The sequence below is a fragment of the Eleutherodactylus coqui genome, chromosome 6 (genome assembly GCF_035609145.1).
Source record: "Eleutherodactylus coqui strain aEleCoq1 chromosome 6, aEleCoq1.hap1, whole genome shotgun sequence".
Taxonomy (NCBI): Eukaryota; Metazoa; Chordata; class Amphibia; order Anura; family Eleutherodactylidae; genus Eleutherodactylus; species Eleutherodactylus coqui.
The window spans coordinates 237,593,267-237,737,445 of record NC_089842.1 but is presented as its reverse complement, the minus strand read 5'-3'; the positions used below and the strand labels follow the sequence as shown (position 1 = coordinate 237,737,445).

Below are 144,179 nucleotides of genomic sequence, written 5' to 3'. Positions count from 1 at the left end.
GAGGAGCATTTCTGGCCCAGTTAAATAGGAGAGTAATGGCTCATTAGCTTGCATTTGGGCTAGGGGCACTGGGAAGGATATAATCCCACAGTGCTGAAGGATAATGCAGGTATAAGGCTACATTTTATGGGGAGAGCAGGGCGATGCCTAACTTGCATACACTTGTTTGTGAGTGAATTGACTAAGAGAATCTTATAAGAAAAGAAGGGGAGGAGTAGTTAAAAAAAAAAGAAAACAAGGAGAAAGTGAAGAATATAAAAAAATGAGAACAAAACAATCATATAAAGTCAAAACAATACTATGAATTTTGCATTGTGGTCCGAGAAATATTCCTATTAAGCAACCTTTAGTGCCACTTTTTGCCCTGAAGTGGTCGACTAATCAGTTGTAACTATATGGTATACAATACATTGTGGTGCCCTCTGATGCTAGACCTAATGGACCTACAACAAACAGGATCATTAGCAAGAATAGCCACAAAATTGAAGCCATCCCTTCCACTATTGTTTGAATCTATCCAGCTGCCCTAATCTTATGGCAATCATATATTCCATTAGGCAGTTATTTTGGATTATCATAAAAAATTGAGTAAAAGGGGGGCGTGGCTTGCAAGGGATCCAGGACGGCAGCACTGGTCTAAGCTCCGCCAGGCACCGCCGCTCTAAGTAACTTTACTCAGCTCCCACGGGTGATTCACCTACAGCACCTGGCATAGTAAACATAGTAAATGCTCAGTAGTGCAGGGATGACCAGAAAGAGGACGAGCCGTTCAGCTTCCCGGCGGCTGGAGAAATTCTTGTCAGCGCAGGAGTCGCTGCCCGCCAGGGCTTCACAGGAGTCCCCCACTTCCGGCTTCTCGGCTGAGGAGCCTATTCCGAGCCCAGAGACTGCTCTTCCACCGGACCGTGACAGAGGTGAGCAGTCACAGAAGGGGAGAAAGAGACCCAAAACAACCATCTACAGACGCAAGGCTAAAGCGTTCAGGGTCTCCCAGATCTCACAGCTCAAAATTCTACAGCTCCAAACCCCCAGGATGAAATCAGAACAAAGGACGTTAATCTAATATTCACCGTCAGTGGAACTGTTTAGCCTTACAAACAAGAGTGGCCGCCTGATTTGCCGAACTTTACCCCCCAAGAATCTCGCAAGCGAAGATTGCTTGCCTTTAATACCTTGTAGACGTTTGTGCTTACATTTCTTTGTTCTTTTTGGGTTTTTTTCAATCTTTTTCTCTACATGGGTCCTTCACTCAGTATCCCGAAGAGGGAAATAAGCATGTTGGATCTGTTTCCTTTACTCAATTTGGGAGAAATCCTAGCTCTTTTTAATATGCCTCCAGGCTACTGTTGCATATGGTTTTGTTATTATGTTTTTCCCCCCATCCACATTGATTCCAACCACTTCCACTTCTTGAGCGATACGCGACCAATGAAGACATTGCCTGGAAAATTATGTCCCTAAATGCCAACGGGCTGAACTCCCCATACAAAAGAAACTCGGTTTGGAAGGATGCCATTGCAGACGTCAACATTGTATGTATACAGGAGACAGTATCACTGTAGAGAACCTGCTTAAATTATGCTTATTTGTTTGCTAAAGTATAACTTTTATTAGTATTTCTTTAAAACTAAAATCACACACCACTATAGATGACCATATATGCTCCATGTCCACCATCAGGGCTAAGAGCACTTTGTTATTTTCATCTTGAGCTGGGCAAAAGAGGGTATGGGGGGTCTTATAGCAATAGCTTAACTCAAATAGTAGCTCTAGAATGCTTTACCTCCAGAGTGGGTGCTAGCACTCTTGCAAGCAGCATATCTACGCTATATGCAATAGGCTCCTGATGACTACACCCCCTATGAGTCTCTCTGAGGGTTATTGCTCCAACTGTTTGTGGGACATTAAGGCGTCACTTTCCCGCATCGTTTGCGAGCATATCTAGGGGCTACTGCATTGTCAAAAAGACCTACGACGAGCGACATAGCTCCAATTTTTTGTGTCGCTTAAGAATCCCAGATACATATATATTTTTTCTGATGGAGCAAGGGATACAAAACCCTGGTGAATCCACCCAATAGCCCTCCATAATACTATGCACAGCCTGACACTTATGCACCCATGTGCTTGTGTCATACAATACTGGGCTGACATAGTATACTCCCTCTATGGTATATATTAACCCTCTACCCTATATGCTCCCCTATTGTATGATCAGTTTATCCTCGCTAAGCTGCATGCTTATACCACTGACCACACGATCTGCCCCTCGTGGGCAGCATTCTACGCTTCTTTTGGTGCATTCCTGAAATACTCACTTCCTGATGATTCGTGGCATTCACGGGGAAACGCGTCGAAGAATTTATTCTATAAAAGGGAATGAAACCCTAATTCACATCTAAAGTAAATAGGAGAATCAATCCTATAAAGGGAACCAAACCCGAACTTACATTTAGTGTAATAACAAATAGGACCCTTGTACATCTTTATTTACTAGGTCTTACACGCTCCCGCTAATTCCAGTACCACACTATTACGAGAGGGGTTTGCGAATTCCACACTGTCACCTTGACAAATATTCCTGGTACATAATAGGCTATTAACATCCATATTGAGCCTATTAATTTAGGGAGAGCTATTTACACTATTTGGCCACTGGGGGCACTAGTGCACGGCCCCACAGTAACCTTGTTTGGAGTATATGTGAGTTGGTCGCTAATATTCCAATCTAATTTGGCCACCAACCCATCTAGCATGCTACCCGTTGTTGGTTTTGTTTTTTGTTCTATGTCAGGTGTGCCCTAGAGTGGTAGATGGTTTTTAGCATTCTATAATAAAATTATTTATTTTAATCAGTCCAAACTGTGAAGGGCTTTAATATTACTGTTAGACTACTGCCCCTGTGAAATAGATTACCACATACATTTAATTAGACAAACATAAAACAAAATTAGTCTTTACCCTCAGTACTAGTAGTTCAAACGTTAATCGTACATGCAGGGTATGTCCATTAATTCATGAACATTATAGAAACTGATGTAGTTCTAAAGTACAGACTCTTTCACCTCCACTTTCAGGTCTTCTGGTGAGACCAGCCTGATATATACACATATTGGTGACAGATAAAGATTAAGTGGTTGTTTTATGCTGACACCCAATCTGATTTATTTCTATGGCCAGTCAGGTCATTACTACCCAGATACAGTAAGTAGGAGGCTATATTCGCCCTTATAGTTACAATGTCATTTGGTTAGTACTCTGGAGTAGGTATAAGGACTAAAGAAGTGAACTGGACTTAACGTCATTAAAAATATGTCTTGGCCAGTTATGTTTTGATACTAAATCGTATCTCGTATCCAACACGGTTAATGATACACCAAAGGACCATTAGATGGTCACTTGACCAAGTTGTTTTGTATTCCCAAAAAGTTTAGCTCTATGAGGAGTCAAATATTTGGGATAAAGGATTATGTCTTGTTATAAGGTTAATGAAGATAATAGACTAATGGTCGACGCGTTTCCTCAGCCTGATGTGATTCTTGGGCTGATTCATCAGGATAATGTCAAAACTAAGTGTGGAATATAGAGACAGATTTCACCAAATTATTCAAGACTAGAGATGAGCGAGCATACTCGTCCGAGCTTGATGCTCGTTCGAGTATTAGGGTGCTCGAGATGCTCATTACTCGAGACGAGCACCACGCGGTACTCGTCTCGATTAAACGAGCACTGACCATTGAATTCAATGGAGCCGGCAATACAGCCGGCTCCATTGAAAGCAATGGGCTGCCAGCAATCTCAGGATGAATTTTCGAGAAGGGCTTAAAAATATAAGCCCTTCCTGAAAGCTTTCAGCTGAGAGCTGCCCCTGATTGGTCCCTGCGCTGTGCCAATCAGAGGCAGCACTCACCCATTCATGAATTCATGAATGGGTGTGAGTGAGAGCTGCCTCTGATTGGTGAGGCTGTGACCAATCAGAGGCAGCTCATTCAGCAGGCGGGGATTTTAAATCCCCAGCTGCTGAATACTACTCAGAGCAGTGCAGGACAACTGCCGGCCAGACGCCGCTGAACTCCGGCTGCAGCAAAAAGGTGAGTATACATTTTTTTTTTACACATTTTAGGATGATTTTCAAGTAAGGGCTTATATTTTTAAGCCCTTCCCGAAAATTCATCCCGCGCTCGCCCGCAGCGCATTGCTTTCAATGGAGCCGGCTGTACTGCCAGCTCCATTGAATTCAATGGGCGAACATCGTTCTTCTCTGCCACAGCTGTTACAGCTGTGGCAGAGGAGAGCGATCGTTATGCTGACAGTGCGGGGGGGGGGAGGGTCTCACTCTTGCCACTATTGTGGCTTAATAGTGAGACCTCGGAGCCCAAAATGCAGCCCTGCATGTTGCTCCTCGCCTGCCCTATCCATTTCTGTGTTTTTTACATGACTTTGGTGATTTGCTAAGATTTTCACAAATGGAAACCTTAGCAGAGCACCTGCCATATACAAAAATGCTCGAGTCGCCCATTGACTTCAATGGGGTTCGTTACTCGAAACGAACTCTCGAGCATCACTGAAAGTTTGACTCGAGTAACGAGCACTCGAGCATTTTGGTGCTCGCTCATCTCTATTCAAGACGTTAATTTCCAGATTAAATAAGGCCTTTAAACAGGTAGAACGCCCGGAGATAATTCCACTGTGCCGTTCTGGAACGTTCAACTCAAGACTGTGTATGATTTATAGCGCTTGCTACAAATACTTTTTTTGGCTTGGATACATAGTATGTTTCTGAGGGTGAGTGGCTAGTACATGTAGCCTTAGTCTGCCGTATATAGCCCTGCTGTCATCAGGCTGACACGTTGAAAGGCTTTTTCATGCGCGGTTAACACCTATAGTATAACAGTATGATATTGTCTGACTAGTTGTTATTGTTAAGCCACAGTGCGTGTTGATCCTCCACACCGGATTATCACTGACTGGCCATAGAAATAAATCAGATTGGGTGTCAGCATAAAGCAACCACTTAATCTTTATCTGTCACCAGTAGATGTATATATCAGGCTGGTCTCACCAGAAGACCTGAAAGTGGAGGTGAAAGAGTCTGTACTTTAGAACTACATCAGTTTCTATAATGTTCATGAATTAATGGACATACCCTGCATGTACGATTAACGTTTGAACTACTAGTACTGAGGGTAATGACTAATTTTGTTTTATGTTTGTCTAATTAAATGTGGTAATCTATAGTGGTGTGTGATTTTAGTTTTAAAGAAATACTTAGGCCTCCTTCCCACGAGCGTGACGGGCTCCGCAGCGTAATATTACGCTGTGAAGCCCGTCACGGCGCCCCCCAGAGCCCCTATACTTACCTGCGGGAGATAGCGTGAAATCGCTTCCCCGCCCACCGCCGCGCGTCACCGCCCGTCACCGCCCACCGCCCTCGCGTCACCAGCCGTGTCACGTGCACGGCCGGCCGTGTCACGTGACGCGGCCGGACCGCGTCATTTGGCGTCATATGACGCTCGGCGGTGGGCGGGAAAGCGTTTTTTCACGCTATCTCCCGCTGGTTACAGCGGGAGATAGCGTGAATGGACGGCTTCCATTGACTGCAATGGAAGCCGTCAGTGCGTACAGCCCGTCCTCACCCGCAGAAAATAGAGCATGCTGCGGGTGAGGACGGGAGAAATCGCGGTGCGTAATTCCGCGGTGGAATTACGCATCGTGAGCATTGTGCTATTAGGTTCAATAGAACCTAATAGCTGCGGGCAACGCAGCGGATTTTCGCCGCGAATTACGCGGCGGAAATCCGTTCGTGGGAAGGAGGCCTAATAAAAGTTATACTTTAGCAAACAAATAAGCATAATTTAAAAGGTTCTCTACAGTGATACTGTTGTGGAGGTGATGACCCATCTGTCTCTGTGATTAATTATACAGGAGACACATTTAATTGAGTCAGACTGTAAAAAAATGGCACATAAAAAATTTCCACAAATAGTGCGCTCCTGCACTCCCAAAAAACAAGCAGGCTTTTAACCCTTTCCAATCCACTGTCTGACATCTAAAGACATTCTGATTGAAGGCTGTACAGCTCCGATGTCCGGCAGGGTATTCTTACTGTAGATTACTGGCCACTCTGTTGTCGGGGGGGGGGGGGGGGGCCTCTCCAGCATGTCCCATACCGCAGTACTGGCTCTAACCAGCAGATGACGTGATTGTATAATGGTAGAAAGAAAAAAACCCCTAGGAAACCCTGAATTCAAAAATGGATTGCAAAGGGTTAAAGAAAACGCTGCGCTCGACATAGAGTCCCAAATATTAGACCCTAAGGGGAGATTTATAATATTAATTGGTTCCCTAAATAATACAAAGATGACATTAGTTAATGTCTACACTTCAAACTCCAGACAGAATCTTTTTCTAAATAAAACTATGAACAAAGTAAGACGCTGGCTAAGGGGGCGGTGGTTGTCTGCGGAGACTTTAACGTGGTTCCAGGTAGGTCTATAGATATTTCGAGAACAAAAAATGAGGGGAGGGGCTACATTGGGACCTTGGTTACAGGGAGCAGCATTATATGATACCTTTCAGTGTCTAAACGCATCAGCAAGAGATTTCTCTTACTACTCTCCGAGACACAGGACATTCTCCCGAATAGATTTATGTCTTGTTGACAGAGAGACATTGTCAAAGGTGAGGGAGTCATCAATTGGCACAGCGACTTGGTCGGACCACGCTTCGTTGAAGATAGTCCTGTCACTGGAGAGTAGCCAAAAACCGCATAGACAGTGGAGGAATAATACATATCTGATGGGTATACCCAAATATAAAAAAAAAAGAGTCAGCATTACATGAATATTTTAAACTAAATGATACTTCAGAAATTGACCCATTCTGTGGAAGGCACATAAGGCATTCATAAGAGGCATACTCATAAAATTAAGTGCTACCTACAAAAAAGAAAAAACAGATAAAGTAGATTCTCTCCTATCCCAGATCCAAGCCCTGGAAAGAGAACTACAGAAGTCCCCCACAGAGTAAGACCATAATACTATTTTTCCCAAGTGTCATCACGACGGCAGTACATGGAGGTTGCCCTCTGACCTTGTAGGGACAGGAAGCAAGAGGCTTGAAAAGGCTCCTCCTCCCTTCCATTCCTCAGTGCTTCCTGTCCCTACAGGGACAAGCAAGAGGGCTCCCTCTCTGGAGCAGAAAGAATCACCAGGGGGAGGGGAAGCATGGACCACAGGATTCGCCTCCCCTCTTACCTACTTCATCCGCGGATTGGGGGGAACAGCAGGCCACAGGCTTTCCCTCCCCTCTCTTCCTATCCATGGCACCAGGGAGAGCGGCGGGCTAGAGGCTCCTGAGACCCCTCTCAGACCGGCAGCAGGGTTCAGCACGCGGGCCGCGTGACACAGGGGGCGGGGCTTGTGATGCGTCACAACGTGATGACGTCACACTCCAGCAGAACCCGGATATTTAAAACCCCTGACAGCCTCCACTACAGCAGCAGCTTCATAGAAGTGTGCGTCTCCGGTTTTCTGGTGTTCTTCTTCCAGCATGACCAGCAAAGAGACTGACGTGGAGGCCCTGAAAACCATGAGTGTTCCAATAAACTAAAAAAGGTGCAATATGTACAAAGTTTGGTTTAAGGGGGGCATTGTGTGTGTATTTATGCGCTTCTATGCATGTATCGTTGCAGGACAGGGAATCTGTTAAAGTTAAGCAGGATCCCAAAAAGAGGCATATGAAGTGCTCTATGTGCCTTATAAAATTAGAGGATGCATATAAAATATCGTTATGCCCGGAGTGCGCAGCCAAAATCTTTAAGGAGGAGCAGTTGGCATTTATGGAGGACATAAGGTCCCTAGTTAGAGAGGATATGCGAGCATCCATCTCTAGCCTTCCATCAGCCCAGCAGGAGAAAAAATCCACTAAGAGGCCCAGTTATACGCCATTGACAAGCTCGGACTCGGAGCAGTTGCTAGGCGAGCTCTCAGAAGGCGAATTATTTAATCATCATCCCGAGGCTACGGATGAGAGTAAAAAATATTACTTCACCTCAGGTGATCTTGACGAGCTTCTGAAAGGGGTAAGAGACACCATGAAAATTGAGGATACCGTTGAACCAAGGTCTGCCCAAGACAACATGTTTGGCAAACTAAGGGCCAGAAATAGGATTGTTTTTCCTGTAAACACTACTTTGAAGAAGGTTATTTCCGACGAATGGACCTGTGCTGAGAAACAACTGTATCTGTCCAGAGAATTTAAAGAGAGACTTAGGTTCTCAGAGGAAGATGTACGGGAGTATGAGAGCATGTCGAGGGTGGACGCACAGGTGGCCAACATGGCTAGAAAATCGGCGCTTCCCTTCGAGGATTCCTCCCATCCAAAGGACCCCATGGACAATAAGGTCGATGTCCTCATGAAGCGGGCATGGCAAGCATTGGCCTATGCCTTAGAGTCAAATATCGCAGCCACGTCAGTGGCGAGGTCTATGTTCCTTTGGTTGGGGGAACTGGATGACCAAGTCAGGCAGAGGGCATCCAGAGAGGAGATCTAGGGGTGTATACCTCTGTTAAAGTTAGCAACAGCCTTTCTGGCGGACACCCCTGCCGAGACAATTAGACTGTTAGCCAGGAATGTGGCACTGTCTAATATGGCCAGGTGAGCGATCTGGCTAAAAACCTGGAAAGCGGATGCTACATCTAAAAATAAACTATGCAACATCCCCTTCTCTAGGCAATACATTTTCGGGGCTGATCTGGACAAGATCCTGAAAAAAGCAGCGGATAAGACCCAAAGACTTCCAGACCAGGGGAGGACCCTGCAACCCTTCAATGACAGCCTACCTTCAGGCCCTATCGGGGAAAAGGAAAGACGGGCCGCTGGTCTTACCCCAAAGGCGGCAGGGGTAAGACGGGGGAAGTTGCTACCCCAGTAGAGAATTCCCAGGTGGGGGGTAGATTGCTGAGGTTTTGTCAGGAATGGCAGGGCGTTACAGAAAACCTGTGGGTTCTCCAGTTAATATCCCAGGGGTATAAAATAGAAATTTTTGTCTGGCCTTCTAATAGATTCGCTATAACTCCCATGCAATCCCCGGCCCTCCAAAAAGTCTTTAGAGAAGAAATCACTAACCTGCTTCCTAATGGGGGCAATAGTGGAGATTCTCGCTGTAGAACAGGGATTGGGGTACTATCTCCTTTGCCTCATTAAAAAACCAAATGGGTCACACCGGATGATCTTTAACCTTAAAGGCTTAAACAAGTATATCATTTATAAAAAGTTTAAGATGGAGACAATTAGATCAGCCGTAACCCTAGTTAATAGGGGGGATTACATGTGTACAATCGACCTAAAGGATGCATACTATCATGTCACGATTCTTCCCGAACATCATAAATACCTGCGATTCGCGGTAGAAATCGGGAACTGTCTATCATTTCCAGTTCCAGTGCTTACCATTTGGCATATCTGCAGCGCCAAGGGTTTTCTCGAAAATCGTGGTCGAGATGGTAGCGCATCTCCATGCATCAGGCATCAACATTGTTCCCTATTTGGACGATTTTTTACTGATAGGCCCCTCGGTAAAGGTCCTGAAGGAAGATATCGCTCGTTCAGTCACCCTGTTCCAAAAACTGGGGTGGATCGTGAAGTTCCAAAAGTCCAGTCTTCGTCTCAGAAACTCCAAAAATATTCTTGGGGGTCCAGATAAACTCTGAGTTCCAGACTCTATCTTAGCCGCCACCCAGGAAGGAAAGCTTAGGACAGACAGTCCGTAAATACGTGCGAAAAAAACAGGTATCATTAAAAGAAGGAATGAGACTGTTGGGCCTTATGACACCATGCATACAGATTATACCGTGGGCCCAAACACATTCAAGAACACTGCAATGGGCTGTCCTGAGTAATTGGGATGGAGCGGCGACCTCATTAGATAGCAAGATGCCCCTGTCATCGTCAGTTGTCCGGTCTCTTCGCTGGTGGCTGTCAGCACATAATCTGAATGCAGAATCCCAGTGGGTTCAGGAACCCTTTGTTAGTGTAATCACGGATGCAAGCCAGCTCGGTAGGGGAGCACAGGTAGGACAACATCTGTTACAAGGGAAATAGGGCCCAGAAACTAAAACCCAGACCTCAAACTTTAGGGAACTTATGGCTATCTGGGAAGCACTGCGCAGCTCACCAGACACCTTAAGAGGCAAACACGTTAAAGTCTTCTCAGATAACATGACTGCGGTTTCCCTTATTCATCATCAAGGAAGTACCAGGAACTTCTATCTCTTAAAACTAACACCCTCAATCTTCCGGTGGGCCGAAGTCATGTTGCGGTCTCTAACAGCAGTCCATCTCAGAGGGTCTCAGAACGTGACGGCAGACTACCTCAGCCGAAAACAACTGGATCCGGGAGAATGGTCCCTGAACCAAGAAGAGTTCCGACGTATCGTGAACACCTGGGGTATGCCGCAAGTAGACCTTTTCGCGAGCAGGTCAAACGCAGAATGCGAGAAATACTTCTCCCTCAACCCAAGAGACAAAGCCAGGGGGATTGACGCTTTCTCTCAAACGTGGAATATGGATCTGGCTTACGCCTTCCCTCCCATTTCCCTTATCCCAAGGGTCCTGCAGAAAATCCGGAGAAGTCACATAACTGTTATACTAGTTGTCCCGTACTGGGAGAAGTGCGCATGGTTTCCCCTTCTCCTGAACCCAGCTATCGCAGACCCAGTCCGGCTCTCAGCCAGAGAAGATCGCCTGTCGCAGGGCCCAGTTCTGTGTCCCAACGTGCAGAAGCTAAATTTAACAGCCTGGATGTTGAGAAACAGATGTTACTAAACCAAGGTTTGCCTGCCAGAGTAGTGTCAACTCTGTGTCAGAGCCGTAAGCCAGTAACCACCGCCATCTATAATAAAATATGGAAAAAGTTTACTTCCTGGAAGAAGTCGGAAGTTTCTGACTTCGACACCTCTATAACGGAGATTCTGGACTTCCTTCAGGAAGGCCTGGACAAAAATCTAAGCCCAGGGACCCTTAAAGTCCAGATTTCAGCCCTTTCGTGCTTTCTGTCTCAGCCGTTAGCTGAGCACAAGTTAGTCCGCAGGTTCATAAAGGCCAGAAGACCGTAGCTCAGTACCTCTGTGGGATTTAAACCTAGTGATTAAAAGCCTCTAAAAACGCTAACCCTTAAAACGATACTCTTGATCGCGGTTATGACGGCAAGGCGGGTTAACGAGATCCAGGCCTTTTCATGCAGAACACTGTAATTATTAGTACTGGACGATAGAATCGTCTTAAAAATTGACCCCTTTTTCATACCCAAAGTGGCCTCAAAATTTCATAGAGCCAGGAGGTTATCCTTCCCTCCTTTTGTCAGAACCCACAAAACGACAAAGAGAAAGAATATCACAGTCTGGAAGTGAAAAGAGCCATTCTGTATTATTTAGAACATACATCTCCCTTTGGAAAAGCTGACAATCTCTTTGTTCAATTTCAGGGACCGAGCAAAGGAAAGGAGGCTTCTAAAAGATCCATTAGCCGCTGGATAAAAACAGCGATCCAGCAAGCCTACTCCTCCAGCTACAAGGCGGTTCTAGGGGGACTGAGGGCTCATTCAACGAGAGCCGTATCGTGCTCTTGGGCAGAAAGGGCCATGGCTTCACCAGATCAGATATGCAGGGTGGCCACGTGGTCTTACCCGCACACGTCCGTGAAGCACTACAGGCTAAATCCTGATCATTCCTCAGCTTATTGTTTTAGTAGAAAAGTTTTACAGGAGATAGTCCCACCCTAGAAAAGTAATTTCGTATGGCTCCATGTACTGCTGTCATGATGACGCCGGAGAAAGGGAAAGAATTTCTTACCAAAAATTCCTTTTTTTCCGAGTCATCATGATGGCGTGTCATTTCCCTCCCTTAAAAAAAAAAAGAAAAGAAAAACTTTATATATAATTATATATGTTTATTGATGCATGCGGTATTACTTCTGTTAATGTTTAGGTAGCTGACCCCTCTTTTTTTGTGTGTTTAAAAAAAAAAGGGAGAGAGATATAGATGTTTAATTTGAACTAACAATGTTTTTTCTTGAGTGAATAAAAGTTTTCCTGATAAACCGAAATATGTCCACGTTAAGTAATTTGGAAGACACTGAGGAATGGAAGGGAGGAGGAGCCTTTTCAAGCCTCTTGCTTCCTGTCCCTACAAGGTCACAGGCCAACCTCCATGTACTGCCGTCCTGATGACTCGGAAAAAAAAGAATTTTCGGTAAGAAATTCTATCCGTTTAGAGCAAGACAAGAATTATGGGAAGTCACAATGGGAGACTTTGACAGAGTGGTAAAGGCACAATGTGCGTCACCATACTCCTCCTTGAATAAACCCTCTCAATGGATGCCGAATCTAGTCAGGGAAAAAACTACCAAAGTTAGGGTCCCTTACAGTTGAGCTTCTAAGGAAAATAATATTAAAGTGACCCATCCATATCAAATAGCTAATACCTTCTGATCCTTCTATAAGCATTTATATAACTTAAAAGATGATGCCCAGACAACCCAACCTAACAACATAAATATATCTAATTTCCTTAAAAAAGTAAAGCTTCCAAAAATTTCAGCATCTCAAGCTGAAATTATGGACAAAGAAATAACATACTCTGAAGTGATGGAAGTGATATCATCCCTAAAAAATCAAAAAGCTCCTGGCCCAGATGGCTTCTCAGCCGAATATTATAAAAATTTTTATATCAGGGACACTTCCCTAAGGAAATGCTTCAAGCTATGATAGTGGCACTCCCCAAACCCGGAAAAGAGCCCAACGAACCTGCAAACTTCAGGCCAATTTCATTACTTAACACAGACATAAAAATATACGCCAAAATACTGGCAAATAGACTCCTAAATATAATCCCTGATATCATCCACACAGATCAAATAAAATTTGTCTCGGGCAGGCAGGCCTCGGATGGCACGAGCAGAATCCCGAATCTCATGCACTCAGTGGAATCCTCCAGGTTGCCTTCAACACTGCTAGCACTTGACTCCGAGAAGGCCTTTGATAGAATCCACTGGGGCTATGCCTTTGAGACTTTAAAAAGTTTGGGTTTGGAGGAAAGGAGATATGTGCCATCGGGGCCCTGTACACGGGTCCCTTGGCCAGGGTGCTGGTGGACAGCACCATGTCAGAGCCTTTTGCCATAATTAACAGCACACGCCAGGGCTGCCTGTTCTCTCCACTACTGTTCATCCTAATCATAGAGCCGTTGGCTGAATTAACAAGATCTGACATTAGAATTAGAATTCCCCTAAACTCAAAACAGCATAAGATAGGCCTATTTGCCTATTTAGTGTTGACGCTATCAAACCCTTTGGAATCATTGAGCGCTTCCCAACAGATATTTGACCAATTTAGTAAAGTACTACGAACTCAATGCGGGGAAAACCCAATTATTGGGTTTAAATTTAACTAGAGACCTAAAAACAGCCATACTATCAGAATTCCCATTTAGCTACCAAGAGAAACGTCTCCCATATCTAGGAGTGACACTAACTAACCCATTAGCCGACCTAGAAAAAGGAAACTTTCACCCACTGTTGTCATCCCGACAGAGGGAATTAGAACGCCAATCGAAACTTTACCTAACATGGTATGGTAAAATAATGATATATAAGATGAAAATACTACCTAGAATATTATGTATGTTCAGAGCTCTTCCAAAACATATATCTAATTCTACCCTAGCAAATTGCAAAGGCAAATGTCTGAATTTATTTGGGGAGGGAAAAAGCCTCGTTTAACCCTATCCATTCTGGCTTTGAACAGGAAACATGGGGGAGCGGATGTCCTCACTATAGAAGCGTACTATAAATCAAACGAAACATTGGATAGACAGTAAAAGCAATCTGAATTGGAAGGGGATGGAGGAGGAGTTCTTGAGGGGGGACTCATTCCCTTCATTATTGTACGCTTCCTCCATGAAAGCCTTGACAGACTATGTGGAGCTCAAGTTACTGACCCAGGGCCTACTACCCCCCATGCTGGCATCAGTCGAGGCTTGGCAATCTCTCACACGCAGGCTCACATTTGATAAGGACCTATGCAGACCTACACTACCTATAGCATTCCTAGGATACTTTATTCCAAACCGAAATTGTTTAACTGAAGGTTGAGTGGGATAGCAGGAATAGATAATCTAATCTCTACACACCAACTGAAATCTTTTGAGCAACTACAAAAAAGAGTACCATGTACCAGAGAGTGACAAATTTCAATATCTGAGAATCAGATCCTTCCTTAAGAAATTTCCCATACACACTTTGAAATTCCCAGTGAGACGAGAAGATTTGATAATATCCTGACAGGTAATTTTATACCTACAAAGAAATCTCAGATGATGAACTGGGAAAAGGAGCTGGGGGAAAAGATTCTCCATGGAAACATGGAAAAAGGCCTTCATGGGAGCATTGAAAGCCACAAAAGGAGCAGCTATATTGGAAACACAACTAAAACTATAGATGAGATGGCATTTTTCCCCTCAACTTATATCTAACCGCATGAAAACAAGAGAGGGCCTATGTGGGAGGGAATGTGGCCAAAAGGGCTTCCTATCACACATATTCTGGGCATGTCCAAAGTTGCTTATATTCTGGGGGGGTATACATAAGCTACTTCAAGAGATATTTAAAATATATATACCTTTATCCCCCAAACTGGCCCTGTTGTTAATAAATCTAGATGAATTTCCTTGACCAACACAATATCTATTGGGCCATGCTCTCATGATGGCTAAGACTATTATTGCAAAACACTGGAAGTCCCCCGTGCCCCCAACTTTGGAGGCGTTTACGAATCACATGGCAGAACATTGTATATTTGAAAAATGGGAGTCATTTAGCTCAGGCTCCCACCAGAAATATCTTGATAGGTGGAATCGGGATAAACCAATTAAAAAAATAAATCCTACTTTATCGTGGATGCTAAGTTAATGTTAATGCTCATGTTAATGTTTACATGGGATGACCATTGTATTTACTGTTTTCTGTTTGTAATATGGAAGATCATTTCTCAAAAGAAGATTGGGAGAATAGCTAAGCTGATAAAACTACAACATAATTGAAATATTTTGTCTTGAGAACTACTGTACAAGATTGCAGTATTGAATATATATTCTGTTTGCCTCCTAAGTTTCTCAATAAAAAAATAAATGTTGAAAAAATTTGGGTCAGAGAGGGAACAGCTGGGGATCTCCATTTCCTGATCCAGTTGCTGTTAGTATGTGAGAGATAATAAAACTGTTGTGCGTAGTACATCTTTCCAAGCCAAGAGAAAGCAGGCCAACACTTGGGCCCCAATTTAAGTCTACTTGCAAAATTGAACTAATTACATGATGGATCGGATCACATAAGACCTTGATAGTATTTTGATTTGGTGGTCATGCACACCTAACGACCACCTGTCTGTCCATGCATGAGTTACGTTCTCCTCCCTGAACACATAATGGTGACGTCATCACAGGTCCTTCATCCCTGTGCATATTACAGGTGAACTACATGCACTATAAACCACTATGGCTTTAGTTGCTATGGAATACGAATTATCATCTGGCCGGACAGCAGCTGTGTGCTTACAGGACCAGTGATGATGTCATGTGTGCAGTCACCTGTGTGGAAGGAGTCCGGGGTCTCATGACCAGGGGGTGATCAGTGTGTGCAGGACTCTGCTCTGCTGCTTCTGATCGTTGTTGTATGGGATGAAGAAAGTATGTAGCAGAGCTGTATGTGATGTACATGTTGCAGTGCTGTGTGTGTGACATGCATGTAGCAGAGCAGTGTTTGTGTGACATTCATGTAGCAGAGCTGTGTGTGTAATGCACATGTAGCAGAGCTGTGTGGATCATGCATGTAGCAGAGCCGTGTGTGACGTATATGTAGCAGAGCTGTGAGTGTGTGATGTGCATTTAGCAGAGTTGTGTGATGTGCATTTAGCAGCACTGTGTGTGACATGCATGTAGCAGAGCTGTGTGTGTGTGAGACATGCAAGTGGCAGAGCTATCTATTATCTATCAAACACCTCAAAAATTTCTTTTTCTAGCAGGGATAGTAAGGCCTTAAAGTTGACAAAGCATAACTGATATATAGAGATAGAGTATATTAGTGTGATTTCCAAGTATGGAATTTACCCTTTGACCATTTATACGGAAATATATTGAGTAGTCTTTTTTGAATGATTTTAGGGATTTCCACATTGAGGATTACGGATTTGGAAGAGTCAACTATAAAACAGTTCAGCAAATCTCTTAATACTTGAAATCGTATTCAAGGATACCTCTGCGGCTGTCAGCATAGAATTACATAATCCACAAAAAGGCCAATGCAATGTTTGGAAGTCCCTACCTTAATGACAGAGATATTAGGACATACGTGGATCATCTGGGCAAAGGGCTCTATAATCAGCGCAAATATTATTGGTGATAATGGACATCTCTCCAGAGTCCCATTGGACATGCAGAATGGGGTGCAAATTGAGCCAAAATTAAACACCTGGGCCAATGGAGAGAAATAAAGGGCCATTATAGAAGACACTAAGAATTTTCCAAAGCCAAATATTCAAATAGACCTCTCTAAGGTTCCCCTAGTGTACTCAATCGAACACCTTCTCCAAATACAGAGCAAGGAGCAGAGAAGAAGTCATAGGGATAATATCTAAAAATCGGCATGTGCCATCCACTGTCTGACAGCCCTTGATAAATCCTACCTGATTCTTATCAATTAGATTAGCCATGACCTCTGAGATTCTATTGGCTAGTATTCTTGCATATAATTTTACATCTGTATTCAAGAGAAATAGGTCTGAAATTGGGTGGACAGTCTGTTTTCTTCCCAGGCTGGGCAAGGATATAATGATATCCTTTAGTATCTCTGGTGGAGTGTGGCCATTGAGAGCTGTTTAATTGAAAACCTTAGCCAGGTAAATTGTATCTATGAGCTTTATAGTACTAATTTGTGAGGTCACCAGGGCCTGAGGACCTCAGATGGGTTGAATGGTTGAGATGAAATGTTTATCTCGTATGCCAATAGTGTGGGCAGCTCCATGGTGTTCAGGAATGTGGTTATATTGTTGTGTGCAGGTTGGGTAGTATAGGTGTCATCAGCTAAGTTATATAAGGATTTGTAATATGTTGCTGATGTGTCCACAATACCCTGAGGATTGAACATCTTATTGTTTTGTGAGTTGTGGACATTGGGGATGTGGTGTTTAGAGGAGCGCACTTGTTTAGCTAATAAAGCTCCTGGTTTCTTGCCATGCCAGTAGTAAGTCATTCTCAATTTTCTTAGAGCTACATCATGGTTCTAGGTTTGCAGTGTACATCGTTTTGTTTGTTGTGTTTATCACAGAGAATTTCTGTGTTTCTTATCATAAGACGCTTGTTTTAAAAAGTGGCCTCTTATGAAGGCCTTATGGGCGCACCACAAAGTGGTGTCAGATACCTCCCCATTATCATTAGGGTCAAAAAATCTGCTAATGCCTGTGATGAGTATGGGGCATGTTTTGTATGTTGCAGTATATAATTAGTGAGGTGCCACACTTTAATGGGAGATTGTATGAAGTGTTCTTGCACTGACATCATTGTAGGAGCATGGTCTGACCACAATAAGGTACCTATGGCTGCGGAAAGAATATTATTGATAAGGTTATTTTCCAGTCGTTCTGTTGGATGATGGATACGCCACATATCAAATAAGTTATTATTATGGAAGAGGGAAGCTAAAGCAGTAGGTCGGGTTGTGAAATAGATGACTCCGTAGAGGGCCAGAGAATTTCTTTAAAGTCAGCTGTTGGTAAACAATTGCCCTCTCAAGAGAGAATGCTACTGTTTCCTTAACAGCTATAATCACTTCTCCTTTTTTGTGCATTGCTGGGGATGGGAAGATTTGAGGAAGTCACTTGTTGTTGAGCCTAAAAATATCTTTCTTATTTAAATTTGTTTCTTGAAGACATAGAATATCAGAGTTTATCACTTGTGCCTCTCTCCATAGCATTGACCTTTTAAAGGGCGAATTTAGACCTCTGACATTGATGGAGGTTATATTAAATACCATTATAAGGTTTTCTTAAAGGGGTTGTCCTGCCCAGAAACGGGTTGTTTTTTTTTTCCAACAGCCCCCCCGTTCGGCGCGAGACAACCCCGATGCAGGGGTTAAACAAGAAAACCGGACAGTGCTTACCTGAATCCCCGCGCTCCGGTGACTTCTTACTTACCTGCTGAAGATGGCCGCCGGGATCTTCTCCGCCGGTGGACCGCAGGGCTTCTGTGCGGTCCATTGCCGATTCCAGCCTCCTGATTGGCTGGAATCGGCACGTGACGGGGCGGAGCTACACGGAGCCGCTCTCCGGCACGAGCGGCCCCATTCAGAAAAGAAGAAGACCCGGACTGCGCAAGCGCGTCTAATCTGGCGATTAGACGCTGAAAATTAGACGGCTCCATGGAAACGAGGACGCTAGCAACGGAACAGGTAAGTGAAAAATTTCTGATAACTTCTGTATGGCTCATAATTAATGCACAATGTACATTACAAAGTGCATTAATATGGCCATACAGAAGTGTATAGACCCACTTTGTTTCGCGGGACAACCCCTTTAAGATCTGATTAAGCTGGGAGGGAACCTAGAGGGCTTCCCCCATAGGTATACCGTCAGGGGTCGCAATGGCCCAGAGGTCGCCCTCCGCAATATACAAGTGAACATACAGTGCATTCCCGGCTGGTTGCACTGCCACATGCATGATTGCTGTGGTGCATCAAACAGAGCAACCAGCCGAAGCACAGTAGGAGTAGGGGGAGGGAGGCAGAAGGCATACGCATGGCAAGGCAGGGAGCTGAGCAGGGTGATGTCATCAGCCTGCTGCTAATACTGACACAGTGTACGGTGGCCCCTGCCCTGTTGCTCTTCTCACACAGAGAAATGGTCCAGGGTATCTATCTATCTATAGATTATCCCTGTATATACTTTATATAATTGCACACTTTACACACAATTAAAATGATTGTTCCCAGCAAATGAAACCACGTAATCCTGTAGATATGATACCTTTTAATGACTAACAAAAATACATGAGGTTATAGCGAGCTTGTGAACCTCTCTGGTTCTTCGTCAGCCTAAAATGGAATAGATCTGAAGAGGCATATATATTACACACACATATACTTATGACAAGGCACAGACATGGATGTGATTGGTTTGCACTTAAAAGGAAAACTGCAACAGAAACAAGCTTTTTCGACTAGGCACTGATAAGGAGTGAAAGTTTTATGGTCCCTCAGTTACTGTTGGGGGAGTCGTCAGGCAAGGAATGCTGCAACAGGTACACAAACATTTTTAACTAGACAATGAAAACGGACTGAAAGTTTATGGTCCCTGAATTACTGTTGGTGGGGGTTTTAGCCAGGCCCGCAGTCTTATCTGTGCTATAAATGTCTCATACCTCCCATTCACCCATAAATCCTCGTGAATAATTTAACCCAAAGTTTTTAATGCACCCCATCATTGTAATGAGTGCGTAAAAAAAGGCAAAAAGGCAAAAATAGAACAGATATCTCTCGAAAATTGCAGCGTTAGAAACACTGCATTTGTGCAAAGGTCTGAGTAACCCCATTAAAATCAATGAGAGCATTCTACCGCGGTTAGTATGACGCTCGAGACGCCATGCTAATAGCGGTAAAAAGTGGTGTGCGTGTATGAGAGTGACCTAAGGGGCTACAAACAAATATTCATGTAGCGACGAAACTGAGTCATATTTGCGAAGATTTGCCAAAGGGCTAGATCATGTATGTAAATTTGTTTTGCAGCTTTATGCAGCACAATTTAGGTATGGGTACAGGTTGAGGGGGTAGGGGAAGGTGTTGGAGTGGGCTAAAGTTTGCACCCGGGCCCCTGAACCTTTAGTTACGCCCGTGCCAGGGAAGTAAGTATAGGGGGTGCAGAGGGTGCGGTCGCACCTGGGCCCAGGAGCCCATAACGTCTCTTTTCCCCATAATTGCAAACCAATACTATCAATGAAGCTTTGTAGTTGGGGGCCTAGTTCCAGATTTTGCACTGGGGCCCGGCAGCTTCTAGTTACGCCTCTGCATAAGACTCATCTGCTTAGCAGGCTTCTCATAATGTCGAGCTGTTGTAAGTGACTCTGTGTCTATTCTAATACCATGCCCAAAGCAGAGTGGCTTGATGCTTCCATCACCTCCACCACCATGTGCCCCAGAAGCCTACCACTAGCTACACCCCATGGCTCACAATTCTTGTATTTCGGGGTTTTTGCCCCTCATCAGTGTGCAGTAGGTTTCTGGCTTGGCTAGTGAGTGGCCTATGACGTGGGTTGGCAAGAGTATAGCAAATACCCCGAAACAGTTTTCTGTGTATGGATTCTGGCTTGGTTTTCAATTTCCAGTCATTTTTGTAAGACTTGTATAAAGTCTAACATTGACTTACAAAATGCTGCCTTCCAATAGGTGGCGCTGCAGAGGTATTGTTCCATCTTCTTTACTTGCATATTTCCCAGAGGAGCATGGATGGCCTTATAAGTCTTCTCACTTACCTTCTAGGTGCTTTCCTTAAGGAGAGACAATACCCTTCTCTACTCAAACCTGTAAAGTAGATCTTTATATTTGATATGACAAGCTATGACAGACAAACCACCGACACATTTGACCACAGTGTTAAATGTAATGTATGTGTTTTTTTTCTTAACAGCAGTAACTGTTTGAGGTCTTGCTTTACCTGGAAAAGTAGTTGACATTTTGTGAGACACAGTCCATGAAGCTGCAGCCTTGCAGACCTGAGTCATAAATATCTGACTGGTGGATTGATGTCCTCTCCATTCTTTTTAAGGCTTCTTCTTGGGGTTCTGGACTCCCACAACCTAAAGCCACACTTATATGTCAATTGGGTCTCCTAGAATTTGTCCATGGTGTGGGGTGTATACTAGCATGATCGAGTTCTTCAGATCTAGTCCTAAAGAAATACGGCAGGACATTGAGAAAGCCCCTGGGACCTTTAGTGATATTATTAACCCCTCGATCATATGGTCTATTTTGGACCTAAGGATGGAATGCTTTTCTTTCCCCTTAAACATAGCCATATTGTAGACATGGCAAATTGTAGATTTTATTGGTATCATTTTTTGGGCACATATAATGTATTGTATAATTTTTATTCCATTTTTTTGGAGGGCAGACAGAAAAAAACACCTCCATTTTGCCAATGTTTTTTTGTTTGTTATCATGCAGCATGACATGATACATTTTTTTCAGCGGTTTGATGCAATTACAACAATATTAAATTTATTTAATTTTTTTAAAGGTTTTTCCACTATAAAACCCCTTTTTAAAAAATATTTTAAATTTAAAAAAAAAAATATTTTTTTGCATTGCCGTATTCAAAGTCCTGTACCTTTTTTATTTGTACATGCATTGAGCTTTGTGGGGGCTTGTTTTTTTGTGTGACGGGCTGTATTTTTTATTAGTACCATTTTGAGGTACATACTGCTTTTTTGATCACTTTTATTGAAAGGCAAAATGAACAAAAAATTCCTTTTGGCTTTTTTAAAATTTTTGTTTTAATAGCATTTGCCATGCAGCATAAAAAGTGTGTTGAGCTTATGGTTAGTCATTACATGGTTAGGGTCATTATAATGCCACACGTATTTTTTAAAATATTTTTTCTCATTAAAAACAGAGGGGAAGATGTGCAAGAAAGGTTTTTTTTTCTTGCTATTTTTATGGGTTTTTTTTCCATTTTTGTTTTTATTACATTTTTTATGTCCCTGTAGGGAACGTAAACCTGCGATCTTTCAATCGCTATAACACAGCATAATACTTCTGTACTGCAATACATTATCATTATAGGCAGACACGTTGCCATGGCAACCCATTGTCTCTCTGCAATTACATAGCAGTGACGTCACAGAGGGAGCACCTTCCCTCTGTGAACCCTTACATGATGCAATCAACCTTGATTGCAGCATTTAAGGGGTTAACACCAGGGAAGAGAATCACTGCATCCAGTGTAAACAGGGTGTTGTTCACTTATGAATGACTGCCTGTTTACTGTTAATGAAGGCAACAAAACTTCCCACCTGCTCCATCTCAATTCAATGGGCTTGTTGGCTTCTCACAGGCAGGACAACGACTGGAGCTCCCTCAGCTTGATGGTCTAGACTGACCAGGAATTCTCAGCTTGGACCAGTAGGCTCTTGGGTTTCTCCACAGCTTACACCTCTGCCTGCACCCAACGTCTTCTCAGCAGGATCTGGCTCATGACTCAGGCCACACACAACCTTGCTCTGACATCTTGTACTTGCTTGCTCTCCAATACTTCAGCAAAGGCGTAACTTATGTACCATATCCCTCCATAGCTTTGTACAACAGACGCACATTTTTCGACTAGCATGGTGACCAGCTGGTTGTGCAAGCCTTTAGAATGGCCACTTCAACTGGGATCAATACCATTCCCAATGTCCAAGGGGGCCACAACAGTGTCTGCTGCATCAGCTGGACCACACGTTTGCATAGTTCATATCAGCAATTCTGCAAAACAACATTAGCAATTACAGCATCTACCCGACCACATACAGTTACGTTTAACTCTCCCACTTATGCAAACTTGGACTCCATACATAGTATATGTCGTAAATGTCTGATAGATGCAGGAGACGCCTATGGTGCCTTTATTAGACCCGATGCTGTCACAATCTTTGTATCAAACCCGTCGATGGCATTGCTGGGGCAGATGTGCCCCCTTGGCTGCTCGCTGATCATTACTGTAAGGAGTTAATGAGGCAACCACTTGTTGATGCAGAATGAGAAACCTTCTGTCTTTGATCCCAAGGATCGCTATATAAGGGCTGCAGCTTTGGGAATTTCTGTTTTCATAGTTTTGTTCCTCCTACGGGTTTGGCTCTGCTCTCCGGTAGTTTCCATCCTTCAGTACATACAGAAGATTAAACCAAAACTCATGTGTAGTAGAAATAAAACTAGGAAAGCCGTTTCTTTTACGGTGAAAACACAATGCGCCACTATGCTCGGCAGAATGGAGAGTCGCTGCGCCTGAACAATGGAGATCTCTTCTCCCTCACCGGCAGTTCACCTCCGCTCCCGGGCGCAGAAATTTGAGAAGAGAGGCGGGAATATAGGTGCAGCCCGATCTTCCCCGCATGATGCATTCACTAAGTGCAGGGAGGATAGGGCATGTCCTATCTTTTCTAGGCCAGTTTTCATGTTTTGGAATAAATCCACTTTTCTTTATAAGAACTGCAATAGGGAGTGACATTATGGTTAAGGGCGCACACCCACTGGCGCTTGCGATTTTCGTGCGTGAAAAATGCAGCGTTTTCCGCACGTTTTTCGTGGCGTTTTTCGCGGCTTTTTCGCGCCTTTTCTGTTAATTTCCATTGACATTCATGGGTGCATTAAGAGAAAAATAAGGACACATATGCAACTGACAGTTCCTATGTTAAAAATTGCAACGGACCAAAAAAAAAACGCCAGTGGACAGGAGCACATTCTATGCTAATTGCTCTTGAGAAAAAACGCAAAACGCAAAGGAAAAAAAATCGCCAGTGGGTGGGCGCCCTTAGGCCTTAGTCAGACGGGCGTTTTTTGCCGCGATTTGCGGATCGCATGACGGATGCGCATCCGCAAATCGCGTGACCGGTGCGCGCAAGTCGCCCGCAAATCGCCCGAAAATCTGCTCCTAGCCGCGTTTCATTAGAAACGGGCCGGAGCTGTCCAGCGCATTGCATTCAATGGAGACGGCAATACAGCCGTCTCCATTGAAAGCAATGCGCTGCGGGCGAGCCCGGGATGAATTGTCGGTAAGGACTTAAATATATAAGCCCTTCCCTGCAATCCATCCTAAAATGTGTTAAAATAAAAAAAAATTGCATTCTCACCTTCTGCCTGCAGCTCCGGGCAGCCGTCCTGCAGTGGGTGTGAAGGGGGTGTGAGTCAGACCTGCCCACTGATTGGCTCAGCGCTGAGCCAATCAGAGGCATGCCTCACTCACACCCATTCATGATTTCATGAATGGATGTGAGTCAGACCTGCCCCTGATTGGCTCAGCGCTGAGAGGCAGCAGTCACTCACCCATTCATGAATTCATGAATGGGTGTGTGAGTGAAACCGGCCTCTGATTGGTCAGGCTGTGACCAATCAGAGCAGATCATTCAGCAGGCGGGGATTTTAAAGCCCCGCCGGCTGAATAGTGCCGAGAAGCAGTTCAGGAGAACTGACAGCGGCCGCGGCTGGACTCCGGCTGCAGCGGAAAGGTGAGTATACAATTTTTTTTTTATTTTAACACATTTTAGCATGAATTGCAGGGAAGGGTTTATATATTTAACCCCTTCCCGACAATTAACCCCGCGCACGCCGGCAGCCCATTGCTTTCAATGGAGCGGCTGTATTGCCGCTCCATTGAATTCAATGGGCAAACATCGTTCTTCTCTGCCACAGCTGTTACAGCTGTGGCAGAGAAGAATGATTTGTCTTCTATATGTTCTCAATGGGGTCGGCGCTGCTGCCGCCGGCCCCATTGAGCGCATATACAGAAGCGAACAGGAATCGCAGATCGCAGATAGGTGCGATCTGCGATTTTTTGTTCTATAATTTTTCGGACGAGCGCATAAAAAGCGCTCATGTGTCCGATACCATTGCGAAGCAATGGTTTTAAAAAATCGCCGAACGCATGCGCATGCGCAAATCGCGGCAAAAAACGCCCGTCTGACTAAGCCCTTAGGGTGACTACCCACTAGCATTTTTTTTACTGCGAAATTCGCAGCGTTTTTTTTTTCTGCAGGGGTCTTTGGGCTATGGGACTTGTAAAGCTAAAATCGCGATTGCGCAAAATCGCGATTTCGCGGTAAATCGCGATTTTGCGCGATCGCGATTTTAACATTACAAGTCCCATAGACCCCCTGTAGAAAAAAAAACGCTGCGAATTTCCCAGTGAAAAAAAAACGCTAGTGGGTAGGCACCCTAAGGGCGCCCACCCACTGGCGTTTGCGATTTTAGTGCATGAAAAACGCAGCGTTTTCCGCGCGTTTTTTGCGGCGTTTTTTGCGGCATTTTCACTGCTATTTCGTGCCTTTTCCGTTAATTTACATTGACATTCATGGGTGCATTAAGAGAAAAATAAGGACACATATGCAACTGACAGTTCCTATGTTAAAAATTGCAACGGACCAAAAAAAAACGCCAGTGGACAGGAGTACATTCTATACTAATTGCTCTTGAGAAAAAACGCAAAACGCAAAGGAAAAAAAATCGACAGTGGGTGGGAGCCCTATTACTGGGAAATGTGCAGCAAAAATCCAATTTCCTCTGACACGGAACTCGGGAATGAAGTTATTTTATACAGGAAAGTAAACCGATCAAATGTCCAGATTTACCACCGTGTTTTGGTGCGGAAGGTAATGCTTTAAGGCAGGGGTGTCAAACTCATCTTCACCGAGGGCCACATCAGGCTTTTGGAGACCTTCAAAGGGCCGGTTGTAAGACAGTACAGTAAGGGTCTGTTCACACCAGCGTATTTGTGTACATAATATGCAGTGAATAGAACCCATTGATGTCAGTGAGTCATTCACATGATGTATATTGTCACACAGCAGGACCTATTTTGTTACGTACTACGCCCCCCAATAGGCCATTGAAGTGAATGGGCTGCGCAAATACATGGTGAATGCGCAGGAAACCTATGTATTCACTGCATATTAGCACACCATCTCAGTGGGCCCATCTAGGGGTTTTTTTGCGTGCCCAAATATGCAGGCACGCAGCGTATTTGTGCGACCGAAATGCAATTACGCCCGTGTGAACGAGTCCTAATAGTGACCCCTACAGTGGCCGCAGTAGTAATAGTGTCCCCTATAGTGTCGCAGTAGTCATAGTGACTCTCATAGTGGTCCCAGTAAAAATAGTAACTCTCATAGTGGCCCAACTAAAAATAGTGATCCCTCATAGTGGCGCCAGTAAAAGTAGTGACCCTCATAGTGGCCCCAGTAATAATATTGACCCCCACAGTGGCCAAATTAGTAATAGTATGCCCCACAGTGGCCCCAGTAGTAATAGCGACCCCCACAGTGGCCCCAGTAGTAACAGGGTACCCCACAGTAATAATATTAACCCCCTCAGTAGTAATAACCCCACAGTAATATTATCCCCCTCAGCAATGTTAACCCCCCCATAGTAATATTAACCCCCTCAGTAATAATATTAACCCCCTCAGTAATAATATTAACCCTCTTCAGTAATATTAACCCCCTCAGTAATAATATTAACCCTCTTCAGTAATATTAACCCCCATAGCAATATTAAAGCCCCTCAGTAATAATATTATCCCCGTCAGCAATATTAACCCCCTTCAGTAATATTAACCCCTTAAGGACACGGCCTATTTTGGGCTTAAGGACGCAACAATTTTTGGCGGATTTTCTTCTCCATTTTTCAAAAGTCATAACTTTTTTATTTTTCCGCTGATGCGGCCGTATGAGGGCTTGTTTTTTGCATGGTGAACTGTAGTTTTATGTACGGAGCTCTGTGAGACCTTATTTTTTGCGAAACAAGCTGTATTAGTATCATTTTAGGGTAGATACGGCTTTTTTGATCACTTTTATTGCGTTTTTAGCGTTTTTTTTAACGTTTTTTTCCGTGCACAGTCAAAAGCATGTGCAACTTATTGTACGTGTCGTTACAGACGCGACAATACCAAATATGTGGGGTTTATATTTTTTTTTTTGTGCTAATATGAGAAAAAGCATAAAAAAAGGGGTTTTTTACATTTTTCTTTTTTATTCATTTTTTTTAATCTTTTTTTTTTCTTTACATAATTTGGGTCCCTCTGAGGGACTTGCAGCACGGCACTGATGATCGCTGTGATAAGGCATGGCTTATCGCTTATATAGCGATCACAGACTATGGCAATACAGGACACTAGTGTCTGGCGTCCTGTTGCCATGGCAACAGGCCGGGCTCTCTGCAAGTATATCGCGAGAGCCCGGCAACTTCACAGAGGGAGCGCGCTCCCTCTGTGAACCCTTCCCATAACGCGATCTACATAGATCGCGGCAGGGAAGGGGTTAACAGCGGGGGGCGCACCTTCGATGCACTTCCGCTGTTACAGTGGGACACCGGGTGTGACTGACAGCCGACTACCGCTGCGGGATAGTGTGAGATCATAAGTTTATGCCCTGTTGCAGGAAGTAACCCGCTGCCAGGACGTAAACTTACACCCTGGAGTGGGAAGAGGTTAACAACCCCTCAGTAATATTAACCCCCTTTAGTAATATCAACCCCCCTCAGTAACATTAAACCCCCTCCAGTAATAATATTATCCCCGTCAGTAATATTAACCCCTTTCAGTAATATTAACCCCCCTCAGTAATAATAGTTCCCCTCCAACCCATATACTGACCTCATCCCTGCTGTCAGTGCAGCTCCCCCTCTGCTCGCGCTGAGCCCGGATGCACACTGACATCAGTGTGTGCGCCTGGCACGCTTCCTTCCAAAGTCCTCACCTGTGGAACTGAGGAGCAGGGGACTCAGGGGAGGAGGATCCCAGGTGCACACTGACGTCAGAGTGTGCACCGGGATCAGCGCTAACAGTGATTACCAGCGGGAGCTGCGGCACCCCAACTGCTAATCGCTTCAGTGGTGAGCGGCCGTCGGCACTCCGCAGGCCACATAAAATGAGGCAGTGGGCTGCAGGCTTTGCGTTTGACGCCTGTGCTTTAAGGCTTAGTTATTTGCATTGCAACTCCCGGTCAGCCCTGAGGTTGCGCCCCGCCGCTTCGAGTGCCGGCAGAGAACTGCAGTTGGGGTCGCCCCTTCTTGTAGCACAGTAAGTTCCCAAAGTGCAGCTGTCATGTTGGGATGAGGAGGTCTGCAGGGTGAAGTCTCTCAGCAGCAGCAGCGCTGGCTAGATGTCTCTTCTCTCACAGCAGACACGGGGTTAACCTCTTGTCTCCTCTTCTCAGGGGCTTCCCATTTGCAATTTTTGTGCGATCTGTTTTTAACATTAGAAAGTCCTGAAATGACAAACACACCGCCGTGATATCCTAGCGCCTGCCCTAAATGTCCAGCAGCCAGAAATCTCCCTGCGTGAACGTCAGCCGCCCCTCTCTCTCTCCTCTCTCTTCTCGGAGCACGAGGGCTTCCTTTTCTGTAAACAAACTCCCAGGCACCAATCAGCAGAGCCCATTCTGAGCATGCTCAGTGCAACCTGTTGTGGCATGCTGGTAACTGTAGACTTTAGCATGTCAGTGATCTTCAGGCCACAGCTGAGATTTCCCATGCTCCCGCGCTCCCCACTGGGGTGGGTCCCTTACATACGGGCCGCCGTGCAATTCCAGCACACTTCATAGTGTCCATGTGGCCGCACACATATCCGTGTGTTTTGTGCGTCCCGAATACCTTCTATGAGGCCACTTGGTACCACAATAGGCAGGAAGATAGAGAGGGTTAATGAGAACGAACCCCTTGTCACCAATGGCCTCTATTCTCTACGCATTTTGTGCAATTATTTTACATGCGCAAATATGGTCGTGTGAAGAACTCCTGAGGCCTAAACAGGTGGGCGGGGTTTAGTTCCGTTATGCGGAACATGCGGTGGCTACAGCCTGACTGGCTCCAGTATAAGGGCCCATTTATATGGAAGAGCGCCAGGTGATGACCGCTCCGGTACTTTCACTTGGGAGAGATCATCGCTCGGTGAATCGGAGATTGCACCCATCCGGCCGCCTCCATTCACAGTAAGGGCGCCTTCACACGCCTGTATTTACGCACAAAATTTACACACAAAATACTCAGAGAACAGAACCCATTGATTTCACCTGGTTCATTTTCATCACTCTTTTTTTGTACACGTGAAAAAAAACACAGCATGCTCTATTTTTGTGTGCATTTGTGCGCGCGCCAAAGGTTCTCATAGAAGTCTACGGGAGGTGGGCAAATGCATTAAATACCTGCGCAAAGTGCTGCACAATTCTCCGAAAAACAGAACACATCTGGAACTTATTTGGCGGCTATTCTGACAGCGGCATTTAAATCCCCCGAACTATGTTTGGGGGTCCCGTACGGCTCCCCCGCAGTGAGATCGGGGGAGCCGTGCAGGTGTCATGGCAGCCGGGGGCCTCCCGAAAGGCCCCAGGGATGCCTTAGGAGACTGCCTATCAAGCCATCCCCGTTGGGTGGCTTGATAGACTGCCTGTCAAATGGCAGTATGACGTAATGCTATAGCTTTACGTCATACTGCAGGAGGGATCAAACCATCGCTAGTTGTGGCCCCGCAGGGGGGCTAAAAATAAAAGTGAAAATAAGATCAATAAAGTTTTATTAATTGTAAACAAAAAAAAAGTAATAAATGTTTAAATCGCCCCCTTTTGCCATATCTATAATAAAAAAATCTAAATCATAAAAGAAAAATACATATTCGGTATCGCCGCGTCCGTAAAAGTCCGATCTATCAAAGTTGCGCTTTATTTACCCCACACGGTGAACGTCGTCCGAAAAATAAAAAAAGAACGCCAGAAATGCACTTTTTCAGTCACCCTGTCTCCCAGAAAAAATGCAATAAAAAGCGATCAAAAAGTCATATGTACTCTAATGGTAACGTCAGGAAATCCCGCAAAAAATGAGCCCTTGCTGAAGTACATCGACAGAAAAATAAAAAAGTTATTGCAACAGAGAGATGGCGGCAAAAATGATTTAAAAAAATTCAATGTCTTTGAAAAAAAAAGGGTAGTATAGTAAAAAAAACTATACAAGTTTGGTATCGTAGTAATCGTACCGACCCATAGAATAAAGTTATCATGTCATTTTGTTGCAGTTTGTGCGCCGTAAAAACAAGACGCCCTGAAAGGTGACCGAATGTGTTTTTTTTTCTTTTCATTTTACTCCACTTAGAATTTTTTAAAAGTTTTTCAGTACATTAGATGGTACTTTAAATAGCACCATTGAAAAATACAACTCATCGTGCAAAAAAACAAGCCCTCATACAGCGACGACGATGAATAAATAAAGGAGTTACGATTTTTTAACACTTTCCAATCCACTGTCTGACGTCTGAAGACATTATGATTTAAGGCTGTACAGCTCCGATGTTGGAAGACATCCGTCGGGGGTCTCTTACTGTATATTGCCAACTCTTTGCTGTCGGACGTGTCACCTCATGCAGTACTGGCTTTAGCCAGCAGATAGCGCCGTTCTATAATGGCAGAAAAAGAGTAAGCCCCCTAGGAAAACAAGGATACAAATTGGATTGGAAAGGGTTAATGGGGGGAGGAAAAACTGATAATGGAAAACATAAAAGGACCGCATCATTAAGGGGTTAAAATCATTGCTGGGGAGTGTACTGCGCCCATGTGAACTGGCCCTGCAAGCGGAAAAATGCATGAAAAGTAGATCATTCATGGTTCAAATGTGCTGCACTTCCAGGAGCGTTTTTGCACATACGTTCGTGTGAAAGAGCCCTAAGCAGGCAGTCGATCATAGATGAATGACTACCTGTTTATAGAATCATGGAGTGGTAGAGTTGGAAGGGATCAATATTCGTTTTTTGTGCCTGCAGACACTGAACAATGAACGATGTGAACGAATTATTGTTTCTTGTTCAGTCGCTGAAGGCATTTACACTCAACGACTATCGTGATCCAGTAAGAATCTGAGTAATTGTTATGTGCAAAAGCGCCCTCTTCAGTTCCTTGCCTAGCTCCACTCCACACTGATTGGTCTTCCTATTTAAACCTGGCCCTGTCCTCCCCCAGCGCATACTCATTGTGTTCTGAACCCTTAGCCTTTAACCCATATGTCTTTTTACATTCTGACTTTCTGGGCTACAATCCCCAGGGCTGTAAAAACACGCTCACCCCGGGGATTAAAGCCGCGTAGTCCTGACCTCGTTGACCGCTTTTGCTGGCTACCACCCAAGACACCAATCCAATACCAGCTCGTGACAGTTGTATTTACATTGGTCCAAGAAACTCAAGCCGATTTTGCGCTTACCAACTTGTAGGATTCTGATTTGGCTAGTAAGAGGATAATGACTTGAGTTGGGAGGGGTATCATCACTTCTTTAGGAAAGCACCTAGACTCATGTCATAGTCCTCTCACTATCCTGTCTGTGTATGGATTCTGCTTGGTTTTGAATTCCCAATCATGGTTCTAAAGACCTGTATAAAGGGCCATGCAGCGGTCAGGGTCAGATCTCTGGTCGGGGGAGAGAGCGGGAATGCAAGATAAAGCATAGTTCACGACGGCGCTACCATCTCCTCCCGGTACCTCCAAAAAACATGGCCCAGTCAAGCTGCACGCAGAGGATCAAATTAGCAACAGTGCTATGGAACTCTCGGTACTTATCTGTTCACGTGACGCCAGTGCATCTTCTGAGTGATAAATCACCCAAGTTGAATAAATAAGTCCACAGTCAAAGACATAGTTTCAAACCAGAGGCACACGGTTTTCTCACAATTTCCAACTTTCTTTTTCCAAGAAACTTACGACAGTCTTAGGTACAACACTTTGGTAATTAGGAGTCACTCTACTCCCGTTGTCATCATAAGTCTCAGTTATATGAGAATGATAGCTAAGAGCTGCCTCTGATTGGTCCCTGCGCTCAGCCAATCAGAGGCAGCACTCACTCACCCATTCATGAATTATATTTTAAGCCCCTCCCGACAATTCATCCCGTGCTTGCTGGCAGCCCATTGCTTTCAATGGAGCCAGCTGTATTGCCGGCTCCATTGAATTCAATGGGTGAACATTGTTCTTCTCTGCCACAGCTGTGCCACAGCTGTGGCAGAGGATAGCAGGCAGCGCTCGGGCCTTTCGCTGAAAACGCTGCTAGGTGCAGATTTTTCAGCGAATCCTCGGCCCCGGTCACTCGATTTGCAGATGCGCATCTGTTATGCTATCCGCAAATTGCGCGAAAAAACACCCGTGTGACTGAGGCCGTATTCATATCTGCACAGCAGATATGCAGGCTTTCTGTGTATATCATGGTCATTTACACACAACCATTGCTTTGAATGGGTTCTTGAGGTGCGCAAATGTATTTTTTATATGGTCGCACAGCGCATGAAAAAATAGGCTCATGTCAATGAATCCATTGAAATCAATGGGTTCCATTCACTGCGTATTACGCACGCAAAATATGCTACATATGAACAAGACCTAAGGGGTTAAGGGGAAGAGAAGGAGTGGGGGGGGGGCAGTGCGTTGGGCAGATGGCAGCCTGGAAACTCTCATACAGCAGCAGAGTGCTCTCCGCTTGCAGACTATTTGTCCAGCTGTCATCATCCTCCTCATCATCATTAGCCGGAGACGCTTCTTGGCCCCGTTGCTCTCATCCTGTTTCCCTTAGGTACTTTCCCCTGTGGATATGTACAAAGGAGGCGGCTCATGTAACGGGAGCATCACATCCAGGCGTCATGTTACTCTTCTGTATTACGGACTACAGTAGTAGCTGCAAACACATGTATACTGCGTGCAAACTCACAGGCTGTCAGGGGTTAATATTGCTGCACAGTGCAAGAGCTGCATCACACGGGCGTATTTGCACGCGCAATATGCAGAAAATAGAACCCATTGCTTTCCATGGTTTTGTTCACAAACGCGTATTTTTCCTGTGCATTTTAGGAAAAAAATCCGCGGCACGCTCTATTTTCCTGCGGTTTGCGCAGGGGAGGAACACATCTTGAACTCGTTAAACTGAATGACCGTTTCAATGACTGAGAGCATTTGTGTGGGTTTTTTGAGCGCACAATTGCGCAAGACTTGAGCAAACTAAAGGTACAGTAAAGGTGCGCGCAAAATTGCAACAAACATTCCGCAAAAATGCTTTACAAATACACACGCAGATATGCTTTACTTGTGTGACGCAGGCCTAAGGCCGGCTTCACGCGGCTGAGAAAATTGCGTGAGATTTGTGCGCTGCGAGATTGGGCACCGCGTTGCGATGCTATGCTGCAAACTAATCGCGGAGTGTTCTATCTTGCTGTGTGGTATCGTATCGCACCTCCCATTGTTTTCAATGGCACCAGCCCCATTGAAAGCAATGAGAGAACTCCGCGATTCTCTGCTGCGCCGGAGGATCCCTGCATCCCCGAAGTGATACAAGGCTGTTTTCCCATGAAACCTCTTTGCATCCCTGGGGAATTCAGATGGATGGCGAGTGAGATTTGGGGGCATGATTCACGACCCCATATTGCGCTCTCCCATGTGAAGTTAGGCTAAGAGCTGTATTTTCTGTGTATTCCTCGGACAGCCCACGGCCTGTTACAGCCTACGAAGTTACACACATGCCTGATTTTTCACAGTTGCCATTGAAATAGACCGCGGCATGACTTATTATTGTCCGTTTTCATAAATGAGAATAGGACATGCAATGCACCGGGTGCCGTGGAGGTCGGACAGCACACTGAGCTGTAAGTCAAGTGTGCTACAGGCTTGATTGTTTTGGAGTGATTGGTAGGTTGGTGGTGGACACATCACTCCCTCTCATAATCCAGTGCCGGGCTTCTTCTTGGGTCCCAGTTAACTGAGGTCTCTACTGAGCTTGTCACTGGAACATGAAAGATTGCAAGTTTGGATCAAAACTTGGGAATGAACTATGGGAAGTCCACTATGGGAAGTCCACTATGGGAAGTCCACTATGAACATCTCTTTACTCACTGACAAATGCTGCATGTTACTGCTAGGTGAGTGAAGCAGTGTCTAGTTAGTGCCCAGCCGGGCAGGTGCTTTATTTTTGTATATACAGCTGAAAACACACTGCCATATGTGCAAATACGTTCGGAAGTATTGAATGTAGTTGCGTCTGAACAAGGGAGATTTGCTCTTCCTCGTCAGCAGTTCATATTCCGTGCCAGAGGGCAGAAGTTTGAAAAGAGAGGCGGAAGATAGCGGCTGCCCGATCTTCCCCACATCATGTGTTTACTACGTTCGAGGAATAAAGGGCAGCTCCTATATCTTCTTGCCAATAGTATTCACGGCTGAGAAATCCCCGCAGTGAGAGCAAAACCACTGACCTTCTATGGCGATCAGTGGTTTTGCCCCGTTATAGAGCCGTGATTATCATGGCTGTATAGGGGGATGGAACCGCGCTCATGTGTTGTCACCCTTACACAGAGTTTATGTGCTGCAAGTGTCTTTTCTCCACTGATCTTCTGTTGCTGAAATAAAACAATGGATGAACTTTATATGGACTGTGTGAGTGACTGCGCCGTTACCGAACCCTACGCCAAGGCAGACATTGCTACAATGGTTATGGGGTCTGCATTTATCCCGGGGGGGGGGGGGGGCAGTATTTGTTTAGGAGATCTCTTATGCTGTCTAGATTGCTTCCTGAGCTCAATGTCTGGTCTACAGATGTAGTGATGACTGTGAAGCGTTAAGGGAAGAAGGAGGGGTGGCGTAGTGGTTGTGCAGATGTCAGCAGCTCAGTTGCAGCTTCCCCTCGATGAAGTGTTCTTCCTTTGCTTTCGGATTATTTGTCCAGCCATCATCACCATCCTTTTTCTCATCATCATGCAGCCGGAGATACTTCTCGGTCTCGTTGCTCTGATCCTGTTTCCTTCAGGTAAGACCTACAATGAACTTTCCCCTATAGATATAAACAAAGGAGGCTTCTCACATAACAGGAACATCACACCCGGGCGTCATGTTACTCTGCAGATCTGTATTACAGACTACAGTACTAGCTCCACCGATGAAGACCATAAATATAGGTCTGGTCTAACACAAAAACCCCAGACATGGGCAGAAGTTATTCAGGTGTGCAAACTCACAGGTTTTTGTCTGTCAAGGGTTCATAGGGCTGCACAAAGTAAGAGCTGTATTCTCTGTCTATTCGTTAAACAGCCCATGGCCTATTATAACCTACGAAGATCCCAGCATGACCTGCTTAAGTCAAAAAAAGGAAAATGGGGCATTATCAGCCCCTCCCCTAACCCCACCCTGTGGTGAGATTGCAGGGTGCCATTTGGTTGCCATAGCAGACTGGGGCTTTCTGAAAGCCCCCAAGGCTGCCATTGCAGATTGCCAATACTATGGTATTACATAATACTAGAGGGGCAATCAAACCATTGCAAGTTCAAGTCCCCTATGGGGACTAAAAAAGATGTAAAAATCAGTTTAACAAAGTGTAATTAATTGCAAAATAAATAAATAAAAGTTAAAAAAAAGTTTTCCCATATTCATGATAAAAAAATCGGCCGAACGCGGCTATTAACCTTTTAAATGCCGCTGTTCGGGGGTCCCGCACGGCCCTCCCGTGGTGAGATCGGTGGAGGCGTGCAGGTGTCATGGCAGCCGGGGGCCTAATGAAAGGCCCCAGGGCTGTCTTAGCAGACTGCCTATCAAGCCATCCCCGTGGGCTGGCTTGATAGACTGCCTGTAAAAAAGCAGTATGACGTAATGCTATAGCATTACGTCATACTGCAGGAGCGATCAAAGCATCGCATCTTCAAGTCCTCCAGGGGGACTTCAAAGAAAAGTTAAAAAAAAAAAATCAATAAAGTTTTTTTAATTGTAAAAAAAAAAAAAGTTATAAAAGTTTAAATCACCCCTCTTTTGCCATATCTATTATTAAAAAATCTAAATCATAAAATAAAAATAAGTATTTTGTATCGCCGCGACCATAAAAGTCCGATCTATCAAAGTAATGCATTATTTTTCCTGCACGCTGAACATCGTCCAGAAAAAAAAAAAAGAACGCCAGAAATACACTTTTTTAGTTACCCTGTCTTCCAGAAAAAACGCAATAAAAAGCGATCAAAAAGTCTTATGTATTCCAAATTGATACTATCGGAAAGTACAGGACATCCTGCAAAAAATGAGCCCCTGGCTCAAATACGTTGAAGAAAAAAGAAAAAAGTTATTGCGCGCACAAAATGACCGCAGAAAATATTAGAAAAAAATTAAATATCTTAAAAAAAAAATACAAGTACTACAGCAAAGAAAATACTATATAAGCTTGGTATCATAGTAATCGTACTGACCCATAGAATAAAAATATCAGGTTGTTTTTATTGCAGTTTGTGCGCCGTAGAAACAGGACGCACCGAAAGATGGTGGAATGTCGTTTTTTTTTTTCCATTTCTCTCCGCTATGAATTTTTAAAAAGTTTTTCAGTAAATTATATGGTACAATAAATAGTGCTATTGAAAAATACAACTCGTCCCGCAAAAAACAAGCCCTCATACAGCGACGGCGATGGATAAATTAAGGAGTTACGATTTTTTAAAAGGGAGTAGGAAAAAACAAAAATGGAAAAAAAGCAAAAAAGCTCCGTCACTAAGGGGTTAATTGTAGTTTGTGATTTGCGATCTATTTAATAGAATGACCCTGTGGAAAAGCACCATCGAGATTTACATGCTAGGGATATGTTTTGGATCTATCGAATGAATACCTTGATACCCCATAGTCTTAATCAAATTTTAGGGAAAAAAAAATAATAAATAAATGTATAAATAAATAAATATATAAATAAATGTGTGTATATATATATATATATATATATATATATATATATATATATATATATGCAGAATTAAGTTTCAGAATGCATTATTTTAATCTGTATTCATTATTCTATTATTGTGAAGCTATTGGTTCATTGATCGGTTTATATGTATATCTATGAATACATTGTACATAGCCCTGATTGCAGTTATATACATATCATTCCATAGTTTTCAGGTTATGCGATGATCCATAGGCATAGATTTATGATAGTGATTTTTTGTTTTTACTGGTGAGTGAGGAAGGTTGCCGTTCTTGCTGGAAGCACCACCTATAATCTAGCCACGTCTTCCTTGCCTATGTATGCCATAAACGGAGTATACATAGGTAGATATTAGTTTTATGGAACCTTTATTGGTATGCTGCTATGATACCTTATGCACTTGCATAAGGAATTAACTTAAAGGGGTTGTCTCGCGAAAGCAAGTGGGTCTATACACTTCTGTATGGCCATATTAATGCACTTTGTAATATACATCGTGCATTAAATATGAGCCATACAGAAGTTATTCACTTACCTTCCCTGCGCTGGCGTCCCCGTCTCCATGGCTCCGTCTAACTTCAGCGTCTAATCGCCCGATTAGACGCGCTTGCGCAGAAGGGTCTTCTGCCTTCGGGTCTGTCCAGCAGCAGCGGCTTTCTGGCTCCGCCCCCTTCTACGCGTCATCGCGTAGCTCCGCCCCGTTACGTGTGCCGATTCCAGCCTCCTGATTGGCTGGAATCGGCACATGTGACGGGGCGGAGCTACGCGATGACACGTAGAAGGGGCGGAGCCAGAACGCCGCTCGTGCCAGGCCGAGCCGAAGGCAGAAGACCCTTCTGCGCAAGCGCGTCTAATCGGGCATGCGCTTTGGAGTTCAGATCATCGTGACGTTAGCAGCGGCCGCATCGAGATGACATCAACAAACACTGACGGCCGCTCGGTGCCACCTGTTTCACAAGACCATATGAGGTACACTGTGTATGTAAGGATATCACTATGTGTAGTTATACATGCTTGATAAGGGTGTTATTTGAACGCTGAAACGCGTTGCATTTGAATTATTCTGTTTGTCACACTTTTTCTACTCGTGACCTTTTGTTAATAGGAGGTTGATTTAATACATTGCTAGTTGGAATTTGGATCCTTTGGGATTTTTCCATCTTCGATTGTTTTGGACTCTTAACTCGAGCGCGGAAGAGTATCCTCAAGGCTTGCAGCGCAGCAATGATTTCCGGGGAAGGGCTTGAAATATTTTTTAAAAAGTAAGAAAAAAAAATTTATACTCCCCTAGACGAGCTGTCTGGCTCTTCTCTCTGGCACGGCTGTCTTCTTCTGTTTTCTGGAGGCCTTGGATTGAAAAATCCCTGCCTCCAGAAAGCGTTCATCTCATTGGCTGTGCGATCAGCCAATCACAGACAGCGCTCAACCATAATTTTTTTTTTACTTTTTCTTTTACAGCTAGGGCTGATTTTCAGGGAAGGGCTTATATTTAAAGCCCCTTCCCAAAAATCATCGCTGGGGGGGTGGCCTGCAACCCACTCCTTTCAATGGTGCCGCAGAAGTGCCGACCCCATTGAAAGCAATGGGATAGCATCACAGACTTCTGCCACAGCTGTGGCAGAGGATTCCTTTATCCCCAGAGTCCCCGTATGTACTCCCTATGTTTTCAATGGGACAGGCGCTGCTGCCGCCGGCTCCGTTGAAAAGACTGAGCAATATTGCAGATTTTTCTCTGCGCTGTGAGGCACTTGCTCTCGCATCGGTAGAAAAAGTATCACTCGTTGGTAGGCACTCTTACATGGTGCTCATTAAAGCTAATGAGCTGCCAATGTAAGGGACAGATGTAAAGGGGGCCTCCTTAGTAAGAGGCGCTGTCTGTGCCTTCCCTCTGCTCTGATAGATGAGTCTTGAGGGGACATTGTCCCTGTAGGGGCTCACAGTTACCTAAAACGGTGTGTAAAAACTGCCTTTCTGCACTATTCAGTCACGTTAGGGTTTTTTAACATGAAAAATCAGATTTGTGGTTATTTTTCTTGGGGAGAACCCTCTAAATGTCAGAGACTGAAAAAGTACGGCAAATTAGGTCACATGTAGGAGTCGACAGTCGGAAAACAAATTAAACAATTAGAGGAAACTCGTGATAGGAAATTTAAAAAAACACAGACTATTTTGGTAACAATGGATGGTTAAGTGAATGCAATGAATGTGGGTATAGGAATGAGGGAAAGCCTTTACATAGCAAAAATGTTAACGCTGCATTTACATAGAGATTAACATATACTATACAACACTGTGCAAAAGTTTGGGGCAAGTGTGGGAAAAAATGCTGAAAACTAAGAATAGTTTCAAAAGTAGAAGTGTTAATAGTTGTACAAAGTCCGGGATTTTGTAGGATGACGGGTAATAATGCTCATCATTTTAATATGCAGGCTGAAACACACCTATTAAGTAAAATAGAAACTGTGTAGGAGGCTTAGAACTGGGTGAGGATCAAAAGGGAGGTTGTGGAAGACAGCTTCATGTCATAGGTCATGCACCATGGCAAGACTGAGAACAGCAACAAGACAGCAATACTCCATCAGCAAGGTCTCTCCCAGGTAATAATTTGAAAGCAGACTGGGATTTTAAGATGTGCTGTTCAAGCCCTTCTTTGAGAAGCATGAAGAAAAAAACAATGTTGAGGACTGTAAACGCAGAGGTCGGCTAAGGAAACTAAGTGCAACCGATGAAAAACATGTCATGCTTAATTTGCTTCAAAATTGGAAGATGTCCAGCAATGCCATCAGCTCAGAACTGGCAGAAACCAGTGGGATCCAAGTATACACTTCTACTGTTCGGAGAAGTCTGGCCAGAACTGGTCTACATAGAAGAAAGGGGTCCAGAAATCCTTACCTGCCACATAGAAACAAGGCCCAGCAACTCAACTATGCACAGAAACAGAAACAGAGATGCAGAAAACCAGCAGCTGGTGCTCCGGACTGAGCAGAGAAGCATGGTGGAGAGCAGTACAATAATGAGTGTCTGCAGGCAGAAGTGAAGCATGGTGGAGAGCGGTACAATAATGAGTGTCTGCAGGCAGCAGTCAAACATGGTGGAGAGTGGTACAATAATGAGTGTCTGCAGGCAGCAGTGAAGCCCAGTGGAGAGCGGTACAATAATGAGTGTCTGCAGGCAGCAGTGAAGCATGGTTGAGAGCAGTACAATAATGAGTGTATGCAGGCAGCAGTCAAGCATGGTGGAGAGCGGTACAATAATGAGTGTCTGCAGGCAGCAGTGAAGCATGGTGGAGAGCTGTACAATAATGAGTGTATGCAGGCAGCAGTCAAGCATGGTGGAGAGCGGTACAATAATGAGTGTCTGCAGGCAGCAGTGAAGCATGGTTGAGAGCAGTACAATAATGAGTGTCTGCAGGCAGCAGTGAAGTCCAGTGGAGAGCGGTACAATAATGAGTGTCTGCAGGCAGCAGTGAAGCATGGTTGAGAGCAGTACAATAATAAGTGTCTGCAGGCAGCAGTGAAGCATGGTGGAGAGCGGTACAATAATGAGTGTCTGCAGGCAGCAGTGAAGCATGGTGGAGAGCAGTACAATAATGAGTGTCTGCAGGCAGCAGTGAAGCATGGTTGAGAGCAGTACAATAATAAGTGTCTGCAGGCAGCAGTGAAGCATGGTGGAGAGCTGTACAATAATAAGTGTCTGCAGGCAGCAGTGAAGCATGGTGGAGAGCTGTACAATAAGGAGTGTCTGCAGGCAGCAGTGAAGCACAGTGGAGAGCTGTACAATAATGAGTGTCTGCAGGCAGCAGCGTTCAGGCACAACTGCGCGTGGCAGTACGGAGCATAGCTGCACCTGAATGAGGGAAATTTCTTTACCCTCACCGTCAGTTTAAACCTCACGCCACAGCACAGGAGTTTGAAAAAAAGAGGCCAGATCTTCCCTGCACATAGTTCAACTTAGCCCAGCCGTACAAGTCATGCCTGGGAAAAGAGATGGTGAAAACGAAACCTTTGAAATCCCATAGAGATCAGGGGTTTGGGTTTGTCCCATTATATGGCTCTGATATTACAGCTATATAAGGGGACAAAGCAGGCTTGTCTGAATCCGCCCAAAGGGGTAGATCTACGCCATTGTGATCACAGATAGAGTTAATTTAATACTGCTAGCTTACATCAGTCTATTCATGAAAGCCAAGTACATGCTGACCCTGCAGGCAAATGTGTTATATAGCATACAGACCTGAACTCCGTGAGTCGTTGTGGTGCTGGAGGAGTATTTGCATATATGCAAACATTTTCCTGCCTGCTTTTACTATAAGCGAAGACCGGAGATAGTCCGTGCCCATCTAAAAAATACGTGTTCAACTCTGGCCTGAGGTTGATCGGTGCCCCACACCGTACCATCTATTGATGCCCCCCTTATACTGTACCATGCAACAAACTAATAACATTGCAATAAAGGGTTCAAACAGTAGAGTCCAATCACTATACCCAGGAATGCAGCTGCATCATGCACTAATGTCTCTTCATAGCCCTGACCATGAAGTGTGGATTTTGGGGTGCAGTATTGACAGATATGGTGCCCTCCTGGACCCCTCAGAGACATATGGTGTTTAACCCCTTCCTTATGTGTGCCATACATGTGTGGCACATGTTGGGTGTTATTCTAGGGAGCACACTGATTGTCAGCTATGTCTCACAGCTGAGATGATGGATGCTATATATTATTACCAACTATTGCACCAACGGAGCTGTATGATTACGACTTACCCCTAAGTGAACAACCTCATCAATATGGTAAACATATCTGATAGATCAGGTAAAATAAATGGAACAAGAACATTTGTCTATCTGTGGTGAAGCTACAATAGAGGTCAGACACACAACTGCTAGGAGACTCTTGGAGGGAAAGGGGTCTGGCACAGATTTGTTTCCCCCAATTGTCACAGCTGTCATACCTTTAGCCACACTTAGGGGGAGCTCACTGCATACAGCTTCATATTGCCTGTATAATTCTACATGTAGTTAGCTCCCCCTAGTGGTGGATAGAATTATATAATTTGTGAAGAAGGGGTCCCCTCTATCCATACTAATATTATAAACGTGAAAGTAACTCCGTCCGTCTGTCTGTTACATTTTTACGGCTAAAGCGATTTTGATGAACTTTGGCAGCGAGACGGCTTGTATTCTGAGGAAGGACATAGGCTATGTTTTATCCCAAAAATGTATAAAGTTCTCTAGGGAACAGGATAAAACAGATTTATTTGGTGATGCGCAGGCGCACCTTTGCTGTGCGGCAAGAGGAGGGGAAGGGGAAGTACATCATAAGGTAGGCCTACACAAATGGGCAGACAAGTCAGAGCTGATGTCGTAGCTGCACGTATGCGATTATTAAGTGCAACCAAGTGGAGGAGAAGGGGGTGCAGATCATAAGCTAGGCGTCCCCAAACGGGCAGACACTTGATGGCAGACGTCGTTGCTGCACATATGCGATTATTAACCCTTTCCAATCCAATGTAGGGCCCACCCCGACATCATCATTTTCCTCCACAGCTCCGATGTCGGGACAGGCCCGACACTGCAGATCATCAGACTCATGGGGTGCAGATGCACTCCTGCACTGGCCCTCATTAAGGACCCCCCAAGGAGAAGGCAGAAAGGGTTTTCAACTCTTTCTGCCGTCTCCTTTACACATTACATAGCGCTCAATTAGCGCTATGTAATGCACAGAGATTCCACCCGGCGATCATCTGACCGCCGGTTGTCACCTGACCTCAGCTATCAGATGATCGCCGAGTCAGGAGTCTGAAGGGAGAATGTGGAAGTATTACTTCCGCATTCCCCCAATGGTGATGTGACTGCTGACACCCTCCTGACCTGTGTCAGATCAGGAGAGTGAAGGGAGAATTTATTTTTCCTCATCCATTCTCCCCAGCTCCAATTATTTGAAGCTGGGGAGAATGGATGAGAAAAAAATAAATGGATTGGAAAGGGTTAAGCTAACAGAGATACCCTGTGGTGCCTGGGATTAAAACTTAAACCAAAGACACATTAATATGAATTTAGATTTTAAGGGAAATTTGTGTTGCCCATAACAACCAATCACAGCGCAGCTTTCATTTTACCTCAGCGTTATTGTAGTGGCCCAGTACATGCTTTCCTGGCCCCTTCCAAAGGCCCCCTGCACACGGGCGGATATTCCGTAATGGGATTTCCCACAGAATTTCCGCCTGTGCCCGCTGCCATAGGATTGCATTAGATAATGCAATTCTATGCAGACGGCCGCAAATTGTCCGCGTGAAAACACGCGCGGTAAACAAATCACAGCATTTTCTATTTCTGTGCAGAGACCCGCACAGAAATGTCACTGGTGACGGGACGGCTCGCTCTGCGCATGTGCCGGCTGGGCGACTGCCGGCACATAGCGCAGAGTGAAGACACCGGGAGGTGGTGAGCCGCAGGGCTATGCAGAGGCACAGGTCCACATCCCGCTGTGAGAATTCTCGCAACGGGATCCGACCCGGACAACTGCAGGCTGCCATATTGTCATACATGTATGTCTTATGTAGATGGTCTGTGCAAAACTGTCTTGTCATTCTGTTATGTGTATTGCACAGCTGCAGCAAGTGATGGGTTAAGTGTTTGCAAAGCCTGGAGACTGTCTGTAAATGTATCAATTTATGTCCTGTCACATGGTATGAGAGAGGTTATAAAAGTGAGTGTTTAAGAGCGGGAAGGTTGATCCATGTCTTCTAGAGTCCTGGTCAGGAGGTCCAGCTACATGGGGGCACCTTTAACCCTTATGTAGTGAAGCATGGAAGAGGAGGAGAGATTTTCCAAGCATGGATGTATACATGATGAGGAAGGAGTGAGCCCCATCGAAGCAGAGCGAGAGCAAGCATGAATGAGTGCAGTTCAAGGCCCAGTGCAGAGGTACTATCTATGTCATATTTTCCTACGCGGCCGTCCGGAGCTAGTGGATCACCGCATAGAGGTACACCCATTTGTCTATCTCACCCGAACGTCCTGAAGTCTGGGGTCAACGGGGGAAGGTACTCTTAGGGCTCCCACATTCTTGCGGTTTTTGAACGCTGCGTTTTTTTAAATGCGATTGTCAATGGGACTTTCTAATGTTAAAAATGCAACGCACCAAAAACGCAAGTTTTACAATTAAGTTTTATAATTATATTGAAAAACATACTTACAATAAAAACTGAATGTTCTAAAGGTTTTGTTCACACAGGAAGCAGACTGCGGTGCAGAGTAAACTATCATATAATTAAAATGAAAAAAAAAAGGGACAACCTCACCCTGACCACTAGGACAAGAACTGCCCTGCAGTGGTCATTGCCTTGATAAATACGGCCCCACATCTCAAGCCCCAGCCACTAGCTCTAGCAACTAAGAGAAGGAAAACAATAATGAGCAAACAAAAGCACCACGTAGCTTTACAGCAGAAGTCTCACCACCACAAACACGTTCCACAATGACTAAGAAGATAGTCAGCAACGGCCAGACCCAGAAGCAGTCTTAAAAAATTACTGAGGCAATGCAATTGGACAGTCAGAGTTCAACAAACACCAGAGATAAATCCACATATAACAAGAGAACAAATTCAATGAGAGGAGAAAAACCGGATACAAATAAAGGACCAAAGTAACACGAAAAGAAATAAAAAGCCACAAAAACATCAACCTGTCAGACAGACTAGAACAATGTAGCCAGTCCATCTACACATCGAGACCACCATGCCACGACCCCATCACGGCCAACAGACCATGACACACACCCTCCTGCACATGTCACAGAGCATGTCGAGAACACTTTCCGATAGAAGTCAGTGGGCCCCTCCTGCTCATTGTGTGAATGGGCCATCAGTTCGGCTGTAAAGCATTTTTTACAGCCGAACTGCACTTTTTTTTTTTTTTTTTTTTTTTTAAACAATCAGATTTTTATTAGGGTTTTTCATGTTACAAGCGTACAATACAACAAAATAGTGGGTGCCCCATAAAGGCAATACAGTCATATCCAATAATATGTTGAGGTAATAAAGAAAGCCGTACAAACAATATCGCTGTCCGCTTACCACACGCTTTCTGTATACTATTAACCTTGTTTATCAGAGAGCACACCAAACTTGAAGGCATTAACTAAAAATACAGTAAAAGTAGAAGGGAAAGGGAAAGAGGCTTGCACCTTCTGTTGTCGTCTCAGTCTCTAGGTCTCCTTTTTTGGATCTGAGATACCTCGACCTGTCCATGTTTGTGTCCGGGGACCGGTCCTCTCCCCAGAAACAGAGAACCGTTCCAAGTCTGAATGGCCTCTTCCGATGCAATCCAACTGATTAATTAGCTCACCTCTAACGCTTCACCTGTAGGATTTTATAGTTAACCAAGAACCCAGGCCCTACAGGGGTGGGTTTTAGGCTATCCGCTTCCAGGGGGTCCACCTCTGCACAAATCCATCATGTCCACCCATTTTCCAGCTGGTCAATTCCTCTATATTGTATAATAGATCCACTTTTTCCTTCCATTGTGAGACAGAGGGAGGGGTTTTTTGAAGCCACATAATAGGAATTAACGCCGTGGCCATGTCTATTAGGGAGGCTACCAGTTTATCTTTAAGTGGGTGGAAATCCTCAGAGGGTCTCCATCGAAAAAAAATTTCTGCTGTTAGAGTAAAGTCTGGTTTTATACTCTTTAGTATTTTTTTCACTTCCTTCCAGAAGGTAGAGAGGACTGGGCACTCCCACCTGATGTGTCGGTATGATCCGACTGCTGAGTCGCATCTCCAGCATTTATCATGGAGGGTCAATTTATATGCGTAAAGCCATTGTGGGGTTTTACACCACCTTACTAATAATTTATAGTGGCTTTCTTGAGTCGTAACGCAAGGGGACAGGCCAAATGCTGCTTGAAGAATGAGTCTTGTATCTGTCGAAGAGAGAGAAATGCCCAGCTTACTCTCCCAGGAGCTAAGAAACTCTGGTTTAGAGAGTGTGTGTGTGTGGGGGGGGGGGGGGGGGGGGACACAAATTTTCTGTAAAGTTGTGCTATCAGTTTGCTTTTGGGGGTCTCCTCGAGTAATAATTTTTCAAATGGGGTGTTTGGTCTAGTGGATTTATATGTTGTGAGGAAGGAGTCCAGGACCCTGGTGGTATGGGTCTTCTGTAGAAAGGATAAGGACACCTCGGGTCGTAATGTCTGTAAGATCTCGCCCATTTTCTTATGTGCTAGTGTCTGGATGTCCCTCAATTTTAGACCCGTGAATTTTGCCCAGATACTCCTAACTATGGGATCTGTATTTGTACCCATTAGCTTACATAAGGCACTCACCGGGGCCTCAGGAGAAGGATCTGGAGCTAGACGGTTCCTCATTTTATCCCAGGTCTCGCAGGGGCCTCGTATCAGTTAATTGAATTTGTTTGAGCTATATGAAGTCCATTAGTGTTTCTCCCCCTGCTTTTAAAGTGAGTTGTTGAAGAAGAGGGTCCCTTGTTGGGTTCACTAGTTCCATCCAATAACTAAGTTGTGTTGCCCGATAGACACTATGGGTGCACTGCATATCCATTCCTCCCTCCCATCTCCTCTTGATCAGTAGGCTATGTGCCAGTCGGGGTCTCTTCTGCCTCCATATGTATTTAAAGAACATCGACCGTAGCGTGTTAAAGAATGAAGATCGGAAGCATGCAAAGCTTGTACAGTATGGTTGGCAAGACATAAGAGTTTAAAATATTCTTTCTATCAAACCAAGAAATATATGGGAGGTCATAGGTACGCAGCAGGCCCCTTATATAAGGGAGGAGCGGTTGAAAGTTAATGGCATAAAGATCTTCTGCCCTCCTTGTGATCTTCACACCCAGGTAGTCTATTGACCCCTCCGACCATGAGAAGGGAGTTAAAGATTTCAAAACCTTGCTACAGACGTTAGGTACGGAGACATTTAGAATTGTTGATTTGCTGAAGTTGACTTTGGACCCAAGAAGGCCCCGAACACATCCAGATAATCTATCAAGTTTGGCATCCCCTTTTCTGGTTCCGTGACCACAAACATGATGTCATCCACGAACGCAGCTAAGGTAAGTGAGTGGGGGCCGAAAGTAATCCCCTTTATTTCGAGGTGCTGTCTCACCCCCTGAAGAAGAGGCTCCAGTGGCAATACAAAGAGGGTTGGGGAGAGGGGACAGCCCTGATGGGTTCCATCTCTGATATCGAAAGTGGGAGATAAGATATTATTAATCCTCAGCCTCGCATATGGGTTATTATAGAGGGAAAAGATTACGGAGATAAATGGTATAGGGAAATTAAAGCGGCTTATGACCCTTTTCGTGTATTGCCAACTGATGCGATCAAGCGCTTTTTCTGCGTCTGTTCCTATCAGGACCATTGGTATCGTATGTATTTGTGCCAATTTTGTAGCATGCAGTAGTCTATGGCAGTTATCCTTACCCTCCCTTCCTTTAATAAATCCTGTTTGCTCGCTATTGATCAGGGTGGGGACGTAATCTTCCATTCTCTTTGCGAGTAATTTGGCCCATAATTTGATATCGAGATTGATCAGCGATATTGGTCTGTAGTTGGCGCATAGTTCTGGGTACTTATTATCTTTGTGGATAAGGGTGATGTGGGCTTTTTCTGACTGTTTGGTTAGATTGGCCCCTTGTAATAGAGCATTAAAAAATTCCTTCAATCTAGGGACTAATACTGTTTTAAAAGTTTTATAATAGGCAGAGGAGAACCCGTCAGGTCCCGGACTTTTACGACATGGACTCGAGTCAATCAGGTCTTCAACCTCCTGCTCCGTCACCGGGGTTAATAGAGATTGTATGTCCACCTCTCCTAGTTTCGGGAGATTTAGATTGTTCAAAAAGAGGTCTATTTTCTTGTTCGAGGAACGTCCTTCCTCCGTTCCAGAATGATCATTTAAGTTGTAGAGTTGTGTATAGAAGCATTGAAAGGCGCTAGCTATTTTCTGGGAAGAGGAGACTGATTTCCTGGATTGGTCTTTAATAGAGTTTATGAAATTGTTTGTGCGGGATTTTTTGAGTAGCGCAGACATAAATTGACTCCCTTTGTTCCCTTGAATGAAGACTGTTTGTTTCACAAAGATATGTTTCTTATTAATTCTAGACTCTAGGAGTCGTTTAAGCTCTCGTCTCCTAGCAGTCAATTCTTCCAGGGAAGCGTTTGCATTAGATAGTTTAGAAGCTTGTTCTAATTTCGCTATCTGTGATAGGAGTCTATCTATATCCTGCTGTTGCCGTTTTTTAGTTCTGGATCCTAGTGAGATAAGTAGGCCCCCCATATAGGCCTTATGAGCTTCCCAAATTATAGGGAACTCGGTCCCGTTTTTGCAGTTTAGTTTGAAATATTCCTCTATCTGTTCTGTGAGTTTATATCTTTCAATTTGGGAGTCTAGTAGGGAGTCATTGAGATGCCACCTCCATTCTCTGGGGGTCTCTCTGCCAATTCTGATATATGCGTGTATGGGGGTGTGGTCTGAGATTGTAATTTTATCTATCTCAGCCCCTTCCACGTTTATTAGAATGGTCGGGGAAACAAATATATAGTCAAGCCTCTGATATGATGAATGTGGGTGAGAAAGATGAGTGTAATCCCTTGTTGATGGGTTCAGTAAGCGCCAAACATCCACTATGTCCATATCTCGGAGAACTCTAATTAATCTGCTCAAGCGCCCCTGGGAGACCTGGGACCTGCCTCTCGAGGAATCCATCAAGGGGTTTAGGGTTATGTTTCAATCTCCCCCCACCACAATAGGACCTACAGCAAATTTCTTAAGGATTTTGATCTGTTTAATTAGCCAATTAATTTGGTTGGTATTTGGAGCGTATAGGTTGGCAATGGTTAGATTGGCATTGTTAATTGTGCCTTTTACGAAAAGAGCTCTCTCCGTCCTATCAGAGTATTCAGCTATGGGAATGAAGTTGATGGATCTGTGAAATAAAATGGACACTCCCCTGGAAGCGGACGAGGGATGGGCGTTATGAAAACTGTGTGAATAATTTCCCTAGGAGGGTTAGACATCTATTCCCTTGTAGTGTGTCTCTTGGAGGAGTAAAATTTTGGTATCATACCTTTTCACAAGTTGGAGAACATTATACCTCTTCTGTGGAGAGTTAAGGCCCCGGACATTAAAAGATGTGAATCGGATAGCGTCTGTGGACATTTCAGAGAGACTGAGATGGTCAACCGCCAGCAAGGTCTAGTCCCTATTGGTGGGTACAAGATAGGATTAATATGCAGATTATACACCGCTTAATTTATACTGTAGAGGTCAGTATATTCTCTAAGATTCCGCTGGTCCCTGAGAGCAGGGGGAGGTTATCTCAGGTGGAATATACAAAGAATCCAGCGATAGGGTGAGAAAATAAAGGGAAGGGATAGACTAGTACAGGCAGGGAAATAGGAGAAGGGAAAAGGGGATGGGAAACTTAATTAAGAGCTGTTGAAAATTAGTAATCAGTTAACAATATTGAGATAATGTCCCTCTTATTGAGGGTGATGACAGACGAGCGCAATATCTAGTACTGAGAACGTCTGAAAAAATAGAGGCACAAATTAAACAACTAGTACTTAAAGATTAAAGGGGTTGTCCCGCGCCGAAATGCTTTTTTTTTTTTTTTCAATAGGCCCCCCGTTCGGCGCGAGACAAACCCAATGCATGTGTTAAAAAAAACAAACGTTTAGTACTTACCCGAATCCCCGCGCTACGGCGACTTCTTCCTTACCTTAGCAAGATGGCCGCCGGGATCTTCACCCACGATGCACCGTGGGCTCTGTGCGGTCCATTGCCGATTCCAGCCTCCTGATTGGCTGGAATCGGCACACGTGACGGGGCAGAGCTACGAGGACCAGCTCTCCGGCACGAGCGGCCCCATTCACCAGGGAGAAGACCGGACTGCGCAAGCGCGTCTAATCGGGCGATTAGACGCTGAAATTAGACGCACCATGGATACGAGGACGCTAGCAACGGAACAGGTAAGTGAATAACTTCTGTATGGCTCATAATTAATGCACGATGTACATTACAAAGTGCATTAATATGGCCATACAGAAGTGTATACCCCCACTTGCTTTCGCGGGACAACCCCTTTAAACTTTCTATTCCTGATCGGAACGACACCGACAGACACTCCAGCTATATGGGAATTGTAACGACTAGCCTCAGGGGCCAGTAGGTGAGAGTTCTGTTCCTGGTAGAGCTGAATTGGGGCCCCTGAGTATTGGAGATCTCTGCGATTTCTGGCAGCTTCTAAAATGGCTACTGCATCCGGGAAGGCTAGTAGCATGCATATAATGTCTCTCAGCGGATCAGAAATACAGGGCTGTGGTCTTAAGGCCCTGTGAACCTATTCGATTGACATGAAAGCTGCCCTGTCTGCCCCCACAAGAGAAGCAAAGATTTCCATTATAACCTTGGGTAGGGCCTCTGCTGCCCAAGACTCCGGGACCCCTTTAATACGAATGTTGCTCCTGCGGTTACGGTTCTCTAAATCCCCTTGCATGAGGAGAGTCCTGTTTAACTGCAGGTGCTGTTCTTTAATAGCCTGTGCCATCTCTAGTGCGTGTGCAGTAATGGCCGCGGATGACCCTTTCAGGTCCTCCACCCTTCTCCCCCTATGTCTGATGTCTTGCTTGATTTCTGCTAAATCAGCAAGCACTGGTCTCATGGCTTGAGAGGAGGTCTTTCATAAAGCCTTTTGAAATTTGTTCCCCATCTTCCCCTCCGAAGAGGACTAACCCTCCCTCTCTTTTTCTGCTGCAGACAGAGCCGCTGGCGCCATCTTGCCTTGAGCACGGGGGGGAACAGGTGCTCCGTTCTTTAAGGTATTTCTGTAGATCAGATTGTCCCCGAGCTAGCATGGGTGTCCCCAGGTGTTCACCTCCCTTCTCCCTACTTAATTTCCCCATTTTCGGGCTGGGATGCTGCTGCTGGGTGTCTGTATTTGTGTCTCAGTGACGGAGCTTTCAGTTCAAGCAGCCATCTCTCTCCGCGGTCAGGCTCCACCCCCTTGTGTTGCATTTTTAACATTAGAAAGTCCCATTGACAATCGGATTAAAAAAACACAGCGTTAAAAAAAACGCAAGTGTGTGGGAGCCCTTAAGTCTATTGTTCACGCACGGGTGTTCTGAAGTCTGGATCACCGTGTGGAGGTACTCATACTCAAGTCTGTATTAATACGTGCACTTGGAATATTGACTGTCTTGCCTTGTATTGTTTGGAGTTTATCAAGTAAAGTTGTTCCAGGCCCTGACAGTTCCCAGGGACCTGAGGTACTTTATTACTGTCTGCGGCTCATTTATTCTCCGTCAATGTTCATGTCGGCAGGTGCCGGAATGGTGGCGTCAACCTACGGGACACTGCAGTATAAGAAATATCAACCAATCACAGCGCAGCTTTCATGTTACCTCAGCGGTATAATATATAACAACCAACCACAACGCAGCTTTCATGTTATCTCAGCGGTATAATATATAACAACCAACCACAACGCAGCTTTCATTTTAGCTGTGTAAGAAATGGTTTCCTTTTGATAATCGTATTTCCTTTCCATTTAGTCTTTTTTTTTTAATATGCCTCGCAAGTCAGGACTAGCGCGTATTTCTAGCAGAGGTCGAGCTGCGAAAATTACTAGAATCCAAGAATCTGCTGACCACGCAGAGGCAAGAAAGCATCAACAAGTTGGGAGGCAAGCTGCACTCAGAGCAGCAGAGACCCCAGAGCATCTCAGGCCCGCCGGACCCCAGATGCTGACCGTCACGCGCCTCTCAGAGCTAGAGATACATTAAAGCATCTCAGGTCCGCAGATCTGGGCTGACAACAGATTGCACTCACATTCCTTTCACTATTTCATCTTTTTACGTTTCAATATACAGCTAAACAGATTAGATTAAAAAATACAATTTCCACGCGGACGAAGTCGCGGGTAACAAGCTGGTATATCATATAAGACATACATTGCGTGGCGCTTTCAGTAGGAAGTGTTACTTTAGTGTCCCACCAAGTTTGTGCATGGAGATTAGTTATCACCTGACTGTTTACATACAGATATAGGCTGGGGTCAGCAGAATTTTTGCAGAATTACTGCATCGAAAAACCATGAGATTTCCACGGTATAAGCGCAGCATAAAAACCCACAGCCTTCGGCCGTGGGTTTTGGAGCGGTTTCACCATTGGCATTCCGCTGCGGCTTTATCTCCCCATAGAGAGGAGAGAGGCAGCTGCGGAAACGAGAAAAGAATTGACATGCAGCGGAATTGAATTCCACGACGCATGTCCGTTTTCATGCGGCTTGGCCAGAACGGATTGGCCGCAGCGTGTGGATAAGATTTTTGCAACGTCTCGTCCACTTTGCTGGCTAATCCCGGGATTAGGAGCCGCGGGCGGAATTGCCACGGAATTTCCGCACAGAAATTCCGTGGCAATTCCACCCCGTGTGAACCCAACCATAGGATTGATAATTTCTTGTTTTTGACTGCTGAGTCAGTGTGGGGTTGCTATTTTGATCACATCTTGACCAGAATTGAACTTTTTCCTATTTCTTAAATCAGAAACTTCCTATTTCTTAAATCAGAAATGTGCTTTTCATGACATAGTGCATGCAAAGTGGTCTGGTAAATTCGGAAAACTTTTTATCTGAGCACCCTAACTGGAACTTATATGATGGACAGATATGACGTAACATTACCTATATGCGCAAGGATGTGTCTACGTGTTACTGTCTTACCCACATAGTTTTTAGGACAAGTACATGAAGCCATATATACCACAAACTATGACCAAAAATTGATGAAATCCTGATGGCCAGTTCCTACTGGTCAAAGATTTATGGCCATCGTTGCTATATCTGAAGATATGGTTCTCTCTCACTTCCTGTATTCGTATCTCACACCATATAAACGGAACTTGTGTATTATGAATCCCACTGTAAGACTTCTCCATTATAAGCCTGGAGTTATCATAGGTTGCTGTATCAACAAGGCGTGAATGGTTTTTCCCCCATATGTATTATAAGGATCAATAACTGTACAATGCTCTAACAAACAGAAAAGTCCTAAATCATCACCTGATATACCCCTGGAGGACACGATGGCCGGGCTCAGGCTCAAATATATTAGATTTTTCTAATGCGAATTGGAGTCGCTAGAAAAATCTATAATGCTTGGACTGATCAGTGGCAAAAGAAGACTCAGTCGCCAAAGAACACGATGGCTGATACAGTCAGAGCTGATCCTGGGATGGATATCACACAACTGAAAGAAGCAGGGCAAAACCGAAAAACATGGAGGGAGCTCGCCCTTAGGGTTACTGAGGGTCGTGAATGGCTAACAATATAACAAAAACAGCTGTAATTCTTATACAAGAGTTCATCTTCCCGTCATATGAGATAGTTCTCCTTTTGTGTATGACATTTACTGTATATTTAAATTCATTTCCACAATCAGTTAGGCCCAAAGTCCACGGGCGGATTTGAATTGCAGAACCCGCATGGGAGAGCCGCAAATCAAGCCACCCATAGGGATGCAGTAGTGTCCGCAAAACAATTAAAAGCATGCAGATATCACTTTTTCCCCGCATGCGGATTGCTTCATTTTCTGCGGATTCCCGCGCGGACGGCTTCCATTGAAGCCTGACACTGTGGACGGAAAGCAGGGATTTAGAAAAAAATGCAGGGTGCATCCGCTGTGCAGAAGAAATAAGATCCGGCCGGGACGCAGGAGACCTCCACCACATTCGGACAGATAAGAAAAAAGTCCATGGCCGCAGGCAGATTGTGTGCGGGATTCCACACTCAGAATCCGTGTGTGCCGTGGACATGAGGCCTCAATTTCAGTGAGACTGATGTCACTGGTAGATAATGTCACAACAAAGATTCAGGATACGATGCAGCGCCTGAGTAAACAGCGAGACCCTTACCGATCAGCAAGTTATCCCTATCTTATCGAGAGGGTATAACTTGCAATCTTGATACAACCCCTCTAATCTTTTACTTTTAAAATGATCAACTAAATCTTACAATTAATTGTTACGGTACTAAGTGGGGTGCATAGGAACGCACGGCGCAGGGCTCCCTGATCTACACCCAGCCACTGCCCCGTCCTGGAGATAGCCCTGATGGTGGACACGTCCAGGCCGCCAACTTTGACCCTACGCTACCTAGGGGGGACAGGCAGGGACCGCAGTACCTATGCAAGAGACTACTACCCACTAGTACAGACAGGAAACGCAGATGTAAATAACCAACATGAACAATACTAAGCAGAACTGAGGCAGATAGAAAAACCTGGCAGACAATAGCGAAGTCTAGCAAACAAGCCGACAGAACCAGGATACCAACAGAGGCAGACTAGCTAGCACACTGAGGGAAACCACTGGACCAAGGCAGAGCTGTCTCTAGCCAAGGAAAACTCCACAGGAGCTAGACAGAAGTCAACCACACGCAGGGAATAGCACAAAGTACCAGGGCCAGACACTCAGCAGGTCAGAGCAGCTGGACTACTCAGCGAGCACTGAAGAATAATCGGCCACTCCGATTATTATAGGGAGGCGGGAGGAGCTGATAGGCAGATAGGCCTGTCAATCACCAGCACACTTCTCAGACACATAGCAGGGTAATTAACCTGCACAGGTGCTGTTAACCCTGGCTAGTCTGGACAGAACAAGGTGTGCTGGCAAAATTAACCATGAGCTGACCGACATAACATTAATACTACTTAGTATGAGATAATAACAATGTCATAAGAACAGTATCAACAATGTTGTAAACAGACCAGTCCCATTGAACAGAAATATAAAGAACAGTTTGTGTTTGATGATGTTTAACAATTAATGATACAGTCTCCAGGAAACACTGTGTCTGAACTCACGTGAGAATGTCTCTCCAATGTCTCTCCAAATGGGTGCACCGCCCTCTGTATGTTATCTCAGTCCGACTGCAACAGTGATTACAACAAACATGCTGTCAACAGTACAATCTCTTCAATGCAGTATGTGTGTTCTTTAACAGGCCTGTGGATCATCCAATAGTGTCCCTCACAGTGTGCACGCTTAATTACGGAAGTGAGGTCGGCCTCGCTTACAGTTCATAATGTGGCAATTGTAGCTACCACCGGCCCAGGCTAGTCAAAGGTCAGGGTATTATTGTATCTTGACCCCACCAGGAAGTACTGGTGGAGCCAAGATTGACAGGGGGTGACGCCCGCCGATATGTGATTGGCTGCACTGCTGGCTGGCCTGTAGCCCACAAAGGAAGGTTTTTTTTTTAGCAGCATACAGCGGCCCCGCTGCAGCCATGCAGCCCCAGCGGCAAGGCCCTTCCTCGGCGGCGTGACACAAGCAGACCCCCTCCCCCTGATGTAATTTTCAAATCGCAGGCGGCAGCAGTCCCAAGGCGGCCCCCCACCCCCTGATGTCATGTTCACTTTGCAGCTGGCAGCAGGGATTCCACAGCGCCAGGTGTAGACACTGTGACAGCCACCCAGCCGCAGACTACAGCACCACAGCAGGGATCCCAGTGCGCCGCGGCACAGCAGAATCTGCGGCGGTGACACATGGGCAGTAACTGCGCGCAAGGGACCGAGCGTGACAGAGCAGAGAGGCACTGGGCTGCAGCGAGCAGGCAGCCGGGATGCAACGCACAGCCAGCGGCCGGGACGGAGGCCTCATCCGCCAGGCGGCCACGACACATCCCAGAGAAACGGCACAGGACCGAGCGGTGACAGTCAGAGGTGCAGCATCTCCATTGCTTTTTGCCGGCCCTGCTGGCTTAGGGCGAGGGTAAGTTTTCTTCTTAGGCTTAGATTATACACTATAAAGGCTGGCATGTTCCAGCTGTAACCTGCCAGCATTTTTAGCTCATAAAATAAGCCTAAGTGGAAAACGATCCCTCACCCTAAGCCAGCAGGGCCGACAAAAAGCAATGCACATGCTGCTAGGACCTTTAAGGCTTGGCCCAATTGGGATCTAGGGGTGTGACAGGGTGCAAGATACAATAATACCAAAAGTCAGAATGACTACCATGTTTCCCTTGGTCTTTGTCATTATTCAGATGCCCCATCGGGTTCAGGACGTAGCATTTTCACTCTCTACTTTTGGCTCCAGGTTGTGGGCAGTCTCTGGTTACCACGCACAGTGCTCAAGGTGCTCTCCAAGCAGTCCTCTCACAGTCAGAGTCTGCGATCCCACTGCTTCTCTCTGTCACGCAAGCAGTTCGCTGCAGAGTATTGCACCTCTTACCTGAGCTTTCTGATGCTACTCAGTAACCCATTAGGGCCATGTTCCTTACACTGGTTTAATACTTAATTTCTCCTGCGGGGATGCTGCAGGAGAAAAGAATGCTTGCAGCTGGTTACCCCCACAAATTACAGCAGATCACTGTGGATTTTGGCATTGGGACACCCGGATACCCTGTGATCAGTTTACTCTTTGGGAAGTCTTCTAAAAAAATATACATTGTCCATAGTATGAGGGCTTGTGCGAATACTCAGGTGCCAAACAGAAGAAGCAGACCTGTAGTGTAAGACCCAGGGAAGGAACAAGTCAGCAGGGGGATATCAGATAACTTCAGATTCTCATTAGACAATGCAGCACACGTGACGTCATGGAGCAGATGCCGCGGAAAATGACTAGTGGGAGGGATCTTTTTTATAGACGGTGTTGACTCATATTAAGACCACCATTGCGCATTTGGTTTGTTTGAAGCTTGGAGGTTCGGTATACCTCATTCTCATAAACATTCTTAAGATATGTGCCTTCCTGTCTTAAGTATTCACACTTACATGCCAGACTGAGAACGTTCGAAGGAGCACATAACTACACAATATTCTTCAAGATTATCTAAATTTAAAATCCAGTTCTTACAAGACTGTGCTCGCTGCAGAAGATCAATGTACAAGATGTCTGTAGCCCTCCTCATGTACCACTCCACTATAGACACATGAAACACTGTATGTATCCCGGTAATGAGGGAATCAAGGGTTGGAGTAGACTGTCAACCCATGAAAAAATGGGTTCATTCAATGACCCAACGCCGACCACAACTGTCCGGAAGGGAGGAGGAAAACCATCCTTATGTAACTTGGTAAATGAGTGAAAAATGGGTATGACTGGGTGCTGCACCTTGAGAACATCAGCTTGTTTTTCTGTAAGTACACCCAAACCAACATTTTCATCTATTAGGGGAAATAAAGCTTTCTAATACTCTTCAGTTGGGTCCCATGGGAGCTCATAATAAGTCAGCACATCAGATAACATATGGAGATTCTGAGGTCTTTATATAGTGGTGTCAAGAACTACCTCAGCGCCCCTTTTATCTGCTTGATGTCCTGCATAGATTTAAGTTCACTAAGTGCCTTTCTTTTGCCAACAGATAGAATTATCATGAAAACCCAGATCATGAGTGATTTTATAAAGCTGAATTTTAACATATTCCTGGAAAGAATCCAGGATAGGTGGATGGAACCGAATCTGGGTAAAAACCCGAATAGCCAACACGAAAATATGTGGCATGACTAGTAGCGTAACTTGAACCAGATTCACTTTGAAGATGTTGTAAATTGGATACAGCAGATAATTCTTGAAAGCACAAAGTATTAGAGGTAAAAGATGCTTGAGGTTCCACTGAAATATCATCCTCATCTGAAGAAAACTGAAGAAAAGTGTTTTTTCTTTTACTTTGTTTTATTCAAAATATTGCAAAATTAGTACAAGGAAAAGCACTTTAACCTTTTCCAATTCAATTTTGGATTCAGGGTTTCCTAGGGGGTTTTCTTTTTCTGCCGTTATACAATGGCACCATCTGCTGGCTAGAGCCAGTACTGCAGTATGGGACATGCTGGAAAAGCCCCGACAACATAGTGGCCAGTAATATACAGTAAGAATACCCTACCGGACGTCTTCCGACATCGGAGCTGTGCAGCCTTCAATCAGAATGTCTTCGGACGTCAGACAGTGGATTGGAAAGGGTTAATGGTTAAATTACGACAAAACCAATTTTAAGTGTTACCCACATGTGCCTTGGTGTCTATGATTAAGGGCAACATGCTTGTGTGAAACATGGAAGACGGCACATGCTTCTTGTTCATCCATGTCCGTCTGGATTTTTTAATAAAGAGAAAGAGTTTTTATCCTACGCCGGACCTTCTCCCTTTTCCTGTGCATCTGTTGCGTGGGAGCAACTGCAGAGGAGCTGTCTTCTGGGTTGCATTAATCATAATAGAAAGTATTTATTTTGCAGTTTAATTGCATCATAAAAATGAATACAATTAATTCATAAGCACGTAAGCATGCAAATATGAATAAAAAAACATCACTAATAATTCAAGCTTCCAATGAGCGTCCCATGTTACATCATCACTACCGTAATACTTGGTATTACTGTACATCAATAAATACAATTGAATAATCACAATATAATAGAAAATCGCGTGAAACACATCATACACATAACATAATTCAATCATAAATACCATATAAATAAATAAAAAACGTGAACAAGGGAGAAAATCTACATAAAATGCACTAAAATCACTTATTCCCTGTTATACCAAAAACTAATTTATTTTAATCTCTCAGAGATGTCAGTGTTACCCATCCCCCACTGCCCTCGTATCCCCTGCTGAGAGTAACTGACCGTCATATATCATCTGATTATCAATATAGATGCCGCTTTCAGATTTTTCTTCCGCTTGTTAGTGGTGAACTCATCTCTATGTTCTTTACTTTGTATGATGCAGGAGAGAAAAAGCCTACACAAATGAGGCAATGGACTTGCAAAATAATAGTTCTTTAACTCATATTTAAAAGAACACTCCAGGCTGAACTGATACATTGTGTTATGCTTAGTACAGGACCTCAGGGGCGGAGCATGACACAAGGGTTCTCTCATTGGTGATCTTTGAATCTCTTTAATGCTACACCCCCTTAGGTCATACACTGGGCTGTACACAGCCCTATAAAAGACCATCTCACCTATATGACAAGTTTTAATAGATTACTTTGTTCTTGGAAACCATGATGCTTTCCACCAACAATCCCCATAGTCCCTTATGTGATATAAAGGGTAGCTTGTGTCGCCTGACAGTCCCTTGTTATGCAAGACTGTTCCACAAATGGAACAGAGAAGATTTAGGACTTACACAGATTTGCCTATAAGGGGCATTTCTAAAGAATTTCAGGGGCTGTCTCAGGCAAAGCATGGGAGAGATGTAGAGGGAATGACAATTGCTGTGGCTTATGTGCTGGTTGGCTGACGCAGGTCTGCTGCTCAATGGTGACTCCTTTGCATCTGCTGCAGAACCCAATCAATGGCCTCCATGTGGTGAGATGAGAATCCTTCAGTGTACTAACCCATAAAACGTCCTCTAACAACTCCACTAAAGAGTGGCTTTTCAGATTCAATAAAGGAGTGTTGAGGGAAAATAATAAATCGCTAGACTAGTGAGGGCACGGCTTAATCATAGCTCTCTACCCCCTCTGGTCGCCTTTGACATTCAGCTTCCCACTTCCAGTCACAGAATTAAAATTATAACAGCGTGCAAAATTTCTAGGACTGGCCAGTAGCTTTTTGAAATCACTCCTGAGCCAGGCGGAATCCGGGATGCATCAGCATATGCTATGGGCCCTTACATAATTCTTGTCCCCAAAGCCTGAAATAAAGAAACACACTGATACTGACACATGAAAAGAAATGAGTGTCCTGCTAGGGTATGGGTAGAAGTGGAATGACCTTCACTCCCCCCATCCTTTGACTTGGAAGACAGTATTTCTAGTCAACGAGCTTGCAGACGAAACTAAATAAATAAAAATAAGATGGGGATGTGCATGTAGAAGATATTAGCAAAGGTGCACAAGCAGATACTGGGATAAAAAATAGTAGGAGCTTTTTCTAGCTACTGACATACCTCCTGTACACTCTCTTTTACTCTACACCACCTGTAAGGACTCTTACCATTAATCACATACATTTCACATATAAGGGTATCATTAAACTTCACCTCCTGCACATTTTCTTTAAATCAGTTACATACAACTTTATAATCATAAACATCTTAGGACATTTTTAATATGCCATTACTTGTTCAGGAAACATTACCTTCAAAGCATTATCACATAAAGAAAGTGTATAAAATAGCATTTATCACCAACATCTCAAATATTGTCCTGAAAATAGTTTCCTGCATACCGATCAGAATGAAATGGCACCAATGTCTCTGCACTGGTGAGAAATAATGTTTGCTGGTGAAAGGAACTACCTGGAGAAACCAACGAAAAGAAAATGGTGTTCCATTCCCAGATAAACAGATGAAAGGCTAGCTCACACAACACGGGAGTCCATAAAGTCTTTTTCCGTTAAATAACAAAGCACTGAACCTAAATCTCCCAAACCTGTAAAAAGTCGATATAGTCATTGGCAAACTTTCTTAATAAGCCCATCTACTGGAATGGTCCAAGGGGACTTCTGGCTCTCCTTCCTCCGAATCAGTAGAAAAACCCATGGGAGTCTCATTGCTGCCAAAGGAGCTGATTCCCATGGCAGAACACAAGAAAGGGCTCGGAGAAAACAAAAGTCTATACGACTTGCACCTCCCTCTTCCTCAGGGACAGCGTCCTCATGGGGTTTGAAAGCAAAAGAAACATTAAAATTGGGATACCCAACCACATAGGGCCACAAGTGTTCAGGGATATTTTAATGCTTTGGTGTTGTCCCGGTGGATAAGGATCCATAGGGAATATTGTGAGCGGACAGGTCCTGTGGGGGTCAGGGATCCGGTGACAGCTTCTACATATTAGAGCCTCTCAACAAGGGGGCAACCATCTCAAATGGGGCCTGTTGTAGCACTGGAGTCAGTTGGGGATAGGGCTGGGTCTGCTAACCCCTGCTCACCAATGGCTGATCATCAGCAGGTCCAACTGGAACCTGAGCCGAACCAGCAACCTCTCAGCGGGGTATGCTTGCAATGCCAGTCGTAGATGGAACACTAGCAGGCTGCAGAGGTCTCAAAGAAGGCTTATGCCAAGGCAGGAGCTCCTTTTGTCCCTCTGTCTGCAGTTGGGTCACAACAGGCTTCTTTCTCCAGAGCTGGGGCATAACAGGGACAGCAGAAGCAACAGCATGCATTCCCTTCTTGGTGGGGACCTCCCCAACTGGGCCGGCAAACACCGGCATCACCGTGGACAGAAGCTCTACCACTTCTTTTTCATCACCAATAAGTCAGTGGAGCTCTGGTGGTGGGTAGCTGGCAGGCACGCCTTTTGCAGTCATGATGGCATTTACTCTGGTCTCACAGCCTCTGCCAGCCATTCTCTCATACTCCGCGCTCTCTGCCTCCTTCTCTCCTTTTACCACTCCTGTGGCACTCTTGGAAGACTCCACCCAGGACCAGTCTCAGGAAACTCTCACCATCTACTTCAATGGGGGAGTCACAACCCCCTACTTTTTCCTCACCACTGTCGGACTTTTCTTTGGTGCAAAAGTTTTGCAGGTTTTTCTCAGATGCCGAAGACAACGAGCAGGTGCCATCTTGTGACACTATGGGACAGCTTAAATTTTCCTGCGTTTCGCTGCCATCCTGTATGGCCAAATTGCCAAGTAACACCACATAGTCCCCTCACAACACATAGAGCATTTTAGCAGCCATTGTCCAAATAAAAGTTCCATTTGCAATCCACAATTTGTAATCCACAGTTTGGGGCAAAGAAAGTCCATTTCTGTACACTTTGACGTGAAAGGCACGAAGGTGTCATCCTGTTCATGACACCAAGACTTGTGGCAGCCGAGCATTGATCTTTGTGAGGAGATGGTGAAGAAATAAGATGTTTGTCAACGGTGGCTCTGCTGTCCGTCTCCATAATGTCTAGACGCGTCCTGCCCTGGCTGCACACAGTGGCAATAGGGATAACAGTGATGGTGATGGGTGAAATTGAAATGTTCTCATGATGCCAGTACCTTTGAGTGGAAGTGATCTGGTCGGGATGAAATAAAGAGTCCACACCAGCTTTGATAATGTAAATCGAAGGTAGACAGTTTACTCCACACTTGTCAGAGTTCGATAACAGTTCCAACTTTGCAGGCTTTCAGTTAACATTTACTTTAACACTTTATTGGTTAGCATACAACACACATACCAATTCCTTTTCCCTGTCCAGGAAGATGAGCCAAGTTATCTTGGGGAGGGGATTCCTTGACTTAAGCCCAGCTTGCTTAGGCTCCACTTAAACTCTCCTTTTGTTTTTCTTCTCTTTCTTTCTTTTTCCTTCTTCTCCTTCTTTCCCCCAAACTCTGGCTCTTTATAGTTGCTCCCACAACCAATACCAAGTTAGGGGTAATCTACCGAACGAATCCTAGACCTACTTAGGGTGACTGACAAGACACACCGGGTTAGGATGACACAAACACCAGACAATGACCTAATCTAGACCCAGACAAAACCAATACACATAACCACACACAGTCTATCACATCCAGTGGTACAAATATATAGACACACCACAGGACACAGATATTAAAGTGCTGGAGGGTCCCTACTCTGGGATACTACATCAGTGCTTTTCAGCACAATATGTAATGAGTGATGACACGGGCAAAATCACAACAAGCCAGGGTTTCTTTTTCTGTGAGTATATATGACAGCACAAGCTATATCTGTTTACAATCTCGACAACTTGCAGCGTCCACCACTTTACATCTCTTTATTTCAGAGTAGGATCATAAAAGACAAATAGGCTCCTGGGCAGGCTCCCGGGCACTTGTCAATGGCGACAGATCATCTCTAGCTGGTACCGGGGTTTTGATTACCCAGCCTCCAGCAAAAGATTGCTCTGATTGGTTCATCGAGCACTTGCTCAGTAAATCAGAGCAAGCGCTCTATGAACCAATCAGAGCCATTCAATGAATGGCTGTGATTGGTGCATTGATTGGCTGAGCTGCGGCACAGTGAATCAGAGCAATTTCTTGCTGACAAGTGCCTGGAGCTCCGGAGAATAGTGGCAGGGTCCAGGACGGTGCCTGTTCGGTGAGTATTCCTTTTTTTTTCAGCTTCCTTTGCTGCGTTTTCAGCTGCTGCTAAAAACGCAGCCAAAACGCCTGATGATGCTGCTAAAACCGCAGTAAACGCAGTGTTGAAAAATGCTATGTTTATAGAAAATGCCTGTGTGAGGGAGGCCTTAGTCTTGAAGCAGAAGTGGCCAGAAGAGGCTTAAGATGTAAAGCCGCAGCTACTTGAAATGTAGACATGCAGACAGGAACTGGTCAAAAGAACCAAAGCGAATGGCATCAAGCAGCAGCCACATGATATCAAGGTGTCTACTTCCACTGCTGCCAGCATCCTGTGTGGTGTCGGTGGTCACCTGGTAATGTTATTTCACATTCCTCTTCATACATTGTAGCAGCATTAGTAAAACACAGCTGTACATTTTCTAGAATAGGCAAATCTAATAAATAAGTCTACATGCTTTTTCTTGCCCCACACTTTGCCCCCTTTGCTGCAACTTTGGTTGATGATGTTGCATTAGATGACACACACGCTCACCGGTGCCGTAAAATCATCAATTATGAGTGTCATACATTCAGGGACTGTCGGGCAGGTTGCAAGTTACAATGTTAAGTCCATGGGCGGCGCTGCTGTGCTTCAGGTGCTGGAATGAGTGAAGCACTGCTAAGCTGCATCCTACACTGCCCAAGTAAGAATGATAGAGAGACAGCGATAGAGAGACAGAGAGAGAGAGAGAGAGAGCAATATAGAGACAGAGTGAGAGAATGATAGAGACAGAGAAAGCAATAGAGGGAGACAGTGAGAGAAAGAGCAATAGAGAGACAGACACAGAGAGAGCAATAGAGAGACCGAGTGAGAGAGCGATAGAGAGACAGTGAGAGAGAGCAATAAAAACACAGAGACAAATCGATAGAGAGACAGAGAGAAAGCAATAGAGAGACATACAGAGTGATAGAGAGACATACAGATAGAGAGAGCAATATAGAGACAGACAGAATGAGAAAATGATAGAGAGAAAGAGAGCTATAGAGAGAGACAGAGGACCACAAAGAGAGTGATAGATAGATAGCAATAGAGAGACAGAGAAACAGACAGAATGAGAGCGATAGGCAGAACGAGAGCGATAGACAGGCAGAACGAGAGCGATAGACAGGCAGAACGAGAGCGATAGACAGGCAGAACGAGAGCGATAGGCAGAATGAGAGCGATAGACAGGCAGAACGAGAGCGCGATAGACAGGCAGAATGAGAGCGCGATAGACAGGCAGAATGAGAGCGCGATAGACAGGCAGAACGAGAGCGCGATAGACAGGCAGAACGAGAGCGCGATAGACAGGCAGAACGAGAGCGATAGACAGGCAGAACAAGAGCGATAGACAGGCAGAACGAGAGCGATAGAGAGAATGAGAGCGACAGACAGAAAGAGAGCGACAGACAGAACGAGAGTGTTAGACAGACAGAACGAGAGCAATAGACAGACAGAACGAGAGCGATACACAGACAGAACAGGAGCAATAGACAGAACAGGAGCGATAGACAGAACGAGAGCGATAGACAGAACGAGAGCGATAGACAGAACGAGAGCGATAGACAGACAGAACGAGAGCGACAGGCAGAACGAAAGCAATAGACAGAACGAGATCGATAGACAGACAGAACGAGAGCAATACACAGATAGAACGAGAGGCTAAGACTACAGGCATCTGTAGGTTGCTCTTTGTCACTTGGGTGAACAGATTACATGATTTAGCTTAACTTAAATAAAAATTCTACAATTGCAAGATCTTTACTTGCTGTCATCGAAAAGATGCATTATTTTTTACATTCAGTCTTTCTCACCATTGCCAGCATTAGCTACGTATGACCTATGCAGTCACACAGGGTACCAGCTACCAGCTTGTAGGAGGGGGGGGGGGGGTGTCACCCTTCCTTAGGTCTGCCAGGCCAGGCAATATTCTTCCTCTATGCGCCAGCGTCTTGCCTAGCTACATTAATTTCCTTCCCCCTGGCTCTGTCTCCACCTTCTGATGTTTCAAGGCTCCTATGTCAGTCCACTGGCACCCGCTCAACTTAGCTGGCTAGTTCTACAACTCTGTTTATGTTATGAGCTTGGTTCTGGTTTTCTATCTATCCAATATGGTTTCCGTGTGCTGTATTTATGTTATTAGTTTGATTCAGGGACTGTATCTATGTACTAAGCTTGCTTCTACTGCATTTATGTACTGACCTAGGCTCTGGTGCTGCATTTATGTCATTAGCTTGGTTCTGGTGCTGTATTCATGTTTATGACCTTGGTTTTGGTATTGCATCTGTGTATTGAGCTTGGTTCTGGAGCTGTATTTCTGTTAAATTTGTTGGCGTAAATATCGCTACCTGGTATGCTTTCAGTTTTCCAAATTCAGTTAGTTCATGCTCGAGCATCGAAGAAGCTTACATATCACACACATTGGATGTGATTGAAAGACATCTAATTTAATAATTAAAAAACAGAAGTATATATACAAAGACATCTAAAGCGAGGCTAGCACATGTCTCACTTGTAATAATTATAATATATTATAACTAGAGATGACCGAGCACACTGGTCCGAGCTTGATGCTCGTTCGAGTATTAGGGTGCTCGAGATGCTCGTTACTCGAGACGAACACCACGCGGTACTCGTCTCGATTAAACGAGCACTGACCATTGAATTCAATGGAGCCGGCAATACAGACGGCTCCATTGAAAGCAACGGGCTGCCGGCGATCTCAAGATGAATTTTCGGGAAGGGCTTAAAAATATAAGCCCTTCCTGAAAATCATCCAAAACTGTGTAAAAATTAAAAAAAATATATACTCACCTTGTCCCGGCAGACGGAGTTCAGCCACGGCCAGCCGGCAGTTCTCCTGAATTGCTGTGAGTAGTATTCAGCAGCCGGGGATTTAAAATCTCCGCCTGCTGAATTAGCTGCCTCTGATTTGTCACAGCCTCACCAGTCAGAGGCAGCTCTCACTCACCCATTCATGAATTCATGAATGGGTGAGTGAGTGCTGCCTCTGATTGGCTCAGCGCAGGGACCAATCAGGGGCAGCTCTCAGCTGTGGCAGAGGAGAACGATCGTTATGCTGACAGTGCGGGGGAAGGGGTCTCACTCTTGCCACTATTGTGGCTTAATAGTGAGACCTCGAAGCCCGAAATGCAGCCCTGCATGTTGCTCCTCGCCTGCCCTATCCATTTCTGTGTTTTTTACATGACTTTGGTGATTTGCTAAGATTTTCACAAATGAAAACCTTAAAGAGCATCGGCGATATACAAAAATGCTCGAGTCACCCATTGACTTCAATGGGGTTTGTTACTCGAAACGAACTCTCGAGCATCACTGAAAGTTCGACTCGAGTAACGAGCACCCGAGCATTTTGGTGCTCGCTAATCTCTAATTATAACTCATTTATTAATGTGCATGGGATCTCACACTGGAATAAAAGTAAAGCTCCACTTACTAAGCCAAGGTCTTTCCACTTTGTTTTGGGGGGCTGTTATTTGCAGTGACTTGGGGCCCTGCTGAACGGAAGGCCGCTCGAGGCCCTGTATTGAGGCCTTAGGTACAGCTCTGGGCCTTCTACACACAAGGGGTGAACACCATGACAGCGTCTGAGGGAAACCTCTCTGTGGCGACCGTGACTAAACAGAAAGGAGGATTTCTGTACTTATCCCTCCTCAGTAGAGATGAGCGAGAATACTCGCTGAAGGCGATTGCTCGAGCGAGCATTGCCCTTAGCGAGTACCTGCCCGCTCGAGACAGAAGGTTCGGGTGCCGGCGTGGGGGAGCGGTGAGTAGCGGCTGTCAGCAGAAGGGAGCGGGGGGGGAGAGAGGGAGAGAGAGATCTCCCCTCTGTTCCTCCCCGCTCTCCCCCCAGCTCCCTGCCCGCCGCCGGCACCCAAACCTTCTGTCTCAAGCGTGTAGGTACTCGCTAAGGGCAATGCTCGCTCAAGCAATTGCCTTTAGCGAGTATACTCGCTCATCTCTACTCCTCAGTTCTCCAGCTTCTCTCCAGGGATCCGCGCCACGAATCCTCCGTAGTACTTCACCTCCCGCGCGGGCTACGATGTTGTGCAGTAACGAGCACACCAATCGCAGAAGCCCTCGCTCCTGTTACTCCATGGCTATCAGGGTGCTTGGCTCAATCCTGCAGCTGACTAATTGAAGCCGAGCCTGACGGCAACCAATTAGGAATAGCCAATTGCCATGAAGACTATTATTATGCAGGGCAGTTTAACCTAGCGGTTAACCTCTGCTTGCTCAAGACAATTTAGAAATGCCGCCATATAGGGCAAAGTGCTTTGTAGGACCATTTATGGAGCTACTACAATCACCATATATAACAGTATCGTTCTCTGTCTCTGCAGGAGGTGAAGCCAACACCCAGGTCCACCAGCCCGCTCTACTAGACAGCTCTGTCAGCATTTCTTATTCTCCTTCACGGAAGATGGGAACATGGAGGACAATTACCTGGAAGTTTGATAAGAATGGAGAACGCCTTACAATACTGGACAATTCTGACAAACCATATCATGTATATCCCTCGCAGTTCATGGGTCGGCTACAACTATCTGATGACTTACATACACTGACCATAATAAATCTGACCCTAGAGGACAGCGGGATTTATACTGTGGAGGTTGCAGATACAAATGGAAGAACAGATGTCCATTCATTCAATGTCACGGTTTATGGTGAGTATTCACAGTGTCCCACTGGGGTTCCTTGGTTCCACCTGATGAGATGATTCTAAGGTCCCACCCACCATCTATACAGGACAGATGTAAATCCACCTCTTTCTGCATTGTAATCTTGCATTTTTGCACACATGGGACCAAAGGTCATTTGTAAATCCTCCAATGAGAAATAGACCCCAGTGGCAAGTGACTGGCGGAAAAGTCCTGATGAGTCAGTCCAAAGCAGGTCAAGTTCCTCTGCCCATGAGCCATTCCAAGTTTGACTTCTGCGACATCGGCATCTTCACTTACCTGTGAATGATGTAGGGAACATCATCTACTTCAATCAAAGGTGGAGGGACTTGGTTATACAGACCTTTTCAGGCATCTATCATGGTCTGGGCACACCTACTAGACTATTTACCCCTCATTAGCATGTGGCATGGGAGTTTTAAAAAGTACATTTCCTAGGGCAGTGAAGGCGAACCTTTTAGAGGCCGAGTGCCCAAACTGCAACCCAAAACCCACTTATTTAAGTGCCAACACATCAGGGAGCGAGGCTTATCAGAACGTATGATTTTACCCCGGTCGTCCTAAAAAGGACAGGCCCTCTTCAAAATAGACAGCAGCTCCATCGGTAATAGTGACATCCCACAGCAGCCCCAGCGGTAATAGTGACATCCCACAGTGCCCCCCCCCCTTGTGTAATAGTGACATCCCACAGCAGCCCCTGCGTTAATAGTGACATCCCACAATGGCCCCAGCGGTAATAGTGACATCCCATAATGGCACCAGCGGTAATAGTGACATCCCACAATGGCCCCAGCGGTAATAGTGACATCCCTCAGCGGCCCCCAGAGTAATAGTGACATCCCTCAGCGGCCCCCAGAGTAATAGTGACATCCCTCAGCGGCCCCCAGAATAATAGTGACATCCCATAGCGGCCCCCAGTGTAATAGTGACACCCCATAGCGGCCCTCAGTGTATTAGTGACACCGCACCCCTCCCACACTCACAGTTGTGGTGCGCTCTCCTCCTGTGCCTCAGCCTCTGCCACCGCAGCTCCCAGGGTCGGCGCTGGCCTGTATGTCGGGGCCGATGGGCAGGCTCTGCGCTACCTGTGCCACAGCCGCCGCTCTCAGCTTCGCCGGCCGCTCTTAGCCTTGCCACAGTCCTGACCCCAGCCAATCAGAAGCTGGGGGTGTAAATCAGTTGATTGACTGGTGTATTATGTCGCCACTCCTTATTTCCGGTGGCGAAATAGTACACCAGTACCGAGAAGACGTCGGGGGAGGAGGATCCCGGCTGCACACGGACGTCACAGTGTGCCGGGATCAGCACTGCTAGCAGCGCAGCTGGGTGAGTGCCGGCAGGGGAGCCGCGGCCCCTGCCGGCATTCACGAGTGGTTAGCGGCCGATGGCCGCGCGTGCCAGTAGGGAGGGCTCTGCGCCCGCCTCTGGCACGCGTGCCATAGGTTCGCCACCACTGTCCTAGGGGATGTGAGGCAATTCTATAAAAAAGGAAGATTGGCCCAGGGTGATTGGCCCTCATCAGTGTTCAGCAGGCTTCTGGCTTAGTTTGTGAGGGACCAATGACATGGTTCAGGAAGGGTCCTCTTAAAATGTGGAACAATAAAGGTTGGACTTTCATTTAATATCAGCTGTGAATGCTGTGGATCTTTCCTGTTTATGCTTTCACATTGGGTTTTGGTTCATTAACCCTTTCTCGGCTTTGCATATTTCCTCTCCACTCTATTTGGAGTTTTGAATTTTTTCTGTGAAGTGCTGTAGGATTCTTTCACTTACAATGTGGTTCAGGAAGGGTGTCGTGTCTCCTTAGTGTGAGCACCCAAAAAGTGTGCTTTTCTCTCTCCCCGACCGATTCAACTAAAAATTCTGCTTTCCTTGTCGAGTGACGTCTCCAGCTGTGTCCTCTGGAGATGTTATACGTTCCACCACCAAAGTTGTTATGCGCTCCACCGCCAAAGTGCTTGCACCGAACTGATGAAAGAACGTGAGCATGATACCATTCTGGTCCAAGAGGAAGTTAGTGCATGTGCGCCCGATCGCTCAATGCGACACAAGAGCTTTCAAGGTAGAACGCATGCTGGGGCCACTATGGAGGTCACTATTACTACTGGGGGCCATTAACCCCTTAGTGACGGCCCCATAGTGTTTTTACGTCCTGCTGTTGCAGGACTTGTATGGAGGGAGATAGCACCACTGTCTCCCTCCATACAGTCCGGGCGTCAGCTGTTTATTACAACTGACACCCGTGGGTAATAGATCGTCAATTCTAAAAGTGGCATTTATATCCCCTGAACGATGTTCGGGGGTCCCATCAGGTGAGCCGAGCAAGTGTCATGGCAGTCGGGGGCCTTCTGAAAGGCCCCAGGGCTACCTTAGCGGACTGCCTATCAAACCATGCCTGTCAAAAAGCAGTCATACTGCAGGAACGATCAAAGTATCACATATTGTAGTCCTCTAGGAGGACTAAAAGAAAGTGTAAAAATAAGAACAAAAAGGTTTTTCTAAATATTTCAAAAAAAGTAATAAAAGTTTTAAAAAAAACCCTTTTGCCTCATTTGCAATAAAAAAAAAATCAAAATAATAAATCAATAATACGTGTTTGGTATCGCTGCATCCGTAAAAGTCCGATATATCAAAGTAATGCATTATTTACACCGCACGGTGAACGTGGTCCGAAAAAAAAAAAAAAAGGAACGCCAGAATAGCACTTTTTGGTCACACTATCTCCGAGAAAAAATGTAATAAAAAGCTATCAAAAAGTCAATTTTACATTGAAGTGGTACCAACGGAAATGACAGGAAGTACCGCACAAAATGAACCCTCACTGAACTATGTCGACAGAAAAATAAAAAAGTTATTGTGCGCAGAAGATGGACACAGAAAATAATTTAAAAAAATTAAATATCTTAAAAAAAAATACAGTAGTACAGCAAAAAACAAAAAACCATATAAGTTTGGTATCATAGTAATTGTACTGACCCACAGAATGAAGTTCTTAGGTCAATTTTGTTGCAGTTTGTGCGCCGTAGAAACAGGACGCAGCAAAAGATGGTGGAATGTCGTTTTTTTTTTCTTATTCTCTCCACTTGGAATTTTTTAACGTTTTTCAGTATATTATATGGTACAATAAAAAGTACCATTGAAAAATACAACTCACCCTGCAAAAAACAAGCCCTCATACAGCAACGTCGATTGATAAATAAAGGAGCTACGATTTTTTAAAGGGGAGGGGGGAAGAAAAAGCAAAAATGGAAAAAAACAAAAAAAGCTCTGTCACTAAGGGGATAACACAGTCACTATTACTACTGGGATCACTAATGGGGTCGCTATTACTACTAGAGCCACTAATGGATTCAAAATTAATACTGGGGCCACTATGGGGACATTATCACAACTGGGGTTACTATTAATACTAGGTGACTATGGGGAACACTTTTTCCAATGGGGCTACTATGGGGGACACTATTACTACTATGGCCAATTTGGGGGTCACGATTACCATTAGGGCCACTGAGGGGGGTCACTATTACTACTAGAGCAACTGACAGGGTCACTATTACTACTGGAGCCACTAGTGGAGATCAATATTACTACGGGGACCAATAACGGAGGCCACAATTACTACTTAGGCCACTATTAGAGTTACTATTTATACTAGGGCCACTAATATGGTCACTATTACTACTGGGACCACTAACAGGATCACTATTACTACTAGAGCCACTAAAGAATTCACTATTACTATTGGGACCACTAAAAGGGTCACTATTACTATTGGGACCACTAGGGGGGCACTATTACTCTGTCACTTCAGACAAGTCTCAATGGTTCATATACATGTTGGGTATCTTTTGTATTGGTGCTTTCAATGCCTGTAAAATGAGTGTTTTAATGGCAGGTGGAAGGGGTGCCATTCCACATTTCAACTCAGACAGTATCAAGGCTTGGGGAACCCCTATGTTGGGTGGGAAACCAGACCCCAACCAATCAAAAATTCTGATATGTCACTATGACATGTTAAAAGTTTTAGAAAAAATTTAGTTACCCTTTAATGGGAAAACCCTATTTGTAGAGTCGATGATGCCCACACCCTAAAAAACAAGTCACACTCCATAATAATAAAAGGGAGCTGAGGAAATAGATGGACCTGCTCACTTGGCACTTCAATATTTCTCATAAACTATTATTCAGTGAGACTGCCCATGTTCTGCCAAAGTAAATGTAATGTGTGGCCCTTGGTCAAGTCAAGGACATCTGAGGTCTTCCGGATGTTCCAGGTTGACCACTAATGGTCTATAGACTGCTGATTTTTAGGTCAGCTCCCTCCACGTATAGAGTTCTTGTGAAACATATATATTACTTGGGGAATCTCTGACTAGGTAATGGGAATCTGGAGCCTATTTCCACATGGAAGAGGGAAATTAGGGATCAAGTGAGACCCCAGGGCCTTCAGTTGCCCACCACTGAGTATAGACAAAGGTTCACAGTGCCTGATGATGTTTTTTCTTATTTCAGAGCCCATTCCCCTCCCTGTTATAAGGACTGACGTGATGGAGAGCACCACAGACCGCTGTAATGTTACCCTTCATTGTTCTGTCCCATCACATCTATCAGATGTCTTCTATACTTGGAAATGTGGAGAAAGGGATTCTGAGTATGAGCCGTGTAATACTGGGAGCATCATCCAGATATCAGTACCAAAATCCTCCAAGGACATGAAATTCCTGTGTACCGCCCAGAACCCGGTGGAGAATAAAAGTGTCCCCATCCAGGTACAAGAGATTTGTAGTTTAGCAGGTGAGAAAATCTCTTTAAATAGATGAAATTCTTTATGAGTGGTTCCTGATATGGGAGGGTATGGAGGTGGGTGCAGCTTGAGATTCATCATCTTCCATAGCTTTCCTTAGGTCATTTGTATCAATAGAAGTTGCACATAGGTGGTCATGTCTTAATTACAATTTAGCCCTGACACATTTATTCTTAATGTTACTTGAGTTAAAGCCTGTATCATACCCCAGAACTGCACTCACTATTCTACTGGTGGAGTCACTGTGTATATACATTACCTATCCTGTATTGACCCTGAGTTACATCATGTATTATACCCCAGAACTGCACTCACTATTCTACTGGTGGAGTCCCTGTGTACATACATTACTTATCCTGTACTGATCCTGATTTACATCCTGTATTATACTTCAGAGCTGCACTCACTATTCTTCTGCTGGAGTCACTGTATACATACATTACTTATCCTGTACTGATCCTGAGTTACATGCTGTATTATACTCCAGAGCTGCACTCACTATTCTGCTGGTGGAGTCCCTGTGTACATACATTACTTATCCTGTACTGATCCTGAGTTACATCCTGTATTATACTCCAGAGCTGCACTCACTATTCTGCTGGTGGAGTCCCTGTGTACATACATTACTTATCCTGTACTGATCCTGAGTTACATCCTGTATTATACTCCAGAGCTGCACTCACTATTCTGCTGGTGGAGTCACTGTGTACATACATTACTTATCCTGTACTGATCCTGAGTTACATCCTGTATTATACCCCAGAGCTGCACTCACTATTCTGCTGGTGGAGTCACTGTGTACATACATTACTTATCCTGTACTGATCCTGAGTTACATCCTGTATTATACTCCAGAGCTGCACTCACTATTCTACTGGTGGAGCCACCGTGTACATACATTACCTATCCTGTATTGACCCTGAGTTACATCATGTATTATACTCCAGAGCTGCACTCACTGTTCTGCTGGTGGAGTGACTGTGTACATACATTACTTATCCTGTACTGATCCTGAGTTACATCCTGTATTATACTCCAGAGCTGCACTCACTATTCTGCTGGTGGAGTCACTGTGTACATACATTACTTATCCTGTACTGATCGTGAGTTACATCCTGTATTATACTCCAGAGCTGCACTCACTATTCTGCTGGTGGAGTCACAATGTACAGACATTACCTATCCTGTACTGACCCTGAGTTACATCCTGTATTATACTCCAGAGCTGCACTCACTATTGGCCATGCCATGTACTATAATATGTACAAAGTATACAGCCTTATTTTTTATTCTCTCTTTTCAGGAGAGCTCTTTCCCAGGAGACATTATGCCACCGCCATAGCAATATTAGTACCAACTTTATTTCTAGTTATGGTTGCAGTAATATGTATTAGGAGGAGGTATAAAAGAAGGAAAGGTATGAAAGGTATGTACAGCTACATTTACTGCATCACTTGCAATAGTGCACAATGTATCAACACTGGGATCATTTAGGCACTGGACTATCCAATGCTCTGGATTATCAGACGAAAAAGTATATGAACCTCCAAGAAGGCAGAACATATTGCTCCTCTGGCCTCGCGCTAGAGTTTGAAAACTGCTTGTGACCTGCATGCTACTGCACAGGGCACTGTCACATCCGTGTAGCACAAGAGCACCACGCTCAGCATGGGCGCAGGGTGATGTTCACACTGAAAGCAAGTATCATACGCCATGCAATGCAGGTCAGTGAGGACTGGAGGGACTTACCCATTAACCCCCGTTCCCCATTAAACAAAGACACCATACAACTATATGCTGGCATATTGTGGGTAGGCCACAGCCTTTATTTAACTGTATAAAACCTTTTAACGAATCCTCTATTTTTCTCCTTCCATGCCAAAAATAAAATGTCCGATTCTAACGTCGTAAAAAACTGAGGCGTAAGAAGGCCCCTCTCGGCCTGAAAAAGCCCTTCCATTTCTTGCTGGCATGGAAGTCCTCAAATTCCGCCTACCGGCTGTGACAACTTCCTGTAACATGCATCCCCCCAATCCCTCTAATAATTCTCTTCATCCCCCCCCCTCAGCTCAGAGGGCGGGTGGGCGGGCGTCTTCACTCTTCTTCTCCCGGTCCAGAATGATCTTCCTCTTCCTTCTTCTTCCTCTAACCCTGCTAACTCCACCCCTACCACTTGGTCACTTCCTTTCTTCCTGACCCCTCCCCTCCAGTCCTCAGCATCTTCGCCAGTAAGCTTTGCTGCTATCTAGACTGGAGGGACTTACCCATTAACCCCCGTTCCCCATTAAACAAAGACACCATACAACTATATGCTGGCATATTGTGGGTAGGCCACAGCCTTTATTTAACTGTATAAAACCTTTTAACGAATCCTCTATTTTTCTCCTTCCATGCCAAAAATAAAATGTCCGATTCTAACGTCGTAAAAAACTGAGGCGTAAGAAGGCCCCTCTCGGCCTGAAAAAGCCCTTCCATTTCTTGCTGGCATGGAAGTCCTCAAATTCCGCCACGAAGGATGCAGCATATTACTATGCTGCACTCCGCCCCCCACATGCCAGCAAAAGAGCCGACTCTACCCCATCCTGCAACCTAGATAAAAAGGTATCTAGCCCTATGTCGCTAAGGTGCACTCCGTCACCTCGCATCATCCCGCGCTCTCTTCTCTCCAGCTCCCAATGACGTATTGCTATCCCACCTAAAGCTCGCACATGCTTTGATATCCTGAAATTGACAGTCTTCCTCACTCTCTCGATGGCTTCATTATCTCTTGCCTCTCTCCAAATTCTTCTGGCCACGATGTCTGACCAAACGATTATGACCCTCTTAAAAAATTCCTTGAAACGAAAAATATCCGCTTTCATCAATGCTATCAACTCAGCCACCTTTATCTTCCCAAGATCATTTCCTCCAGCGTGAATAACTAATATCACTCTGTCATTCTTCCAGCTGCTGATTTTTAGAACCTCCTGGAGCAGCCTGGGCCATTGTAATCCTCTAATACCACGCCAACGCACTTGCACATTAAGGCCTAAATTCACTCCAATGGGCCTATTTCTGGCTCTCTTTTCCGCCCAGTATACATAGGAGTGGCCCACCACCCATACTGTCCAATCCGACACTGTGGATAAAATAAAAGAACAAAACCAAAGCAGAAATCGCAACACCATAAACAATATTTATAGAACTCTCAGATTTGGCCGAACATATGACCGATATGCATCTGATTTCCAACGACCCACCTTCTTAACCCCCTCGATACCCATGCCACACGCAAAAGCGGACGTTGCCGCTCCGATCCTAAACGAATGTGATCCGAATTCCGAGGGGTTAAGGCCTAGCCTTCTAATGCTATTCCGCATGACCGCCGTGAATTGGTATTTAGTTAGGGGAAAACCCGACGCATGGCACAAAAACGGACCAGTCCCACAGTGTCTCTTGGCGAACTCCTTTACCAGTAACACCGGGCACCACTTTGTCCCCAATTTTCCCACTCTAATCCATTCTCCCATCCCGTATATGTCTGTCTTCGATCTTCTGACACCTATCTTAATACAGTCTTCGTCAATTACCACGTCTGAGAAAAACAGCCCCCCGGGCTTTGATTTGCACGACGATACTAACTCCCCGATGCGTAACGCGGCAAAAAAGGCGATGGAAAAAGCCGCGCGAAAAAGCTCTGCTTCGGAAGCATCCATGCAGACCGACTCCACCACGTTGAGTATAGCGTTTAATAACTCGAACGTGATAGGGCGCCTGCCGTCCTTGGTCACCCTGTCCTTCTTCCACCCTTTTATTATTTGCCCAAAAACGAAGTCCTTCGTCACGTCTCTTGACCCGTGTAAGCGCAACAAAAATGCTATAGCCGATAGTCGTTTTTTCGCCGCATCCGCTGATGACCCGCTTTTACGCATCGCGGACAGGACATCTAATGTTACCGCCCTTGCTCTTTCTTCTGTTGGAAAAATTCCACCCGCCGCTGCTAACCATTCTTTCCATACTTTGTTATATCGGTTCCATGTGGTACTTGTTACTGACGCTTTAACGAGAGCTAACAGCTCTCCTCTATCACTTCCCACAAGAAAGCAGGGCAACATACCCCCTCGACCTCCGCCGTCGGGTGCAGCTCCCTGAAATGTGACATCTGAAAACGAGAAAGAGCATCAGCAGTAGCATTCAAATATCCTGGTACATGTCTCGCTTTAAACTTAACATTGTGCTGTAAACACCGTAAGATCAAATGGCGTAATGCTGCCAGCACCAACGTTGAGGATGACGATTGCTTGTTGACTATTTGCACCACCGATTGATTATCTGACCAAAAACAAATATTACCGTTGGCCAACCTCTGGCCCCATATTTCCATTGCCACCACCAAAGGGAAAATCTCCAATAACGCTGTGTTTTTTATCCATTTTCTTTCAATCCATTTTTTCGGCCATGCAGCACAACACCATTGATCACCCAATATTACTCCGAATCCATATGAACCAGCTGCATCCGATACCAAACCGATCTCTTCATTCTGTTTCTCCTCCTCCAGACATATTACTTGACCGTTAAATGAACTCAGAAAAACTCTCCATATGTGCAGGTCTGACCTCATCCCTTTTGTCACCCTGACAAAATGATGGGGTTCCTTCACCCCTTTCGTTGCTAGTGACAACCGCCGGGAAAAAGCTCGCCCCATCGGAATGACCTTGCACGCGAAATTCAACAACCCTAACAATACTTGAAGTTGGTGCAGTGTTACCTTCCGAGAACTGCCCACCAACTCCACAACTTGGCGCAAACGCGCCACTTTTTCATCCGGCAAGTGGAAAGTCATTTCCTCCGTGTCGATTTCTATACCTAAAAAACCGAGCCTCGATGCGGGGCCAACCGTCTTCTCGTCCGACAAGGGGACCCCGGCTTTTTTCATCAAACTACGAAACGACGAAAGTAAAAACTCGCAGGCCGTCGAATTTGCCTGACCAACAAAAAGAAAATCATCCAAATAATGTGATACCGATGAGATGCCCGTCTCCACTCTTAACATCCATTCCAAGAATGAACTAAAAACCTCAAAATAATAACAGGAGATAGAGCAACCCATCGGTAGGCACATGTCCACAAAAAACTGGTCCTCGATGCTGCATCCCAGCAGATGAAAACACTGCGGATGCACCGGCAGGAGCCGGAAAGCCGATTCAATATCGGCCTTTGCCAACCAAGCGCCTTTACCTGCCTGTCTAACTAATGCAACCGCGCAGTCGAAAGACGCATAAGACACCGCCGCTTGCTCTTTTGATATTCCGTCGTTGACTGATTCACCCGACGGATAGGATAGGTGATGGATAAGTCTGAACTTGCCAGCTTCCTTCTTCGGAACCAGTCCCAAAGGGGAAACCCGCAAGTTCACGAAAGGCGGTTCCCGGAACGGGCCCGCCATTCGACCCAATTCTACCTCCTTCAGCAACTTCTCCATCACCAACTGCTTATTATCGCGAGCGGACTTTAAATTCTGGCAAAAAGACGCCGACGAAACTGGGGAATGCGGGATAAAGAAACCTTCAGCAAACCCCGATCTAAGCAGGTTTGCTTCCAGTCTCCGTGGGTACCGGTCGAGCCACGGCTCCAGGTACTGGACGCTCACCGGCGTTCGCCCCTGTGCCGGGAACTCCCGTCGCTCGTTGGCGTCGGAAACAACGCAACGCCGTGTGCGAACCTCCGCAGACCGAGCATTCGTGCCGAAATTTGCACGATGCGTAAAAACGGCAGTGGCCTTCGTTGAAGGCCCAGCAAGAACCGGACGGTTTTGGGGCCGCAGCAGCCTGCTGTCCGCTGGCTCCTGCGGCCGATCCTTGAAAGCTATGTTTTACGGGTTTCTGCGCCAGGATCAACTGGATCCAAACGTCTGTCGCCTTTGACGCCCAACTGATCTGCTGTGAACCCGAAATTCTGCGACGAAAATCTTCGTCATATCGCCACCAAGCCGATCCCCCGTGCAACTTATATGCACTGTGGATCGTGTTGATGTACACGAGCAATTCCGGGCCCTTCTGCGGCTGCTGCTTGCACACTACATGTGCCAAAATCAAAAAGGCCTGTAGCCAATTCCCAAATGTTTTGGCTACTTTGGGTTTTTTCTCGCTCCCACGTTCAGTGAACCGTTCCCTGTCAACTGACACGTGTTCGACTGATAACAGCGACCAAATATCCACATAGTTACCATTTATAATTTTTGATACCACTTCGTTCTCCAGCCCCGCATCCAACGGGGCTACTCCACAAAACAGCGAGTCTGCTAATTTTAGACCCTCGCTCACCCCTGCCACCGAGGGCAGGCACCTTTGTCCTTGTGCTGGACCACCAACCTCGGGCGAGGCCGCCCTCCCCGGTTTATCATAGGACACTAGAAGCCCTTTATCCATATCATATTTATCCACCAAGGCTCTGAGAGCCACCATAAATTCATCCTTCCGGCTCGTGCCGGACACATTGTCCCAAACTTTATTTAACTGAAACGACTCACCCGCCTCGTTGACCTCCGGCATAGCCAAGGGAACGTTAGGGGCGGGCAGTGATGTTTGTTGGTACTCCCGTGCGTATCGTGCCGTGCCACTTTCTTGGGGGACACGCCGGCTCCTTGGGCTCCTTGACATTGTAGCCCCGCAGGCTGACATCCTGTTACCCGGTCTGCTCCGCTCTCCTTGTCTGATATCTGCAGAAGAAGCCGGTGACCGTGAAAACAAATTCCTCATGACCTGCATCTCCACCTCTCGGTTGCTCTGCCCTTCCCTCCAAGTCACCGCTTCTGCCTGATCACCCCGTATGAATCTGCTCCTCCTCGTCTCCTCTCGTTCTGCTGAAGATGATGAGCAGCTGCGCTCCTCGTGCGCCCTAGCTGTACGCCTGCTCCTTGCCCCCTCTACCTGCCTGCACCTATCCTGCCCTATAATTCTACCGCTGCTATGATGGGGGCGGCTTAAGCTATTGTGCGCTGCGCAATGCTCCGGGGAGTCCCTCTCTACACTGCTGCTGGTAGAAACCCTGAACTCCCTGCGCCTGGCTGCAAACACAGGTGGAGGCCCCCGGCCCCCCCGCGCTATGGCGCGAAAATTCGCCGCCTCTTCTTCGCTGTCTGCCGGTCTGCTGCGCGCTGGTGAGCGAAAATGCGCTGATTTTCCGCTCCCGGCGCCCGCCCCATACCACGCTGTGGTGCGAACTGTCGCTGTTTTTGAGCGATGAAATGATCGCCCCTTCCGCGCTGTAGCGCGAAATTCGTCCGCCTCCCCTATTCTGGTCGCTGCCCCCCCCCTGTCCCCCCCTAAGTGCTGGTGGCGAATATTCTGCCCTCTGTTTGACTGGCCCTTTTCGGTTCCCCTCCCTCCCCCCCCACTCTCCCCCCCGCTACTCGCGGCGCACGATGAGGGAGATGCACTCTCTGGCATCTCCCTCCTAACGGTCGCTGCATCTCCGCGGCCGGATCTATATCCTGTGCGCGGAACCCTACGCGCGCCTGCTGCTGCACGTGGCGATCGCTCCGGGACCTCGCTCCTTGGGACCTCGCTCCTTGTACTGCCGTCAGCCGCGGGGATACCTCCTCCCGTGCTGGACTTACCCGACCTGGACGCTACCGTACCTCCACGGGTAAGTGTTGTCCTCTCCGCTACCTCTGGCTCACCGACTCCCATGCGTTCCGCTGGTTCCGCCTCCTCCCTACCGCGCTGAGACCGCACGGCGCTGTTCCCTCCGAGTCGCTCCGGTCTTGGGCTGCTGTTCCGTCCGCCTCTCTTCGCCACCGGGCTGGGACTTAGTCGCGCTGGCGGGTTTCTTCTCCGGGTTGGTCTTCCACGTGGCTCCTCGCTGCTGGGCAAAACCGGCTGGCTGGTGCTCGCTCCTTCTTCCACCGCTGTCGTCCCCGAAAGGTCTTCAGCCATCTTCACGAGCCAGCTTGTGCCCTGGCTGGCCACCACGTCCTTGATCATCCGCATTAGCTCCTCCATTCTTCAGCTGTTCTGGGTCCGTCTTCACTCTTCTTCTCCCGGTCCAGAATGATCTTCCTCTTCCTTCTTCTTCCTCTAACCCTGCTAACTCCACCCCTACCACTTGGTCACTTCCTTTCTTCCTGACCCCTCCCCTCCAGTCCTCAGCATCTTCGCCAGTAAGCTTTGCTGCTATCTACACTATTCAAGGAAGGTGGAAAAAGCCTGTCCCTACCAAACAGGGAAGTGAGGAGCCCCTGCCTGCAAGCAGAGTTATTGTCCTGATAATGACAGCTCTGCTGTCTTCCTCTGGGCCCTGAACATCCCTACAGGAACCCCTGGAGAGGTGCACTGACACAGCAGAGGAAACAAATAAAGGTAACCAAAAAACAATAGAAAGTATACAGCAGCACTTAACTGCTAATCACCCAGGCTGGAGGCTCCAACCTCTGCCCTAGAGAACTGAATAAGCAGCAAGGTGTGCATTCCCTTGTGTGCTGGAGTGAACTGTGTCATGTTCTGTTTGGATCGTTTACCATCTAGGGCGAGCTAGGGGTAGAAACGCATTGGCTCTACCCATAAGAGGCTTGTTTTTGGTATATTTCCCCACCCACCATTTATCCATCTCATGGGTGTAGTAAATCTCAAACATACTGACCAGTACCTTCCCCCCTCCCTCCCAGGATAGAGGGGTGATAGAGGTGAGACATCTTTGTGTTTTTCATTGTTGTATGTCCTAATATACGGGCCTCGTATATACATTGAGCTTGTGTCCTCTATTTTAATTCCCAATCATTGTAACAAGGCTTGTATAAAAAGTCTGACTTTGACTTGAAGGAATGCTGCCTTTCAATAGGGGGTACTGTGGAGGATTTATTCCATCTCCCTTATTTGCATATTACCCAGAGGAGCGTGCATGGCCATTTGAGTCTCCTCACTTAGTTTATAGTATATAGTTGCTCTCCCTAAGGAGAATAGAGCGTTTCTGACCCCCGTCCCAGGCCTCTCACTAGCAAAAGCCAGACTCCTACTGTACACTGATGAAGGGCAATAACCCGGAAACAGCTGTATGTACATGGAGTCTGACTTTGCTTTTAATTCCCAGTCATTGTTAGAAGGCTTGTATAAAAAGTCTGACTTTGACTTGAAGGAATGCTGCCTTTCAATAGGTGGCACTGTGGAGGATTTATTCCATCTCCCTTATTTGCATATTTCTATTTTTAAATGTTTCCAATAAAGTTTTGGTTTTATCTACCTTTTTCAGTGAATATATCTAGTTTGATTGTCGCCACTATCAGTGATTTATTGAAAATGTAATAAAACCATTGAAGTAGAAAACGACAGCATCCAGTAAGCTCCTGATATCCCCCTAGTAGTGGCTGCAGGGCCTAAAAGGCATAATAAGACGATCCAAAGAACATGAAAGAGAGGATTCCTGTATCATGCTCCGCCCCTTCAGGCCCTGCAGCCACTAGTAGGGTCTTACGGTTTGGGGCTAATGTTTGTTGGCATGGCATTATTAATTGAAGGAAAACTTTTGCGCTGAGAGATTTTTTCTCAAACCAGAAAATCTAAATATAAACCCCTCCCCTCAATGTTCCTCCTAGGATCTGAACCAAGGACGTCTGTGTGGCGGTATCACATTTTGTATCTGCAGCTTCTTGCTCTTGCTTCTACTATTTTGCGTTCTATCCACTGCTTATTCTTTGTGATCTCTCTTCTAATCATGTGATTTTATTCCTGACTATGCCCCTTGCTTATCTCTAATTATGGCCACATTCATATCTTCTCTGGAGGGTTCATTCAGAACTTTCGGCACAGAACTGGGATACTGCATGTCCTCTGGGAAAATTTTGGTTAGCAAATCTGGACGGACCCCATTAATGTAACCAATGTAGTTCATCTAGTGATGTGACTCCATTAATATAACCTATGGAGCTCGCCTAGCGCTGCTCAGGGCCGACATGAGCCCGATCCAGCAGTTACAGTACTTTCATTGATCGGCTCCAAGAAGCTAAACAATAGAAAATGAAAGAACAAGGGACCTAACTCTCCTGCCTGAAGAAGTTAATATATCATCTGAAGCCGGTGGTTCTAGTAATTTTCGGAACTGTAGCTGAATATTAGGCTGCTATTACACAGCAGCATTTCTCCCTTACAAAATGAAGATGGAGCTACACTAATTGCAGCCGGCATTTGTATAAAACTGTGTGCAGGTCTCGCAGGTTGGTCCCCTAAGGGCTTGTGTCCCATGGCTTCCTCTGCCAAACTAGGCATAGATAGTAACAACATCTCTGGTGGGAATAGACTCACCAATTTCTGGAGGAGTTAGCATCCGTATCCCAAATCTATAGACGAGGGAGACTCCATTGGGCTGCATCGTAGACCTTCCAGTTTCTGTTGTAAATTTTAGATAATCTGGCAGGCCACATTCAGCCATGCCCCCTAATACTTGGCCCCCCACTTCATTTTAAAAACTGTGCCAAAATTGCCAGAATTCCAGGGAAAGAAGAATCATAGTATACCCCATTCTATTCTTGCTATAATGGAAATCCACTCTGATTTTCTTCCTGGTGAGCTTGTGGTGGGCTTGTGCTTATACACAGGAGCCAATCTGAAGAATGAGAGCTGCAGCTCATATCATGGGGGAGGGATCAAGAAGCTGCCTGAAGATGGATTTCAAACTGCATTAAACTCCAATAAGCCAAGCAGGTAATTCAGGGTCACGGAGCATAGCTGTGCCCAGATGGAGCAGAACTAAAAAGCAATGAAGATAGAAGAAAATAAGAAGCAGTTAAGCATTACTCAGTAATAAGAGCATAGATGGATACTGTACCAGCTGGAAGGGACATTTTAAAGATGACTAGCACAATATGGCTATTATACTTGAGGAACTGGATTGTCCAGGCGGGGGCGTTAAAGTGTTATGTCCCAATTCCTTGATATGCTGCTTGTGTTTCATATTAATTTTTGCATTATTGCTCCTGACTGTAGTCTCTGTTCTTTCCATGTCCTTAGTTCAGTCCATTCTGCTCCTTTAATGTCCGGCCCCCGAGGTTCTAATGAACTGAATTTAGATCACTATAAGGTTCTATGGTCCTCTACATTCAGTTTAGTGGAACTGCGGGGGATCCATGTGTTGTGGTCATCATAAAGATATTAGACAAAATCTCAGATCTCCTTTGTAACTTTAGTAGTATTTGTACCGTAACAAATACTGTATCTTTCTTCCTTAACTAGAACCCATAGAAAATAAGAATACAGAAATGCATTACATTGAGGTGACCACACATCAACGGGACAGCAATCAGGTGAGAGATGATGTTCAGAGGCTGTCCTCCCACATGGTGTTGGAAATGCAGTTTTACCAGGTTTCCAGAGTGTTTGCTTCGCATTTTTCATGTCCAGATTAATTGCACATCAGAAAAGCTGGCAGAAAACGAAGGGTCTACTTCATGGGACCGTCACCAAGCAGCTGATGAGAAGGAGCTGCCCACAGCCAGAACTTTCAAAATGCTATCTGTAGTGCAAAGGCCCATTTAGGTAGTCCTGTTCTCTCAGGGCTCATAGGAATGAATAGAGGTAGTGATTTCTAGTCTGCTGGAGGATCCAGATTAGCACAGTGGAGGTCACATGGGACAAGAAAGGACCAGACTGGCTTTTTCATTAATACAAGAATCGGTCAGTATGTTAACTGCCCTACTACGCCCTGTATGCCAGATGAACCCCAGAAAGAAAAATAAAAAGCTTCCCCAGAGGGGCTCTTTAAATTCAACATCCACATAATTCCTAAGTATCTGCCAGATTGAATGTAGATATTGATGTGGATAGTGACCTCAATCCATATAAGGTCTCCATGAAAAGACTGGACCTCCTTGACATGAGAATGATGGGACGTGTTGTCATCAGAATCTCCCAGCTTCAAGCTGTGGACTTTAAATCTACTGTAACTGTCATGTGAAAGTCTACAAACAACCTTTTGTGTCCGGAGACCATTAGCTTTCCTTTCACTATTCATTAAGCTTTCATCAGAACAAAAAGCTCTTGTGTATCTCTGGTCGATGTCATTTTTGAAGATAATGTCCAGATCTTATAAATAGTGCTTCCTACCCAACTAAAGAAGTGTAGATGAGCGTGAATGTGTCTCTTCTACAATACTCTTGTAAGGAGAATCTCACATGAAGTGGATTATCCGGGTAGTAGAGTTGAGGATGGATTGGAAGGATGGTAGAGTTTTGGACGGGAGGCTGCAGAGGAGAAGGATGTTGCAAAAGTTTAGACGGGAGATGAGGGTATGCACTAGCATTTTTGTTGACTCAGGAGTGAGGAAAGATCTCAATTGAGAGATTTTTTTAAATTTGGGCGTGGCAAGGGCTGGTATGTACAGTTTGAAGGACAGGGCGAAATCAAATGATACAATGAGACAGCAGACTTGTGGGACTGAGGAAGGTATTGAGCCATTGATTGTGATTGATAAGTCTGGTGGGGTTGTGGAATGAGAATGGGAAAAGAGGATGAGTTCAGTTTTTTCCCATGTTCAGTTTAAGAAAGAGGATGAGAAGGAGAATATATCTGATAGACACTTTGGGATTCTGTATAACAGAGAGGTAACATCTGGGCTGAAGAGGTAGATTTGGGTGTCATCAAAGTAAAGGTGGTACTGAAAGCCGTGGGATTCTATGAGCTGTCCTTCGTCAAAAGTGTAGATGGAGAAAAGGGGATACCAACAGAGGATGAGGTGAGGATTTGGTGGGTGAGTAGGTGACATTAAATGTTTGGTCTGTGAGACATAGGGAGAGTGACAAATTAGTGATGGCAAGGGAGTTGAGAGCTTGTAACGGAAGGAAGTGATTGACTGTGTTGAATGTAGATGATAGGTATAGGAGGAGTAACACAAACTAATATAGAAGGACAGGTCTAAGAGGAGAAGCACAGAGTAGAGGAGAACATGTCTAAAAGGAGGAAGACAGTAATGTAAAAGGAAGAGGACAGATCTAGAAGAGGCAGGGAGTAATGCAGAGAGCAGTGGACTGGTCTAGAAGGAGCACAGAGTAATGTAGAAGGTTTAGGACAGATCTAAAAGGAGGAAGACAGTAATGTAAAAGGAGGAGGACAGATCTAGAAGAGGCAGTGAGTAATGCAGAGAGCAGTGGACTGGTCTAGAAGGAGGAGCACAGAGTAATGTAGAAGGTTTAGGACAGATCTAAAAGGAGGAAGACAGTAATGTAAAAGCAAGAGGACAGGTCTGGAAGAGGTATGTAGTAATGTAGAGAGCAGTGGATAGGTCTAGAAGGAGGAGCATAGAGTAATGTAGAAGGACAACAGGTCTAGAACGAGGAACATGGAGTAATGTGGAAGGCAGAGGACAGATCTAGAAGGAGAATTACGGAGTAATGTAGCGGACAAATGACAGGTCTAGAAGGAGGAGCACAAAGCAATGTAGAAAGCAGAGGACAAATCTAGGAGGAGTAGTAAGTAGATCATTGTTGACTTTGGCTTAGGGCAGTGTCAGTAAAGTGGTGGGATTGGAAACCTGATTTCAGTTGGTTCAATAGCAATTTGGATGAGAGGTGGGAAGACAGTTCAAGGTGGACATGCTGTTCCAAGAGCTTTGACACAAATGAGAGAATTAATAATAATAATCTTTATTTATATAGCGCCAACATATTCCGCAGCGCTTACAAAAACAGAGTAGAACAGTTACAGAAAACAAAGATTTAGGAGATATAGTATGCCTCCCTGAAGATGTGCATTTTTAGAGCACGCCTGGAGTTTTGTGTGCCAGGGTTTACCTGGATAGTTTTGGGTAGTGCATTCCAGAGGAGTAGTGCTGCTCTGGAGAAGTCTTGGAGGAGGTAATGAGAGGTTCATATCAAAGGGGCACTTAATCTTATTAGCGGAGTTATTAGCGGAGCGCAGGGTGCAGACTGGGTGGTGGATTGAGATGAGGGAGGAAATGGGAAATGTAGGGCTACGCAGTTCTATGGAGAGCTTTAAGGATGAAGGTAGTGAGTGTGAATTGAATTCTATATTTGACAGGCAGCCAGTGCAGTGAAGTGATATTGAGTGATAAGTGGTAAGTATGTAGCTAAGTAGACTAATTCATATCACAACATGTATATAACTGAAGAGATTTAGGTAGTTTAGAGACTTATTCTTCACACAATGCTCCACGAGAAAAAAAAGTATCCAAATTAGCCTAAAACTTTCTCATACCAGCTTGGCATAGTTCAGTTTTTGTAAATGATCCCCTGCATCACATAGACCTCCTGAAATCTGTCTTGAAGTCATTTATTAACTAGAGATGAGCGCGGTAAGGCCAGTTACTCGAGCAAGCATCGCTCTTCTCGAGTAACTGCCTTCTTGTTCGAGCGTGCTTCGGGGGGGCAGCGGGGGTAAGAAGGGGGTGGCGGGGGGTAGCAGGGGAGGAGAGACAGAGAAAGAGAGCTCTCTCACTCTCCACCCCCCAACCCCCCGCGCTCCCCTCCGCTTTCCCCCGCCGCCCCCGAGCATGCTCGGACGAGAAGGCAGTTACTCGAGCAGAGCGATGCTCGCTAGAGTAACTGACCTTACCGAGCGTGCTCGCTCATCTCTATTTTTACCCTCTTAGCTTTATACCTGAAGAAGCTTCAGTTTATAGGTCATCGTTATTTTCATACGATGAAGAACAAAGGATTCGGCTTACGCAGATTGGCCTAATAGAGTTGCTGATCTTCTTATCTCAACTTCAGAGTCTAATGTCTTTACTTTAAAAAATGTAACAACATGTACATAGCTGGTATCCAGCTCCTGGATCCCATCATCACCGGGGTCATAACTACAAATCATCACTCAAATGTCAAGTCAGTTCAAGAGCACAACATCCGCATGTTATTTCCTAGAATAGAAATATTTCTCGTCTTGTTTATGGGAATTAACAATTGTCACATTTCTGGAGTCCTGCCAGAACCTTGAGCTGTTTTTACCTTGGAGGATAGTCTGATCTGAATAACCTCATATCAAAAGGCCCCTAAAACATAGAGACAGACCATACAGCTGCTATAGGATTCTGAACTACTTAACTAAGGCCTCATGTCCACGGGCAAAAGAAGAATTAAAATCCGCAGCGGATTTTAACTCTTCCCTCGCCCGCGGATCCGCACCCCATAGGGATGCATTGACCACCCGCGGGTAGATAAATACCCGCGGATGGTCAATAAAAGTGATTTTAAAAAAAATGGAGCATGAAAACATCTGGACCATGCTCCATTTTCGTGCGGGTCTCCCGCAGGCTTCTATTGAAGCCTATGGAAGCCGTCCGGATCCACGTGAGACAAAATTCGGAATTTACTCACCCGCTCTGGTTCTTCCCTTCGCCGCGGCGCCATCTTCTCTCCGTCGCGGCCGGATCTCTTTTCTTCGGGCCGGCGCATGCGCGGGGCGCGTCACCGACGTGCCCTGTGCATCCGCTGGGCCGAAGAAAGAAGATCCGGCCGCGACGCAGAGAAGATGACGCCGCGGCGAAGAGAAGATCCGGAGCGGGCGAGAGGTAAGTTTATTCCTATTTTCAGCGCTCATGTCTGCGGGGCAGGAGGGACCCGCTACAGATTCTACATGGAGAATCCGGAGCGGGCCTGATTTTCCCCGTGGACATGAGGCCTATGTAGTGTATAAAGCGGCGTAAGGCTTCCCTCATATTCCTAGGATTTTCCCAGAATAAACTATTGATGAGCTGTGCTTAGGATAGGTCATTGATAGTTGATCAGCAGGGATCCGACACTTGGTATCCCAGCTTATTGAAGTGACTACGGTGAGTAGCCCTGTCACTTCAGTCCATACCAGGCACAGCGCCATATATTGTATAGCGGCTGTGCCTAGTATTACAGCTCAACCACATTCACTTCAATCGGACTCAGCTGCTCTCAGGCCATGTGTTTGAACATGACACATGTGTGAGAATAGACCACAATGATCACCTGAGCCATGCAGCCTCTTTAGTTGGGGATCCTAAGCAACATATCTTTGCTGATTAACTATTGACCTGCCGGTCCCGGAAAACCAGCCTAAGTTAGCCATATTCATTAGAAGAAAGCAGCCAAACATGTCCATTTTGGTAGTTTCAACCAATGATCTAATATGTATGAGGACCTCCAGGCCCTCCCATGATAGCAGATGTTGGGGTAAACAAGGCTTGGGCATTCTGGATTTCAACATGCCCAGTCCTTTGTTTCCCGTGGAAGGTCTGGATGGATGAAGTTTTTCCCCTCTTTTGGCCAAATGTGCAGGTCTATGGTGGAATTGGTGAATTAACTGACCAGCTTTAGATAAAGAAAGCCAGAGAGTCATACCACCCTTCTCTCTGAAGATAAGTAGATAGTAGGGAAGTGACAAGAAGAGCCAGGTTGACCTGGCTGGGATATTAGGTTGAGATGGCATGAACTAGCAGCAGCAATTGCCTTTAGTTTACTGTTGGGCCCCTTATGCCAATACCAATCCTCTTTTTGCCAAACATCTGGCATCAGGGGACAGTTGAGCTACTCCACTGTGGACTTCACCAGAGTTCTGTGACTTTATTTTTCAATGTTTCACCATTTCGAAGATATTGTAAACTGAACATAGCTGCCCTTTGTTTCAATATGACCTCACCTACCCCACCCATATGTATACAATTTTCTGTTACATTTCATTGAGACTGACCATTCACTGTCTTCCAGATTGTCCACATGGGAAATGATCGCTCTACTGGAATGCCTCCTCCACAAAGGACCAAAGCAGAGACTTTGTACTCCGTGCTGCAACATCCGGCACCAAAGTATACATGATGATTATAATTCACAAGAGTGTGGAAAGATAAAATGTAGCATTACACGCTATGGAGAATTATAGGTGATGTGAACAAACTGGTCACCTCTCTATGCCATAGGAGTCATATCCAGACTGGAGCTGTCCACTGTGTTTCTGCAGGCTTTACTGGGATCTCCCATGGCCTATTTACCTGTAACTTTTCATTTGAAGTTTGTATGACAATTACACCCATCTACAAGACATGGAGAAGATCAGACAGCCAAGGTCCAGTCAGAGAATCAATCATGAAAAATGGTGGGAGCATCTTGTTATAAGGGTTGTCTGGTTTCTAGAAGTCAAAAGCTAAATGGGAAGGGGGTCATCTGTTTATAAGCCTTATGCATTATCGAAGGTAGGCAATGGCTACAAAAGGCGTCTCTAATTCTGAAGACCCAGCATGTTCAAGCACTGCATAGAGAGCGCATTGATTTCAAGAGGCAATGTGTAATGCTTTATTTCCCCTGTGGTGGTGCTGTAGGGAAATTGAACACTTGCTGACTGCTTCCACCATAGATTATAGGTGATCGCTGGAGATTCGAGCAGCAAGACACCCTGTGATCAGCTTAACAAAATGTGAATGTCTAACATGAACATCCACTTTAATACTAAGCAAAAATCAAAGTGGATCTTAAATGGAGAGATTGCCTCTCTTTTCTCCTTTGTCTTAGTTATTACTCAGGGCCTGTACCAGTGTACTCACCCAACATCTTTCATCATATCCCATTACTTCATCTCACTTTGCTCATCAATTGGCAATTTATGTATGTTTTGCTAATCACTCCTCTTCATTATGTCATCCTGTTATTTGGTGGGAGCTTTCAGGGTGTGTACGGAAAGATTATGGTGCAGTATATGTGATGTCACATGTAGGGATGAGCGAGTATACTCGCTAAGGCACTACTCGTCCGAGTAATGTGCTTTAGACGAATATCTCCCTGCTCGTCCCTGAAGATTCGGGGGCCACTGCAGAGCGGGGAGCGGCGGGGGAGAGCGGGGAGGAACGGAGGGGAGATCTCTTTCCCTCTCTCCCGCCCGCTCTCCCCTGCTCCCCGCCGCTACTCACCTGTCAGCTGCGGCGGCTCCCAAATCTTCAGGGACAAGCAGGGAGATACTCGGCTAAGGCACATTACTCGAGCGAGCACTGCCTTAGCGAGTATACTCGCTCATCCCTAGTCACATGCATTTCACGCCAAGTATTATGTTCCTATGTGTTGGGGGCAGCTGAAGAACTTTGGAGTTGCTGGACATGGATTAAATTCCAGGACAGGAGGGGATACAATTCCTGCAGTCGTTTTCTTTCCTCTCTCCAATCCGCCAGTTCCAGGTCCCATTTTCAACCATCCAAGATGCCTGGCAATCTTCAGAGTACCTAATCTTCAGTACATTGGTTAGCGTTAGACAAGTCTATCAGTGCAAATTGCTGCAGTTATCTTGGACGGTTAAAAATGAGTCCCCGAACTTGCAGATTGGAAGGGTAAACAGAGAAGAACAACTGTAGGTTATATAACCCCCTCTTGTCCTAGGACTAAATTTTGTTCCAAAACTGGAGGGTTGCTTTAACGGAACTTTTATGTGAGTAGATAGATAGATATGAAATAGAGATATGAAATAGATATGAGATAGATATAAGATAGATATCTATCTCTCTCATATCTATCTATGTATCTATCTCTCTAATATCTATCTATGTATCTATCTATCTATGTCATATCTATCGATCTATCTATCTATCTATCTCCTATCTATCTATTTCATATCTATCTATCTATCTATCTGTCTCTCTAATATCTATCTATGTATCTATCTATCTGAGAAAGAGATATATATTAGAGAAATAGATATAAGAGAGACAGAGATATGAGAGAGATATGAGAGAGGGATAGATGTAAGATAGATAGATGTGAGTTAAAGCCCCTTTACACAAGCAGATAATCGCTTAAAGATCGCTCAAACGATAGGGCTCAGATCCTTTGTTCTTCACAGGGGAAACAATGCTATGAGCACTGCTCCCCCCCCCCCCCCCCCCCCCGTGGAGAACGACTGATAAAAGTGATCATTAAAATCAAGTGAGCTTAATTTTAACAATCAGCAAAAAGTGCCCGAAATGCGGGTGCCCCGCGCCCATTTACACGCACCGATCATCGCTAAAACGATCGCCGATTAGCGAATTTTTAGCGATAATCATCCAGTGTAAATGGGCAGATAGATAGGTAGATCAATTTTTGTGCTACACTCGCCAAATGATGTAAAAGTGGGCATGGTTTATGATGGAGAAGGGCGTGACCTAAAACTTCACACAGGATGCAAATGCAGTGGCATTTCTACCGTGGTATTTGCTGTGAATATCCCGGCATTTCCAGTACAGGCCGGGTGGATAAGGAACAATCTCATCCACAGGGAGCACAATAATTCGATGCCGAAGCCGCAGCATATTTGAATTGCACTGCAGATGCCAAATCCATAGCATGTCAATTTGTGCTGCGGATTTTGGCAGCTGATTTAAACCTTTCGAGAAAAAGGTTGAGGTTGAAACCGGCTGCAAATCCACACCGAATCAGTGGCAAAATTTGCACCATTCATATTGTGGATTTGGCCCGTATGGACTTACTGTGTATGTGCTTGCCATTTTCTGCTGTGGAAAGTTATCAGGAAACACCATGTGATGGCGCTAATATTACTATATGAACAGACCTAGAGTGAATCTGTCTAAGCGGTGCGCAACTTCCAATAGATTTGGTCCAATTCACTCCAGCAATCTTTTCTATGTTCCTGGACTGTTGTATGAAGTGAAGCTGTAATCAATCGGTTTATACTGGGACTTTTAGAGAATTTCCCACAGTATCTCTATCCCAGGGTAGAAAGAACCGTTGCATCAAATATCAGGTTATCAGCGGTTTTATGTTTCTGCACGCCCCATTACTATGTGATGCTAACCATGTATTCACCTGTCTATGCACTTGCACTTTATTGCATGAGTGATATTCCTGTGGCATAAAATCTGATACTAATCTGTTCCATATATATTCTCCCACCCAGCCAGGGGTCATTTAAAGTTGTAATGTAATCTCAGAATATCCCATGGGTGTCCAATAAATGCCTTATAAGTGGAGGTCCCACCGCTGTAGCTCCTTCTTGGTGTGCAGATTGGCCCATCCTATGTTGCCAATGCCCAGGTACAACTGTCACCCCTATAGTCATAGCCCTGCTCTCTACTGTTGCAATAGGCTATCCATGAAGTTGTCTTTGATGATGCTTAAACTTTTTTATTAAAGGGGGTGTCCAGGACTTTTACTAATAATGACCTATCCTCAGGATAAGTCATCACTAGCTTATCACCTGTGGCTTACCTATTTCTGACTGATCCTGAGGATAGGTCATTAATAGTATCTCAGACAAGGTTCTGTATGGTATCTGGAGGTATATCGTTCCACATTTGCTGTAACTGAGCCTGCAAACTGGTAGGCTGTGAAGTTGGTGTCCCAGATGGTCCCATACATGTTCTATTAGCAATAAATCTGGTGACCTGGCAGCCGCAGAAGTGTGACAATGATGTACTGAACATATCACTGAGCTGTCATTACTAGGGGTGACCGACTGTCCTATGCGATGGCTTCCACCAGACTATCACACCAGCAGGGGGCAGTGTGCCGCTCCACAGCAAAGGCAGGATTGAGACGCTCACCCAGATGTCTCCAGACATGAACACGGCGCTCGCCATTGCCCAAACTAAACCTGGATTCACCACTGAAGACAACCCGGTTCCCCCCTGTAGAGTCCAGTTTGATAGTTTCAGACACGACTGCAAACGGAGACGATGGTGGGGGTCAGAGGCCGTACATGTAATGGGAGCTGCGAGACCAAATGTCCTTCAGCCAAGTGCCTGAAATGGTTCTGATAGACTCAGGGGTGTAATGATGACACCCCCGGTCTCTAGATGGCAGACAATGAAACAGAGCTGCTCATGTGTGTCGGATGATCAGATGATCTTCTCTACTGGTGGTCTGTAGGGGGCGTCGTCTTGTGTGTATGCGCTCACGCATCCACTGGTCCCTACCAGCTACACCCATGCTAGAAACTTGCAGAGCTGTTCAGTAGACTTCTGAACCCCTCTATAATGGCCAATATGCCTTTTTACTGGCCTCACTAATGTACTTTATACCTGCACATACATCTTTTTAAGGTGGTGGCTTGGCGGACTACTGACTCTCCATGCTCTAACAGGCATGAATGGAGAAACCTCAGATCCTGGCAGTCTAACCCCTTAAATGCCATAATCAGGGACGTGACTATAGAGGATGCAGGGGATGCGGTTGCACCCGGGCCCAGGAGCCTTAGGGGGCCCATAAGGCCTCTCTTCTCCATATAGGGAGCCCAGTACTATGAATAAAGCATTATAGTTGGGGGCCCTGTTACAGGTTTTGCATTGGGGCCCAGAAGTTTCAAATTATGTCTCTGTGCAGCATGGTTTAGGTATGGGTACGGGTACAGATACAGATAGAGGAGGGGCCCCAGCTCACGTTTTGCATCACGGCCACTGAGGCTTTAGTTACGCCCCTGGCCATAATCAATAGCCTATGTAAAACAAGGTTGAGGGAATATGGACGTACTTCCAGTATATATTTTAAACTGCTTTATTAATGATGTGCTCAAAGAAAAAACTTAAATGCACATAATCAATAGCAACTGCAGGAGGTCGGGGCTTTTTTCTGTCACTCATTGGCACAGTGCGATTGCAAGGTTAGCAATAGGTTCCCATGGCAGCCGGAAGTTTGACTAAGACCTCCATGTCTGCCATGTAACTCAGCCAGCTAGGTGCCGCCTCCGGCTGCTGTCATAGGCTTAGTAGAATGGGCTACATACGTAATCCAATTTTGAAACATTGTTATTAATCTCACATGGTGAACGCTGTAAAATAACTTTAAAAAGTAACTCCAGAACTGCTATTTTTCTTTTGTTCGCCTCCCAAAAAGCTCAAGAAAACGTAATGAAAAAGTCACATATACCGCAAACTGCTGCCAATAAAATCTACAACTCTTCCCACAAAAGACAAGCCTCACAGAGCGGCGCTTCTGGAAATAAAATAGTTCTGGGATGCAGAATCAATTGTTATATTTTAACAGTCTGTTTATATTGTGCTAAAGTAGCAAAAAACGAAAACATCTCTACAAACCTGGTCTGGCAGTAATCGGGCCGATCAGGTAAGAAAGTGATCATTTTAGTTCTACTGAATGGTGAACGCCGTAAAAACAAAACCCAAAAACAATGGTGGAACTTTTGGACATTTTTTCCATCTCATCCAGGAAAAAATGTTATAACAGTTCTACAACACATTATATGAACCCCAGAGTGGGGCAACTGGTCCCACCAAACACAACAAGCCTTGTTCGGTGATGTCAATGAGTTACGGCTCTTGCGATGAGATGATGAAATCGCTTGGTCCTTAATAATAGGCTCGTTAAGTGTTTTTTTTCCAGGCCTTGTAAATTATTAATCTTCCTTCCATAGAAAGATAAGCACTCCAGGCTCATCCATTATGTCCGCTGACGCCAGTGCCTGGAGGATGTGATGCGTCATTGCTTCCAGTTAAGAGCTTTAGTAGATACACAGACGTCCAGCTTTAATCGATGTGTATCCATTACACGAGGCCGACGGTCCAGCAGAGGATATTACCCTGCAAACAATCAGCATCTCCATTCTCTATCATTGCACTAAATCGTTTTATATTTGTGAACAGACAGGATTCTTCCCCTCAATTAAAGGGACACTCCATACACAAATGATACACTGTGTTATGCCTAGTGGAGGGGCTGAGGGGGCGGAGCATGACCCAGCGATTCTCTCATTGGGCTTCCTAGATTGTTTATATCAAGCATCGCCCCCTTCGGTTTGCACTAGGCATTATACAGTACAGTGTACATATATTTTGCCTGGGCTTATGCTAGGATACCAGGTGTAGGCAGTGCAGGCCTAAACTAATTAAGCAGCAAGATAGCAGCATAACTACACCAGAAAGGTTCAATATACAAATACTGTACGAGAACCAAGCTCATACATAAATGCCACATGAGAATCAAGCTTATAACATAAATACAGCTCCAGAACCAAGGTCAGTACATAACTAAAGCACCAGAACAAAGCTTATAACATGTATACAGCACTGCAACAAAGCTCAGTACATGAATACAGCACCAAAACAAAACTGATAACATAGAGCACAAACCAACATAACTACATAGATACAACAGCAGAACCAAGCTCATAACAAATACAACACCAGAACCAGATTCATAACATTAATATGGCACAAACCAACCCTAGTACATAGATACAATACCAGAACCAAGCTCATAACATAATTACAGTACAGAAGTAAGTGACCATGTTACAGGGGTGCCGATAGGCTGACAGTGACAGCTCAGAACATCAGAGGAGAGGAGACAGAGCCAGGAGGATGTGCTTCATGTAGCTCCACATGCTGCTGCTGCACGGAGGAAGAAAATCATATAGATGGGTTGACCAAACTATATCAGTCTGCTGCCCCCTCTACAAACTGGGGTTCAGTGCCCTATAAACGGGTTGCACATAGCTAAGGCTGGCTATGGGTACAGGTTTTACAAGATGGCATTAGTTTTATCTGGAGGTTCCTTGGTGGGGAACAAGAAGAGAATGTAAGGGGCCGGACTTTGAGAAAAGGAAGAATGGTAGAAAATATGGACAGCGCCCCTATAGGCAAGATAAAAGGGGTAACCCAGGTAGTGGGTGGTTTAACCATGTAGTTCTAATCTTATATAACCTACTAGCTTACCCGTCGCGCGTTGCTGCGAAGACAGACAGGCATTCATTCGTTTTTATATATCTAGATAACAACCAATCACAGCGCAGCTTTCATGTTACCTTAGCAGTAAGAGAAATAACAACCAATCACAGCGCAACTTTTATTCTGCCTCAGCAAAATAAAAAATAGCAACCAATCACAGCGCAGCTTTCATGTTACCTTAGTGGTATAATATATAACAACGAATCGCAGCACAGCTTTCATGTTACCTCAGTAGTATAAGAAGTAGCCACCAATCACAGCGCAGCTTTCATGTTACCTCAGCGGTATTATATATAGCAACCAATCACAGAGCAGCTTTCATGTTACCTTAGTGGTATAATATATAACAACGAATCGCAGCACAGCTTTCATGTTACCTCAGTAGTATAAGAAGTAGCCACCAATCACAGCGCAGCTTTCATGTTACCTCAGCGGTATTATATATAGCAACCAATCACAGAGCAGCTTTCATGTTACCTTAGTGGTATAATATATAACAACGAATCGCAGCACAGCTTTCATGCAACCTCAGTAGTAAAAGAAGTAGCCACCAATCACAGCGCAGCTTTCATGTTACCTCAGCGGTATTATATATAGCAACCAATCACAGAGCAGCTTTCATGTTACCTCAGCGGTATAATATATAACAACGAATCGCAGCACAGCTTTCATGCAACCTCAGTAGTATAAGAAGTAGCCACCAATCACAGCACAGCTTTCATTTTACCTCAGCAGGATAAGAAATAGCAACCAATCACAGCACAGCTTTCATTTTACCTCAGCATTCTCAATATCCAGCAATTGTCTTGCGAAACATTCGGCGGATGCATCATTTTGTAGTTGAACACTCATCCCGTTGCTCGTAATGCCTTTTGCTTTCGTGCTTGAGATGGAAATCAAACGATCTTTGTCTGGGGGGCATAACTGTCGACGATGCTCGCACGCACGCCACCTGTCGTAGGATAGTTGTACTATGCCAGTAATCTTCCCAGGAGTGTACTCAACATCTTCCCAAGTTTCATGGCAATTGGATGAATGGTGTAGTAATGCATAAAGGACAGACAGACAGACAGGCATTTATATATATCAGGAAGTGAGAGAATTAGATTCCGTAAGTAAAATTTGGACGCTAATTCTTTGGCGCATAGAATTGAATAATCGAGTTGGGACCCATTAGCTTTTCCTATTTATGACATAATCAATGCTCGTGCCAAATTTCAAGTTTCTATGTGAGAAAATTACATTCTGTACGTAAAATTTGGACGCTAATTCTTTGGCGCATAGAATTGAATAATCGAGTTGGGACCCATTAGCTTTTCCTATTTATGACATAATCAATGCTTGTGCCAAATTTCAAGTTTCTATGACATCGGGAAGTGAGAGAATTAGTGGCAGTGATGGAAATCAAACGATCTACTTGGGGGGGGGGGGGGGCGCAACTGTCGACGACGCTCGCACGCGCCATTTATCATAGAATATTTGTACTATGCCTATAATCTTCCCAGGAGTGTACTCAACAACTTCCCAAAGTTTCATGGCGATCGGATGAATGGAGTAGTAGCGCATAAAGGACAAACACACAGACAGACAGACACACAGACACACAGACACACATACATTCAATTTTATATATATATAGATTGAATGTGACAGAATGATTCCTTATGGCACATTGATGGCTAAAGTGTCACAATCAGTCGCCATGAAGTCTCAGCCTTATTCCTAAAGGGTCATGTGTTATCCAAGCTCGTCAAACACCACATCCACCCGACACCAGTTACTGTAGGTTTATCAGCTCGACTCCACATGCCACTGTGCTACGTGGGTGCACCCTCTCCACAAAACTGTGCCCACCCCACAGACCCCACAAAGTACTGCCAAGCTGCCAATTTACTCTGCTGTGTTGTAATTACAGAGACTGCAGGTAGCAATTTCCTGCTTTTATATGGCATCCTGGTCGGGACCCTCCATCCTCCCCCTCTGTCTGTAATGCTTGTGAAAAACAGATTGAACTCTTCAGCTCTATGACAACCACAATCTGTGTATACAGAAACATTTCCTGGAACCAGGGGAAATAATGAGAGCAGCTGTGCGCTCAATTACTGCGACTGGACAAACACTAATATAAGAAAGCCAATACTACGTATATCATGGGCGCAGATCTGCCGTTGTGCCCATATGATTGGGGGGTAAAGACCCTTTTATTGTTTCACATTAATTTTATTACATTTCTGGATAGAATAATGTTACATACAAAAATGATTAAACATGGCGGTCAACATTAGAAGAGCCTTTGGTGTGAAACATATCAAGGAAGATACTGACCCTAAGAGAATGTCATACAGACCCATTGAGGGTGTAAGAGACAACATATTTCCATACACCATTATGGAAATAATATATCTAGTGCATGACTGCGTTAATAAAAAAACGGGGTAAACTGGGGTCAAAATACAAAAAGAAAACGGGGAAGGGGTGGGTAGGACTTGGGTGACTTCTGAAACGTAGAATTCTTCCAACCTCATGGTTTCACTTGGCCTACTACCCTATAAATAGGGGGAGTAGAAGAGGCATTAATAGACAGATTGGAATTGCTGGGGAGGGTTTGGTTTAAGGCCCTGGGGTTCCAGATCCGCATAGTTAGGGAGTATTCATACTAGGGAGCCCAGGTAAGTTCAAAAAGTTCCTCCCGCTCCATTAGGAGAGAGGCCAATTTCTCGTTAATCATTATCCCTAACAAGATCAATGCTAACCGATGCCTTCCTCCATGAGCGTGCTATAGCCATGTGAGCATATATAAAGCATAGGGAGACTCATAGGGACATATGTTTAGGAATATCAGGAATCTTGCTGCCCAGATGTGCCTCCCAAGGGGACTTAAGCAAATTTAAATTTGTGATGGAAAATATCAAATTATAAACTTGTTTTCAAAATCGTCGTAATTTGGGGCAATTCCACCAAACGTGTAAGAACTTGCCCTGCCCACCACAACCTCGAAAGCATAATCCTGATGCCCCTGGGAACATTTTAGAGAGCCTCTGGGGGTCAGGTACCATTGCATAAGAAGTTTATAACCTGGCTCTGCGATTGATGCATTGATTGACAGCTTTGCAGTAGCTTTAGCTATTTTGTGCCACTCAGAGGCTGGTATCTCCTCTCCCAACTCCTCCTTCCATTTGGTCATGTAAAAGAGTTTGCCCCATGGTGTCATAAAATTAGAGTACAACCTAGAAATGGCACCTGCCTCCCCAGAGATTGTGTTGCATGTGCTTTCAAAAATGGACCTAGTAGCTAATGTATGCCTATCCTCAGTTAGAGACAACACAAAATGTTTGATCTGCTGCAGGCGGAAAATCTGGAATTGAGGGTGCTGCTCGAAAGAATTCAAGCCGATGAAATCCTAGTCTGTCAATGACATCAGCAATCCGCATAATGCCCTTCGCAGTCCACCATTTAAAGCTACTGATATCAAGACCCAGAGGGAAGGCAGGATTGCCAAATAAGTTAGGCATCGGGAGGTGTTTTGTTATCAGTTCTTTTATCTAGTCTATCCCACACTTCAAGAGAAGAGGAGAGGGCCGGGCACATCACCACAGGCCTATTTTTTGCTGCTAACCAAAGGGTTTGTTCGTTTGGCACGGCGGACACTGTTGGTGATTCAATATCAATCCATGAAGGTCCATAGCTTCAGGGAAAACAAAACGGACAATGGTTTTATTCATCCAGACAAAGGACAGCAGTTTGGCTTGCAGTCGCTTCAACGTTACAGAGGATACCCGAACCAGTAAGCCTCAGAATAGGTATAATATTTTGGGTAACAAGGTCATTTTAATTGAACGGATCCTACCTGGTCAGGACAAGTTATGAGTCAACCAGGATGACAGGTCCTGTTCTAACCGCTTTATCAATGGGAATCTGTAAGATTATCCCCTAGATATGGAAGGTGCTTGTCTACCCAGCTAAAATCAAAATTTAGTTTTAAAAATTTTAACGTTTGGGGAAGAATTTTTAAATTTAGTGGCAGGGATTAGGCATTATTGAAACTGAGACCAGAGATTAACCCAAACTTGTCTAATATGTTGTAGATGTTTTGGAGGAAGACCAAGGGGGTGGAAATGAATAATAATAGGTCATCAGCAGATAGGGCACATTTATGTTCCTTCCCTCCAATATAAAACTTCCTGATGCTAGCGTTGGATCTAAGTAGGGTGGCTAGGGGTTCGATCGCCAACTTGAATAGGAGCAGAGAAAGAGGGCAGCCCCATCTGGTTCCCCTTTCTATCGTGATATTATCTGAATTGCAGCCCCGAATCCTAAACAAAGCTGTTGGAGATGAGTATAAGGCTCGTATGACTGCGAGGAAGGAGGGCCCAAAGTCCATCCCCTGCAGTACATAAAATAAATAATGCCATGAGACCGAGTCAAATGCTTTGCGTAAATCTAGGCCAAGTAGTAAACTCTTTCTATCCCCATCCCATTCTGAAAGGACTGCAGAAATTATATCTATTGCCCTTGCTATCTGGTCCGCGGCCTGACGACCCGGAATAAATCCCACTTGGTCAAAGTGAACATATTTTGGTGAGTATATTTAAGTCATTATTGATCAGGGAAATTGGGCGGTAATATTCACAAGTATGTTTCTTATTGGGCTTAGTTATAACCTGGTTGTATGCCTTGTCAGCCCGGGAGGATGGGGGGGGGGGGGATGTTCCTTACGTAGGTAATTGAAAAACCCGCCAGGGGACTTCCTAGGGCCGGAAGAAACTTTTTTATAGTAAATGTTGGAAAAACCATCTGGGCCCGGTGCTTTTGATGGTTTAAGTAGTTTAACGGCATCTCGAATTTCCTCTACGGTTATCTCCCTATCCAACAGATCAGGGTGTTCTAGTAATAGTTTGGGCAAGATCTCCCTGATTAACACGTTACATCTCTGGTCTGGAAAATGTTCCCTGGTATACAATTTGCTATAAAATTGGCCGAACACTTCCCCGATTTGTTGTGGGTCTTGACTCAAGGAACCATTTGGAAGACACAACTTAGGAAGGGCCGAGAGAAAGGGTCTGGGAGTGAGCCTATGAGCTAAGAGTCTACCCGGCCTGTCCCCCTGTGAAAAGAAATGGTACCTAGACCAGCACAGTTGTTTTTTGGCCTGGGTAGTCAGACATAAATTGAGTTCCGTGCGTGCCTTTGCGATATCAGACAAAAGGTCCAAGGAGGGGTTAGTCTTATGTCGCGGCATCAAGGTGGAGTAGGCTGCCTCCTTTTCTCATAGTTCCCTCATCTGCTCAGCCTTTGCCTTAGATGCTAGCTGAATAATCCTCCGCCTCACCACCGCCTTATGTGCCTCCCAGTTAAAGTATCCTTCGGACGATTGAGTGAAAAAAAATTCTTTTATCGTATGGAGGATCTCCATGCATATTGATTCACTATTAAGGAGAGATTCGTTCAACCTCCAATATCTCTTTGTGTAAAGGTTAACGAGATCCATAAGTGATATGTGAAGTGATCTGACCATGAGCATGACGGTATCTTTGCATGGCGCACCCTCGGGACCAGACTCGTATTAATAAAGACTTGATCGATCCTTGTGTGAATATTATGTGCTGCAGAGTAGTATGTGTAGTCTCTAACTGTAGGATGGCAGTTCTGCCACACGTCCACAAGATCAAATGAGTGTATCAGTTTTGCATATCAGAGGCCCGTCTCTGAAGGAAGGACAAGTCCCGGTTCAACCGGGTCCAATTTATCGATTGATGCATCAAGCACCACATTGAAATCTCCTCCTGCGATTACCGGGCCCTCAAATTGCAAAAGCCAAGTAATTATTCAAAAAGATTCTTCAAAAAGGGACGTTGTCTGGAATTGGGGGCGTAAAAATTAACAATTGTGATCGGGGACCCGTTTATTGTGCCTGATACTACTATAAACCTCCCCTCTGGGTCCCGGTGGATCTCCCGTGCAGAAAATGATCCTCGCCTAGAAATTCATATGCCAAAATCCCTCTTATTTTTCCGAGCAGAAGCCAGTAGTGTGTAGGGAAATTGCAATGGAAGAGGGTCGTAACCGAGGCTGTTGAAAAATGCGTCTTGTGGAGGAAATCACATCGGCATGTAATTTATGGTAATACTCAAATGCATTGCATCTTTTAACAGGTTAAATCCCTGCACATTGTAGGATATAACCGAAATTGGCGTATTCCAGGAGTTAACTAGTCCCAGCTGGAATTCCACGTGTGCTTTCCATGAGGACGGAAATCCGAAGGCCCAACACTTCGAGGGGGAAAGGTGAGGACATGAGGACCAAGACAAAAACACAAACAGAGGACGCCATACAGAATAGTGAAATAACTACTAGAAAAGTGACTTGAGGTCCGAAACTAATGTCACCAAGCTGACCATAGAAAGAGTGACGGCATAGAACATGCTTATCCACCAATCCTTCGGAGTGGGGAGCAGGAGCTCCTTGGTTATCCACCCCACACAAACTTGCGAACACTAATCATACGTATTTGTTGAAAAAGCTATGAGATAACTAGAAACCTATAGCAGATATTGTTACTTTTTATAAACACACTTAAAGAAGATGCATGTAATAAACCAATGGACCAAAACCTAGATCTCCTCATAGAAGGAGATCTGCTGAGTGTAAGCCTCTTAACAGAGTGCCACGGAGAATCTTTCCCTATAATGGGTAAAAAAAATTACAAGCTGTCCACCAGCTTTTCTTTTGGATGCTGTTTTCCACAAGGGAGACAGCAGCACTGAATCTCTTCTTGGTGAAGGTGTAGAAGATAAATCTCCAGGCAGGAGCCCCAGTTGTCACAGCAGGGACTCTCCCTCTGCAAAGGTGCTGAAGCTCTGCAACTTGTTGTTGTAGTGGAAACACAGTCTAAATGTGAAGGCCCATCGATAACGGATGTCCCTGGAGGATAAACACTGCAATTAAGGTTTCAGAGACCTACGCCTCTGTATCGTTCAGGGGGACATATCTGAAAAGATCTGGACCTTCTGTTCTGTGACGGAAATTGTTTGAAGCGCTCTGGCTGCTGTCATAACTTTCTCTTAGGTGGAACAGTAGTGGGGCTTCACCATTATGTCGCGGGGGTTGCCATCCCTGCGAGGAGCTGTTAAAGCTCTATGTGCTCTATTGATCTCCAAATGAACTGGGACAATGCCTGGAATCAATGTCTGCAGAAGTTCTGCAACCGTTGTAGGGATGTCCGTAATGTTTTTTAGGTAGTCCGCAAATTCTGAAGTGGTCTCTCCTGGATCTGTTTTCGAGATCCTCTATTTTCATATTAGCCGCCTTAAGCTGCTCTTGTAGATCTGATATCATCCTAGTATTTTGGTTGACTCTGGATACCGTATTTTCTACCTTGGAGTCAAGAGAGTCCAGGCGTCTGCCTATATCCAAGAGATCTTTCTGGAGGGTCTTGGGTATGGTTGTAGTTGTTTTAGAGAGTTCACTTGCAAGTAATTCTCTAAATCTGTCAAGTATGTCATCCAGAGAAAATCCGGTTCGATTTGGTCCTGGTGTAAACAGGAGAAGGTCTTGACTGGGCTGTCTCTCTGATGGGGACTGTGATCCCCCTAGGGAGGGTGAGCTTTGAAGGAGAGATTCGGCTCCCGGGCTGTCCGGAGGAGAAGGGGACGTATCCGGGGCTAGTGCCTTCAAGGGAGTTGGAGGGTGTTGCGAAGAAGAATTAGCTGTGTCAGGCCCGTACGTTGCTTGTCAGCTACCTGTGAGTGGGTAGCAGCCATGTCGAAAAGTCCTTTAGAGAGTGATTCTTCCTGCTCAAATGTGCTTTGGTTCTATTATGGCCTTCCTTGGACATTTATCTCTAACTGTTAGCACTGCAAAGCGACCTCTTAGAGTTGCTATTGTGTGATCAGTGTTGCCATAGATAGGAAAAATGTGCATACTGTGTGCAGCGGTGAGGAGCTACGCAACTCAGTAGCTACATTGCCACCTAAATGAGCTATGAAGGTGCGCCAGCAAGAGAATCAGTAACCACTTTAGTTTAGAGTCCTATGAACATCCGCAAGGATTGCTCTATAATACGTGTTGAGGGTGTGCTTAACATCGGCTTTTTGAGCTGTTTTTAGCCAAATTCAAGAAATAGTGGACCAATCTTCCTTTTCCCTCAGTGCCACAGCACCTTAATTTTTATATTTTGAGTGAAGATGTCATGCTTAAGCTGGCCACAAGGTGGCAGTAGCGTAATAACAGGAACAGTTTGGCCTGCTTTAATATGGCTGAAGCTATGGCAGCTGGTGCTGTGGACTGTGCATGTTCACATGTGGGGGGTCTGGATCCCCTGTCCTGATGTTGGGAGCTACACAGTGCCTGCTGCTGTATAGTGTGCTGTGGGGTATATGGCCGGCAGTACTTCTCAGACAGTCCAGTATAGGCAGGTCTAGCAGCTCCTGGAGCTCTTCAGAGGGGAGGGGGTCCGGAAAGTCCAGCACTGCCCTCCGCAGGCAGCGTAAGACTTTCACCTCTCACCTGCTCCCAGGTGCCACACGCTGACAGCCTGAGCATCGTCAGGTCTTCTCTCCAGATCTCTCACTTCTGGCTGGTGGCAGGGCTCCCAGCAAGCATCCGCAGACTCGATGTCGGCAAATGGCAATGCCGCCTGATGTCTAGAGTCCTGGAGGCTGTGAGCGGGTGAGCGCCGGGCCTGGCGCCAGGAAAGGCTTCTGAGAACGATTCCTCGTGGCCGTACATGGGTGTGGAATGCTTCACAGACTGTTCCTCCTCTTCTCCGGTGCTCAGTATGGCAGACAGGGGCAGGGTGTTTTCCACACAGGGTTTGTAGCGTGGATCCTCGGGAGCTGAGCTCTCGCGCGTCCGCTCAGTTCAGATGCTAAGCCACGCCCCAAGATCCTTAATATTGGAATATCCCTCCATCATTCTCTTATGTCCTCTCCTAGAGTCCCCCGGTGTAATATGGAGGCCATTACTCCCTCCCGTGTCCCGTTGGTGTCATAGGAAGCTCATTCACCAAGTCGTATTATTCTTTGAGTGTTGAAGGCCGGAATATCGAGAGAAGACGCTGCGCACCAATAAGAACATTGTACTACATGAAGATGTCTCTCGGGTTGAATCAGGATCCCCAACCCAATGTGATTCTGTAAAGATGCGTTCATTACAGTTTCACAAGGTTTCGCACCCAGCTGTTTCAGGTTCCTGAATAGTAAATTCAACTAGTCATACTGTGATATGGGAGTTGTAGGCGTGTAACTTTCAATCATATGGCTCTCCCTCAAAAAATATATATACATTGGAGACAATATATCTACAATTCAATTTTTTAACATGGTGGACTCAGATACAGTTAAAGGGGTTGTTCCGCCGCCCAAACTGAATTTTTTTCCCCATGAATGCCCTGTGGAGTAAAAGCATCACACACTACAGCTTTACACATAAAAAACGATATTTTGCTCCCCTTTTTCTTCCTTTTCTTCCCCTTATAAAGCTGGCTTGAAGAATTCTTCAAAGAAGGCGCTGCTGGTAGTTCCCATGATGCACTTCTGCCTCTCTCTCCCCAGCGTGCGCGCTCCCGATGATGTCGGTCACATGACTGGAGGACCGGCGTCATAATGGAGACGCACGCTTCACTGCTTTGAATGGAGCCGGCAGCCATCCGGCCCCATTCAAAGCAATGGGAGAGCAGGGAGAGCAGTGCGATCTCCTGCTACTGCTGTGACAGCTGTAGCAGGAGATTCCTTCATCTCCCCGGCGTGTCCCCTCATCACTGGACACTGGGACAATGATGTGACAGTGTTGTCACAGTGTCCAGTGATAAGGGGACATGCCGGGGAGATGAAGGAATCTCCTGTTACAGCTGTCACAGCAGTAGCAGGAGATCGTGATCTCTAGCAGTACTTTCAATAGCAGAGGATCGCGATCCTCTGTCATTGAAAGTGAAAGTAGCACCAAACATGCCCTCACACACACACACACATGTCCCCCCCCTCACAGTGCTCCCTCCACACTGCCCCCACACACATGCCCCCCACAGTCCCCCTCTCCACAGTGTCCCCCTCCAGTGCCCACACACAGTGCACCCCCAGAGTGCCCACACACAGTGCACGCCCTCACAATGAACTCCCCACAGTGCACCCCCCACAATGACCCCCCCCCCCACAGTGCCCTCCACAGTACACTCCCTCAGTGCTCCCATCACACACATGCCCCTCCACAGTGTCACCCCCCCCCACAATGACCCCCCACAGTGCCCCTACCACAGTGTCCCCCAAATAATGACTCCACCCCACAATGACCCCTCTCAGTGTGCCCCCCACAGTGCCCCCTCAAAAGTGCTCCTCCCACAGTGCCCACACACAGTGCACCCCCCCCCCCACACACACACACACAGTGCCCTCCACAGTAACCCCCTTAGTGCCCCCACCACACACATGCCCCTCCACAGTGTCACCCCCCCCCGGTGCACCCCCCCACAATTCCCCACCCTACAGTGACCCCCTCCACAGTGTCCCCCCATAATTACCCCTCTCAGTGCACCCCTCCACAGTGTCCCCCCACAGTGCACACACACAAGTACGCTAAAGGCACCCCCCCCCCCCACACACACACACACACACACACAAGTACAGTGACACCTGTATATAGATAACACAGGACCCACCCTTCACAATAGACACAGCTCAAATCCTCCCGTTCCTGCACAGGCAGGATTACATCCTGTGATAAATAACTGTGACAGCCCCCCGCCCCCCCCCCCCTGAGGTGAGAAATTACTGTCATAGCCCCCCTCCCACCCCACAGCAACAAATTACTGTGGCAACCCCCCCCCCCCCCCCCCCCCCCCACACACACACACACACACAAACACACACACACACACTCTTTTCCCGGCGACAAGTCTATGTGACAGCACACCCCACAGTGACAAGTCTATGTGACAGCACCTCCACCCCTGGCAAGAAGTCTATGTGACAGCACACTCCACAGCGACAATTCTGTGACAGTACACCCCACAGCGACAAGTCTATGTGACAGCACACCCCACAGCGACAAGTCTATGTGACAGCACACCCTACAGCGACAAGTCTATGTGACAGCACCACACCCCCCGCAAGAAGTCTATGTGACAGCACACCCCACAGCGACAAGTCTATGTGACAGTACACCCCACAGCAACAAGTCTATGTGACAGCACACCCCACAGCGACAAGTCTATGTGACAGCACACTCCACAACGACAAGTCAATGTGACTGCACACTCCACAGCAACAAGTCTATGTGACAGTACACCCCACAGCAACAAGTCTATGTGACAGCACACCCCACAGCGACAAGTCTATGTGACAGTACCCCCACCCCCAGCAAGAAATCTATGTGACAGCACACCCCACAGCGACAAGTCTATGTGACAGTACACCCCACAGCAACAAGTCTATGTGACAGCACACCCCACAGCGACAAGTCTATGTGACAGTACCCCCACCCCCAGCAAGAAGTCTATGTGACCGCACACCCCACAGAGACAAGTCTATGTGACAGCACACTCCACAACAAGTCTATGTGACAGCACACCCCACAGTGACAAGTCTATGTGACAGTACACCCCACAGCGACAAGTCTATGTGACAGCAAACCCACAGCGACAAGTCTATGTGACAGTACTCCCACCCCCAGCAAGAAGCCTATGTGACAGCACACCCCACAGCGACAAGTCTATGTGACAGCACACTCCACAACGACAAGTCAATGTGACTGCACACCCCACAGCAACAAGTCTATGTGACAGCACACCCCACAGCGACAAGTCTATGTGACAGTACACCCCACAGCAACAAGTCTATGTGACAGTACCCCCACCCCCAGCAAGAAGTCTATGTGACAGCACACCCCACAGCGACAAGTCTATGTGACAGCACACTCCACAGCGACAAGTCAATGTGCATGCACACCCCACAGCAACAAGTCTATGTGACAGCACACCCCACAGCGACAATTCTATGTCACAGTACCTCCACCCCCAGCAAGAAGTCTATGTGATAGCACACCCCACAGCGACAAGTCTATGTGACAGCACACCCCACAGCGACAAGTCTATGTGACAGTACCCCCACCCCCAGCAAGAAGTCTATGTGACAGCACACCCCACAGCGACAAGTCTGTGACAGCACACCCCACAGCGACAAGTCTATGTGACAGCACACCCTACAGCGACAAGTCTATGTGACAGCACACCCCACAGCGACAAGTCTATGTGACAGCACACCCCACAGCGACAAGTCTATGTGACATCACTCAACAGCGACAAGTCTATGTAACAGCACACCCCACAGCGACAAGTCTATGTGACAGCACACCCCACAGCGACAAGTCTATGTGACATCACTCAACAGCGACAAGTCTATGTAACAGCACACCCCACAGCGACAAGTCTATGTGACAGTACACCCCACAGCAAGAAGTCTATGTGACAGCACACCCCACAGCGACAAGTCTATGTGGTAGCACCCCCACCCCCGGCAAGAAGTCTATGTGACATCACTATACAGCGACAAGTCTATGTGACAGCACACTCCACAGCGACAAGTCTATGTTACAGCACCCCCACAATAAGTCTATGTGACAGCACTCGACTGCGACAAGTCTAGGTAACAGCACACCCCACAGTGACAAGTCTATGTGACAGCATGCCCACCCCCGCGAGAAGTCTATGTGACTGCACATTTCACAGTGACAAGTCTATGTGACTGCACATTTCACAGTGACAAGTCTATGTGACAGCACACCCTACGGCGACAGCACTACCCCTCCCCTCAGACACCAGCCCAGCACACTGACAGCAGCCTCCCCTCCCCCCAGACACCGACCAGCACACTGTCAGCAGCCCCCCCACCCCCCAGACACCCGACCAGCACACTGACAGCCTCCCCCCCTTCCCCGTTACACTCCACCTCCATGACAGCTGAACACTTGTAATCGTCAGACAGCAGACCTGGACTGAAGAGAGCTACTGGGCATGCGCAAAGAATACCAGGCTCGTCCACGGAAGGAGGATCTCTACTGCGCATGTACGACTACTGGAGAAGCTGGCTGGAAGAACTAGTTGTAGCCAGGGAGATGGGTTGCCCAACACAGTGTGTGTGGGGGGGGGGGGGCTGTAGGTGAGTAAATAACTTCTGTATGGCCAATTTACAATGCACAATGTATATTACAAAGTGCATTGAAATGGCTATACAGAAGTGCACACACCCACTTCACACAATGGGACAACCCCTTTAAGCTCTAGCTCATTCACAATGTAATAGTCAGATACCAATTGTAAATGTAATAGATTACATTGGTTACCGCCAGTAATAGTGATTACTGTGCAGTTACCTCCAATGATAGTGATTACAGTGCAGTTACCTCCAGTGACCACAGGTAATATTTGCTTTGATTAGAGTCACCTAATTTTTCTTCTTTATCCAAGTCCAAATCACCATGACAATTTCATCTACCAAAGACTCATATCTGCACACAAACTGTCTATTCTGCTGCCCCAATGCCCTCTTACTTCCTCCATACACAGCAATATTTCACTCTTTTGTGCCCCCATACTCTATAATAGTGCCCTCAAATGATGTAATCACAGTCTGTTAGGGCCATCACTGCTTCTGATAGTGTGTCATAAACTGTAATAGTGCTCCACACTCTCAGATAGTGTCCCCTGCGCCCCCACCCACAGTCTCTGATAGTGTTCCCTGTGCACCACACTCTCTGTGTCCCTGCGCCCCCACACTCTCTGATAGTGTCCCCTGTGCCCCCACACTCTCTGATAGTGTCCCCTGTGCTTCCCACACTTTCTGATAGTATCCCCTGTGCCCCCACATCCTCAGATAGTGTCCCCTGTGCCCCCACACTCTCTGGTAGTGTCCCCTGTGCCCCCACACTCTCCAATAGTGTCCCCTGTGCTTCCCACACTTTCTGATAGTGTCCCCTGTGCCCCCACATCCTCAGATAGTGTGGGGGCACAGGGGACACTATTAGAGAGTGTGGGGGCACAGGGGACACTATTAGAGAGTGTGGGGGCACAGGGGACACTATTAGAGAGTGTGGGGCCACAGGGGACACTATTAGAGAGTGTGGGGGCACAGGGGACACTAATAGTGTCCCCTGTGCCCCCCCACTCTCTGATAGTGTCCCCTGTGCCCCCACATACTCAGATAGTGACCCCTGTGACCCACAATCTCTGATATGTCCCCCTGTACCCTCACACTCTCTGATAGTGTCCCCTGCACCCCTACACTCTCTGATAGTGTCCCCTGTGCCCCCACATACTCAGATAGTGACCCCTGTGACCCACAATCTCTGATAGTGTCCCCCTGTGCCCTCACACTCTCTGATAGTGTCCCCTGCACCCCTACACTCTCTGATAGTGTCCCCTGCACCCCTACACTCTCTGATAGTGCCCCCTGTGCCCCCACATACTCAGATAGTGACCCCTGTGACCCACACTCTCTGATAGTGTCCCCTGTTCCCCCACATACTCAGATAGTGACCCCTGTTCCCTCACACTCTCTGATAGAGTCCCCTGCACCCCCACACTCTCTGATAGAGTCCCCTGCACCCCCACACTCTCTGATAGTGTCCCCTGCAGCCCCACACTCTCTGATAGTGTCCCCTGCACCCCCACACTCTCTAATAGTGTCCCTTTTGCCCCCACACTCTCTGATAGTGTCCCCTGTGCCCCCACACTAATAGCTCTTCCTCTGTGCTGCTCGTCACAATGATAATTAGTTGGTGCTGATCTCTCATATAGCGCACTGCATGCAGTGTGTATGTATCCTATTGTCTTTCTGGATCTCCTCCTTTCCAGCACCTTACAGCACCAGAGAGACCTGAGAGGGTGATTCACATTACACATCCTATGCCCTGAAAGCCAATGGCTGTTCCCCCCATTATAGGTCTAGCCACATATCCGGAAAGCCGATTGGGGCTTGATCAAGATATACAAGATCAACTGACTCTCCTCGGTCCAATCTACAACCTACCTTCTTGTATCGTATCTAAAAGATTATTAAGGCTGCATGTCCACGGGTGCGAATCACGCTGTGTGAAGCTTTCCATAGCGTTGGTATGGAAAGTGCAGCCGTGGCATCCGCGAGTGGAGAAACATAGCTTGCGGGATCTAAGTCGCGGCACGCCGCGTTTTCCCCAGATGCTCCGTCAGCTCTCCTCCCTGCTCCCCCGAGGTGGAATATTGCTGTCAATATTCCGCAATGGCCGTGGACAGGGAGCCTTAGGCAGGGTTCACACGGGGCGGATTCCCGTCGGAAATCTCGCGGTTTGGCCGCAGCAAAAACTGTGAGATTTCCGCCGGGAGAACCGCCGCGGTTTAAGCCGCGGCGGCTTTGAAGCGGCTCGGCCGCATGCTTTTCCGTTGCGGCCGGCGCTCCCATAGAGGAGAGCGGGGCCGCGACGTAAATAAACAAAAAAGGAAAGGTAAACAGACCTGCTCAATCTTTGGAAACCGCGGCTGCAGCCGCGGTTTCAACCGGATTTACCGCAGCGGATTAGCCGTCCCGTGTGGACGAGGTTTCTGAGAAATCTCATCCACATGGCTGGCTAATCCCGAGATTAGCGTCCGCGGGCGGTTTTGCCGCGGGTGGATCTGCTACGGCAAATCCGCCCTGTGTGAACCCAGCCTTAGATTGTCACTGAGAGAAGATAGTTGTGGAAGAGGAGGGACTATTCATATTTCACAGTCTGCTGTGGCACATTGTGTCTCCACCCTGCAGTTTCTTCACTCTTTGTTCCTGCTGCCCCTGGAGTTTTTGCACTTCTTCTGGATTGTGTTCTCCCTTATCTGATGCTGGACGCTGGGACTGTGTGATTCTTCAGGCTTGTTACATTGTATCATGTTGTGAGCACCTTGTCTCCACCATGCTCTTTCTCCTCTCTCTGCTCTCTTCTGGGACTGGCTGATTCTTCAGGCTGCTTTGTTACATTGTATCATGTTGTGAATTACTAACAATGCACAATGATCGCAGTGCTGGGAGGATCTGGGGGTGAATCCTATCCCTGATCTGCCGGAAACTTCTGGACTTCTGGCTCCTGGTTGTGGCATCGGACAGAGCGGCTATGCCGGGACGTGTCATAGGAACGCTGACTATTCTGCTGGCGGCGAAACTCGTCATCTCAGAAGGTAAAATGTCTGTAACAGCCAGTAATCCAACTGAAGATCTGCCTATGGCTAATTTATCGTAACCCCTCTGTAATACGGGTCCATAATACGGAAAGGTTACAGATATTACACCGCGCACAAACCGTATCTGATCTGTATTCGCCTCCATATTTGCTGTCATTAGTTTTATTTACCGAGTAGAAAATAATATTAACGAATGTGAATCCGGAGGTATATGCTGACAAATAGGTCATGTGACTAGATGCATAGATTTACATTAGCGCCGTATTACTGTCCGCAAATTACGGAACAAATTTGGAGTTCCAATACGCTTATCTGAAACCAACCAAACGCACAGAGGCTGCGCAGAATAATGCAATCTATTTCTCCCTGTTATCAGCCATTTCACTGTCTGGTTACTTACAGAGTGTCAGTGGTGCTAAATACAAACAGCTGTGTGAGCGCAGCAGCAATCGCTCATCCGGGATAGAATTAGTCCGTGCGACATTTCTGTGGCACGATGTTATTCCTATGGGGCTTGAATCCGTGCTTGTTAAAATCCGCACGTCTTTATTCAAAACCGCAGGATTAAGTTCTGCAGCAGAATTGTTGTTGTGGATTTCTAACATACAGGAGACGTAATTCCGCAATTTAAGTCTGCGGGAAAAAACGCTAGAAATTCTAGAAGACGTTTCACAGTAAAAAAAAAAAAAAAAACGCAACAAAATCTGCACTAATTGATAAAATCTGCATTTGCGCTGCGTCCTGTGGATAATTCCGTCGTGTGTGAAAGGTCTCTAGAAGAAATGTGTTATTAAGACCAAACAAAAAAAATGTACATTTCCCCAAAGTGGTGCCAAGATCCTTCATGCTGCAGAAAACAAGACCTGACACGGCTGTCAGTGAGAAAGTGCTGGGTGGTGGAATGAGCCCTTAGGGGGTTAAACTGTAAGACTGGAAAGCCCCTTTAAAGGGAACCGCTCCCAGTTTTTCACACAGTAATCTGTCTGCACCGTCTAAACAGCGATGAAATGTGCGTTTCTAAAGACACTTTTATTGTTCCCACGTCGTATGCAAATATGGAGCGATTGGTCCAGCGGGCGGGACGGACCGTGTTGGGAATCCTGTGTAAGACCCCCAACATACCCCTCTCTCAGCAAGTGAAGTGGGGACGTTCTCTACATCATCACAGCGGGGTACAAAGTATATTATGGTCAGTGAGGTCTGAGCCCGGAGCATGCACACTACATCTGTCCCTGTTGTGCGCAGATTCACCCGTTACTACTGTGCATGCGCCAATCTAAAGAGGCTTTAGCCAGCATTGTGATGATGTGGAGAACGTATCCATGTCACTTCCTGAGAGAGGGGTATATTGGGGGAGTTACACAGGGTTCCAGACAATGCTCAGCCAGCCCACCACAAACATCCAGCCCACCCACCGGACCGATTGTTCCTGCGCTGTATGCAAAAAAGCAAGCTATCCGTTTTAATTTTCAAGGCTTGCCTGGCCCACAGGCGACAACAAAGTTACTTTAGAAACGCACATTTCATCGCTGTTTAGACGATGCAGACAGATTACTGTGGGGAAAAGTTCCTGTTAACCCCTTAGGCTACTTTCAGACAAGAGTGTTTCACATCTGTATTTAACCCTTTCCAATCCACTGTCTGACCTCTGAAGACATTATGATTTAAGGCTGTACAGCTCCGATGTTGGAAGACGTCCGTCGGGGTTCTCTCACTGTATATTGCCAGCCTCTCTGCTGTTGGAGCCTATCCAACGTGTCACCTCATGCAGTACAGGCTTTAGCCAGCAGATAGCGCCATTGTATAACGGCAGAAAAAGAGTTAGCCCCCTAGGAAAACCAGGGTACAAATTGGATTGGAAAGGGTTAATCTGCGTTTTGTAATCAGAGCTAATGAAAATCTATAAGACGATTCACACGTGCGCCTTTTCACTGCCATGATTACGGTACGCAGCAGGGGCTTCTTCTGTCCGCTTGTGATGCAGAATACGCCCATTATAGTCTATACATATTGCAGTCATATACCCTTCTGGCCGTAGCGATGCTTTTTCTTGTTTTCTCACTCATCATTTCACTATTTTTCTGATGACTCGAGGGGTTGTACATTATTTGTATTATAGGACAAGTGCCGGACCCCAACTGCACCAGATGGACCCCAATAACTATAATGGGCTCCTTCTTGATTCTGGCATTCTGTAAAGCATTTCCAGGATAAAGTAGTGCAGCATGCTGGGCAATTTCATCTGGGACTTTGTCAGATCTGTACTGGAGGCTCCAGACAGACACAGATGGGAATGGACCTTAATATAGAAATATTAGGAAAAAAATGTAATTTCACCAAAAATGTATATTTTTCATAGTTTACAAAAAACTATAACTGATGTGGCAATCTTATATAACCTCACACAAATCCCGGTATGTCTATATTAAGGATTGAAAGATATTTCAAATCAGAACTTTATTTCTTAAACAAAATATATACTCATTTGGAAGAAAAAAGTAAAAATAAAGTTTTACCATTTTGATTATTTTACTTTAAAAAAAAAAATTTTAACAGATTTTTTGAAATGTCATTTAGGTTTCTTTCCCACGAGCGTATATCGGCCGGTACACGCTGTGATCTGATCAATTGGATTTCAATGCATCAGATCACATGGTCGTATTCCCATGACGTAAAAGCCCCCACACGGCCAATATAGCATCGGGCGTTTTTACGTCGGGCCCAAAAGATAGTCCTTGAACCATCTTTTGGGCCGGAGTACGTCGGCCGCTGCATGGACTCCTATGGGAGCCAATTGCAGCGGCTAGAGAAGGGAAGTGGGAGGGAGTTTAGCAGCGTGACTGCTAACCTCCTGCCCTCTTCTCTCCTCTCCTCCAGGCTAATTGCAATGGGAAGGGGTGGGACATGGCCGAGCTAAGCTCTTGCCCCCTCCCCGCCCCTTGTCCACAGCCAGCGATGGGACAGGGCAGTGAAGCGGAGTGGAGGAGAGAGAAGGTGAGCTGGCGAAGGGGAACGGGTGGCGGCATGGTGACCTCGGTGTATATGCGCCGGGACCCATGCCGTCTGAATGGCGCACAAACGTTAGATTTTTGCACCCGCTCACTAGTTTTAACTCCTCAGACCAGAGCGTATATCGGCCAAACGTGAAAATGGCGGACGATATACGCTCATAGGATCAAAGCCTCACTCACACACACAGGGGAAATCCACACCATGTCAAATTATGCTGCTTTTTTATAATGAGCGGTGTGTAATCCAGGATGAATTGTCAGCAGATTTCACTGCAAATCCATATGTGACTCATCCACAAGTGCTGCGACGTCTGACCGCACAATCACTGTCCAAAAATTTTATTTAAACACTTCCACATTATCAGCATCAATCCCTCCCCTAGAAGTTGTCAGATGGAATGACACTTTCTGTATGTGATTTCAACGTTGTTATAAGTTAGTGATTACTATAAAAAGATCATTTATTGTGGAGAACTGACCCCTTGTAGGGAGGCTCTGGAACCCTGTTGTACCGCCTCAAGCTTGGATACAAGATGTGATATGGGCAGCATGGAGGCTCTGGAACCCTGTTGTACCGCCTCTAGCTTGGATACAAGATGTGATATGGGCAGGCATGGAGGCTCTGGAACCCTGTTGTACCGCCTCTAGCTTGGATACAAGATGTGATATGGGCAGGCATGGAGGCTCTAGTATCCTGTTGTACCGCCTCTAGCTTGGATACAAGATGTGATACAGGTGGACATGGAGGCTCTAGTACCCTGTTGTACTGCCTCTAGCTTGGATATAAGATGTGATACAGGTGGGCATGGAGGTTCTAGTACTCTGTTGTACCGCCTCAAGCTTGGATACAAGATGTGATATGGGCAGCATGGAGGCTCTAGTACCCTGTTGGACCACCACTAGGTTGGATACAAGATGTGATACAGGTGGGCATGGAGGCTCTGGAACCCTGTTGTACCGCCTCAAGCTTGGATACAAGATGTGATATGGGCAGCATGGAGGCTCTAGTACCCTGTTGTACTGCCTCTAGCTTGGATATAAGATGTGATACAGGTGGGCATGGAGGTTCTAGTACCCTGTTGTACCGCCTCAAGCTTGGATACAAGATGTGATATGGGCAGCATGGAGGCTCTAGTACCCTGTTGTACCGCCTCTAGCTTGGATACAAGATGTGATATGGGCAGCATGGAGGCTCTGGAACCCTGTTGTACCGCCTCAAGCTTGGATACAAGATGTGATATGGGCAGGCATGGAGGCTCTGGAACCCTGTTGTACCGCCTCTAGCTTGGATACAAGATGTGATATGGGCAGGCATGGAGGCTCTAGTATCCTGTTGTACCGCCTCTAGCTTGGATACAAGATGTGATACAGGTGGACATGGAGGCTCTAGTACCCTGTTGTACTGCCTCTAGCTTGGATATAAGATGTGATACAGGTGGGCATGGAGGTTCTAGTACTCTGTTGTACCGCCTCAAGCTTGGATACAAGATGTGATATGGGCAGCATGGAGGCTCTAGTACCCTGTTGGACCACCACTAGGTTGGATACAAGATGTGATACAGGTGGGCATGGAGGCTCTGGAACCCTGTTGTACCGCCTCAAGCTTGGATACAAGATGTGATATGGGCAGCATGGAGGCTCTAGTACCCTGTTGTACTGCCTCTAGCTTGGATATAAGATGTGATACAGGTGGGCATGGAGGTTCTAGTACCCTGTTGTACCGCCTCAAGCTTGGATACAAGATGTGATATGGGCAGCATGGAGGCTCTAGTACCCTGTTGTACCGCCTCTAGCTTGGATACAAGATGTGATATGGGCAGCATGGAGGCTCTGGAACCCTGTTGTACCGCCTCAAGCTTGGATACAAGATGTGATACGGGCAGGCATGGAGGCTCTAGAACGCTGTCGTACTGCCTCTAGCTTATATACAAGATGTGATACAGGTGGGCATGGAGGCTCTAGTACCCTGTTGTATCACCTCTAGCTTGGATACAAGATGTAATACGGGCGGGCATGGAGGCTCTAGTACCCTGTTGTACCTCCTCTAGTTTATATACAAGATGTAATACAGGGGGGCATGGAGGCTCTAGTACCCTGTTGTACTGCCTCTAGCGTGGATACAAGATGTGCTACAGGACAGGCAGGATGACTCTAGTACCCTTTTGTACCACCTCTAACTTGGATACAAGATGTGATACGGGCGGGCATCGATGCTCTAGTACCCTGTTGTAACTCCTCTAGCTTGGATACAAGATGTGATACAGGATGGCATGGAGGCTCTAGTACCCTGTTGTACCACCTCTAGCGTGGATACAAGATGTGATACAGGACAGGCAGGATGGCTCTAGTACCCTTTTGTACCACCTCTATCTTGGATACAAGATGTGATTCAGAAGGGCATTAAGGGGCTCTAGTACCCTGTTGTACCGCCTCTAGCTTGGATACAAGATGTGATACGGGCGGGCATGAAGGCTCTAGTACCCTATTGTAACGCCTCTAGCTTGGATACAAGACGTGATACAGGATGGCATGGAGTCTCTAGTACCCTGTTGTACCACCTCTAGCTTGGATACAAGATGTGATACGGGCAGTCATGGAGGCTCTAGTGCCTTGTTGTACTGCCTCTAGCTTGGATACAAGATGTGATACGGGTGGGCATGGAGGCTCTAGTACCCTGTTGTACCACCTCTAGCTTGGATACAAGATGTGATACGGGCAGTCATGGAGGCGCTAGTACCCTGTTGTACTGCCTCTAGCTTGGATACAAGATGTGATACAGGCAGGCATGGAGGCTCTAGTACCCTCGTGTACTGCCTCTAGCTCGTTCCACATTTGCCATAACCGAGCTTCTAGATTGTTGAAACCAGTATGCTCTCGAGCTTGGTGTTCTATATGGACCCATACATATTCTTTGGCGATAAATCTGGTGAACGGGCAGCCATGTAACTGTGGCAATGTTGTGGAGACATTCCTGTGACCCCCTTGTGTGTGCGGCCGAGCATTATCCTGCTGGAAGCTGCCATGAGAGGAACACATGTGGCTGCAGGATGTCCTGAATATATTGCTTTTTCAAGAGGTGACCAACTGTTGAAAGCGATGCCCTCCAGCCAGACCATCATATCCACACTGGGGGCAGTGTGCCACTTTACAGTAAAGTTAAGATTGAGACACCCACAGCAATCGCATCTAGTGCTTCACCTCTCCTCCCAGTAATCACATCCAGAGTTTCATCTCTCTTCCCCCAGTAATGACATCCGGAGAGCTGATCATTCTACATTAAGTAGTCTGGTTTTCCATAGTCCGTCTAGCAGTGTACTGATCTGGGAGGGAGACGAGGGAGCTGGCAGCTCACTAATGTACCAGCCATTTGGCATCTGCCAGAGAGGACAGATTGCCAGTCTAGTGCTGCTAGTGGCCAAAGGGTGAATCTCTATGTGACAAGACAAGTATGCTGGTATTCTGTACATGAAATACTCTTCATCTTATGTCTTCAGGACAACCTGCCGTCCCTCTCCCAGTACCCGGAATAATAGGCCAGTCTGTTAATCTGACGCTTCCCGTGGATCAGACCGGGCCAGAAGAAGAAGAAATCTACTGGACTTTCCAGAACATTATTCTGGCTCATTTCACATATAATCACTTGAAGATAAGAAATGAGAAGTTTAAGAACAGACTGGAGACCCTGAACAACAGCAGATCACTGAGGATTACTAACCTGAGGAAGGAAGATGGTGGAATATACTCTGCAACTATACATTCAGCAGACAAGATGAAGTATAACACATCCTACAACCTGACTGTATACGGTAGGTGTATAATGGGGAGCTCTTAAAAGGAGGTTATAGGGGAAATATGAGCAAGGGGGCAGCAGAGAGAGATGGGGGTCTCAATGTCCTCCTGGGAAGTTCCTAGTATTAGGGCTTTTACCCACTAACGTTTTTTTTTTTTTTAATGCTGCGATATCGCTGCATATTTTTAATACAAATGTCAATGGGACTTTCTAATGTTAAAATCGCATTACACAAACTTGTGATTTTTGTGCGATGCGATTTTAACATTAGATAGTCCCATTGAAAAAAATTGCAGCGATATCGCAGCGTTAAAAAAAACACTAGCGGGTAAAAGCCCTTAGTGTTACACAAGGGAACAACAATGCAATTATGTTATGCAAATGTATCCCACTTTATGTATGAAATCTTTATTTTGAGAAGTTGCCTATATGACATAGCTCATAATATAATGGGAAGCTGGTTTACAAACTAAAACTTGGAATCAGACACCAATTTACTTGGATTGTTATTTTGAGCAGTTCTCTCTGAGCTGGCAGATGGAGACTGCTGTCGTGGTGTCCTCTATATACTGTGCACAGGGAGAACTGCAGATTTTACTCCCTAATGCACAGAGACATAACAGCATCAAAGAAGGCACCAGAGAAGTACTGAGCAGTGGAGATGTCATTTCAATAGCCATAATAGTAAGCACATAGTATTAGCTGCAGAATCTGTGCTGGTGTCTGTGCTTCTCGCTCGCTCCCTCTTCCCTGTCTTCTCTCTAGACTTCTGTGGACAGGATCAGTCACCCCTCTCCTTCGCTTCTTCCCTCAGTGATCGTGCAGAACTATTTTTGGAAGAAAGCGGCCATGAGGAAAATCTACTAAAATCGGCATTTTATATTAAAGTATACATAAATATTTGCTACTGGGTGTCCACACCCCCTCCCGACAAGACTTGCCCACTTTTCCCAAAAGCAAGTTTTTGTGCAAACCCCATTTGCACAAAAAATTCAGCTTTTGTTCACCACAGAAATTGGTGTTAAAGCTTTTATAAAAGTCCCCCTACATTTGTCTAATCCTGCAAAGCCCCTAACATACAGTACATGATCCCTCTATGTTGAGGTCCTTTTCTTTTTTTAAAATCAGATATTTCTTTATTAACCCTTTCCAATCCACTGTCTGACGTCTGAAGATATTCTGATTAAAGGCTGTACAGCTCCGATGTCGGAAAACTTCCGTCAGGGTATTCTGACTGTATATTACTGGTCTCTCTGTTGTCGGGAGCCTCTCCAGCATGTCCCATACCGCAGTACTGGCTCTAGCCAGCAGATGGCGCCATTGTTAAAATGGCAGAAAGAGAAAGTTTCCTAGGAAACCCTGAATCCAAAATTGGATTGCAAAGGGTTAATGCTTCATATTTCATGAAAAACAAACCAAAAAGTACAAATCACTGAAACCCCAATGCCTGACCACAGCATACAGCATGTGGTGTATTGTGGGACAGCTCTTTTGCAGAAACAATCCATCTTCCGCTCGGTACAGCCAGCACATATCTGCAGATTTTTAGAAAACAGTTTTTAGAAACATTACTTAGAAATCACCCCATCCAATGTAATATGCAGAACCCAACTGAATCCCACCAGAGACCCTCTGAGAGCGGCAGCCATCATCCGTACGAACCCCAAGGTAAACACCAGAACCCCCACCAATAAGCATAATGCATAGACAATAGGTGAAGAAAGCATGGGAAGCAAGGAGAGTGGTGGTCCTAGCAGTCGGTCTCGTATCAAAGAGAATGAGGCCAAAACCGAAGAGTCCAGCCACGCAGCCCATAGTGCACAAATTTATTGGGTCTTTCCCATTGATAGACATTGCAGCTCCGATCCCTGTATAGTGGCCAGTGCTGGTAATTGCAGGCTCAGCTCCCAATAATTTCACTGAAATGCCAGCCTGCTATTACGAGCGCCAACAACTACACCGGGGTCAGAGTGGCGGCTTCCGCTTTGACCCCAGTGTATCTCGGCACTGACAGCGAGCGCTGACTGGAAAACCCCTTTAAAAAAATCCCTTATTATGGGAGGGTGGTTTATGATATAGGCAGTGCAGGGCTGTTAACTTCCTTTGCCAGATAAGGAAGTCGCGGTCTTTTCGTATTCATCAATTGTCAGACTAAGCAAGAAAAAAACTTTTTTTATTTTTCCATGGACAGAGCTTGCATTTTGATTTTAGTTTTTGTTTTTGATCGTGCAGGATAAATAGTGTGTTAAATTTTTTGTATGGGTCGTTATGGATATGAGGATACCAAATATGTGGGATTTAAAAAAAAAATATATATATTTTTATACAAATAGGGGAACGAGCGCAAATAAATGGGTTTTTTTTTTTACACGATTTTTTATCTTTTTTACTTATTTTATATCCCTGTAGGGAACTTGTACCATAGTAGCTATGTTGCTATGATAATGCATTGTACTGCAATGCCTTATCATTTGTAATAGTGATCATAGGCAATGACGGGTATTGCAACAGGAGGCCAGCTTCTGATCCCGCCTCATCCACATGACGTACGTTTACAACCTGGTGCGTTAAGTACCACGCTGCCATGAAGTAACCTTATGTCATATAGCATTAAGGGGTTAAAGGCGTGAAATTTGCTGCTGACCATTGCTATTATTGCTTCTGAGAGATTGTAATTTTAATCCATCATTGTCGTTGAAGGAACAGGAATACTAGAAAGCATATGTTGTTCTAGAGTCTGTTTCAGCTGGCCAATGAAATGACTGGGCCGGCCCCTGAGGATGCATGAAGTTTATCAAAGCATCACATTCTTGGTTCAAAACTTCATATATGTTTCCAATCCACCACTGGTCATCATAAACACAAGCTACATACTGGCCTGGTTGAAGGTTTTCACTGCCACCTTCTGAAAGCCTGTTTTTGCACGTTGATCAATATTTGCTGCAAATGACTTTGTGTCAAAAGTACTATCTCACCTACACACAGTCCAGACAACCTCAAACTGACTGCAGCAATATTAGATGCATTTAAAGGGAATCTGTCAACCACTTTTAGTCCTATAAACTAAGCTTATGGGTTCAAAGTAGGTGGCCCACAGAGACCGGGGATGTAATGTTATACTTCTCTTTCCTGACGTTTCCCGGTGTCGGCACTGGAAGCCACTGGCACCGATCACCTTCCTCAACTTGGAGATTGGGCTGTATATAGCTGTCCCTTACCCAGCTGTCTGCACTAATTGCTACACCTAGTGCGCTCTCCAAACAGAAGATTCTGGAACTAAACATGGTATTAGGGATTTAGTGGATACACTGGACCAATCCTCCACGGCAGAGGACAATCCTAGAGTAGTTGGTAGCTGACTCCTCAGATAGGCGGACTGTAGACAAGAATACAGAACCAACTAAGATACAGGAATACAGGCAGAACTGAGAAGGCATAAACAGAACTCGGGAAAAGGGAGACTGACCCTTGGCTGCAGGGGGAAAGGCAGGCCCCTACCAAAAAGCAAGCCAATTGCCTTGATAAAGCCAGCCCCGCGCTGGAACCTCGGACCTGACTATCCCTAAAGGGGTAATACACAGAACCAGATGGGGCTGGCACATAGGCAGATGCAGGACAGAGGGGAGAAAAACGGACAAAAAATAAATGTAAGAACAGATGCAGATTTGCCAGAAGCCTCATACAGAACAGAAGGTCAGGAAACAGACCCAAGACAGAGAGGCAGACAGGAAACAGACCCGAGACAGAGAGGCAGACAGGAAACAGACCCGAGACAGAGAGGCAGACAGGAAACAGACCCGAGACAGAGAGGCAGACAGGAAACAGACCCGAGACAGAGAGGCAGACAGGAAACAGACCCGAGACAGAGAGGCAGACAGGAAACAGACCCGAGACAGAGAGGCAGACAGGAAACAGACCCGAGACAGAGAGGCAGACAGGAAACAGACCCGAGACAGAGAGGCAGACAGGAAACAGACCCGAGACAGAGAGGCAGACAGGAAACAGACCCGAGACAGAACCCGGAGAGCGGGTGGGCAGAGCTGACACAGACAGAATGACCAGTGAGGCTTATTGTCAGGGAGGGACAAACACCAATTCAAAGGCAACCAGGAGGTGCATCAACTCACCTTAAATAGGGGAGTAATGCCTAATTAACCCCAAAGGTGGGATGAGAGGCAGAGACCTGGTCAACCCTGAGAGTGCTGGTTAACCCTCTCAGCGCGGGACAGAAGCAGAAAGGAAGGGCAGAGACCTTACACATGGGTATTTATAAACTTCTGGGTCCTCCCAGCAGCATAGAGCTGATTGGTTGAGAGGCTGGACCAATACACTAAGTAATACTGCAGATCAGCGGCTATTGTATCACTCTGGCCTCTTCTCTCTGATCCTCCAATCACCAACTCCCTTTAATCATCTCATCAGCCCATGTAACAGGAAAAACAGAATCCTCAGAGTAATAAACATTTCTATAACACTACTTTCCCAGAATTGTAGGACACTTAGTAGTGACAGGTCTGGGTCACTATAAATGTGTTGAGCAGAGCTGCTAAGTATTCCACCCATTGTAATTTTATAATAGGTGGACTACTGAGTAGCGCTGGCTTCCAGCACTGACACCAGGCGAACGACAGGGGAGGTAAGTATAACACTTAAATCCCCAAACTTAGCCAGTCACCTACTACTGCGGTTTCCCAAAAATAAGACCCTGTCTTTTATTAATTTTTGCCCCAAAAGAGGTGCAAGGTCTTATTTTTGGGGAATGCCTTATTATACTTACCTAGCAGGCTTGGCCCAGGTCCCTCCCGCTGCTTCCCGGAGCTCCAACGCGCTACTTGCAGTCCTCGGCCGCCCACAGAAGATCACTTCCTGGTTACAGGATTTATAAATCCCAGTCAGCGCATTGGTTCATCGATGGCCAGAACCGTGCCGCAGCATGCTTTACTGTGCACTTGCATCACATGTCCTAGAAGAAGAGTCCTGATTAGCTAATGCAGTTTGGCATTCACAGGACATGTATTAACCACAGTTTGTGTAATATTCCAGCAAAGAGCATGTGATTAACCCTTCATACTGAGGCCCTGATGAATTTAACTGATTTCCTATTTTCCGACTACAGAGCCCGTTCCCTCTCCGACTATACAGACTGAATGCAGGAAACCTTCTATAGACGGAGGTAATGTTACTCTTCATTGTTCTGTCCCATCGAATACATCAGATATCTCCTATACTTGGAAATGTAGACAAAACAACACAGAGTATCAGCTGTGTAATACTGGGAGTATCATCCAGATGTCACTACCTCCAGACCACCAGGACATGGAATTCCTGTGTATAGTCCAGAACCCGGCCGACCAGAAGAACAAATCCATTAATACACACAACATCTGTCCCAATCTTCTTATTTCAAACAAAGGTAGGTAAGAGGTGATGTATATATGGCTGGCATTATCTACATGCAACCCATAGGCCTCCTGTCCACAGGCGATATTTCACTGTATTACCCACGAAGATAATTCGCACGCAGATAACGCAATGAACGCTTTCCATAGGATAACTATGAAGGCACAGCTCAATGTACACGAGTGGAAAATCGCAGCGATTTTCCGCTTGCGTATAGAAATCACAGCATGCCGCGATTTCTTCTTTAGCGTTCACCCGCAGTAGAAATCTGCTGCGGGAAAACACTATGCCCATGGACAGCCGGCCACATGGTCATCCACAGCACCATAGCTAGATTGTAAGGGGGGCACAAGACAGATGATCTTCCTTTGTGTGACAGCATCCATTGGAGCTACATGAATCCTTCTGGCTCTGGCTCCTCCCCTTTGATGTTCTGAGCACTGCTGTCAGCCCATTGGTTCCCCTCAAAACACAATCACTTAGTTCTGCTGCAATATTTACTGTACATGTACTGTACAATTATGTGCTGAGCTTGGTTCTGGTACAGTATATACTGAGCTTAAATCTGGGGCAGTGCTTATGTATTGAGGTTGGTTTGTGCTGTATTTATGATATGAGTTTTTGGTTTTGGTGCTGCATTAATGTACTGAGCTTGCTCCTGATTTTGTGTTGATTGCATGAACTTGGTTCTGGTATTGCATCTATAGTGGCCCAGAACACCATCCTGGTCCCCTCCATAAATGTCATACATGTATTGTCTTATGTGGATGCACAGTGCAAAGCTGTCATGTCATTTTCTATATGTGTGTTACACAGCTGCAGCGTCTAAAGAGTTAACTGTAATAAAATCATTGCCTGTCAGCTCTGTCTGCTGAATATATCTATTACATTGTGTCATGTGGTATAAATGAAGGTATAAATAGGAACGTCTGAGAGCAGGAAAATGAGTTCTATCTTCAACCTGTGAGTGCTATCTTGTTCAGGGACCCAAGAGAGTGCTAACACGGAGCCACATGGAGGCACCTTCAGCTTCCAAGTAGGTGAAGATGGAAGAGGAGGAGCGACATTCCATAGCGTTTGGAGTGCGGATGTGAAGGAGTGAGTCTCAGCAACAGAAAGAGAGCAACCCCTAGTTTCCTAAAAGAGTTACCTGTTCACACCACAGGCTTTTCCTGTGCGGCCGTCTGGCATTAGGATCACCACACAGAGGTACTTGATTGAGACACCCAGGCATCTGCTGTTCGGGGTGTATATTGGCTAAGCCTCCCTTGAATAATTGTTCTTGCCAGAGTGTATGCAGAGTGGCCCCCTACCCCCCTTACTCCTCCGAAGTGCTCCCAATCCAGGATCGGTGACATACAGATGGCATGGACTGTAGGGCCGTTCTTATCCTATGTATCCTCCCTACCTCTGAGTTTTAGCCGTTTTTTCTGCTGAGAGTGAACTGTACCTGTATTGCCTGTTGTTCAAGTTTATGTCAAGTAAAAGTTATACCGGGCCCTAACCATTCCTAGGGTTTTGAGGTACTGCACACAAGTTCCTGTGTTTATTACTCTGCCACATAGTATGACAGTGTGTGGGAATGGTGGCGTCACGAGTGATACATACATCTACGACCCCCCCTCATACTCTTTATTGGAACTCCCTGCCAAAGGAGTGTCGAAGCTGGCTTGCAATCTACACTGGCCTTGGCTGCGTTTCATCCCTCAGGGCCCACAGCATGGTAAGTGCCACCGTGATGAGACAGCACTTATCCCTCCCAGCTCTTCACCTTAGCCAAGTGCCCAGGGTCACCCCTCTGGGGTGTTGCACATCTCTGTACTGAGCTTGGTTTGTGCTGTACAGGCCCGGTGATGTCACCTGTCAACTGCTTTGAGGCCACGGTACATATATTAATAAAGCATACTTGCATAAACCTTTTGGATGCTGCTATCAGATTTGACAGCAACATTTCAATGGTTATGTTCGGACTGTGGATGTGGAATCACTGGATCAACCTACGAGGTGGACGAAGGCCCAATCCAGTGAGGCTGATAGCTGACCCTCAGGGAATTGTAGGAAAAGATGCCATATGACAGTAACCAGTCTGAGGAGGTGAACTAGGGAAGATGCCTTGCCTGAAGCTAGCACAGGGAAAGAGGGATAGACCTGCCTAGGAACAGAACACCCCTCTCAATAAGGATGACCCCGTGGTCTTCCTCTAGGCGCTAGCTGACTCAGGTAGAACTCCTATATACCAAAAGACAAACCAGGATCAGTACTATAGAGAAACAAAGGGGCAGACAGGCCTACAAGGACAAGACAGAGGAACTAGCAATGAGACTACTGACAGAAAGGATGAAAAGGCGGAACGACAACAAACAAAAGGATACTGGATAACAGCAGAATAAATGCAGAAGCAGGAGCTAAGCAGGATGTCAGAGAGAAAACTCACAACAACACTGAAGCACCGAATGGAATTCTCAGCTCAGCTATATGGCACGATATTGGCAAAGGTCATACAGCTGAGCTGGAAGGCCAGGAGCAAGTAACCATTGAGCTTCCAGAAGAAAGCAGGTAGAAGTTAAGGTTATAAGCAAAGCAGGATGAAGCCTACATCTGCCAGACACAGGAAGCGAGGAGCAAGTCTGAAGAGCGGCCCTACCAGGTCATTAGTTGTGATTTGAGGTATCTCTGACCGCAGCTGGAAATCAGCTGTCAAAGTCAGCTGACACCCACTATGTTCCCATGCACATCCAGCGTACATATAAAGAGCTCCAAATCCCCTGCATAGATTTAGATGTAAATGCCAAAAGTCAGATTGTTTGCAGCCACCAGTAGGGGGAGCTCAATTGTATGCTGTCTATTGAGCTCTGTGTATACATTCATAGGCTGGGCTCACACGAATGGGTTGAATTCCGCATGAGGGAGGCCCTCAACGGATTTCGGCTTTGGGCCCAGCCGGTGACCCTGCATACCTGATTTCTCTGTATTCCGGATGACCGTGGCTGTTCGCCGGCGGTCATGCACAGCACATTTTTTTTTTCCCTTCATTGTTTATATTTCCAGCACCATCGCTAAGCGATGCCATACGTACCCGCAGCCCATATGCAATGTTAATTGTGTATGAGCTGCAGGTTGGGCACCTGCATTGAATTCAGTGGAGGCTATCTGCAGAAAAATGGAGCATGCTGCGATTCTTCTTTTGCTCGTGAAATACGCAGTTTGTATCTGCGAGTGTGGAGGAAAAATCGAAAGTGCCTTTCAATTTCCTCATTTTGCTGTGGATTTTCTGTGCGGACGGCGAACGCAGATTCTGCAATTGGAAGCCGTTGGTGTGTGGAGCTCATGTATACTGCTATCATTTATAGTGTTTGTAGCACATTATATCTGTTTTCTTACTCCTTACAGGTACAGAACCTCACTATTACATGCTGCTCATACTGCCTGTAGCGGTCTTGGTAATAATCCTTGGAAGGGTTCTTTTTAAACTAATTCATAGAAGAAAAACTGAGAAAACAACAAACGGTAATTTTATGTGAAATATCTCTTAATTTCTCAAATCTCTCAGATTCTATAGCCATAAGACACTTTTATGAACACACTAGAAAAATCGTTTTTCTGGTGATGTTTTTGGTCAGACATGCGCTATTTTCCTATAGAGGAGACGGTGGGACAACGGTAAGTGCTACGATTTTGAATCAATGTCATGTGTCCACAGAGAGCTGAAAATTGAGAAAAAAAAACACCAGCGAAATAACTATTTTTGTAGGGCATTTTATAGTTTAGTGCTGACCTACAGTAACGTCTGGATGCAGCGTAAATTAACTCGGCCCGATGTCGCACTTGCAAACCCGCGATTTCCACTGCGAGACGATGCGTTTTTGCTTAAAAATCTCATCACATTGCTTCTGTGAAATAGCGATTTTTCACGAGTCCATATCATGCGTGTGATACGAGTGCATATCAGCTTCAGCGTGAGAGAAGAATCGCGGATGTGAAGAATAGATTTCATATTGATTCGTCGCACGCCTGTGAATAGGCCCTAAAGTTGCGTTTACACCAGCGAGCTTTGCACGTTCAATGGGTCTGTTCACACGTGAGATTTTTCTCTTGTAATGATGTTGCTAGATACAAAAAACGCAGCATGTCCAAGAAGTGAAAGCTGCTCTGTGATTGGTTGTTATGGGCAACAAAGACAGTTTGTCTCTTAGATAGAGATGAGCGAGTATACTCACTAAGGCACATTACTCGAGCGAGTAGTGGCTTAGCCGAGTATCTCCCCACTCGTCTCGGCGATTCGGGGGCCGGCGCGGGTGACAGGTGAGTTGCGGCAAGGAGCGGGGGGAGAGAGGGAGAGAGATCTCCCCTCCATTCCTCCCTGCTCTCCCCCACTGCTCCCCGCCTCCCGCCGGCCCCCGAATCTTTAGAGACGAGCGGGAGGATACTCGGCTAAGGCACTACTCGCTCGAGTAATGTGCCTTAGCGAGTATACTCGCTTATCTCTACTCTTAGACTATTTTAGATTTCTGCCCCACAGGGGGAATTTACTAAGGCCGACACTTCAGACACTGTAATAGAGTATTTCCCCCGTGCATAATGTGCCCAATGTATGACATGCGTCCACACAGAACCGTGCGCTAAGTCCGACCTGACATACATTACTGGTATAATTTAGGAAAGTTTCTGGCATAAATTATTCACAAAGGGCCGGCCACACCGCTTCATAACAAGTCCCGCCTCCTTATGGGAAAGTGGTGGACAGCAGGGCAAACGCCAAAAATCGTGAAACTTTTACGCAAGTAAGCCCTGCACAAACTGTTGTGACTTTTTTACACCCCACAGTGTTTAAAAATGCTTGTACGTACCCACCTGCATGCATTACCCCCTGGGCGGGTGCTACACCGTTGTCGGCATTATTGCCCGGCCCCACAATATATCCACATGAATGAGTCTTCTGTTATCCAATGTTTTTTTGTCTTAATTATAAATTATGCACATAGTAAAGCGATGATCAGTACAGTGAGCTGAGGACTTGTTCCTACAGGATCTAGGCCGCATCTGTCACAGGACAGAATATTACGGAACAGAATTGTGAAATACGCCTTCCTATGGAATATTCAGCCCCAGAATCCACAGTGCTACAGCGTTCAGGGACGGCACGTTCCATAACACTGTTACAGAATATTCCATCCCATGGGAAAGGTCCCTAAACCGGAAGGGAAAACCTCTAGCAGGACGAGCCCATGTGTGTACAGCCGCCCATCCTGCTAGACATACACACAGCTGATTGCTCTTCTGTGTGGTCAGCTGTTTCCATCTGAAGACTGTTGGCGCTGAGCACGGTTGGGCTGCTATAGGGGCTTTCCTCAGTGGTGAAAGTTCTCACTGGTCAATATACCTTCCTTCACAGCAGAGGACATCACTTACCTGTTATCGAATGGCGCCTGTTAGTAGATTGTGAGGGAGTTGGGGAGAAGTAGCATTACTGCTGGGAAATAGAGACATTGCTGCAGGAAGAGGGGTTACTGGACACCGCTGGAGGGGAAGGTGGGAAAGGATATGACATTACTGCTAAGAGGGAGAAGTATGAGGTATTACAACTGGGTAGGAGGTGGCATTGCTGCACAGGAAAATAAGAAGGATGAGACATTGCTGCATGGGTGGAGAAGACTAGTATTAATGCACCGCAGAGAGAGAAGGATTTGGTATTGCAGCAGGGGGAGAGAAGAAGTGTAGTAATGAGGAAGAAAATGATGGAACATTGCTGCATGGGGGGGATAAGGAATCAATTGTGGTTGTGAGCATTAAATGCACCATGAAGACTAAGGATCTAAATCAATAAAGTCATCTGTGAACAGTGGTAACTGCATGACATTACTGCGATTTGTGGGCAACTTCAATATTTCCCTATTGGTAAGAATGCTGCAACTTTTTTCATAGAGAAACATGAAAATCAACTCTGAGTTGTGCAAAGCTGATTTTACCATGAATTACAGGTGACTCTGTTCCAGAGAAGACCTAGCTGCCTTAAAGGCTATGGAAACCTTTAAACATTAAAAAAAAATCAATAAATGCATATTTTGTAGAATAAAAATGATACACTTATCTGTTTTATAATTGAGTTTCCCTTCTCGTGCATTTAGAAAGCATCATATTTGGTTTGCAGATTCTCCTACATAAAAGTTACTGGCTGGGGGTGTTCCCAGCACTGATCAGTTGGTCTCTCTCATTAAGGTGCACAAACTCAGCTTCCCCTCCTATTTCAGAGGCTGTGTAGCATAGCCACACCCACATAATACTACTCAGCTATGTAACATCTTCTCTCTGAGTAGTTGCAGCTCCCATTCCCCTTCATTACTGATGACAAAAGAAACTTTACCTGAAGTGAATTACTGCCCTCTGTAATAGTACGTCTTTTTTGTTCTGTTTTTCAAAGTTTTTCAAGCATGAGAGAAGGGGTGCCCATTTCTTTATTTCATGGAGAAAAAGTAGATTCCCAATAATCATACTTTCACATCATATCCTATGGAGATACCCTTAAAGGAGTTGTCCAGGATTAGAAAAAAAATGATTGTTTCTTCTGGAAACAGCGCCACACCTGTCCATGGGTTGTATCTGGTATTGCAGCTTAGCATCAGAAAACTATTCACACAGCAAAATTTGCTGCAGAATTGAAGGGGAATTTGGGCAAATTCCATGGCAAATCCACAGTAATCCATATCCCTTTATTCACATAGTAAAAATACCGCAGTGGATTCCTACCATGCCCGCAGGCATGAGGCAAAAAATAAATTTACTCACCTGTCCAGATGCGGCGCGGGTCTCCTCCTTCGTGGCAGGATCTTCTTTCTTCTGCACGGCGGATGTGCATGGCACGCATGCATGCGCCATGCCTTTTTTTTTTTAAATCTCCAGCTTTGCCGCTGACCCGCGGTACTTATACAGTGTTACCTGTGGGCGTGCCGCGGACTGGACAGCTTCCGTTAACTTTACTGGAAGCCGTCTCTTCGGAATCTGCAGAAAAATGGAGCATTTTGCAGATGTCCAATGATATTCTATGGGCAAATTAGGCTGCGGATCATCCGCGAGGGACCCCCACACTGATTACGCACTTCAATTATGCCCCTAGAGATGAGACGTAACTTCTTGAGCCAAATTCCATACGGAATCTGTGCCAGGATGTCCACTTGCACCTTAGCCCTATTGCATGAGGCTAAACTTTGCGGATCTGCGACAGCTGTAATCCAAATCCACAGCAGAAGTCGTACTTAAAGGGGTTGTCCGAGTTATGGTAATTTATATATATTTTTTTACTCCTGCTCCCCATGTGTAAGGCCATATTTACACGAGTGCGTTTCACACGCGTGTTCTGTCTTATAGCGTTATGGATGGAACTCACACGTGTAAAGGACACATTATTGTCAGTCTGTATCCATGAACAATCTTTCTGTCAGCCCAGCGGTCCTAGATGGAAAAATAACAGAAATGTCCTCTTTTTGGAAGATAAAACCCATTATTTTATATGTGAGCAAAAACAAAAATATAGCATCGCACTCACATGTAGATAAAATTTTCATGCAATAAGCTTTTCCATTTTTAACCCCTTCCTGCTGTAGGACGTACAGTTGCAACCTGCGGGGTCAGGGGGTGTGTATGAAGAGTCGCTGCATTTACACTGACTGATAGTCGTTCTGATTCTTGCCGGATGCTCGTATAAAAGGGCTGTATGTTGGGAATACTCCCTTAGGCCAGAGCTACATGTGATCCACGGGAATATCCTGCTGTTACTGCGGGCAAACAACCCTGTGGGGGAAAAAAAACACTAAAAATTCCAAACCAGTTTCCTTGCAGCTGCTCTCTTCCACAGGGAAACACTGAAGTGCCACATTACAAAGGATCATAGCCAACCCACCATTTACCGTAGTCCTACCCGAAGATGACACCCACTGGGCAACTAACTGCCCCTAGAAGTGATATAATGGCGGCATGAGAGCTTTTATCATTAAAACATCTGAACTTTTTACTTTTTATTTTACCAATTGACACATTTTATTTTCCAGTGGAGTCAAAAGAAATGTCAGAAATCCATTACGCTGACCTTGGTTTGGGATCCCAGAGCGCTGATGACCAGGTAAAACGACGGCAGGCTTGCCAAATTTCTAAATCATGGACTGTCTACTTTTTTTTTGTACATTTGACACGCCCATTTATATAAGTAATGCCCCTGACTTAATGCCCTTGAATGATGAAGTAAATCCCCTCATTATCCCTATAATGAATTAAGGCCTCAAATAGCAGATCCTAAAATTTGGTAGAGGGGTTGGATTTCCAATTTTCTAATGTAGAGCTCCAAATCCCCTGTATAGTCATAGAACTGAATGAAAACAATCTGACCACATACTGCCACCACTAGGGGGAGCTCACTGCATTGTAAACTGTAGCTGTATAAATCTGTATGCAGAAAACTCCTAAGCTCCCTCTAGTGGCCACTGCAGGTAGTTCCGAAAACATCTATAAAGATTTATTACTTTTCCATTTTCTTTTTATCAGAGAGCTAAATTCAGGAATAAAGAAAGTGGAGAAGTTGTCTATACTGCAATCAGGCACCATGCCACATGAAAACACTTGGGAAACAGATTATATGTCATCCAGGAACTGCCTCCATCTGCGTAGCAGGTGGTCATGTTAGAATTCCACCTCTTCCATTGGGGGCAGTATAACCTGGAGGGACACTGACCACATAAAGTACAGACAATTCCATCTCATACACTGCATTATACATAGTACAGGGCTGGATGGGGGTGCATGACGCAGGATATGGTTGCCGTGTTTTCTTGCATGTACGCTTGTGGTTCATTTTTATCAATTTCATTTTTGCTATTTTTTTTTTTTTTTCTATGTCTTCTTTTTTTTATTTTCTGTACCAAACCTCATAAAAGATGTCATGAACTTATTGTACAGTTAGTTACACATGTTGATGTCAAATAAGAGGATAATATTTTAGGTGTCAGGACTTCTGTTTAATAAAGTTTGTCTTTTGCAAAAAAAAAAAAAGTGATAATTTTACTGGTTTAAGCTTTTAAAAAAATTATTTCACCTATTTTTAATCTCATTGGCAGATTTTGTATAATGTATAGGTACATATTGTACATATAGACCAGTGCAGTAGCCTGTGTGCTATTAGTACCTAAGTATGACCTAACAACAGAGAAGATGGTCAGACAGCCCTGCAAATACTTACCAATTACATGCACAGACTACGTATGGCAGAAGCCGTTATGTTATTATGGGTGTCTGCCTCAGTCACTGCACCAACATGAAGTCCCACAAGTGGGTCAAGGGCCACTTACCCTCTTACACATGTGCCTTTCAGTTCCTCTACCGCGCATTCATGCTACAGTTGAGGACGTTCCCATCTTGTAATGCTGTGCCATATTGGGGTATTCAATAACCTCATCAGTGGTTGGTCTGGCCTCTGAGAGCCCTTAACAGGGTGACACTCGAACATTCGGCCATGAAGAAGTGGCCTTTTAAGAGGCGAGGCTTATATAAGAGTGTGGCTAGGATACGGTACTTGTAGTACAGGATATAGCGGTAGTTTGGCCATGGTCGGCAGCTAATGGAAGCAGAATTGTGCTCTGCCTGCCATAGCGGCTTACGGCGGCGCTCACCGGCAGCTAACACCCATCAGTATCACCTTCACAGTCACCACTTCACTCCCAGAATCAACCGGTTCCGGTGTGACAATTGTGTGGGGGGGGGGGGGGGGGGGAAACAAGAAGAGCCCAGCCACATTAACAAGGTTCTTCCCGGCCAGTGGGGGAATTCAATATGGCACAGCCTTGCAGCAGAGGGGTACAGGCTCCTGCACCTGCGGCAGCACACAGGGGACAGCAGGATGTAAAACACCGCTGCCTGATGACACCCAGCCTGTCCTAATATTTTCAGCCAGAAGGCCCGGGTCAGTGGCAGCAGCCCCACAATGATGGCAGCAGGCACAGAGTCTGCATTGGCGGCAGTGAAGGAGATGCTCCCTGAGGGGGATGATAGTGAGGATGTGCCGGTTTTAACCCCTCCATTACCATCTACTCCACTCCCCTTGGTAAAACAAAAGGGGACATCTAAAGCAACTTCTCGCCTAAGCACCTGCATGTACCTACCACTGGGGGCGCTCCTGTTACATCAGCCATGTTTTGTGCCTTATCTTCAGACTTTCAAACCGTAATTCAGAAAGACCCACAACTCGCATTTACATCTTTACAAGCTGAAACTGGGACGGCACTGCACATGTGGAAAATAACATGGCGGAACTGACCTCAGCCCGTAAGGAATTGGTCGGCAACGCAAATTCTATGGAGGATGACCTAGAAGCAGTAAAGCTTAAACTCTCTGCTATGGAGGACAGGCCGAGGCACAATGATATAAGGCTGAGGACTTCCAGAAATGGCCAAAACAGACGAGCTTCACGGCTTCATTACCGATTTGTTTCTACATCCGTCTTACTGCCTGAAGTGACCCTCATGATTTGTGTGCGCGTGCGTCCTCAGCCCAAATGGCTTCCTGCTACTGCCCCAAGTGATGCTATCATGATTGGCATGCAATGGTGTCTTCAGCCCAAATCACTTCCTACTACCGCCCCACATGATGCTACCATCAGAGCGACCTCATGATTCGTGTGCGAGGGCGTCCTCAGCCATTTGCTCCTAGCAACACATCGCTTATAAATAGGGCTTTCAGGGAAATTAATCTTATGTATAAAACACTCTGTTTGTTTGTGTTGTCTTCTGTTACGCTTTGAGTGATATTTTGCATGATTGTTCTTCAGCAGCCGGTGCCGAATACTAGCGGAATTAAAAATCGAAGACTCACTGATTTCCCCTGTAATTTCTGTTGCCAATAGCAACCAATCACAACTCAGCTTTCATTTCTTACTGCTGAGGTAAAATGAAAGCTGCGCTGTGATTGGTTGTTATATATTATGCTGCTGAGGTAACATGAAAGCTGCGCTGTGATTGGTCACTATTTTGTATACCGCTGAGGCAAAATCAAACAACTTTGAAAGGCCAATTTTCAATAACCAATCCATGCGCTTATATAGCACCATGCAACGCACGGGTATTTTCCCTAGTAGTCACTAGAAATTGATCCAAATCCATTGTCCAAACCCCGGAAGAAGCCGAAGAAGAACAGCTCTGCAGAAAGTGCAATCTCCTTTCACAGAAAGGGAACCCTCCCTCTCCTCGTGAAGAACGGGCCATAACCTCTTACAACAATTGACGTCGTAAAGGACTCCCATATATGCAACATGGTAGACTACAGGGACAGATTTCTTCCTTGTTTTCCCTTTGTTCCTTTGTAATTAGGATGTTTGCACCTCAAGTTGCCTGCAGCAACAGGCACGGGATTTTCTGGTATTTCCAGTTCCCCGTTTGGACAATGGTATTGTTTGTATCACGTAGGGCCCATTTACACGGCCAATATACGCCCATGTTAATGAGCCCTTAGTCTTTCAATTTCCGCTTTTGTTTTATTATTTTTCTTGGCCTGTGTTATAAGGCCTACGGTTGATTTTTTGCTGTGTTCCGGGAAGCTTCTATACATACTCATCTGTCTGCAATATTTTGGTCAGTGGGACCCTCAAAGACGTACTCCACTAAAGATGACTTTCCTGGGCGTGGCCTGGCAGCTGAAGGAGAAGGACGCATGGTGGAATGGCTCCAGAGGAAACCCACATAAATCCTCTACTCCTGTACTTCTAAAGGCTCCCTGTCTGCCACTAGCGACTGCTCAGCACACCTAAAGGGGAGAGGTACGTGCAGGGTGTCTGCCAGCTCCCTGGGGCAGCTTCAGAACACCATGGCCTACTCGCCACAGGAGGCTGCAGGCTCCCCTGGAGAGGGCTTCACTTCCGGTCGGCAGGCACCTTATCAGAAGAGCTAGTGAGGCTTCCATCTGCCATTGGGGAGGGAGAGAGCTCCTGCCAGAGACTCAGACTCCTGCTGTGCATATACCTGGGCTTCTGTAACTCTGCCAGGGACACCATCCTTAGGGTCCCACAGCGGAAAGCCTCATAAATTAACCCCTGCTAGTCCAGGTCTGGAGAGGCTCAGCTGGATCCTGGTCACACACTAAAAACTTTGCAGCGGCACAGGACCAGGAAGCCAACAGATAAAACAACTTGTCATAAAGTAAATAAGCCACCAACTGTTGTGCCATCTCAAACTTCCCTAAAATCTCTGCATTCTAGATCACTCCTGATACTGTGCCTCCACAGCTGTGGGGGGCTGGGGAGGAGAGAAGAAACTAAAAGGTGGTGCAGGGAACAATAGTGAGGGTAAGAGGAGAGCGCATAATACGCTGAAGGGGAGTCCCTGCGTGTGTCAGACCCTAGTGCAGGGGAGTGAAGTTGCTTGCTCCCTCCCCCCTCCTGTTCTTCTCACCACCCAACTAATAAAGCTGGAAACTGTGAACTGGGTAGAATGGCACAAACTCACACCTGCAGCCTTTTATTTGTTCTATAATCCACAAAGCCCGCTTCATTTGCATCTATTCATTGACTTTTGGGCTGCTCTCTGCTGACACCTAGTGGTGGTGTAATGTCAGTCCACTGCCATCACTTCACTATGACTATTACATAACAGTTATGCACTAACCACTAAACGACATGTGAACTCCCCCTGCGATAGTCCGGGCCAACGGATATCTCCAACTGTACCCCTCCGGCAAGATGGCTCCCATTAAACAAAATAAAATAGCCAACAAGCTGCAACAGTATGCTCGACCCAGAAATTGTTGCCGTGGCTGGCCTACTATCTCTTCTGTATAGCAACAACTGAATGAGACTCCTACCTCTTTCCTTACCGCTTCCCATCCTTTCTTGCTTCCTTTCCCCTTTCTCACTTCCTCCCCCCCCCCCCCCCCCCCCCACCTCCTTAGGCTCTTGGGCCAGCCACTTATGATACAACTGTTCTTGGTATGTGATGTGGGTTATTGTCAACTATGCTATTCCTCTCCTCTGATTTTCCCAGTGATTTGGAGATATTACTCTCTGTGGCCCTTCCCTGGTGGACCCCTCCTCGTGGCCAATGGCCTGAGGGGGCTCCCCTCCTAGGGCAATCAGCCCATATATCAGTAGCCCATATTATAGCCGGGTATATGCGAGCTGTGGTGATACAGCCCACACCTACACAATTGTGTCTCATGCTCTTTCGCAGGGGGAGCATATGACTATATTTTCTCTCTCTGTCTTAAGTTTCTCTGTTGGTTTTCTGGGGCAGGCCTAACGCCCCTCAAAAAGTTTTGTATTATGGGATCCAAACCTGTCCTAAGTTTGGGGGGATCTGTAGGGTGGGAAGGCGTTTTTGTTATGGTTCATACATCTAAGATAACCATTCTGCTTTATTGTCCTTTTTTTGGCGCGGCTCTTCTTTCGGTGTTATGCGGGTGTTCTCCACAAACAATGTCCAACTCTATAGCAATGGCTAGTACGCATCTCAGGTTGATCTTCTGGAATGTTAGGGGCTTGAATTCTAAATTTAAAAGAGCCTCGGCTTCATTCTCCCCACATCATACTATTCCAGGAGACGCATTTGCAGGGCTCAAAGATACTAGCTCTTACGCAGAGCCTATATTGGCCCTCTTATCACGCTACTTATTCCAACTATGCCAGAGGAGTCAGCGTCCTGGTGGCTAAATCAGCCCAATTAGTATTCCGACAAATCCACATTGATTCTGGGGGTCAGTTTCTGATACTTCAGGGCACCTTTTATGGCCGCCTCCTCACGATAATCAATATTTATCTGCCGCCCCCCCCCCCCCCCCCCGCTGATGTTAAAATCCTTACTGACGTAATGACCAAGGTGGTCTTGCTCGAACCCGCCCCAATAATATTTATGGGGGATTTCAATCTTATTTTAGATCCAGTGTGGGACCGTTTCACTCCAGCTGCTTCGATATCAACCAGATTGCTTACGTGGGCTAACTCCTACTTGCTGCAGGAAATATGGCGCCTGCGACACCCGCATGACACTGCCTATTCATGTCACTCCCTAACATATAATTCCTTTTCCCATATCAACCTGTGTTTTGGCTCCCCAGACTGTCTCCCTATGGTGCGGGATGTGTCCTACCTGCCCAGAGGTGTATCAGACCATTCCCCACTCCAGCTGGTCCTCGACCTTGGTGTGGAGGGCTCTCGCCCTTTGTGGAGACTTATCCCCTTATGGCTGGCACAGGGAGAGATACATGAGTATGTTGATGAGGAGACAGGGATGTACTGGGAGGTCAATGAGGGGACTGCCTCAGAGCTGACTTTGTGGGATGGCTTTAAGGCTTTTATTAGGGGGTCTTTCACATCCGCCATTGCTGAATATAGAAGATCTCTGCAAGCCGCCTAATTGGACCTGGAACGCCACCTTGTTGCAGCGGAAGCCAGGCACATAGCAGATCCTTCCCCAGAAGCCTACCTGGACTTAAAGGGGTTGTCCGGCCATAAACATTAGGTCTCATTACTTCTGTTTGCCCAATACAATGCACTTTGTAATATACATTGTGCATTGTAAATTAGGCAAACAGAAGTTATTCACTTACCTCTTGGGCTGCCCCCCCTGTGTTGCTCCTCGGTTGCCATGGGTTCCGACAAGTCTCTTGTCCTCTTCTTGTCGGGACGACGGGGACAAGCTTCTCCAGCACAGCTCTGCGCATGTGCAGAAGAACTTCAGCCGCGGGGAAGCTCAGTTCTGCCTGCAGGGGAGGCGTGGCTGCTGGCTCTTCATCTCCAAGGTAAGAATGAGTGGAGGGGCGGGCTTTCGTGGGGGGGGGGGGGGGTGGAGAGGGAGAGATGGATGGATGGATGTGTGCAGGGGGGGGGGGGGATGCAGTGATGTGTGTGTGTGCTAGTGGTGTCTGGAGACCCGGCTGTCAGAAGTCCCGGGGGAAGGGGGGGGGAGAGGGAGAGATGGATGGATGGATGGATGGATGTGTGCAAGGGGGGGGTGCAGTGATGTGTGTGTGTGTGTGCAGGGACCCGGCTGACAGAAGTCGGGGGGGGGGTCATTGTGAGAGCGGTCGCTGTGGGAGGGGCACTATAAGGGCATGTGTGCGTGGGGAAATGTTTTGTTTTACTTTACTTTAGCAGGGGGGGGGGGCAGTAGGTAGCTTTGCAGTGGGGGGCTGCAGGAGAGTTCTCTCTCGGCTCTCCCCTGCCCCTCTCCATTCACTATACACTGTGCTGCTGTTTACACTCATGGTAGGATTTTATCGTGAACCATGAGTGTATGAGTCTCCCCTGGCCACAACCCCTCTGATTATAGTATGCAGCAGGGGGCGGGGCCTGGGCGGGGAGAGACTGTAGATCAGTTCAATAGAGGTGGGCGTGTCGTGGGCGGGGCTAGGACGTGAGCTGAGGGAAATCCTGCCTTTTCATGTCTCTTACTACCATCGGGAGCGCGCACACAGAAGAGGGAGAGCGCAGAGCATTGTGGGAAGGCAGCACAGAGGCGCCATCTTTGAAAGCTGCAGTGAAGATCAGAATCTAAGGTAAGAAACTGACATTGCAGCTGATCTGCCTGCCGGTTTGAGCCCCTGTATGCTGTGTGTTACTATCCTTACTGAAAGGGAAGCAGCAGCATTATAAAAATTTTTACCCTGTGTGGCCGGACAACCCCTTTAAATAACCTACGGCATGGAATACAAATTACTACTCGCTGAGTATACCAATAAGAAGCTTCTCTACTCCCGTCACCAGGTCTTTGACCAGGGAGATAAGAACGGTCATTTGTTGGCCTATTTAACAAAGGAGGATCAGGCGTTGCTGCCAATCATGGTGGTGTGTGATGCTTCGGGGGCCCTGGTGGATAACCCAAAACTGGTCAATCAAACATTTGCCCACTTCTATAGGAACCTATATACTTCCGAACTTAGCTGCTTGGATGAACAGCTAACAGCCTACCTTGATGATATAACCTTCCCTATGCTGAGCCAGAGCAGTGCCACCTATTTGGATAGGGGCTTGAGTATAGAAGAGGTAATGGATGCTATCAAGTCACTCCCCAATAGGAAATTGCCAGGGTTGGATGGACTCTCTGGGGCATGGTATAAAAAGAATGCGGATTTCCTAGCTCCCCGGCTTCTAACGCTATATAATTCTATTCTGCGTGATGGTGCCCTGCCGGTCACCATGCCCAAGGCCATAATTGTCATGATTCCTAAAGCTGGAAAAGATCCTGCAGATTGTGGTTCCTATAGGCCCATCTCCCTTCTTAATAACGACGTTAAAATGTTTGCAAAAATACTGGCGATGCACATAAACTTAATATGCAGTGTACCGAGGGAACAAACCTAAGGCCTAGCAGAAGCAAGGGAGGCATTGACAAGCCCCTAACTTCCCGGAGTGTGCCACCCCAGCTCCCAGAGAGGAAATCCATGCAACACAGAATCCAGGCTAAAGGATGATGGTTGTGGGCTTGGTTACTTCCTTCAGTGATGAGTGCTCAAAGGAGAACCAGTTACCAAGAACAGGAAATAAAACTGTGGCTGAAAAACCATTGGTGAGCTGGGCAGAAGAAGTGATTATATGTTCTACCAATATGAAATATATATAGTGGCAAGTTGGGGTACACTCGCCTGTGGATCGCCCACCTTTGTACATGGAGTGGCAACCACACGCACATAAACTGCTCAGGAGATGTGTATTTCTTTGCCTGGCTCCTGCCAGCCTTTATTCCACAGCATATTACATAATGTCAATATGTATTAACAGTTCAGATAAGCACCCCAACTTGGGTGTGAGTCCAGGGGTGTCGTCCCTGTCGGACTCTGGCCTTTGCTAGGCCACCAGCCTTCAGCACTTCCGCTCTGCTGCACAGGTCTTCTCTGGCTCTCTCAGCCAGCATCTCCCCAGCTGTAGCAGGAATGCACTCCCATATCCAGCTTCCTGACCACACCTGTGGCCGCTTTCCCCTTCCTCAGGCACCAGAATGCCTGTCTATTGTCCCCTACTGGCCATTCTCTGTAATGTACCTCTACTAAGCTCCACAGGCTTCAAGGAGACTGAGCTTGTGAGGGAGGGTTAATTTAACTGGTGTAGTCGCACACTTGCAGGTGAACTAAACCAAACATAGTGACTGCGCTCAGAGGCCCCCTACAGGCCACTCTTGCTACTGCACTGTCACAATATATATGTTCATTTTGTTTTATTTCCCCCCACAACTTCTGTTTCCTCTATATATCCCCACTATGTATTCTTTTAAATCATATCTCCCAAATTTTTTATCTTTTATGTATACAGAAATACTGAGGAACCAGCATTGTATTGTTTGGATATGCATTGCATCTTCTTGGCTGGTTTTATAAAATAAAAACAGAGTTTTTTTCATGACAAAGATTTGTGTATGTTCATCTAAGAATTGTGCCTTATTAACAGTTTTTTCTTGACATTCACCATTGCATTTACTATAAGTCAGTCTGCGGGTTGTACGGATACTGGGTTGGCTGCACCCAATTTTCTATGCGTATACCTTATTTACTACTTCATCACCATGATACCCAATTAGGATAAGTACCTTTCCACCACCATTGCACTTTATCACCACTGGAGTAGCTCCACTGCTTCTTCTACACCATATCCACAGAACCTACTGTGTGACCACTGTGCTTCTAGCCTTCAATGAGATACAGAATTTGATAGCTTTTTCCAACTGAGCAGGGTGTCCCCTAGGCTTCAAAGAGCAATAACAGCTCTCTTAAGATAATGTCACTTGAGATCACATGAGGGGCAGCTGCTGCCCAGGCTCCTTCTTTAAGCAGACACCAGAAGTTCAGAAAAGGGCTTTACTGCATGGAGCCCATGCCATTAGTCAGGTGAAAGGTTTATCTGACCAGATGAGACAGCAGAAAAATCATGTGACTCCTGATTTAAATCAGGTATCAGGGCTCGAACCCACAACTTCCTGCACTCCAGTCAGTAGCTATCTCAAGCCATCCAGGTCTTGCACAGCTCCTCTGCTGAAACCTAGCTATGCTCCTCTGTTTCACTGTCTGGACTCCACCCTGTTCCTGATTAAGCTTCCTATATAAACCTGGTCCTGTTCCCTTCTTCCTTACGTGATTATTGTGCTCCACAAGCCTTGATCAAGCTCCACTGGTGCCTGCTTCTCTGCTATCTAAACTGAGACCTCCTGATACTGACTTCTGTCTTCCCTTCTGACAATACTACCCACCTCCCGTATTTGTACTGCGACACAAGATCTCCTGTTGCTGACCCCTGGCTTTTACCTGACTACTCTCCAGACCTGCGGATGCTACACCTGAGGTTCCAACCTAGTGCCTGGACCCACCACATTGAGTGACTTGACATGCCCGTGACTCCCACTGATCTAGACAATGAAGATCTTTCAACATTTCTCCGGCTCAACAACATTCCCAAAGTATCAATGTGCAGGAAAAATAACAGCTGGTTCACTTTAAGAACAGCCCTTATATTGATAGTCCATCATAAACTATGATTATAGACAGGAAAGTATGCAAGTGGAAGATGGTATATTGCTTTGCAGCGCCACCTATTGGAAGGCAGCTTGCCTATTAGTCACTGTCTGACATTTCAACGTGAGTAGGGATGAGCTCCAAACCAGTGTCGTCATCATAAGGAAAATACAGCCATGTACAGACAGCTATTTTGAAGTTCTTGCCCTCATCAATGCATAGTAAGGTTCTGGTTGGCAGGGGAGAGGTCTTCTGTGATGTGGGTCAGGAGGGGTTCTGCTTCTCCTTGTGGAGAGGGCCAAATAGTCATAAGGAGACTTAAAAGCCATGCAATGCTCTGCTGGGAAATTTGGAATGCAAATGAGAGATGGAGAAGATAGGTGGAGCTGTGAGGCAGGGATGGATTAATGCTACAATGGGCCCTGAGCTGTTTGAAGATTGTGGGCCCCTCATCAGTGTAAAGCTTTAAAATGATCTGACACTTAGATATGGAAAAGAGTCAAGCTTACTACATAGACTGAAGAAAAATATAAAGAAATATAGACATTTAATGCCCAAAGGTTTGTCACTGTTCCTAGTATAATGTACTGCTGGGTTCTGCCACCTTAGGCAGGAGGCTCAGCTTGCCTCATTGATGGAATGCCCCTAGCTATGGGAATGTCCTTTCCAAATACATTATATTAGGAACAATGGTAATCTTTTGGGAATAGCAGCTGGCAAAGCATATACAGGAGGCCCGCCACCTACTTTTCCACTCACCCAGCCTGTAGCAGCGATCCAGTGGCTGCAGTGCAGAGTTTGTGACGATGAGGAGTAAGTTCAGCGCCAACAGACTACAGCTGCGGGCTAGGTGCGGGGAATACCTGGAAGGATGCTGCCTGACCAGAGGCCAATAGGAGGATCACTATTACTACTTGGACTATTATGGAGATCACTACTGGAGCCACTATGGGAGTCACTATTACCACTGAGGCCAATATAGGGGACACTATTACTACTGGGACCACTATGGGGGACCTTATTATTACTAGGACCACCATTGAGGTCACTGTTACTACTGGGTTTAATGTAGGGGACACTGTTACCACTGGGGCATTATTAATACTGAAGCCACCAATATAAGGGACACTTAGATCTTGTTATTTGTACAACGCCAACTTATTTCATGTTTTCAAGTAATTTGTTTATTACCCCACACCAAGCTGGGTGCTCATTTTACCGACCCCAGAAAGATGGAAGGCCGACTACCTGAACCAAGTCGTGAGTGAGAGCTTAGGACTGCATTTCTGCTGCCTTAGCACTCTGTGCCACACAGGGCTCTATATTACGGTATTACTGGGGCCACAATGGGGATCACTCACTACTGGGTCAGTATTATTATTGGAGTCACTATGGGGGCCACTATTACTACTGTAGCCACCATGGGAGAACTATTACTACTGTAGCTCCTATGGGTGTTACTGCTATTACTGTTATCACTATGGTAGTTAGTATTACTAAGGGGGCCACTATTGGGGTCTCTATTACTACGGGGGCCACTATAGAGGACCCTATTACTTTTGGGGCCGCGATTACTACTAGAGCCACTATGGAGATCCCTATAACTACTGGGACCACTTTGAGGATCCCTATTATTACTGGGGCTACTACCAAAAGGCTGATATGGCCCTCGGTGA

General features: G+C 45.8%; 3 protein-coding genes across 5 annotated transcripts; 2 read left to right on the top strand and 1 right to left on the bottom strand.

Annotated features, from left to right (window-relative positions):
• The first annotated feature begins 34,432 nt into the window (after positions 1-34,432).
• On the top strand, positions 34,433-89,739 carry LOC136633431 (CD48 antigen-like). The gene is made up of 6 exons (XM_066609167.1): positions 34,433-34,600; positions 66,917-67,243; positions 71,771-72,052; positions 73,366-73,488; positions 83,267-83,337; positions 88,720-89,739. The coding sequence occupies exons 1-6, from the start codon at positions 34,450-34,452 to the stop codon at positions 88,825-88,827; spliced, it is 1,062 nt and encodes a 353-aa protein (XP_066465264.1). The 5' UTR covers positions 34,433-34,449; the 3' UTR covers positions 88,828-89,739.
• LOC136633430 (uncharacterized) lies at positions 73,818-80,204 on the bottom strand. 3 transcript variants are annotated; one of them, XM_066609166.1, is made up of 4 exons: positions 79,684-80,204; positions 78,574-78,762; positions 76,159-76,203; positions 73,818-75,180 (listed from the first exon to the last, which is right to left on the bottom strand). In XM_066609166.1, exons 1-4 carry the CDS (start codon positions 80,045-80,047, stop codon positions 74,591-74,593), a joined length of 1,188 nt encoding a protein of 395 aa, XP_066465263.1. In that variant the 5' UTR covers positions 80,048-80,204; the 3' UTR covers positions 73,818-74,590. The 3 variants fall into 3 exon arrangements, 2 of the variants coding, with proteins under 2 accessions (XP_066465263.1, XP_066465262.1); XR_010793270.1 differs by having other exon boundaries at positions 76,159-78,762; XM_066609165.1 differs by lacking the exon at positions 73,818-75,180 and having other exon boundaries at positions 75,188-76,203.
• Positions 89,740-111,341: 21,602 nt separating the features above from the next.
• LOC136633429 (SLAM family member 5-like) lies at positions 111,342-124,653 on the top strand. Its single transcript, XM_066609164.1, has 3 exons — positions 111,342-111,837; positions 118,346-118,657; positions 123,758-124,653. Exons 1-3 carry the CDS (start codon positions 111,774-111,776, stop codon positions 124,060-124,062), a joined length of 681 nt encoding a protein of 226 aa, XP_066465261.1. The 5' UTR covers positions 111,342-111,773; the 3' UTR covers positions 124,063-124,653.
• The last annotated feature ends 19,526 nt before the right edge of the window (positions 124,654-144,179 follow it).

What these genes read in the sequence shown, in the direction of transcription:
- LOC136633430 (XM_066609165.1), bottom strand. Translation starts at nt 80,047, where the DNA reads ATGGAGGAGCTAATGCGGATGATCAAGGACGTGGTGGCCAGCCAGGGC. An exon ending in GACAACACTTACCCGTGGAG is followed by an intron (nt 78,763 to 79,683) that starts GTACGGTAGCGT and finishes CTTCTTCTGCAG; the next exon opens with ATATCAGACAAGGAGAGCGG. An exon ending in GCCGGAGGTCAACGAGGCGG is followed by an intron (nt 76,204 to 78,573) that starts GTGAGTCGTTTC and finishes TCTCGTTTTCAG; the next exon opens with ATGTCACATTTCAGGGAGCT.
- LOC136633429 (XM_066609164.1), top strand. Translation starts at nt 111,774, where the DNA reads ATGCCGGGACGTGTCATAGGAACGCTGACTATTCTGCTGGCGGCGAAA. An exon ending in GAAACTCGTCATCTCAGAAG is followed by an intron (nt 111,838 to 118,345) that starts GTAAAATGTCTG and finishes TTATGTCTTCAG; the next exon opens with GACAACCTGCCGTCCCTCTC. An exon ending in CTACAACCTGACTGTATACG is followed by an intron (nt 118,658 to 123,757) that starts GTAGGTGTATAA and finishes TTCCGACTACAG; the next exon opens with AGCCCGTTCCCTCTCCGACT.
- LOC136633431 (XM_066609167.1), top strand. Translation starts at nt 34,450, where the DNA reads ATGTCAGCAGCTCAGTTGCAGCTTCCCCTCGATGAAGTGTTCTTCCTT. An exon ending in TCTGATCCTGTTTCCTTCAG is followed by an intron (nt 34,601 to 66,916) that starts GTAAGACCTACA and finishes CTGTCTCTGCAG; the next exon opens with GAGGTGAAGCCAACACCCAG. An exon ending in AAGAAGGAAAGGTATGAAAG is followed by an intron (nt 73,489 to 83,266) that starts GTATGTACAGCT and finishes TTCCTTAACTAG; the next exon opens with AACCCATAGAAAATAAGAAT.